The sequence below is a fragment of the Eschscholzia californica genome, unplaced genomic scaffold (genome assembly GCF_041429995.1).
Source record: "Eschscholzia californica isolate CP2 unplaced genomic scaffold, dmEscCali1.0.p SCAF_1, whole genome shotgun sequence".
NCBI lineage: Eukaryota > Viridiplantae > Streptophyta > Magnoliopsida > Ranunculales > Papaveraceae > Eschscholzia > Eschscholzia californica.
The window spans coordinates 86206809-86329043 of record NW_028238198.1 but is presented as its reverse complement, the minus strand read 5'-3'; the positions used below and the strand labels follow the sequence as shown (position 1 = coordinate 86329043).

Here is a 122235-nt window from a genome sequence, read left to right as displayed (position 1 = left end):
TTAATCAAGTTTATTGTTTATCGTTATTTTATCAGTTTTATTTCGTTAGTTTAGTTTATTAATAATGGTGGATTCCATTACTTTTACGCTTCCGCAACAATCTACATCAGCTGGTATTCAGAGCTTTAGGAATCTGGGAACAGATAATTTTTTTTTAAATACTTCTCATCTTGAATGTTGGAATAATCTTCCGCGTTTAGGTTGGGATCCTTTAAGAGATGCACTACAACTCTATGTTGATCGAAAAGATCAAAACAAAATTAATGTCGATTCCAAAATTCCTATGTTTGATTATCAATATCTGATGAGACATGAAATTGTCCCATCTGAGTCTCTTAAATTGGATGAGTTAGTCTATCTATGGCAAGTTACTCTCATGAATTACTCCTTTTTCTACTCAGGTACCTTTTTCAGAGTATGTGTGCAAAACGGATAAAAGTCGGGAAGAATGCAGACTATGGGTATTTTGGCCATTTTGTGATTCTGATTTCATGATCAGTATTAGTGCTCGGATGGAAAGTAGAGTCCAAGACGAACCCGTAGGCGAAAACGGAAGTCAAATCGGAGTCCGGATGTGGAAAATAGAGCGAGTCAAAGTTCGGGTCAAAATTGGTGGACCAAGAGTCAAGCGGGCCACATTCTGGCACGGCCAGGAGTACACCAAGCAATTCCCAACAGCAGTTATCATCTTCTTCCTTCCTGGTTTCTAAAAACGAAAATTGCCAAAATAAAAAGAAACCGAGATATTTTTGAAGCAGAGAAGGAGAATCAAAAAGGAAAGATATGGGAAAGAAAGGAAAGAGTTGTGGAATATCTTTGATCAATGGAAACTTTCATCTTGTCGGCTTGAAGAATATAGAGAGAAGGAAAGAATTAATAAGGGTGAAAGAGGTATTCAAGTCAAATATTCCTACCCAAGAAGTTCAAAGAAAATATTCTCATATATATCTCCAAGATATGAATATATTAGAATCAGGATTATTTCTATATCTACGTTATTTATTTCCATCCATTGTAATTCTCTTCTAGTATAAATAAATATGGAGGTATATGGTTTTCCTTAAACCAAAACCTAAATCTTTCATGGTATCAGAGCCTAGAAAACTCAAACGAGTATAGTTTCGATCATATATTGTTTCCGCTTAACCGGCGGCGATAGCCGCTTCAATGACTATCGTCCGCCGGAATCATTAATTTTTTTTTTAACAGTTTCAATTAAATTAGGTCAATATCCTAATTTTTTTTTCTTAGTATTCTCATTATATTTGATTCAACGAATCGTAGTTTGGATGATAATTATATGGGAGTAGTTGCTAGTAAATAGATCATAATCAATCTAAGGAAAGATGTTCAGGATGATCTTCACAGTGTTACTTGGTTCATGTTAATGGTTTATTATTCAAGTTAGTTATGTGTTGGTGGAAATCGGTATCATAAAAGAATCGTAAAAAGGGGCAGTTTTGGCAAGAGCAGTTATTTTGTTTCTTCCCAGTTGATAAATCTTCCCGGACGTCGATTATTACCTCAGTTTTGAGGCTGATTATTTTTTGCCATGAACCTCTGAATCCGTTGTGATTATGTTCACTAAGTGCAATCTTGTTGCCATGGGCCTCTGAACCTACAGTGGTTATGCTCACTAAGTGCAACCTTTTAATTAAATGACCTCTAAATCCATTGTGATTATGTCATGTTTGCTCGTTACCACTGTCCTAAGTTACTTGGTTATTTGTGTTATCTACACCAAACAAAAGCTTCTTAACAACCAATCCATTACAATGAAGTATATGTCGAAGAATCGTATCATGAAGTTTCTTCCCATGAAGTTATTTACCAAATTGAACTTTTGGTTTGATCCTCCGTTCAATTTGCGGGAGGGTAATAAGGGTGAAAGAGGTATTCAAGTCAAATATTCCTACCCAAGAAGTTCAAAGAAAATATTCTCATATATATCTCCAAGATATGAATATATTAGAATCAGGATTATTTCTATATCTACGTTATTTATTTCCATCCATTGTTATTCTCTTCTAGTATAAATAAATATGGAGGTATATGGTTTTCCTTAAACCAAAACCTAAATCTTTCAAGAATGAGAGGAGATGGTAACATTCGGCTGGAAATAGAAGGTTAGAGAGAGAAGAGGATCATCACGGCTTATAACAAGAAAAAAATTCGGCTGGGACTGATATCTCTCCACGGCTGAAACCAGAGAGGACCGACCACCATCATCACTCGGCCATTAAAGCTTATATCCGAGCTAGAGAGAAAGAGAGAAAGTTTGAGAGTTTTCTGTTTTTGTTGCTTTTTTCCTTTGATTCTTCTCTTTGTGAGAGAGAGAAGGAGAGATTGAAAAAGTTAGTGAGAGAGAAGCTCTTGAATTGTAGAGAGAGAAAGAGATTTAATCAAAGTTTTAAAACTCCATTATCATCTTCTTCTTCTTCTTTCTTCATTGATTCGGTTATAAATAGAAAGAGAGTGTTCATAGTTTTTTAGAGAGAGAAAAAGGAAGTTTAGAAAGAGAAAGAAAGAGAAAACAGTAAAGGAAGAGAAAAACCAGAGAAGAAAAATTATTTTCTCACCAGGAAATCGTTTCCGGGAAGACGAGAAAATAATTTTCCCTAAGGGTCTGTTTGGCTGCGCAGAAGGAAAAAAAAGCGAAAAAAGGTGTTTTCTTCTCCGAATCTTTTTCTTTCTTTAATGTTATTAATTTTTATCTCTCCCACCATGATTATGATCTCTTTAGTGATGAGTAGCTAATTTATCTAATCTAGGGTTTCGATGAAATTATGATTTTGTGTAAATTTCCACTTAATATCTTAGTACTTTGATAAGCAACTCATGCATTGATTTTCTATAAATTCTCATGATTTCTTCTTCATTTATGTTTCCGAGTTGATTAGTCATATTTAGATAATCTCTTTAATGGCCAATACTCCTTAGTTAATAGGTGAATGTTGAAAACGTGTGTAAATCTTTCATTGCATATGCTTCATAAGTCTTGATTCGTCATATTTAGGTTAAGTCCTTTAATGAAGAATACTTGATAGTTGATAGGCAATAGTTAGAGTCGTAGAAAATCAATCATAGTGAGCCATACACGATATAAGATTTAGGTCGATATTTATGCCTAGTTATAATGGATTCAAACCCTAGACTTCCATCTCACTGATTTACTCTCATTGTTATTAATTGCCCTCGTTATTTTAGTATTTTAAGTATTCTATCACAAAGAAAAAAAACCAATTTCAAAGAAAACCTTATTAGTCATAGGATTTAGAATAGATTAACTTAGTCTCTGAGGAACGAACCGGACTTACCGGAACTATCACTTGACGCCCGTGCACTTGCGGGTGGTGACCTATTTAGGGTAACCTTACTAGGCCCATCAATATCATATAGATTTTTGGATTCAACAGATGGAAGATTGGTTTATAAACCAAGAGGTTCGTGATGAAGATAAAGTTTTTATTCTTGAACAACACTTGTCTACAAGAGTGTATGAAAAATACAACGAGATGCAATGGAGACTCGTTAATGAAGGAAAATCGTTCGTAGATGATTGGAATAAAGTGAAAAGTATTTTTCGATATGCTTTTCTCCCTTTACATGAATACTTATCTTTTATAGAATCTCAAATCCAATCGAACAAATTATTATCCGAAATTCCTTCGACTACCATGGCCAATATTATTGAAGGAGAGGTTTTTGATAAAAAAAAATCCTAGTTTTTCAATAATGGAGGAAGAAAATTTCGATGAGACAGATCAAGAAGAAGAAATTCAACTGACTAACACAAGCTCGAATAAGTTGTTTGATCCATATATGATTCCGGGAGACGAATTAGTTGTGTCGAATCATAAAATAATTTCTCCTCTATTGATTTCTTCATGGTTTTCAACTTCAAAGAATCATACAAACGAATCTTCATGGCCATCCATTATTTTTCCAAGAACAAGACAGGTTGTATATGTGACCTCTTTCATCAAACTAAAAGACGACGGGGGATGTCGCAATTTACTAGACGTATCTACGTTGGTATTGCTTTTGCGAGTATCTTGGCAATATATGTTTCACATTATAATTGGTGATATTGTCAATATTTTTCTTCTTCGGATTTTCGGCAATTTTCGTGAAAAGTGGGAACTAAGGATTGCCTTCAAACTCGTCGCCGAAGTTACCTTCAACATCGTTGTTATATATCCTCATTACTTGGACGATCCGCTTTATGACAATACCAACTTGGGGGCAAGTTGTTCCGCAGCGGGGGAGTATGATGGAGACCATCTTCCTATTGGGCCTCACGGCCATGGTGATAGTGGGCCTCACGGTCAAGAAGCTACATTAGCGTAGTTTCTATAATTAAGTATATAGGGTTTCCATAATTATGAGTCTTAGCAATCAAGGAAAGTATTATTAGTAGTTATCTTATTTCCTTATTTGAGTCTATCTAGGAAAGTACAATCTCTATATAAGAGAAGTCTAGTCTGTCTTTGTTAACCAGATCAGAGAATATTATCAACCAAGTTTATTATTAATAAAGTTTATTGTTTATCGTTATTTTATCAGTTTTATTTTGTTAGTTTAGTTTATTAACAATGGTGGATTCCATTACTTTTACGCTTCCGCAACAATCTACATCAGCTGGTATTCAGAGCTTTAAGAATCTGGGAACAGATAATTTTTTAAATACTTCTCATCTTGAATGTTGGAATAATCTTCCGCGTTTAGGTTGGGATCCTTTTAGAGATGCACAACAACTCTATGTTGATCGAAAAGATCAAAACAAAATTAATGTCGATTCCAAAATTCCTATGTTTGATTATCAATATCATATAGATTTTTGGATTCAACTGATGGAGGATTGGTTTATAAACCAAGAAGTCCATGACGAAGATAAGGTTTTTGTCATCGAACAACACTTGTCTAAAAGAGTCTATGAAAAGTTCAATGCAATGCAATGGAGACTCATTAATCAAGGAAAAAAATTCGTCGACGATTGGACTACATTGAAAAACATCTTTAGGTATGTTTTTCTTCCTTTAGATGAATATTTTTCATATGTGGAGACAAAGATTGAATCCAGTAGACAGTTCTCGAATGTTATTTCGGTCACCGTGTTCGATGGTATTGAAGAAGAAGTTCTTGACAAAAAGAATAAAATTTTCTCAATGACGGAGGAAAAAGAAGAACAAAGTGAATTATCCTCTTTTAGCTTGAAAAGGTCAGTTCATTCTAGTTTAGATTTGATCAAGCCATATTCGAGTTTGGTTTATAAGCAACACGAATATGAACGTGGGAATATTGTTCAAGTGAAGAAATTCAAGGTTGATTTTTCCATAAAGTATAATGTGGTGTTTGTGGTCTTCTTCATCAAATTAAAAGATGACGGGAGATGTTGCAATTTGTTGGAAGTTTCTTTCCTACATTTATTTTTGCAAGATTCTTTGCACTATGAGATTGAAGCTTGTGATTTCGTCCAAGTGGGTGTCCTTCAACCCCAATGCACTGTTCGCTCGAAGTGGGAATTAAGGATTGCATTGTTGAGTCTCACTTGAGGGCAAGTTCGTTCTCGGTCGGGGAGTATGATGGAGACCATCAAGATGGGCCTCACGGCCGAACTAGTTAGCGGGCCTTATGGCCGAGCCCATTAGGGTTAGAGTTTAGGAGTTTCCATGTTTTAGTATTTCCTACTAAGTCTAGGTTTAGAAGTTTCTATGTTTGAGTATCTTTGATATTTAGGAATCCTAATTTGAGTCTATCTAAAAGTTTATAAGTTCCTATAAAAGGAAGTCAGGTCTGTCCTTGTTATTCAGATCAGAGTTTATTATTAATCAAGTTTATTATTAATCAAGTTTATTATTAATCAAGTTTATTGTTTATCGTTATTTTATCAGTTTTATTTCGTTAGTTTAGTTTATTAATAATGGTGGATTCCATTACTTTTACGCTTCCGCAACAATCTACATCAATTAGGCTTCACAACCACATATACTTGAGACTGGGAAAACGGCCCGAGAGCCCGAGGCCCGCACGGTCATATTCGAATGTTGCGTGAAGGCTGAAACGTGTTATATTTGTTCTCTTTAATTCCAACATATGTTTGTTACCTTTAAGTTTTTATCCAGAAGTATATTATTTCTTCTATTCCTAAAAACACAGTGAGATTTGATATGGTTTTGTGTTGATTTGTCTTATCATTGTTAGATTTTGTGTTGGTTTTGTGTTGATTTGTTTTGATATAATTTTGTATTGATGAGTATTGGTTCAGTGAAGAATCAGATTTCCATGGATGTTAGTGGTGAGATTTTGGTGAGAATGGAGGATCTGGACCCGACGTCAGATTGACCCGATGCCGCGAATGTGACGCCCCGTGTCCCAAAATAGACACGACCACGCCCCGGCAACTCACAGACGAGACAAAAATCCGTCAGAGTCTCCTCTGTAAATCGAACCGGTCGCACCTGCAAACCTGTCATGCAAACCATACATTCGCATACATAAAGAATAAACTATTAAGCGGAAGCTAAACAAACTCAACTCAGTTTCGGGTCGAAACCCGAACCACAAAAAAATACAAACGCCTCATAAAACACCGATACAACTTATAAACAACTCTAAGTTTTACGTATATACATATTAGAGTTTGGTTTCTGCAATAAATACATAACTTGGAAATAACGAAAAACCATATAAAACGACATAACTCCACTAGCCTCATCAGACAAGATCACCGGCTGGAATACAACTCCGCCTCGAGGCTACAACCAAGAACCTGCACACTGACAACTGGTAGGGGGTCAGAATACTCACCAACACGAGCTATTCTGGTAGAAGACCAATCCAAAACCCATCACGTTTTCAAAGGTTCATTTAATAAGTTGTAAACATCATGACAAAACGAGTTATCAAACCAGTTACAGTATATACTATATACAAAACCATTTTCCTTAATCTAGCAAGCAATAGCAGTGATTAGCTGCCCACCCATGGTGCGCTCCCAATAAGAGGAGAGTACCTCAGGAGAACCTAGAGTGCATTAGATAGTACCAGCCCATTTATGGCACTAGCTAATGCACTACGTCTCCTCGAGAAAGAGACTTACCCCTAGCCGGTAAGTCCCTCTCCCACTAAGGGACTCCGCAATCATTGAAGAGTTTACCTCATGATACATATATACCTTAAGTATCTAAATACGTTTTAGATCACCGAGTTCGAATAAGAGAGCCGTCCCCCAATACCCATGGAAGGACCTGAACCTCATTCTCTTCGGTACCCTGTCATGCATCTAATGCAATCTTTCAAAATCAGTTACGTTCATATCTCAAAACCAATATTCTCATTCAATCTCGAAACCCATTTTCTCATTCAAATCATTATCTTATCAAACACGGAAGTGGAACAATCAAGAGTCATATCGCCACAAAGCAGAGGGATTCCCAATCAATGTCACCTCCCAGGCGAGCGGTCAGGGTGTACGGCCCTGAGCCTCGAGCTGGAGGCACGAGCACCAATGGCCAGCAAGTGAAGCACTCTACTCCCACAGGTCTCATGACTAGTGTCGCCCACCTCACCGGTCTCACACGGATCACAACCGTGTCCACATGTCACCTACCCTCAATGGCTACGTGCCCGTAGGTTGACATAATACGCAGTCGGGTACATACAAGAAAATCCCAGTAGTTCACAATCATCGTAAAACCAGTTCGAAAACATTTCTCATATCGCATCAAAACATTTCAAGCATATTTCAGTTCATCGCATAAATCGAGTTTCATGCTACCTAAACTCTAGTTATAATGGCGCATATATAACTGTATAATCTAGCATATTCATTATCTATAAAACCATGCTGGATAAAGGATTCAGAACCCCTACCTCAGTCCTTGCTCACCAAAGACCTCCCGCCTACCAGACGACCTTATTCCTCCTCATTCGCATACTCTGAGATAAGGAAGAATAACCAAAACCACCGAATAGAAACATTAGGTTCTAAACGAAGAACCTTGCACGACAAAAACGATAAATAAAACAAAACAATGAAAACTCATAACATAAAAGCAAAACGCTAACTTTGGAAGACTTCAAGTATAACCAAATCTCGATCGATCTTCTAACTTTCATACCATGCCCAATCGGGGTCGATCAATCACTGTTTGAACTGACTTATAACCTTAACATTTAGTCATTAGATGTATTCCCCAAAATCCAAGTGAATCGCCTTTGAAGTTTGCAAAAATACGAACAGCAAAGCAGAATTTTTTCCTAACTGCGCACTGTTCGGTAAAACAGTCATAATTCTTTCGTCCGATATCGAAATGACTTGTACCATACCTTTTCGGAAAGCTAACAACCTGAGCTACGACTTTCGTGTTTTATGAAAGTACGTACGAGCAACATATCAATCCCAGATTGGCTCCGACAGTAGGTTTAATTCAGTCCCTCGAGTTGTCGTTCGATCGATAACCTATATCACATAATCTCTCTAAAGTTACTTATACACCAAAATTACTTTATTCCCAACCATATAAACCCTAGAACTATATGAACCATGAAAACCCAAAATTCCATAAACCCCAAACCCTAGAATTTAAGAACAAGCCAATAAAATCATCAAAACCATAATTTCTTACTTGATTTAGTTGTTCTTACTCTACTTGTTCATGATTTCATCGCAACTAATATAAATTCGAAATAGAAACAAGATTTCATCAACCAAATTCAAAAGAAATTCGGTCTAGAGAGAGAAAGGGAATTTTACTTACCAAATTATCCATAAAGACTAGCTCCAATCACTTCCCAACACTTTAATTCAACAAAAACAAGATATCCTCCTTGAAAATCAACCCAAATCACTTGGTTTTCGACTTTCTTCCACTCAAACCCTAACCCTCTCATGAAAATCGAACAGAGAAAGAATGCAAGAGAAGTCGGTTCTGAGTTTTCCCCCAAATAGCCGAAATTTCAATTAAGTCCCTGCATTTGGCCGTATTGCAAAATACCCCCCAAATTGCACTCTTTGCTGATTTAGCCCCTCTTTTGATTTGACCCAAATGTCAAATAGTCCCTCAACTAACTTTAAAAATATGGGATGTCACAATCCTCCCCCCTTATAGAAATTTCGTCCTCGAAATTTAGTTCGACTCACTTTATCTCAATGTATCTCTCGAATCAATTTGCTTTCCTTTTACGACTTCTCAACTGAATAAGACCACAACTCTTCTTGATCATTTCCTACTATAATGACGAACTTCTGACCCCATCGATAGATTCTTCAAGAGCTTTGCTTGTTCCAGTAACTTCTGAGCTTAATCAGATAACAACATATCTTTCACCATCCTTACATTCTTCCTGCATCTGAATCTCGGAACCTCTCTACCACCCTCATGTATCCTTCCTGAAGTTATGGTCACTTCATTGTGGTCACAATACATCTCCAGTGGTTCAATCAGTAGCTTCTTCGTTACTCGATGGCATTTCTCACATTTCCGGTTCGCCTAGGGTAGCTACTCCTGGCAATGCCTTCATATAAGAATCACCTGCTCGAGTGACTTAGGCTCACCAATTTTACCACTAGTCCATACATATCGAACAAATTGACCACACATATAATCATTTCTGAAACTACTAACTCACTGCATCTAACCAAAGTCAATCTGGCTAAACTCTATAAACAAACTAAATTCAATCCTTCATATCCCAAATTCTTCTACATAACTACACAACCCAAAAATATTCTATAACAATGACTATCCACGATATGAAGAGATAAAGAAAAATGAAGACCTCTATAATCTATATATAAGAATAAGTTCTCGTTGATCTCATATCCTCAAAGAAAATTCCATTCTCGATAATATTAGAAAATACCGTTGTCCATAATATAATAAAATAAAGAATGAAGACCTCCATAATCTATCTATAAGTATAAGTTGCCGTTGATCCCACATCCTCAGAAAATATCGTTCTCAATAATATAAGAAAATACCGTTGACTCGATAAAATAAGAAATAAAGAATGAAGACATCTATAATAAATTTAAATCAATACTGCCGTTGACACAATAATCTCAGAAAAATATAGTTGTTGTCGATAAGATGATAAAATGAAAATAGAAGACCGCTATAATATCTATACAAGTCGTAGATAAACCAACCGTCGAAAAACATTCTACAATAACTTAAGAACCCCCGATACTTCTAATACCCAACACCAACTCAATCCATATAACCTCTAATATCGAAACATTCCGTCAACACAATAAAATCCAGACCCATATTTATTTGTAATCGAACTGAAACATTACACCCTCGAAACAACCTGATCAAAGTCAATCTCAACTATCTCTGAATGATCTGATCGAAGCTCATAACTGAAGTAATGTGTATAACTACCATGAGGTCCACAATACCAAGTCTAACTCATCTCCTCATCTACTATTGCCTTAGATACTTCCACAACATCGATATGTCGACTTGCCCAAAATTTACCTCTGAAACCCCTTAACCCTTGACTGTCCTCCCATAACATCTTGTACAGCATTGCAAGAAATCTACAACAATCTTAAACCATCCGTCGAGTCTTCCTTTAGCGAGTAAAACGAATCAAGAAACGAAAATCAAAAGAAACAAATACATATATAACATCTTTTATTCTTGGTCGCTTTTAATCTTGAAGCTTTTAGACACCTAATCTTGTCCAATTTTATCTTTCCCTAAAGTCTAGAGCAGTCAATGCTCTAAACTATACACGACTTATCGGTTACAAGAACTAACTATTCTGATATGGGTCACCAGAACTAACCGCTCTGATATAGGTCACCAGAACTAACTGCTCTGATACCAACTGTGACGCCCCGTGTCCCAAAATAGACACGACCACGCCCCGGCAACTCACAGACGAGACAAAAATCCGTCAGAGTCTCCTCTGTAAATCGAACCGGTCGCACCTGCAAACCTGTCATGCAAACCATACATTCGCATACATAAAGAATAAACTATTAAGCGGAAGCTAAACAAACTCAACTCAGTTTCGGGTCGAAACCCGAACCACAAAAAAATACAAACGCCTCATAAAACACCGATACAACTTATAAACAACTCTAAGTTTTACGTATATACATATTAGAGTTTGGTTTCTGCAATAAATACATAACTTGGAAATAACGAAAAACCATATAAAACGACATAACTCCACTAGCCTCATCAGACAAGATCACCGGCTGGAATACAACTCCGCCTCGAGGCTACAACCAAGAACCTGCACACTGACAACTGGTAGGGGGTCAGAATACTCACCAACACGAGCTATTCTGGTAGAAGACCAATCCAAAACCCATCACGTTTTCAAAGGTTCATTTAATAAGTTGTAAACATCATGACAAAACGAGTTATCAAACCAGTTACAGTATATACTATATACAAAACCATTTTCCTTAATCTAGCAAGCAATAGCAGTGATTAACTGCCCACCCATGGTGCGCTCCCAATAAGAGGAGAGTACCTCAGGAGAACCTAGAGTGCGTTAGATAGTACCAGCCCATTTATGGCACTAGCTAATGCACTACGTCTCCTCGAGAAAGAGACTTACCCCTAGCCGGTAAGTCCCTCTCCCACTAAGGGACTCCGCAATCATTGAAGAGTTTACCTCATGATACATATATACCTTAAGTATCTAAATACGTTTTAGATCACCGAGTTCGAATAAGAGAGCCGTCCCCCAATACCCATGGAAGGACCTGAACCTCATTCTCTTCGGTACCCTGTCATGCATCTAATGCAATCTTTCAAAATCAGTTACGTTCATATCTCAAAACCAATATTCTCATTCAATCTCGAAACCCATTTTCTCATTCAAATCATTATCTTATCAAACACGGAAGTGGAACAACCAAGAGTCATATCGCCACAAAGCAGAGGGATTCCCAATCAATGTCACCTCCCAGGCGAGCGGTCAGGGTGTACGGCCCTGAGCCTCGAGCTGGAGGCACGAGCACCAATGGCCAGCAAGTGAAGCACTCTACTCCCACAGGTCTCATGACTAGTGTCGCCCACCTCACCGGTCTCACACGGATCACAACCGTGTCCACATGTCACCTACCCTCAATGGCTACGTGCCCGTAGGTTGACATAATACGCAGTCGGGTACATACAAGAAAATCCCAGTAGTTCACAATCATCGTAAAACCAGTTCGAAAACATTTCTCATATCGCATCAAAACATTTCAAGCATATTTCAGTTCATCGCATAAATCGAGTTTCATGCTACCTAAACTCAAGTTATAATGGCGCATATATAACTGTATAATCTAGCATATTCATTATCTATAAAACCATGCTGGATAAAGGATTCAGAACCCCTACCTCAGTCCTTGCTCACCAAAGACCTCCCGCCTACCAGACGACCTTATTCCTCCTCATTCGCATACTCTGAGATAAGGAAGAATAACCAAAACCACCGAATAGAAACATTAGGTTCTAAACGAAGAACCTTGCACGACAAAAACGATAAATAAAACAAAACAATGAAAACTCATAACATAAAAGCAAAACGCTAACTTTGGAAGACTTCAAGTATAACCAAATCTCGATCGATCTTCTAACTTTCATACCATGCCCAATCGGGGTCGATCAATCACTGTTTGAACTGACTTATAACCTTAACATTTAGTCATTAGATGTATTCCCCAAAATCCAAGTGAATCGCCTTTGAAGTTTGCAAAAATACGAACAGCAAAGCAGAATTTTTTCCTAACTGCGCACTGTTCGGTAAAACAGTCATAATTCTTTCGTCCGATATCGAAATGACTTGTACCATACCTTTTCGGAAAGCTAACAACCTGAGCTACGACTTTCGTGTTTTATGAAAGTACGTACGAGCAACATATCAATCCCAGATTGGCTCCGACAGTAGGTTTAATTCAGTCCCTCGAGTTGTCGTTCGATCGATAACCTATATCACATAATCTCTCTAAAGTTACTTATACACCAAAATTACTTTATTCCCAACCATATAAACCCTAGAACTATATGAACCATGAAAACCCAAAATTCCATAAACCCCAAACCCTAGAATTTAAGAACAAGCCAATAAAATCATCAAAACCATAATTTCTTACTTGATTTAGTTGTTCTTACTCTACTTGTTCATGATTTCATCGCAACTAATATAAATTCGAAATAGAAACAAGATTTCATCAACCAAATTCAAAAGAAATTCGGTCTAGAGAGAGAAAGGGAATTTTACTTACCAAATTATCCATAAAGACTAGCTCCAATCACTTCCCAACACTTTAATTCAACAAAAACAAGATATCCTCCTTGAAAATCAACCCAAATCACTTGGTTTTCGACTTTCTTCCACTCAAACCCTAACCCTCTCATGAAAATCGAACAGAGAAAGAATGCAAGAGAAGTCGGTTCTGAGTTTTCCCCCAAATAGCCGAAATTTCAATTAAGTCCCTGCATTTGGCCGTATTGCAAAATACCCCCCAAATTGCACTCTTTGCTGATTTAGCCCCTCTTTTGATTTGACCCAAATGTCAAATAGTCCCTCAACTAACTTTAAAAATATGGGATGTCACAATCCTCCCCCCTTATAGAAATTTCGTCCTCGAAATTTAGTTCGACTCACTTTATCTCAATGTATCTCTCGAATCAATTTGCTTTCCTTTTACGACTTCTCAACTGAATAAGACCACAACTCTTCTTGATCATTTCCTACTATAATGACGAACTTCTGACCCCATCGATAGATTCTTCAAGAGCTTTGCTTGTTCCAGTAACTTCTGAGCTTAATCAGATAACAACATATCTTTCACCATCCTTACATTCTTCCTGCATCTGAATCTCGGAACCTCTCTACCACCCTCATGTATCCTTCCTGAAGTTATGGTCACTTCATTGTGGTCACAATACATCTCCAGTGGTTCAATCAGTAGCTTCTTCGTTACTCGATGGCATTTCTCACATTTCCGGTTCGCCTAGGGTAGCTACTCCTGGCAATGCCTTCATATAAGAATCACCTGCTCGAGTGACTTAGGCTCACCAATTTTACCACTAGTCCATACATATCGAACAAATTGACCACACATATAATCATTTCTGAAACTACTAACTCACTGCATCTAACCAAAGTCAATCTGGCTAAACTCTATAAACAAACTAAATTCAATCCTTCATATCCCAAATTCTTCTACATAACTACACAACCCAAAAATATTCTATAACAATGACTATCCACGATATGAAGAGATAAAGAAAAATGAAGACCTCTATAATCTATATATAAGAATAAGTTCTCGTTGATCTCATATCCTCAAAGAAAATTCCATTCTCGATAATATTAGAAAATACCGTTGTCCATAATATAATAAAATAAAGAATGAAGACCTCCATAATCTATCTATAAGTATAAGTTGCCGTTGATCCCACATCCTCAGAAAATATCGTTCTCAATAATATAAGAAAATACCGTTGACTCGATAAAATAAGAAATAAAGAATGAAGACATCTATAATAAATTTAAATCAATACTGCCGTTGACACAATAATCTCAGAAAAATATAGTTGTTGTCGATAAGATGATAAAATGAAAATAGAAGACCGCTATAATATCTATACAAGTCGTAGATAAACCAACCGTCGAAAAACATTCTACAATAACTTAAGAACCCCCGATACTTCTAATACCCAACACCAACTCAATCCATATAACCTCTAATATCGAAACATTCCGTCAACACAATAAAATCCAGACCCATATTTATTTGTAATCGAACTGAAACATTACACCCTCGAAACAACCTGATCAAAGTCAATCTCAACTATCTCTGAATGATCTGATCGAAGCTCATAACTGAAGTAATGTGTATAACTACCATGAGGTCCACAATACCAAGTCTAACTCATCTCCTCATCTACTATTGCCTTAGATACTTCCACAACATCGATATGTCGACTTGCCCAAAATTTACCTCTGAAACCCCTTAACCCTTGACTGTCCTCCCATAACATCTTGTACAGCATTGCAAGAAATCTACAACAATCTTAAACCATCCGTCGAGTCTTCCTTTAGCGAGTAAAACGAATCAAGAAACGAAAATCAAAAGAAACAAATACATATATAACATCTTTTATTCTTGGTCGCTTTTAATCTTGAAGCTTTTAGACACCTAATCTTGTCCAATTTTATCTTTCCCTAAAGTCTAGAGCAGTCAATGCTCTAAACTATACACGACTTATCGGTTACAAGAACTAACTATTCTGATATGGGTCACCAGAACTAACCGCTCTGATATAGGTCACCAGAACTAACTGCTCTGATACCAACTGTGACGCCCCGTGTCCCAAAATAGACACGACCACGCCCCGGCAACTCACAGACGAGACAAAAATCCGTCAGAGTCTCCTCTGTAAATCGAACCGGTCGCACCTGCAAACCTGTCATGCAAACCATACATTCGCATACATAAAGAATAAACTATTAAGCGGAAGCTAAACAAACTCAACTCAGTTTCGGGTCGAAACCCGAACCACAAAAAAATACAAACGCCTCATAAAACACCGATACAACTTATAAACAACTCTAAGTTTTACGTATATACATATTAGAGTTTGGTTTCTGCAATAAATACATAACTTGGAAATAACGAAAAACCATATAAAACGACATAACTCCACTAGCCTCATCAGACAAGATCACCGGCTGGAATACAACTCCGCCTCGAGGCTACAACCAAGAACCTGCACACTGACAACTGGTAGGGGGTCAGAATACTCACCAACACGAGCTATTCTGGTAGAAGACCAATCCAAAACCCATCACGTTTTCAAAGGTTCATTTAATAAGTTGTAAACATCATGACAAAACGAGTTATCAAACCAGTTACAGTATATACTATATACAAAACCATTTTCCTTAATCTAGCAAGCAATAGCAGTGATTAACTGCCCACCCATGGTGCGCTCCCAATAAGAGGAGAGTACCTCAGGAGAACCTAGAGTGCGTTAGATAGTACCAGCCCATTTATGGCACTAGCTAATGCACTACGTCTCTTCGAGAAAGAGACTTACCCCTAGCCGGTAAGTCCCTCTCCCACTAAGGGACTCCGCAATCATTGAAGAGTTTACCTCATGATACATATATACCTTAAGTATCTAAATACGTTTTAGATCACCGAGTTCGAATAAGAGAGCCGTCCCCCAATACCCATGGAAGGACCTGAACCTCATTCTCTTCGGTACCCTGTCATGCATCTAATGCAATCTTTCAAAATCAGTTACGTTCATATCTCAAAACCAATATTCTCATTCAATCTCGAAACCCATTTTCTCATTCAAATCATTATCTTATCAAACACGGAAGTGGAACAACCAAGAGTCATATCGCCACAAAGCAGAGGGATTCCCAATCAATGTCACCTCCCAGGCGAGCGGTCAGGGTGTACGGCCCTGAGCCTCGAGCTGGAGGCACGAGCACCAATGGCCAGCAAGTGAAGCACTCTACTCCCACAGGTCTCATGACTAGTGTCGCCCACCTCACCGGTCTCACACGGATCACAACCGTGTCCACATGTCACCTACCCTCAATGGCTACGTGCCCGTAGGTTGACATAATACGCAGTCGGGTACATACAAGAAAATCCCAGTAGTTCACAATCATCGTAAAACCAGTTCGAAAACATTTCTCATATCGCATCAAAACATTTCAAGCATATTTCAGTTCATCGCATAAATCGAGTTTCATGCTACCTAAACTCTAGTTATAATGGCGCATATATAACTGTATAATCTAGCATATTCATTATCTATAAAACCATGCTGGATAAAGGATTCAGAACCCCTACCTCAGTCCTTGCTCACCAAAGACCTCCCGCCTACCAGACGACCTTATTCCTCCTCATTCGCATACTCTGAGATAAGGAAGAATAACCAAAACCACCGAATAGAAACATTAGGTTCTAAACGAAGAACCTTGCACGACAAAAACGATAAATAAAACAAAACAATGAAAACTCATAACATAAAAGCAAAACGCTAACTTTGGAAGACTTCAAGTATAACCAAATCTCGATCGATCTTCTAACTTTCATACCATGCCCAATCGGGGTCGATCAATCACTGTTTGAACTGACTTATAACCTTAACATTTAGTCATTAGATGTATTCCCCAAAATCCAAGTGAATCGCCTTTGAAGTTTGCAAAAATACGAACAGCAAAGCAGAATTTTTTCCTAACTGCGCACTGTTCGGTAAAACAGTCATAATTCTTTCGTCCGATATCGAAATGACTTGTACCATACCTTTTCGGAAAGCTAACAACCTGAGCTACGACTTTCGTGTTTTATGAAAGTACGTACGAGCAACATATCAATCCCAGATTGGCTCCGACAGTAGGTTTAATTCAGTCCCTCGAGTTGTCGTTCGATCGATAACCTATATCACATAATCTCTCTAAAGTTACTTATACACCAAAATTACTTTATTCCCAACCATATAAACCCTAGAACTATATGAACCATGAAAACCCAAAATTCCATAAACCCCAAACCCTAGAATTTAAGAACAAGCCAATAAAATCATCAAAACCATAATTTCTTACTTGATTTAGTTGTTCTTACTCTACTTGTTCATGATTTCATCGCAACTAATATAAATTCGAAATAGAAACAAGATTTCATCAACCAAATTCAAAAGAAATTCGGTCTAGAGAGAGAAAGGGAATTTTACTTACCAAATTATCCATAAAGACTAGCTCCAATCACTTCCCAACACTTTAATTCAACAAAAACAAGATATCCTCCTTGAAAATCAACCCAAATCACTTGGTTTTCGACTTTCTTCCACTCAAACCCTAACCCTCTCATGAAAATCGAACAGAGAAAGAATGCAAGAGAAGTCGGTTCTGAGTTTTCCCCCAAATAGCCGAAATTTCAATTAAGTCCCTGCATTTGGCCGTATTGCAAAATACCCCCCAAATTGCACTCTTTGCTGATTTAGCCCCTCTTTTGATTTGACCCAAATGTCAAATAGTCCCTCAACTAACTTTAAAAATATGGGATGTCACAATCCTCCCCCCTTATAGAAATTTCGTCCTCGAAATTTAGTTCGACTCACTTTATCTCAATGTATCTCTCGAATCAATTTGCTTTCCTTTTACGACTTCTCAACTGAATAAGACCACAACTCTTCTTGATCATTTCCTACTATAATGACGAACTTCTGACCCCATCGATAGATTCTTCAAGAGCTTTGCTTGTTCCAGTAACTTCTGAGCTTAATCAGATAACAACATATCTTTCACCATCCTTACATTCTTCCTGCATCTGAATCTCGGAACCTCTCTACCACCCTCATGTATCCTTCCTGAAGTTATGGTCACTTCATTGTGGTCACAATACATCTCCAGTGGTTCAATCAGTAGCTTCTTCGTTACTCGATGGCATTTCTCACATTTCCGGTTCGCCTAGGGTAGCTACTCCTGGCAATGCCTTCATATAAGAATCACCTGCTCGAGTGACTTAGGCTCACCAATTTTACCACTAGTCCATACATATCGAACAAATTGACCACACATATAATCATTTCTGAAACTACTAACTCACTGCATCTAACCAAAGTCAATCTGGCTAAACTCTATAAACAAACTAAATTCAATCCTTCATATCCCAAATTCTTCTACATAACTACACAACCCAAAAATATTCTATAACAATGACTATCCACGATATGAAGAGATAAAGAAAAATGAAGACCTCTATAATCTATATATAAGAATAAGTTCTCGTTGATCTCATATCCTCAAAGAAAATTCCATTCTCGATAATATTAGAAAATACCGTTGTCCATAATATAATAAAATAAAGAATGAAGACCTCCATAATCTATCTATAAGTATAAGTTGCCGTTGATCCCACATCCTCAGAAAATATCGTTCTCAATAATATAAGAAAATACCGTTGACTCGATAAAATAAGAAATAAAGAATGAAGACATCTATAATAAATTTAAATCAATACTGCCGTTGACACAATAATCTCAGAAAAATATAGTTGTTGTCGATAAGATGATAAAATGAAAATAGAAGACCGCTATAATATCTATACAAGTCGTAGATAAACCAACCGTCGAAAAACATTCTACAATAACTTAAGAACCCCCGATACTTCTAATACCCAACACCAACTCAATCCATATAACCTCTAATATCGAAACATTCCGTCAACACAATAAAATCCAGACCCATATTTATTTGTAATCGAACTGAAACATTACACCCTCGAAACAACCTGATCAAAGTCAATCTCAACTATCTCTGAATGATCTGATCGAAGCTCATAACTGAAGTAATGTGTATAACTACCATGAGGTCCACAATACCAAGTCTAACTCATCTCCTCATCTACTATTGCCTTAGATACTTCCACAACATCGATATGTCGACTTGCCCAAAATTTACCTCTGAAACCCCTTAACCCTTGACTGTCCTCCCATAACATCTTGTACAGCATTGCAAGAAATCTACAACAATCTTAAACCATCCGTCGAGTCTTCCTTTAGCGAGTAAAACGAATCAAGAAACGAAAATCAAAAGAAACAAATACATATATAACATCTTTTATTCTTGGTCGCTTTTAATCTTGAAGCTTTTAGACACCTAATCTTGTCCAATTTTATCTTTCCCTAAAGTCTAGAGCAGTCAATGCTCTAAACTATACACGACTTATCGGTTACAAGAACTAACTATTCTGATATGGGTCACCAGAACTAACCGCTCTGATATAGGTCACCAGAACTAACTGCTCTGATACCAACTGTGACGCCCCGTGTCCCAAAATAGACACGACCACGCCCCGGCAACTCACAGACGAGACAAAAATCCGTCAGAGTCTCCTCTGTAAATCGAACCGGTCGCACCTGCAAACCTGTCATGCAAACCATACATTCGCATACATAAAGAATAAACTATTAAGCGGAAGCTAAACAAACTCAACTCAGTTTCGGGTCGAAACCCGAACCACAAAAAAATACAAACGCCTCATAAAACACCGATACAACTTATAAACAACTCTAAGTTTTACGTATATACATATTAGAGTTTGGTTTCTGCAATAAATACATAACTTGGAAATAACGAAAAACCATATAAAACGACATAACTCCACTAGCCTCATCAGACAAGATCACCGGCTGGAATACAACTCCGCCTCGAGGCTACAACCAAGAACCTGCACACTGACAACTGGTAGGGGGTCAGAATACTCACCAACACGAGCTATTCTGGTAGAAGACCAATCCAAAACCCATCACGTTTTCAAAGGTTCATTTAATAAGTTGTAAACATCATGACAAAACGAGTTATCAAACCAGTTACAGTATATACTATATACAAAACCATTTTCCTTAATCTAGCAAGCAATAGCAGTGATTAACTGCCCACCCATGGTGCGCTCCCAATAAGAGGAGAGTACCTCAGGAGAACCTAGAGTGCGTTAGATAGTACCAGCCCATTTATGGCACTAGCTAATGCACTACGTCTCTTCGAGAAAGAGACTTACCCCTAGCCGGTAAGTCCCTCTCCCACTAAGGGACTCCGCAATCATTGAAGAGTTTACCTCATGATACATATATACCTTAAGTATCTAAATACGTTTTAGATCACCGAGTTCGAATAAGAGAGCCGTCCCCCAATACCCATGGAAGGACCTGAACCTCATTCTCTTCGGTACCCTGTCATGCATCTAATGCAATCTTTCAAAATCAGTTACGTTCATATCTCAAAACCAATATTCTCATTCAATCTCGAAACCCATTTTCTCATTCAAATCATTATCTTATCAAACACGGAAGTGGAACAACCAAGAGTCATATCGCCACAAAGCAGAGGGATTCCCAATCAATGTCACCTCCCAGGCGAGCGGTCAGGGTGTACGGCCCTGAGCCTCGAGCTGGAGGCACGAGCACCAATGGCCAGCAAGTGAAGCACTCTACTCCCACAGGTCTCATGACTAGTGTCGCCCACCTCACCGGTCTCACACGGATCACAACCGTGTCCACATGTCACCTACCCTCAATGGCTACGTGCCCGTAGGTTGACATAATACGCAGTCGGGTACATACAAGAAAATCCCAGTAGTTCACAATCATCGTAAAACCAGTTCGAAAACATTTCTCATATCGCATCAAAACATTTCAAGCATATTTCAGTTCATCGCATAAATCGAGTTTCATGCTACCTAAACTCTAGTTATAATGGCGCATATATAACTGTATAATCTAGCATATTCATTATCTATAAAACCATGCTGGATAAAGGATTCAGAACCCCTACCTCAGTCCTTGCTCACCAAAGACCTCCCGCCTACCAGACGACCTTATTCCTCCTCATTCGCATACTCTGAGATAAGGAAGAATAACCAAAACCACCGAATAGAAACATTAGGTTCTAAACGAAGAACCTTGCACGACAAAAACGATAAATAAAACAAAACAATGAAAACTCATAACATAAAAGCAAAACGCTAACTTTGGAAGACTTCAAGTATAACCAAATCTCGATCGATCTTCTAACTTTCATACCATGCCCAATCGGGGTCGATCAATCACTGTTTGAACTGACTTATAACCTTAACATTTAGTCATTAGATGTATTCCCCAAAATCCAAGTGAATCGCCTTTGAAGTTTGCAAAAATACGAACAGCAAAGCAGAATTTTTTCCTAACTGCGCACTGTTCGGTAAAACAGTCATAATTCTTTCGTCCGATATCGAAATGACTTGTACCATACCTTTTCGGAAAGCTAACAACCTGAGCTACGACTTTCGTGTTTTATGAAAGTACGTACGAGCAACATATCAATCCCAGATTGGCTCCGACAGTAGGTTTAATTCAGTCCCTCGAGTTGTCGTTCGATCGATAACCTATATCACATAATCTCTCTAAAGTTACTTATACACCAAAATTACTTTATTCCCAACCATATAAACCCTAGAACTATATGAACCATGAAAACCCAAAATTCCATAAACCCCAAACCCTAGAATTTAAGAACAAGCCAATAAAATCATCAAAACCATAATTTCTTACTTGATTTAGTTGTTCTTACTCTACTTGTTCATGATTTCATCGCAACTAATATAAATTCGAAATAGAAACAAGATTTCATCAACCAAATTCAAAAGAAATTCGGTCTAGAGAGAGAAAGGGAATTTTACTTACCAAATTATCCATAAAGACTAGCTCCAATCACTTCCCAACACTTTAATTCAACAAAAACAAGATATCCTCCTTGAAAATCAACCCAAATCACTTGGTTTTCGACTTTCTTCCACTCAAACCCTAACCCTCTCATGAAAATCGAACAGAGAAAGAATGCAAGAGAAGTCGGTTCTGAGTTTTCCCCCAAATAGCCGAAATTTCAATTAAGTCCCTGCATTTGGCCGTATTGCAAAATACCCCCCAAATTGCACTCTTTGCTGATTTAGCCCCTCTTTTGATTTGACCCAAATGTCAAATAGTCCCTCAACTAACTTTAAAAATATGGGATGTCACAATCCTCCCCCCTTATAGAAATTTCGTCCTCGAAATTTAGTTCGACTCACTTTATCTCAATGTATCTCTCGAATCAATTTGCTTTCCTTTTACGACTTCTCAACTGAATAAGACCACAACTCTTCTTGATCATTTCCTACTATAATGACGAACTTCTGACCCCATCGATAGATTCTTCAAGAGCTTTGCTTGTTCCAGTAACTTCTGAGCTTAATCAGATAACAACATATCTTTCACCATCCTTACATTCTTCCTGCATCTGAATCTCGGAACCTCTCTACCACCCTCATGTATCCTTCCTGAAGTTATGGTCACTTCATTGTGGTCACAATACATCTCCAGTGGTTCAATCAGTAGCTTCTTCGTTACTCGATGGCATTTCTCACATTTCCGGTTCGCCTAGGGTAGCTACTCCTGGCAATGCCTTCATATAAGAATCACCTGCTCGAGTGACTTAGGCTCACCAATTTTACCACTAGTCCATACATATCGAACAAATTGACCACACATATAATCATTTCTGAAACTACTAACTCACTGCATCTAACCAAAGTCAATCTGGCTAAACTCTATAAACAAACTAAATTCAATCCTTCATATCCCAAATTCTTCTACATAACTACACAACCCAAAAATATTCTATAACAATGACTATCCACGATATGAAGAGATAAAGAAAAATGAAGACCTCTATAATCTATATATAAGAATAAGTTCTCGTTGATCTCATATCCTCAAAGAAAATTCCATTCTCGATAATATTAGAAAATACCGTTGTCCATAATATAATAAAATAAAGAATGAAGACCTCCATAATCTATCTATAAGTATAAGTTGCCGTTGATCCCACATCCTCAGAAAATATCGTTCTCAATAATATAAGAAAATACCGTTGACTCGATAAAATAAGAAATAAAGAATGAAGACATCTATAATAAATTTAAATCAATACTGCCGTTGACACAATAATCTCAGAAAAATATAGTTGTTGTCGATAAGATGATAAAATGAAAATAGAAGACCGCTATAATATCTATACAAGTCGTAGATAAACCAACCGTCGAAAAACATTCTACAATAACTTAAGAACCCCCGATACTTCTAATACCCAACACCAACTCAATCCATATAACCTCTAATATCGAAACATTCCGTCAACACAATAAAATCCAGACCCATATTTATTTGTAATCGAACTGAAACATTACACCCTCGAAACAACCTGATCAAAGTCAATCTCAACTATCTCTGAATGATCTGATCGAAGCTCATAACTGAAGTAATGTGTATAACTACCATGAGGTCCACAATACCAAGTCTAACTCATCTCCTCATCTACTATTGCCTTAGATACTTCCACAACATCGATATGTCGACTTGCCCAAAATTTACCTCTGAAACCCCTTAACCCTTGACTGTCCTCCCATAACATCTTGTACAGCATTGCAAGAAATCTACAACAATCTTAAACCATCCGTCGAGTCTTCCTTTAGCGAGTAAAACGAATCAAGAAACGAAAATCAAAAGAAACAAATACATATATAACATCTTTTATTCTTGGTCGCTTTTAATCTTGAAGCTTTTAGACACCTAATCTTGTCCAATTTTATCTTTCCCTAAAGTCTAGAGCAGTCAATGCTCTAAACTATACACGACTTATCGGTTACAAGAACTAACTATTCTGATATGGGTCACCAGAACTAACCGCTCTGATATAGGTCACCAGAACTAACTGCTCTGATACCAACTGTGACGCCCCGTGTCCCAAAATAGACACGACCACGCCCCGGCAACTCACAGACGAGACAAAAATCCGTCAGAGTCTCCTCTGTAAATCGAACCGGTCGCACCTGCAAACCTGTCATGCAAACCATACATTCGCATACATAAAGAATAAACTATTAAGCGGAAGCTAAACAAACTCAACTCAGTTTCGGGTCGAAACCCGAACCACAAAAAAATACAAACGCCTCATAAAACACCGATACAACTTATAAACAACTCTAAGTTTTACGTATATACATATTAGAGTTTGGTTTCTGCAATAAATACATAACTTGGAAATAACGAAAAACCATATAAAACGACATAACTCCACTAGCCTCATCAGACAAGATCACCGGCTGGAATACAACTCCGCCTCGAGGCTACAACCAAGAACCTGCACACTGACAACTGGTAGGGGGTCAGAATACTCACCAACACGAGCTATTCTGGTAGAAGACCAATCCAAAACCCATCACGTTTTCAAAGGTTCATTTAATAAGTTGTAAACATCATGACAAAACGAGTTATCAAACCAGTTACAGTATATACTATATACAAAACCATTTTCCTTAATCTAGCAAGCAATAGCAGTGATTAGCTGCCCACCCATGGTGCGCTCCCAATAAGAGGAGAGTACCTCAGGAGAACCTAGAGTGCGTTAGATAGTACCAGCCCATTTATGGCACTAGCTAATGCACTACGTCTCCTCGAGAAAGAGACTTACCCCTAGCCGGTAAGTCCCTCTCCCACTAAGGGACTCCGCAATCATTGAAGAGTTTACCTCATGATACATATATACCTTAAGTATCTAAATACGTTTTAGATCACCGAGTTCGAATAAGAGAGCCGTCCCCCAATACCCATGGAAGGACCTGAACCTCATTCTCTTCGGTACCCTGTCATGCATCTAATGCAATCTTTCAAAATCAGTTACGTTCATATCTCAAAACCAATATTCTCATTCAATCTCGAAACCCATTTTCTCATTCAAATCATTATCTTATCAAACACGGAAGTGGAACAACCAAGAGTCATATCGCCACAAAGCAGAGGGATTCCCAATCAATGTCACCTCCCAGGCGAGCGGTCAGGGTGTACGGCCCTGAGCCTCGAGCTGGAGGCACGAGCACCAATGGCCAGCAAGTGAAGCACTCTACTCCCACAGGTCTCATGACTAGTGTCGCCCACCTCACCGGTCTCACACGGATCACAACCGTGTCCACATGTCACCTACCCTCAATGGCTACGTGCCCGTAGGTTGACATAATACGCAGTCGGGTACATACAAGAAAATCCCAGTAGTTCACAATCATCGTAAAACCAGTTCGAAAACATTTCTCATATCGCATCAAAACATTTCAAGCATATTTCAGTTCATCGCATAAATCGAGTTTCATGCTACCTAAACTCTAGTTATAATGGCGCATATATAACTGTATAATCTAGCATATTCATTATCTATAAAACCATGCTGGATAAAGGATTCAGAACCCCTACCTCAGTCCTTGCTCACCAAAGACCTCCCGCCTACCAGACGACCTTATTCCTCCTCATTCGCATACTCTGAGATAAGGAAGAATAACCAAAACCACCGAATAGAAACATTAGGTTCTAAACGAAGAACCTTGCACGACAAAAACGATAAATAAAACAAAACAATGAAAACTCATAACATAAAAGCAAAACGCTAACTTTGGAAGACTTCAAGTATAACCAAATCTCGATCGATCTTCTAACTTTCATACCATGCCCAATCGGGGTCGATCAATCACTGTTTGAACTGACTTATAACCTTAACATTTAGTCATTAGATGTATTCCCCAAAATCCAAGTGAATCGCCTTTGAAGTTTGCAAAAATACGAACAGCAAAGCAGAATTTTTTCCTAACTGCGCACTGTTCGGTAAAACAGTCATAATTCTTTCGTCCGATATCGAAATGACTTGTACCATACCTTTTCGGAAAGCTAACAACCTGAGCTACGACTTTCGTGTTTTATGAAAGTACGTACGAGCAACATATCAATCCCAGATTGGCTCCGACAGTAGGTTTAATTCAGTCCCTCGAGTTGTCGTTCGATCGATAACCTATATCACATAATCTCTCTAAAGTTACTTATACACCAAAATTACTTTATTCCCAACCATATAAACCCTAGAACTATATGAACCATGAAAACCCAAAATTCCATAAACCCCAAACCCTAGAATTTAAGAACAAGCCAATAAAATCATCAAAACCATAATTTCTTACTTGATTTAGTTGTTCTTACTCTACTTGTTCATGATTTCATCGCAACTAATATAAATTCGAAATAGAAACAAGATTTCATCAACCAAATTCAAAAGAAATTCGGTCTAGAGAGAGAAAGGGAATTTTACTTACCAAATTATCCATAAAGACTAGCTCCAATCACTTCCCAACACTTTAATTCAACAAAAACAAGATATCCTCCTTGAAAATCAACCCAAATCACTTGGTTTTCGACTTTCTTCCACTCAAACCCTAACCCTCTCATGAAAATCGAACAGAGAAAGAATGCAAGAGAAGTCGGTTCTGAGTTTTCCCCCAAATAGCCGAAATTTCAATTAAGTCCCTGCATTTGGCCGTATTGCAAAATACCCCCCAAATTGCACTCTTTGCTGATTTAGCCCCTCTTTTGATTTGACCCAAATGTCAAATAGTCCCTCAACTAACTTTAAAAATATGGGATGTCACAGCGAAGCCCGAATGCACTTGTGTTTATGGGCGGGCAGTGTGCACCACTATCTTGTGATAAGCCCGACCCGATGCACCCGATGTTTGTTAGTACTTAATTCGAGAGCCCGACCGACCCGACCCGGCACTTCGAGTGCCCGAGACCGAACGTTTGTGCCTGATTCCCACCCTTACAGATACTTGAGAAATAGGTGGTTATAAAGCTCCAAATGGTATTTTCGTCGGGGTTGTAGTCCTAATATAACTAAATAAATGGAGATCGTATACTAAAAATGTTTCTAACCGTGGAATTAGGACGGTGGTATTTTGGTCCGAGATCGAACATGTGACTCGCACAGTTGCACTCCCCTTACATAACGGTTATTTGACAGAAAAATGGACTTTGGGGGTTAACGCCCAAATGAAAATGTTTTTAGAGGTGTAGCTCTAATATAGCTAAATAAATGGAAGTCATATTCTAAAAAAAACCATGAAATAATGTTATCCGCCAAAAGCATTGTTTGGGGGACAATTAGTACCCCCCCACGATCTAGGAGCAACCACTCAGTTATAAGAGGAAGACATTAGACGAGAGTTATTAATGAGAAAGAACATAAAACATAATACAATGTGTCATCGACTCTGAGTTAATAGTAGTCAATGACTAGACATTCTTAAAGCTCGGCTAGATTATGTCATTCCACCCTAGCAAATAGGAACGTCGATCCACCAATTCAAGATTTAACTTTTTCATGTAATGGCTTAAAGTTTATCGTCGATTGACATACGTACATAGTTACATACATTTATAATTTATATAATGGGTAGGTAGTAATACAAACTTGGTTAAAAAACAGGACAACCATCAACAATGACACCCTTGGCTGTTGGGCATTTAGCAAGAGGGCAATGTTCACCTTGTGTTCCCCACCAATCTAAGCTTTTATTTTCCATGTTCAATGAGAAATAAAGAAAAACACCCATGAAAGCAACTCCAGTATCAAGTGCTGCTGAAAGAACATAGTTGTACCTCTGCCACCATTTTTTTCGATACCTGAAAACAAAAAAGTTGAAGATCGTTCCGACCAGTATCCATGTATTGAAGTTCACAGTTGTTGCCGGTGGCAAAGAAGCAGTTGCTCCCAGTAAGACTGGCAAGTTAATCAGAGGAATCCATGATTGCTTAGGGAACAACTTGTGGAGTCCAAACACTAGTATTGGACCCAATGCACCACCAAGGAAGAACCAGTTGAGAGCTGGATAACTTCCGAGTGGTCCGAAAATACGGATCGGTCCTACTAAACCCCATATAACAGATGCACCAAAGAAAACTTTGTCACCCGGACATGTCCATGGACTATCAGGTGGTAAGAGCTCTTCGTGGCATATGTTCTCGATCGAGTTCAGCAACCAAAATGCCACTCCAAGGTTGATTGTTCCAGCAATAATTGTTCCTATGAACTATCAACAGAAGATAGATAGTTTTTAAAACCGATGAAATATAGACGGTTGGTTTACTATATATTTGAAAAACAAGTACCTGAACTAAGAACATTGATTTTGGTGGAATCTTCATGTAATGACCTAGCTTGAAATCATTGAGGAAAGAAACAGCCTGGGCCATACTTATATATCCGTATGTTTTAAAGCACACGTTTGCAATCGGTTCTCCAGGTAAGATTACGCCCATAATGTACTCCGTTATGATGTTTAGTCCCGGTGTCTGAACAATTTAACATTATAAATTTCAGAAGCAGAAACGGAGTCACGACCGAAGAAACTTTTGAACGTTTTTTGGTTGATACGTGCGTGCGTATACATATATATATGGTAACATCAAACTTACTTGGTTCGTTGTTGCAGTTATGATGCTAACAGGAAGAGTGAAGCCGAAAGCAAGAAGACAGGCGAAGAGGACTCCCCACCATGGCATCTGAATTTGATCTCTCAGGACAGTGCAGAGAAAAAGGGAGACCCCGACCGTTGCAACAAGCAAAAGGTAGAACCACCAGTTAGGTATTTGCGGATATTTTCTCATCAATCTTGTATGAATATCGACCTTGGCATTGTATGATGCACGAAACCGTTTATATATCTCACTGTGCAAACATTTAGTTTGAGAGTTTATATTACACATAATTAAACCGTTTCATTTCTTCGGATTGTAGAACTATTAGAGTTTAGTGATTAGTTTAGAACTAGAGGAAAAAATTAAGAGATCTAACCTTCCATAGAAAAAACCAACATGGGTAATTGTAGAAGCGATTGTGGCAAATCCAAATCCATAAGTGAGTGTGAAAAACAAGCTCAACTTGATTTTTCCAAGCTCCTCATACTTAGCTAGATCGAGCTCGAACTTGTCATTCACAATGGCAGATATATCATACCTGGTTCCATTGGTAGTGAACAAACTCGAAGAGTATAGAGGGAATGTCTTGGCATCGAACAAATTAAAACCCCAATACGCTATTGGTATTGTAATATAAACGATTAAAACGTAACCAAAGAATATGTTGACAGTGGCAAAGAAAGGAGATATTAGAGGGCTAAAAAGGAAAGCAGCTGCAGTAGACCAGTCAAGTGAGAATGCCCCAACCCCAAGTCCTGACATTCCAGAACCAATTTGTTGTGCAGTAACTGATTTTGGAAATGCCCAGCAAATCCATGAGATACTCGTTACAGTCTCGAAGAAGTAGCCTGGAACTAAGTACCAAGAAAAACTACAAACTAATGCAATTAAAAAAAACTTTGCTCGTGTCATTCGTCGATCATCTTTCTCATGTAAGGCCCTGTAAACATTCAAATCGAGAATTGAGTTAATTGCATAGCTAAAAACAAGAAAATGTTTTTTTTAACCTTTTGTCTTGTCAATCGATTGAAAAATAACTCGTTCTTTTAGAACAGCAGGTTGAACCACACGTACATACCGGAAGAGAGAGACTTGAACCATGGTATTAGGCCACCACATATGAGCCGGTTCCACTACATATTTCCTTAGAAGTCCTGCCCAACCATATCCTAAAACCTGCACGCACCATCACAATGCCAAAATCTATTTTAATTAACACTATCAACCTACCTATAGAATTTAAGCTAAGAGAACTGCCTATGTGATAGTCTCACATCGGTCACGAGAGTGTTCGGAGTCTAAGCTATAGGTGTACGCTCAAGCTTAGTAAGTGCCGAGGTCTTTTTTTCTCTTGAGGAGTGGGGTGCTTCGTGGAGCCTTCCCCAACAACAAAACCCTGTAACGGTGTGAGGTGCGAAAAGCTGAGATCTGACTAGCAACCGTCTCTACATATAGACCTCTCACTAGGGAGATCTGTTTTATGAGTTTGCTGCACGGGTTGTGATACAGTCTATCCGTGGCCAACCCACGTCACAAACCTTTCATATGAGCTAGCGGTATGTACGTGGTGGTCTGTACAAACAGAACTTTGACGAAGTCAAAAGAGAAAGACATAGAATAAGAAAAAGATAACCTGGGTTGTGATAATAAGTAACCAACCAGCAAGAAAAGAGATTTTTCGATGATAAAATGCCTTTATAATATTAACGATGGAAACACCGTAAGCTGATCCCATTCCAAAAGCATATCCAGCACTAGCAAATATAGTGATAAGAACATGTTCTTTTATATTAAACTTTCCTGGATTCAGAGAGAATTCTTTCGACCCAAATCCGGGTAACTTGAACTTTGTAGTTGGTAGAACTTTAGCCATGAAATGACCGATCGGAAGACTAGCAACCTGAACTGTGAGTTGAGTTACAACTAGTGGCTCTTTTCTATAACCAAAGAATTGGTTAAGGAAAGACAAGATGCAACAAGATAAGATACCCAAAAACCACATTCTAAATGTCCATACTGGAAGAGTTGGATCATCTGTGTTTACAACTGTTAGTCTAACTTGTTCAATTGGTGAAATTTCATCATCTTCTTCTTCTTTATCAATTAACTCATTTCTTTGTGGTTTGGATGTCTCTATTTCCATTGTTGTCATTCTTAGAAACAGAGAAAGAGGGTAGAGATTAGAGAGACTGTGGTTTGGGCTTTTTTGGTTTGAGGTGCCATTTACCACATTAACTTTATATTATAAAGTTAGATGCTGACATATTATACTAGCACATAAACTTTTCATAACCTATTTACGTTTTCCGAACATTGATATGTACATATGAGTAGTTTGAAAAGTATCAACCACAGAAAGTCCACCGTAAGGAAACAACAGTAACCAGACAAACTCTAGACAAAAATCCTTTGTTATTCCTGCTTTCAACGATGATGATCTACAAAAAGTGAATCACGACAAGTCACATATGATTCTGCTCATAGTCTGCCCACAGTATCAGCGACATTTTCAAAAGTAAAAAAAGAAGCCATAATAGAAAAACAGAACGGACTTTCGGTTTCATTGAATATCTTACAACAAGAATATTTCAGAAGTATTATATGAATGTAACCCTAATTTGATTGTAAGTTCAATCTGCAAGTTGCTCCATAAAGAGAGCAAAAATAGGTATCATGTGTATTTCTTGTGAACATTAATCATGTTAATTTCACGGTTTCCTTACAGAAATCTTAAATAAGGGAGCCGATTAACAAGTACAATGATATTTATTTCATGTTCTGTTTTTTTTTTCTCTTCTTAGGTTAAAAGCCAAATAATACTGTAGATATAAAGAGAAAAAATCTAAAAGTCTCAAGTGATGTGGATGTCTGGTTTTGAGTGATTGAAAAGTTGTGGATAATATTCATGGGTTGAGGTTGGAATGAGAAATGATAAAGACAAGAGTACAAGACAAAGGTATTTAATGAATTCCCTTGACATATTACCAAGCTTCAATAACTGTTTTGACCCATTAAAAAAGTATTCAATAGATGATGGAGACTCATGTTGACTGATGAAAAATTTTGAGTCCTCGCGACATCTCCAACTCCGACCTGTCTTATGCGAAAAAAAAAAAAACATTTATATCCAAAATTTACAGCTTCAGTTCAGTCTCAGAATTTTCAAAATAATATTTTTTATCTAAAGCTAGGAAATTATTCGGGAACAGACATGTTAGTGGGATGTATTTTAATTATTAATGTGTAAGTTTTTATTAGAGTTTTAAAAAAAATTAAAACGAAATAAAGTTTAAGAAAATAAAATAAAATTAATTACATTAAAAAAATAATAAAAACAAAAAATTCGAGAAGTTCCTAGCCGTTGGATAAAGGATCAACCCCAACATGGCCGTTGGAAATCCCCAACGGTCTTGTTGGGAGACTTCAGTCGACCCTAATGTTAGGGTCGGCTGAAGTAGTCGACTGGGGCTGAGTCCCAACCGACTGGTGTTCGATTGTCCGTCTAAGCCTAAAAATTTAAATTTTTTGTCTCATCCAGGCCTAGGTTAGAGATGCTCTTATATTAAACCTAATATGATGGGGTTGGGCAAGCCATACCATTTTCGCCAACTAGTGAATTTTCAAATTTCAATGTCAAGTTCTAAAACGAGACTCAGCCCAAAATATGTACGTTTGCGGAATTTGATTTTTTTCAACTATGAAATTATTAGTTTTAGATTAAAAATTTAGATTGAGATCTTTGCTGTTTGAGCCCCTTTCGTATAATTGACTGCTATTTGGACTCTCTTCTTCCTTACACCTCCTCTAATTACAGTTAACTACCACCGCCACACCATCAGAAACCATCCCACCACCACCACCACCACCACCACCATAATCAACTTCAACAAGATCACAATTAATTCCAATATAATAAGCCCGTACCTAATTCTAGAGAAAAAAAAGGATGATTCCCTGATCAATAAAAATTAGAGAGATGGAATCCATTCAGGAGGAGAAGGATGAGATGGAGTTATCCAAACTATGCAAAGAAGATCTTTCTTAACATCATTAAATTCTCATATGATGGGAGGGGGATCAATTTGTCATAAATGTCAGGTTGTTTTGGGAGCTCTTTCAATTGCTCTTCCATTGGATCCTTTGCCCCATTCTTGACTTGTAAGTCAGCCATTAAAAATTACCCAATCAGTTCCTCCCACCTTATCAACACTAATTTTAGCTTCACTTCTATATAGTACCCCATTGAATCCAGATTAGAAATCCAAAAGGGCATCTCACCTCAACTTATATTTAAGGGGGTGGCCCTACATACTTATATTTAAGGGTGAAGTTGGATTTTTTTAGGGTTATTTCTCAAATGGTCCCAACTTTGTGTCCAGCTTCCTGCCTGGCCCCCTATTTTAGCAATAATTCCCGTATGGCCCATTTTTTCCGTTATCTTTAACTTTCCGTTACTCTCTCTCCTCCATCTCATTTTCTCTCTCCGCCAAGTCACCTATCACGCCACATCATCATCTTCTCCGGCATAAGTCGCCGGCCGGCCAAATTTCCGGCCGGCGACCTTCAATTTTATTTTATTCTCTCTCTCTCTAAACTCCGGCGAAGGGTTCCCTTCGCCGGAGTTTAAAGAGAGAGAGAGGTGAGAGGAAATAAAAAAAAAAAATTTAAAGAGAAGAGAGAATAAAAAAAAAATTGAAGGTCCCCGGCCGGCAACTTATGCCGGAGAGGATGATGATGTGGCGTGATAGGTGACTTGGCAGAGAGAGAAAATGAGATGGAGGAGAGAGAGTAACGAAAAGTTAAAGATAACGGAAAAAGGGGGCCATACGGGAATTATTGATAAGTAGGGGGCCAGGCAGGAAGCTGGTCACAAAGTTGGGGGCCATTTGGGAAATAACCCATTTTTTAAGTATAACTTTAAAACGGAATATTCTCGGGTGATTTCGTTAAAAGGATTTCAAAATGCAACACTGAAAAAAAAGAGTCAAAACAGCAAGTCAATTATACGAAAGGGGGTCCAAACATCAAATCTCCCTTTCACATTTTACAAGAATCTTGGAGAAAAATTATTTGTTGTCCCTGTATTTTAGTTTTATATGTTTGAATTAAAAATATACTTGAATTTTCAATTAAAAAATTATATCGGCCTCTTAAGTCTCGAATAATAATTGAAGAATTGACAAATATATAACTTCGAAATAATTCAATAACATCTTGCATGGGGTGGGTCCACCCTAATATAGTCTTTAGGAGTCCAAAAGGTCAGCGAGCAAATAGTCCAAAATAAAAAATAAATTAGATTTAAGGTCCAAACTTTATATGAAATAAGTAAAAAAGTTCATCTTTTAAAATTAAAATTAATAAATCACAACAATTCAAAACAAAATCTCAAATTCTACTAATCTTTTTTAACTTTGTATATATTCTTGTTTTACATTAATATTGATGCTTCCAAGCGTAACTAATTTGAAGGAGGCCTCTTGGCATTTGTTGTTCTTTCTATAAACTGTAACTTGTATACATTCAAAAAATGCAAATATAAATTGAAATTATGAATTGAACGAAAATTAAAAAGTTAGAAGAGAAATTACTAATTGAGCTTGCAAATTAGATAAAAAAATTCATAGAAAGACCAAAGTTGGAGTGTTATGTCAGTTGTGAACTTACAAATTAAATAGAAAAATGCATGAAAAGACCGAAGTTGGAGTGTTATTTCAGCCGTAACGATATGAGAGGGAAAAAAGAAGAAAATATAATAGGTGCAGGACTATTTTCGTACTTTAAAGTGCAAAAAAAAATTCACTAATATCCAATTAAAAAAGGAGTATCGCTAATTGGACATTAGTGGTGAGGGATATCCTTAAATTCCCCCAAAGGTAAATTTGTGTTTTTGGTGCTACCTTGTCGTATATAGTTGGTGAACCCATCATTTGTTCCGGCTTTGTGTTGTGTACATTATTCTATAACTCTATCTAATACTAGAAACAAACTCTTTCTTTTAGTTGCGAGGCTTTGGACTCTCAAGTTCGAGATTGTTTAAAAAAGATTTGATTTGATTTGTTCTGCTATGTTACTACTTACAAATCATTCTGAAATATCGACCTAAAACGTGTGGTAAACATTATTAGATCCCATTTACAAATAATTTTAAGATCACTCGAGAACGGTAAACATTATCTGATTGTTTATCTATTTAAGAGACAAAATCACAAAAAAAAAAAATAGCTCTAATATATATTGGATATAAAAGAAAAATATCTTTACAACTCTTCTTTTATCTCTTTATTCAAAGAACGCACTATATATGACAATTCTCCAAAAAAACATACCGAATGCCTGTAGATGATAATTTCTCGAGGAGATATTTTATAGACAATGTCCAAAATTTTTAAAAGTAATCAATCTTGCTAAAGACGATTTCTAGTTTGGTTGAAACAATGTGTGTTGAGAAGCGATATCGGGTCAGCGATTGGTTCTCCTCCTCCTCCTCTCTCTTTATTGGTCGGCAAAGGGGAGGACCCCCTTCGCCAGCCAATAAAGAGATAGAAAGATAGGAGTAAAGAATATTAGAGGTAGTTGATAATAGGTTGCCAAAGAATTTTGCCAGCGTAAGGGCATCTCCAATGCAAAACTCAAAAAAATCTTTATTCGTCCTATTTGTCGAGTTCCAATTGATATTCACACTCCTAGGTGGCGGAAATATAGATCCTCAATTCTTGTATGTCTCCAATGCAAAACTTAAGCTTGGTTATTTTACTTATGTGGCATGGATATTTTTGTACAAAAATAATTAGTTATTTTAGCAATACACGAAGACTTGATTTCTATTGGTTGAAATTTAAATATTGATGAGTTGGACAATTAGAGATATCTCAAGAAGACACTCTATTTCAAGAGTGTCCTCTTGAGATATCTTTATTCCATCCTCGACACATCATCTTTGAGATCTTAGTTGAGTTTTGCATTGGAAATGATTCTTAAAGAAAAGTTCAGAAAATTCTATGTGGCACTCTGAAATTCTAAGATTGAGTTTTGCATTGGAGATGCTCTAAGAAAGTGGAAAGAAGGGTTTCTAGGAAACAAATAATTTTGGCGCAAACTTTTGAAAATGGGAAATTTATTTTTGTCTTGAAGAAGGGGTGGCCAACACAAACTCGGTACTAGGACAGATGAGTGTGTTTTTTTTTTTTTTTTTTGTTGAACTAGCTTTGCATTAATTTATAAAAACATTATTACAATATTTATCAACTAAAATACAAGGAACATTCTTCCACGTCTTGCTTTTGTTTCTTTTCCTTGCCCATTTCGCTAATTTGTCTGCATTCGAGTTGAGTTCTCTCCTTGTGTATTTGAATTGGACCGCATCGAATTCTTTTCTACTTTGTCGAATTCTTCTGATGTGGATATGAGATTGCCAGCTAATTGTATGATGTTTGTTGTGAAGGTGTTTGATGAGATTGATGTTGTCACTTTCAATGATTATTGATTTATGATTCTTTGCTTTCGCCCATTCTAAACCGAATAAGATTGTCATGGCTTCACATTCTTCACTGTTTCTCGCTCTCCCTGATTTGACTTGCGCTGCTATAAATTTTGATTCTACATCATGAGCAATTAAACTGATTCCCGTATTGGATGTTACATTTAAGAACGATGCATCTACATTAATCTTAATAAAGTCATTGGTCGGAGGCTGCCATTTTTCTTTGGTTTTTTGGTTGTTTTTCTCGGGTTTTTTATTATATTTCGGAAAGTTTTCTATCATTTTGATAATTTGATGGAGATCATTGATTTCATGTTGAAAACAGTGGTCACATCGTATTTTCCATAAGATCCATAGGATAGTAGTAAAGTGAATATTCTCTTTCGTATAACAAAGGTCAAGATTTTCTTCCCACGAGAAGATCCACTCCTCAATGGACGTGATATTCTCTGAGATGATATTGAATTTGAACCATATATTTTTCGCTATAGCACAGTGTAATAGAGCATGCTCAATAGATTCAGTGTCTATGCAATTTGGGCATTTAGTGTTGTTATCAATGTATTTACCAATTCTCTCTCTAACCGGGAGAGCTTTGTTACAAATTTTCCATATGAAGATTTGGATACGTGGAATGATCGGGAGAGACCAGATGAACTTCCAGTTATGAGAGCTAGGATTCTGGGTGATATTATTGGTGCTTAAGTGATGGTACATAGATGCAACAGTGAATTTACCCGATTTGGTGAGCTTCCATTTGAGTTGATCTTTACCTTCGTTGTTCACCGGGATGGCTCTGATGAGGTTCTGAGTATTGGAATCAAAGTTGGCATTGAGTGCATCATTACTCCAATTGTTATTCGTGATAAGCTGAGCCACTTTGGTTAGATTGGAGTTGTTGTTGTTTATCAACGTTCCATTTATTTCAGGGATCCAGTTGTCAGACCATATATTAATATCATTACCTGAGTGTACCTCCCAAGTGGATAGATTTTCAATGATGTTGTAGTGTTTTCTTATATTTTTCCAGATCCAAGAGTGATGTGCCTTTGCTGGGCCTGGGTTATCCGAGTTGGGAAAGTACTTAGCTTTGAGAAGTTTTGCCCACATAGCCTCCGTATTAGTTTTAAGTCTCCATGCCATCTTAGAGAGTAAAGCAGTATTGTCAAGTTCCGGTAGATGGATGCCCAGACCCCCCATGCTCTTCGGCAAGCAAATATATGACCAGGCTTTGGTGCATATACCCTTTGACTTACCCCACCAGAAGTTCCGTTGGACGGACTTGATGCGTTTGCTAATTCCTTTTGGAATTGCAAAGCATTGCATCTGATATCGGGGTACGGCTGCAGCTATGGCCGAGATGACCACAGTGCGACCAGCTTGGGATAAAAAAGAGTGATTCCATTTATTTAGCTTATTCTTGATCTGATCTAGTATATCCTTGAAAACCTTAGTTTTCTGAGCACCAATGAAAAGCTGAGATCCTAGGTATTTCTCCGAAGTGGAGGCATATTTGACTTTAAGCGCACGCATAATGAGGCGTTTGAATTTGGGATGCGAATTCTTGGAGTAAAAGATGTTGGACTTGGTGTAGTTAATCATTTGCCCCGAAGCTTCACAAAAGTCTTGGAGAATCTTCTTAAGGTTATGAATGTTGTCGATAGTATTCTTGCCAAAAATGATGCAGTCATCTGCAAAAAGAAGATGGGAAATCTCAAGTTCAGAGTGATTAGTGGGAAAACCCAAAAACCTGTCTTGGCTATTATTTGACAGCAACTTTCGACTAAGCCCTTCCATCGCAATCGTAAAGAGAAATGGCGAGAGTGGATCTCCTTGTCTAATACCCCTGGACGGATAGAATGTATTACCTGGCCGACCATTGATAAGCACTGCCATGGAGGATGTCGCGATACAAGCGTGAATCATTTTAATCCAGTGGTCTGCATATCCTAAACTTCTCATGATGTCCGTAAGATATTTCCATTCTATTCTGTCAAACGCTTTGGACATATCTAACTTGAGACCAAAATAACCTGCAGCACCTTTCATTTTCTTGAACGAGTGAATGATTTCCTGACCCATAATAATGTTGTCGGTAATTTGTCTACCAGGGACATAGGCAGCTTGGAAAGGGGAGATGATAGGGTTTAAAGTATTTTTAAATCTCTCTGCCATCAGCTTGGTGATGATCTTGTAGGTGGTATTTAAGAGACTGATTGGACGGTAGTCTGCAGGAGTTTGGGGTGTGGGGGTTTTTGGAATAAGGCATATATGGGTGTGGTTTATTTCAGGGGGGAGGGATGCAGTAGTAAAGAAATTTTTAACCAGGTCGTAGATGTCTGAGTTGATAGTCTCCCAGTTTGATTGAAAGAAAAAAGGAGGGTAACCATCTGGGCCCGGGGCCGCCTCTTTTTTAAGACTATTTATAGCCCAGTCGATCTCGTCCTTGCTAGGGATGGCTAGAAGGGTTAGATTCTGATTATGGGTGATCGTAGGGTTGAAAAGATTAAGGGTATTGGGATCCTCTCTAGGGGTGATAGTGGTGCTGATGTTGAGGAGGTGGGAAGTGAAAATGTCTTGAATTTCTTTTACGTCTTCTTTCCAATCTCCGTTATGATCTCTGATTGCGCTGATCTTGTTCGTTCTATTGCGCTGAATAGCCTGGGAATGGAAGAATTTGGTATTTTTATCTCCCAGGGTGATAAAGTTGTTTCTCGATTTTTCCTTCCATAGACTTTCTTGCTGGTTGTAGAGTTCTTCCAGTGCTAAATTGAGGCGGTTGTACTCTTCTTTGGATCTACTATTCTGCAGATTCTTAGTAATCCTCTTGATGTTGTTCTCAATGTTTCCAAAGACTTTCTTATTCCAATAAGTAAGCTTTTTACTAAGCTTTTTTAGATCCTTCTGGATGTTGTTCGGTTCTTGATTTTGTTTGATGTGATTCCAATTATCTTCGATAAAGGTGAAACAATCTGGGTGGGTCATCCAGGTTCTGATAAACTTGAAGGGTTTAGGGTGGGGTTGGCTAGTGTCTTTGTTATCCAGGAGAATCGGCAGATGATCAGACCCAACCGCATCTAGGTGTGTGACTCCAGAGGATTGAAATTGGAGAAGCCAAGGAAGATTTGCCATAGCCCTGTCCAGTCTTTCTTGAATCAGATGTTCACCATATTGTTTGTTACTCCAAGTGAAAGGATTGCCCTGGAAACCCAAATCCATAAGACCTATGTCGCTGATGATTTCCGTAATCCTAGGAGTATGTGAGCTGGTCCCTAGTGATCCACCACTTTTCTCTGTGGGATCGAGAATGCAGTTGAGATCTCCTATCACTATCCAGGGGAAGTCCTGGTTAACATTTAGATCATGGAGGGTATTCCAAGGTTTAAGCTTATTCTTGTTATAGGGGGATCCATAGAAGCCTGTAATCATAATAGGATTAGGACATTTGACATTGTTCATCTCAGCATGAATAATGTTGTTGTCAGAGTATTTAATCTTGACGTCTAGATGGTGCTTCCAGTAAAGAGCTAGGCCACCTGCTTTATTAATCGGCTCCACATAGTGACTAGAGTAGTTTTTGTTAATGGGAATAATTTTGTTCATATTATTGGATCTGTTTTTCGTTTCCGAGAAGAAGATGATGTCTGGTTGATTTTTCATGATAATCGCAAGGATGTGCTTTTTAGTGAGGAAGGATGAAGCTCCTCTGACATTCCAGCTTAAAATCGAAGGGTTTTCCATCGATGGGTGCCTTTAACCAATGAAAGGTATAGAGGCAGGCCTAAGGTAAGAATAAGAGCCGAAGGTCTCCCCAACCCAAAGATAAAAGCAACCTATCTGGGCACCACAGACGGAAGAACTAAGATAAAACAAACAGGAGCAAAGGGAGAAACTAGAACAAGCTAAGTCTCAAAGTGAAAGAGAATACTGTATAGGTATACAAACTAAGGACTAAAATAAACCACCTAAATAAAATTTTACAGCAGCTAATAACAGAAGAAGAAAGAAATAAAATCTACAATTATAGATAATATATCATACCCAAGAACTATAGAAATACCATATATCGCAGCTAACAAAAGGTCAGAAAAGCTTTCTAGCACATACCATGGAAGAACTGAAACAACTATCTCTATCTATCTCATACTAATTAGAGATATTATGCTGCTTAAAACAAAAGAGACTAGAACATACTAACAGAAGAGGAAGGAATACAAAACCTGAAAACAAAACTAAACAAATATGGAATGAGAGAGAGAAAGAAGGGAGAGACGAACATTAAAACTTAATAATCTTTTTTTTTTTTTTTGAACTATTAAAACTTAATAAGCTACCAAGCAAACCAAAATAAGAGACATACCATAACAAAGACAGACACAGATATCCCTAATTTACAGAGAAGAAGAAAGTAAAGGTAACCAGAAGGAAATAGATACAGAGATGTCACTGACCACTATTTATATTAAAGAGCATTATAAGAAATCTAACAGTCTGTAATCAATCACAGAGAGGCATGAACTACTAATAATAGAAAGCAAATTAAAAGCAGTGACGAAGAAAGAGGCTAGACCAATATAATACAATATGATCGTATGAAATTGGTAGACGAATACCTACTCGAATAAGAGAGAGACTAGCAAATAAAGAAGAAGCAAATACAACTCACTGTCTACTATAGGTGGGAGTGAAGGAAGTGAACTCTGATTAAAATTTTAATTTTCTACCAAGGCAAAAGCAGGATTAAAGTCAAAGCTATCCACTTTTAATCAAATATTAGCATGAACCATGTGAAGTAACAGTAGATAGGTTATATTCTTATGCCTAAGTAAATTAAAAGAAAAATTAGATGTCTTCCCTGGTTTGGGCTGATCCTTCTTCATGATATTGGTGACCTTCTCCTCGATGTACCGGCTTGCTGCTATTGTTGTTGGTTGTTGAGTTCACATGCTGGGAAGTGATTAATCCTTTTTTTGAAATATCCCCTGTGGCTGAAGGTTTCCTCACATACCCTCTCTCTCCTAAAAAACCTTCTTTAAGTTCCCACAAATACAACTTAAACTGCCTTTCTTCAACTCCAGCCGAGAAAATACAAACACCTTTAGAGTCTATTATGAAGATTGCTGAGAAGAGATGAATAACTTAAGTTGCCTGTCTTCAAACCGGATAAAGAAATCCTTCGCAGCCTGTGTAGGGAATGATTAATAGCTTATTAAGTTGGATGATGATTTCGGCAAGATTTGCATGGAGGATTTGCCCCGAATCGATGAAGAAATTAGGGTTTTCGGTGAAAAGGAGAAGAAGCAATTTGCGCAAAAGTTCGCTATTGTATTAAAGAAAATAAAAACAACCGTGATTGGGCGATTTACGTTTTTGGCGTGAATCCAAATCCAACTGTTTGGATTCACCCAACTTTCATCAAGAAAGAATCCATCGGTTGAATTTATATTCACGCCGAATTCATGTCCAAAATGTTGGCCTCTGGGTCTTTTTTGAAAAAAAAAACTGAGAGACCAAAACGAAATGAGGTAACACCTCTCTTCCCAACACTAGAAACTCAAATAGCTTGGATCTTATAGGATGTTGTTTTCTTCTTTTCCACCATTTAAAATGTATCTACTCAGAGAGATAAATAGTTATAAAAGATTCATTGTGCTAATTCTCGAAGATCTAATGACTCCTTTCGTTTGCTTTTTGTATAATTACTCCATCTATACCAAGGAACAACATTGAGATAAGATGAATCAGAGAGGTTTTTGTTTTTTACTCGTTTTTCAACAACAACAAATTCCAATATTTTTCATGTCATACCCTGGCAATAGAATAGGAAATTCAATTCTAACATCGACGTCTTTTATCTTTGGCTTTGTGTCATTAGATGCTGTCTCATTTAGTTGCATATCGCTGCTGCTGCTTCTGTCAAGATCACCTTCTGCGCGTAATAAATAAAAATGGAACATGATGAAGTAGCAATCTACTAACTAGTATAGGAGGATGACAAGGAGTAGTATTTAAACATGTAAAAGTAAGAGAAGAAAGTATAGTGATTAAGACGAACCTGTAGCCCCATATGTGTCAGTTTAGGTGTGTTATCTTCTCCAATATCTTTGAAAGAACCTTCTTTGTACTATCAGATTGAGGATGCAACCATTCAATATCGAAAAAGCGTAAGCTCTCAAGGTCATCTAAGTCTATGTCTTGTATATGTGGAAGGAAACCTTGGAAATTCGGACATTTCTTAATCTCCAGAGTCCTAAGTGTAGGATGTAATATCTGGCGTGGCAGAAACTCAAGTTGTGGAACATCCACTATATCAAGGTGTTGCAGACAAGTCAAGTTGGTGGTGATATTCAATACCTTGGCATTGACTTGTTTAATGGTGAGCTCCACAAGACAGGGAAAATTAGTTGGTAATGTAATCAACTTCGGACAATACTTAATGACCAACTCAACAAGCATCGGAAAATAACAAGAAGAAGAATGTCGCGAAACTCTGGTGGATTCTGCTGCAATAGTTGCCTCCTCCTCCTCCTCCTCCTCAATACATTCTTCTAAATTTTCCATATGAACTAAAGTAAGATTTTTCAAGTTAGGAAGTTGACCAAGGCCTCCAAGTCGTTGAACTCCGTTGCACTTACACAGTTGTAGCTCCAACAACTTTGGTAGAGACAATGATACACTATTATTAGTGATCCATGATGGAAGTTTCAAACCTTCATACCCATTAATTATCATTTTCTTTAGATTAGAATGAGGTTGAAGGCCCTCCAATACATCTTCATCCAAATGTTCGTTTTCGTCAACATCATTAACATCAATAGGTAAATGACAGCCCCAATTTAGTGTCAAAGAGGTAATATTTGATTTTTCCCTTAAATTAGCTCGTTTGGCTTCCTCTATTCCACCCCCTCTTACCCTCTTCAAATGATTGATCATTAAGTGACCACAAATGAGGTTTAGACCTCCCAGGTCCCCAATACTACCACCACAGTGTGATCCACTCACATCATACCTATCTAATCTTTCAAGGCGAGTTAGCCGATCCATACCTAGCATTGTTCCGATGGTGTAGTTTCCAAACCATGTAAGACTTCTCACGTTGGTCCAATTTCCTATGTATTTGGGAATCTGACAGTTCCCCAGATTTACTTCTTCCAGATTGCATAGCCCCCCGGTACTAGTACACGACTCTGGTAACAATCTGATTTTAGTATCTTGCAGGTTGAGTTTCCTAAGTTTCATATCTCCAATTCGGTTGGGCAATACTTCTACCTCGCTCCGCTGAAAATCTAATTCGGTCAATTCCGTCAATCCAGTAATACTGTCAGGCAAATCTCTTATCCTTGTCTCAGAAATGTTTAGGACACGTAAACGTTTCAAAGCTCCCAACTCTTTCGGTAGCTCACTAAGATTTCTACAACGTCTAAGATTCAACACTTCCAAATCATGACAATCATTGACCGACTCAGGTAATTTATTTATCATAGTACCAAAGAGATTAAGAATTCTCAGTTTCTTCAAATTTCCAATGTTACTGGGTAAGTCTTGTAACTTAAAACAATGGGGGAGGGACAAAAAATGTAAGTTAGACAAGGTACAAATAGACTTGGGCAATTCTTCAAATTGTGGACATGAAGACAGAGCAAGATACCTTAGATTTTTTAATGCTCCAATGTCATTAGGGAGACGTCGAAGACTCCAACATTCTTCTAAAAGGAGTGTTTGCAAATTATATAGAGCACCGATAGTTAAATCATGTACTTGGAGTGGGCAGTTTGAGAGGTTAAGGTATCTCAAGTGTTTCAATTTGGCATAAGAAAGAGGTGAACTCGTAATCGTTGAATGACTCAAATCTAATATGCGTAAGTACTTATTACTAAATACACAATTAGATTCCCATGGATCCTCTGCATTGAAGGTAAGAAATGTATGCAGTTTCTTTGGAAATGTTGTTGAAATTTCTTTCTTGTCAAAAACAACCCCTAGACGACGAACTTCTTTATTAGAAATGGCATCCATCTCGCTCACCTTCACATTTAAGAATTCGTAATCCTCACTAACACTTTGTGCGAGGTCATATATAAGATCATGCATCTTGTAATAATTATCTCTGGACCTTGACACATCTAGAAATTCTTTTGGTGAATACTTTTGGAATAATGAAGTGTTTACCAAAATATCAAAACATCTATATCCTTCTTCTTCTTCCATTGGTGATGAGACAAACCCTTCAGCTATCCACAACTGGACCACAATTGTTCTCTCAAACAACCAGCCCCTTGGAAATATAGAACAATAAGAGAAACATTGTTTTAGTCTAGGCGACAAATGATCGTAACTCAATTTCAGTATTTCTTTTATTCTACTTTCACTTTCTAAGATTGTCATTATAGGCATGTCTTTTATTTTTACCCAGTCGCTTTGTTGATTTTTGTTGTGCATAAGACTTCCTAATGTTTGTGCTGCAAGGGGAAGGCCGCCACATTTACTTGCTATGCCTTTTCCTAGATCTATCATACTTGAGCTCTCTTGTGCTCCGCCAGGAGAAAATGCTCGGTGTTTGATAATAGACCAACAACCTTCATTTGAAATCTGTTGCAAAATGTACGGAGAAATCGCTCCCCTAACGTTCGATGCAACCTCAACGCTTCTTGTAGTTACCAAAATTTTGCTCCCTTGAGCACCAACTACCAACCGACTCTTAAGACTTGCCCATTTTCCAATATCTTTGTCCCAAAAGTCATCGAGGACTAACAAATATTTCTTAGAGTTCAACTCTTCACGAATTCGACGTACCAATACGTCAGTAGTTGGTGTGTCATAAGTGGATCCGCCAGTTATCGAGCAAAGGATATCTTTTAAAACTTTATCGACAACAATATCACGGTCAGAGACATAAACCCATATTTTTAAGTCGAAGTGTTTGGTTACACTCTCGTGATTATAGACTCGTTGAGCAAGTGTTGTCTTTCCGATTCCTCCCATACCCACAATGGATATGACAGAAACTTTTTCATCACCATGTGAGTTAATTAGTAAGCCAACTATGTGGGATATATCATTCTCCCTTTCGACATTAATTTCAGAGTCATCCCCATAGGAGTCAGTGTTGTTTGGGCCTTCCCATTGAAGATAATGACTAGTACTAGTACTACCCAGCTTATTGAACCCAAAGCTAGCCATATCTTTAGTAACAGCATCCAACTTAGTGTTGATAGTTTTGATTTTAGTAGCCATCTGGTAATGGAACACCAATGGGTTGTTGGACACTAGTGAAAATAAATAATTGCGTACCTTGTCTCGCTTACGATTACGGTTCATAACATGATCTCGACGCATTAATTCGTAGGCAAACTCGTCGAGCACGTCGTCAGCATCATAAGCAACGTCTCTGAGCCGTTTCAACCATAGCTTGACTGAATTTTCATTCACTTGTCTATTTTCGGCATCAGATATTACAGCCAAAATCATTTCCAGTGTCTTCTCAAGAGTTTTCAGATCACCTCTCATGTTCCAAAGAGGACTAATCTCATTTGAGATCACACCCACCAGTTTCTTTAAGATTTCAGTTACACCATTAACTAGGAGACCTTCAACTGTTGTCATTCTCTCTCTCTTCTTTCTTTCTCTCTCTCTCTCTCTCTCAGTAGTGATGAGTCTCAATTGTTCAATTATTCTCTTTTTATGGGACTCTCTCTTTATTGATTGTATGTCTCTTTCTCTCTTTTTCTTTTTCTGTTCTCTTTTTCTTTTTTTCTAGTGGTTTACAATTGTTTTTGTGAAGATATCAGACATGGTGATTATTTTCTCCTTCAAGTGATGTGAGGTACAATATGCTTCCTTAGCTACTCAAAAGAAAAAGAATGCTTGCTTAGCTACTCAAAAATAAAAATATGCTTGCCTAGAAGTGATGAGTAAATGTATTTCTTTTCCGACCACTATCACCATCATTTTTCTCATGGGGTCCTTTCTTTCCCTAGAACAACCAAAGAAAGATCGGGCTGAGAGAATGATGGTGGTGGCAGAACGCAGAGGTGAGAAAATTCTCCTTATTTTGTTTAAGAAAGTCAATTTCAACGTGATTTTTTAAATATTTCAGAGGTGAGAGAATGACAATATATCATATTGGTTTTCTACTGAGAATCTAGGGAGTTTTTCTTATTTTCTAACATCAGTGTTGTTGGTTTTTTTTTATTTTTTGATGAGAGCAGTGTTGTTGGTTAGTAATTGGGGTTGTGAGCTTTTGACTGATAAACAGGATATATTAGACATGATTCTTCAGTGTGAGGACTGAGGAGGGGGTCCCATCATATGAGGATAGAGTCAAAGACTGATGATGACTCTTCACTTTCATTGAAATGATATCTCTCTCAAAATTCTTACCTTATGAAAACTAGATTTCTCCAAATTGGGTAAAAAAGAAAAGTTTTTGGAGGTTCTGTTCATCTTAATTTGACTCAGGTGAAGTAGATTTCTTCACTTTCTTATGGTAAAATATTTTCTTCCTTTACTTTTATTTGTTTGGATCTTCAGATGCCTCTTTTTTCCAAAACTTTAGACTATATAATATGATGTTAATTTATTGTGCCAGTAATTAAAACTGGACACCAAACAATGAAAATGGGTGGTACATCAGATTCATCATTTCATTCCAAGTTTTGAAGATGAAAAGGTTGGAAGATTTTTAATTTTCAATATGACTGACTCTCTTTATAATACATATATATATATATATATTTATGTTTTCTGTTGCTTGGGGGGGATTAAGATTCATATGAGGATCCATCAGATCTACCTTATTTATGTTCTTCCTTTTTCCATAAACCTATTAGAGGTTTTAGATCTGAAATTAACCTATAAGCCATATAAGAGCTAATGGGTTTGATTCAATTTTGTCTTACCAACTTAGAATTCAGGGAAAAGAAATTTGAAAAACAAGTCAGAAAATTTTACCAGATCTGGACTACTAGTTTTTGCCCTTGATTTTCCAATTTATGTTAACAATGGCGGGGTATTCGCGTTGATTCTTGATTTTGCGTGCACCTCGGATGGACTTTGATCCAAATACATTCATTTTGGGTTCTTTTACTTGGTCTGGTTCGATTTAGGTTCCAACTAGTTGTACAAAATATTTTGCTCTTCTTCCTTGTTTGTGTTTTGATGGATGAATCTGTCAATAATCTAATAGTTTGTTTTGAGCAGATGGAAGTGATCGAGATACAAAAATGGAATCTCGACTAGTCCTTGCTTTTGGTATGTCATTTTCTTCTATGGATTGGTGGTATCAACATAAGTTCTTGATAGAAGTTAGAAGTTTTTAGGCTTGTCTTGGGCTGTTTTCATGTCTTAATGCGAAGATTTTTTACATGTGAAAATGAAATCTGTTGATTGATATCAACGAAAACTTGGGGGTTTGCATATGTAGACTGTTATTATCTGTTTGCTTCAAGAATTGTGTATACTATGTTGTAGGATACATTCGATACATGGAAATGGCACTTGTGGTTGGCACAAATTTGGGATCTTTTGTGCGGATTCTCATCCAAGTCAGTCTCATTCGTGGAATCTTCGTTTGACTCTCGCTTATGGCTGCTAAATTGGAGAAGAAATGTGAGCATCCTGTGAAATATTCTTACCAAATAAGAGGCATGAAATTTGATAACATTTTTTGTGAAGATTTAAGTATGTTGTTATCTAAGTCTGTTGCCTGAAATTTGATCATCTTTGACTCCCAGTATCTGGTTGGATTCTTAGAAGTTGCCTAACCTAACGCTCAAGGTATCGTTGTGCAGTGGAAGTGAGGAAGAAACCAATAGAAAATGAAACCAATCCTAGCAAAAGTCGAAGAGTAATGCTAGAGAACAAGAAAAATTAGACCGGCTCCGGGTAGAAACCTATGTGGCTTATTGTGATTCGCGGTTCAATGAATCAAAATCTTCAGAAGCACAAATACTGGCAAGCCACATAAAATTTTTGTCCTGAGTTTGTCTAGTTTTTCTTGTTCCCAAGCATTTTTCAAAGTCAAAAGGTGGTAAAAGGTTTATATCCTACCAAAAAACAGGAAACTCGCTCATATACTATAGCTGCTTATTGAACAATCCCACTAAACATTCTCCTCCTATAAAATCCTAGAAATGAGTTTATTTTATTGATATGATAATGATACTTTTAAATCCTCTTGGAAGATAGATGATTTAGCTGCACATTTTGCCTTTATAATTGTCGTTCAAGCTTTTCCACTCTATGACCGACTTCTGCTAGGAGAACCTGTTTTAGGACGAGAAACCTGCTGTATGTTAGTATAGTACCCGTCTATTCTCGTGTCTTATGGAACACAACTAGTATTCTGTTTCGAGTTACTCCTCTAAATTTTGTATTTCTCATTTCTTGTAGCTTCCAAAGATTCTATGATTCTAGTTTGTTAGGAAGTCCGAGTTTGCTGCCCCATATGAATGTGTGTGGGCGCACACGCACTCCCTCCTGATATGTTTTTAAGTTGTGTTGTAAGAGAGTGACAACGGAGAAGTATCACTAGCAACCTAGAAGTTAGAGCTTGTTCAACCTAGTATTACAATGTTCTACAGTTGTTTACCTCTGTTGTTAATCTTTTTTATTGGAATAGCTACCTAGTTCATTAGTTAATTCTCTGCAAGTAGATTTCAGATTTTGTTACTGACCTAACACCTTTCTTTTCGTATTGGCATTTAAAAATGAGTAGAAGAAGAAGAAGATTGATGAGAAAGGGGGTAGGTATAAGTCACTTCTTGGTGAAGTTGTTTTCATAGGACAAGGTAAAACAAGATATACTTGAGTAGATGAAATGTGGGTAGTTTTTACAGGCTTGTACATTAAATGCATTTCCCACATTTTGCATTCATCATTTTTCTTTTGTAAAGGAAGAGTTATGGTTACTTTTGTTCCTGCAGAATGAGAGTACACAGGTCAGCAGTTCCACCACCAAACACCCACCACCCCCATTTAATAATACTTGTACATACCTGGCTGAAACCCAACATCAATATCAGAATATTACACAGCTTTCATGATTTGCAGTGAATGTAGGGAAAAAATAAAGCTTCGGTTTTTGGAGAGGTAGAAGCAAACTTTGATGTTCATATTGTAACTGGGTGGTGGGAGAAAGGATTGTTCATAATTTGTTTATTAGTTTAGGATTGTTGTATAATTTGTTTTTAAGTTTTTCTTTAATGTTTGTTAATATACACTAATGCAATCTGTGATGGAATGGGGTTGAATGCAGAAGGTGGTGAGATTAAGAAACATGGGTTGGATACTACTGTACAGATGACAAATCATGAAAGAAAGTAAACCCCCCATTTAATTCAACAAAAACACCAACACCAAATGTGATTTTCATTCAATAATTTGTTTTTAAGTTTTTCTTTAATGTTTGTTAATATACACTAATGCAATCTGTGATGGAATGGGGTTGAATGCAGAAGGTGGTGAGATTAAGAAACATGGGTTGGATACTACTGTACAGATGACAAATCATGAAAGAAAGTAAACCCCCCATTTAATTCAACAAAAACACCAACACCAAATGTGATTTTCATTCAAAAAATACCACCCCACCATTTCTCTCTTGCCTTCTCCAATTCTCACTCTCTTTTACATGTTTTAGTATTTTTTTTTTAGTCCAAAGATAAGTAGTTTGGATTGCAAAAAGGCCTTCCATTGTTCAGAACAAGTTCTATGCAAACAGGGCACGTATCTCTGTTTTCTCATTCTCTTGTTCAACTTCTGTTATCCATCTCTCTCTCAATCTCTATCTATCTATTTCTCTCTCTCTCTCTCTCTCTATGTTCTCTTTACTCTCTCTATCTTCTGATCTACTTGTGCCTACACCTTTTCTTTTCTTTTCTTCCTTTACAAATTGTTTGTACATGATGATGATGATGATGATGATGATGAGCCACTAACCAAACTCACAAACCCTAAATTCCTGCCAACAGCCACAAAATGAACAATCACAATAACACAATTATGGTCCACACCACTACTAATCTCTCAACAAGCAACTCAAAAGCAAAAGAATTGAATAGTGAGTCATGGGTTGGTAAGTTCAAATAATGAAATTTACCTACACTAATCTCCATTATCAATCCTTCTCCATCCTCATTCAGCTACTACTAGGTGAAGCTTTTCTTTCTACGATCGGCGATTGAACATCATTTGCATCAGAATCGCTCCCCGACGAACTCCCGGAATCTGAATCTATAACCCCCAATGAGCCAAAAACCACAATTGATGTCAAGAGAAACCTTCTCACAGACAAAACTCCAAATGCCTACTTAGAACAAAAAATTAGAAGCTTAAATAAGAAAAAGAGATAAACCCATTATACCACTAGAGGAAGAAGAATCACTGCCAGAACTGCTACTGCTGCTCGATTTGCTACTACCATAACCTGCATCTTTCTCTATCTCGACCGGAGGGAAGTTGCTTGTCGGAATGTCCTCCCCAATATCCACATCTTCCTCAGCTCCCACATTATCCCCTTTCTTGTTCTTTGCTGCTGCTGCTGCTGCAATTTCCGGTATCTCGCTTACCAGAGGAGACTGTTTTCAAAGGGTGGCAAAGTCATTAACAAGAAATGTATACCAAATAAACATAACACAGAGTTAGAATCGAAATTAAATTAGCTTTACCATATTTCCCCCTTCTGGTGACATAGAATTCTGGGGTACTCCTCCTCCAAGTGATTCTTGTTGTCTCCTCATCTTGTTCATCATTTTCTTGTAATTAAACACCAAACGATCAAGTTCCCAGAGTGTTTCTTTGTCAATAATTTCAAAATCTATTTCAATCTCATCACCATCTTGTGAAAGATCACCATTTCTCCTCTTTATGATATGCACCACTTGTTCCATCTTCTCTTGAGGTAAAAACTGCATGCTTTCACTCAATTTCTGTTTCTCCTCAAATGTCATCTCTCTTTTGTTTGGATCTTTTGCCTTGGGTTTTGGCAACCTCCCCGTTGTAGATCTACGAGCTGGAATAACAGGAGGAGAAGGAATCTGTTCAACTGGTGGTGGTGGTGGTGGTGGTGGAGGTGGTGGTGGCGCCAATTGAAGTAATTTTGATGGTTGAATAGCTCTAGGTGGTGGAATTGGGATTGGTTCGGGTGTTCTTGACCTTTCTGGAGTAGAAACCCTAACCCTAACTTGTTCATCTTCATTAAGGAAATATGAAGTCCGTCTCATTTCAGCTGCTGGTCGAACGGCAACAATGCACTGGTTTTCATCATCAAATTTCTTGTATACAGGTTCAAACAAACGTTCAAATCGAGAAAGAAGTTCTTCAGCCACAGCATTTACTTCATGACCTTTGGGATTATAAACTAGGGCATTATTGAATGTTAATCTCACATCTGAAGCAAAATCCGATGGATTTTTATAAAATTTGTTTCCAAGTTTTGTTTTGATAGTTCCAAGATCCATCGGATTCTTGATTATATGATGATAATCATGAAGTTTTAAACCAATAGCATCAACTGGTGTATTAAAGATGTATCCGTACTTATGAGTCATCAATTTCTTCAAGATCTGTCCACATTGTTTCATGGCAGCTACTACATTTCCACCATGTGATTCAGATTCAGATGCTTGACGTTTCAGATCTTGATTTGAAACAAAAGGAGGAAGAGGTCGTTTAAAACCTGAAATTTTCTTCATCTTCTTCTCTGAAACAGATGAAACTTCCGGTCCGCCATAACCACCGGAAAACTGACAAGCACTATAGCCAGATCTTGCTTCAAGTTCTCTTGATTCAATCCGATTTCTTAAGCTCCTAACTTGTTCAAGTTCGGAAACTAAACGTTTCTTAAGATCTTTCAGTTCTCTTTTCGAATAGTTTGTTATATTGAAAGATACATATCGACTGAAAACAGATTCTCTTCCTCCATTAAATCGGTTAGGTTTCTGGTTAAGAGAACAAGAATTGTTTGACATAGACGGAGTACCGACCTGACGTCCATGATTCTGGCTTAAGAGATAATCATGATCTTGATCATCATAGATCTGTTTCTTAGGGTTAGGGTTAGCTTTGAAAAGAGGGCTAGAATTAGGGTTTTTCCTCATATAAACCTTATTTTCTCCCCAGTGCGGTTCATTCCGACTGGCGAAGAGAGTTGAAGCCATGCATGTACGGAGAAATCAAAATCAAAATCTTTTTCTAGGTTAGATGAAGTAATTCAGCTAATCTCCGGCGAGTTTTTTCAAATCTAAGAGTTAAATGAATCATCAGATTGCAATTATGATCGGAAACTGGTAAAAGGAGTGATCGGCGTAAAAGGAATCGACGGAAATATCACCGGAGAAGAAACCCTAAAACAACAAATGAAAAGGACTGAAACGTAAGGACGAGGATTTCGAAGATCCTCACAAGTGAGGAATAAGAGAGGAGGAGCACCACTTCTTAAAGGAAACCAGATCTGCCCGTTCTGCCCGGAATTAGATTATTATCCGTGGATCTATTTCGAATTGATGATCGTACGGTTAATACTAGTTTACATCTGCCCGTACATGTGACCGTCTAATCTGTCATGGAGGGTTAGGATCTGGGGTGTCAGATACATGGGAGAATATAGACCGTCGATTCAGGAGTCTGATTTAGGAGAGAGGAAATTTTAATTTGGAGTAAATTTGAGGTGCATTTGGGTTTCATTGGAAGTGGTGGGGACCGCTAACGGAGTTGTTGCTGGCGTGGAGGACAGACAGGTGGCAGGGACGGAGTAAAAATATCTTCTTTTCCCGCCAGAATAGTAAAAGGTAGTGCCAGGTCAGAAAATGTATTTTTCATATGAAATACACGTGGCTTGTGAGCATAGGTTAGTTTTACATCAAAAGAGAAGTTGTTGAAAATGACTAATAAGGGTTTAGATGTATTTTACGTGTCTACTAGTCGGTACATTTCGTGGTCATATCTAGTCTAGACAATGGTCCATGAACCCGGTCACAACTCGCAAGCTCTTTTGGAGCAAATACCAATTTTATTTGTACCCTTGAGGTCTTGATCGTAAAACAAAGGCTTCCAATAAACTAAACATCTATATAATTGGTGTCGTGGAACTGGAAAATACAATTGTGGTTCTAAAGAAAAACTAAGTTTTGTGAGACTTGGTTGAACTAAGTGATGTGGCTCTGCGATTATGTTTTCTCTGTATGAATTCTCTTCAGTGTCTTATTACATCCGAAATCTTGGGACGGAGTGAGCTTTAGAGAATAGAATTGTTTTTGATGAAGTGAAAAAAATAATATTTTACATATCCTCTTTTCAGTTCTACATATATCATATATAATTGGGTTATTTCTCTAATGGCCCCCAACTTTGTGACCAGCTTCCCGCCTGGCCCCCTACTTTACGAGAAATACCCATATGGCCCCCTTCCGTTATAACACCGTCACTCTCTCTCCTCCATCATGTTTTCTCTCTCTGGCAACTCACGCCACATCATCTGTTACGCCACCTCATCACCTTCTCCGACAGAGGTCGCCGACCAGGCAAATTTTCGACCGGCGACCTTCAAATATTAATGAAAAAAATTATTTTTTTTTTCTCTCTCCTCTCTCTCTCTCTCTCTCTAGAAATTTTTTTATTTTTTTTCCTCACCCTCTCTCTCTCTCTCTCATCCCTTCGCCGGAGCTAGGTATGTTCGTTGACTTGCAAGGTCTGTTCGTGAGCAGATCTAGGTCTGTTCGAACAGACCTAGCTCCGGCGAAGGGAAACCCCTTCGCCGGAGTTTTAGAGAGAGAGAGAGAGGATGAGGAAAAAAAAATTCTAGAGAGAGGAGAGAGAAATTTTTTTTTAATATTTGAAGGTCGCCGGCCGGAAATTTGGCCGGCCGGCGACCTCTGCGGGAGAAGGTGATGAGGTGGCGTAACAGATATTGGCGTGAGTTGGCAGAGAGAGAAAACGTGATGGAGGAGAGAGAGTGACGGTGTTATAACGGAAGGGGGCCATATGGGTATTTCTCGTAAAGTAGGAGGCCAAGCGGGAAACTGGTCACAAAATTGGGGGCCGTTAGGGAAATAACCCTATATAATTTCTTGGAAGAATTCTTGTACCAGCTCTTAAAGAAATTTCTTTCTAGTCTTTCATACACTTTGCGAAAGTGAACATATCTACAAAAATTAAATATGGCATTAGATAAAAAGAAAACTATTTTCAAATGTTGGTAATAAGAAAGTATACTTAATATATGATTATAATAAAAATAGATAGCCAAAGAAAATTAATAATGTATTTAACAAAATTAAATTTTTAGCTTTATAATAAAAACCAAAATTTAAAAACTAAGACTTTGTCCGTCGTGGTAATAATAGTTTTAGTATTAGTGACAATAGCAATATACTAGCTTTCGTAACGAAGAATTAGTAATTAAGTGGAAAGACAGGAGGTCTTTAGTGGTGCAGTCAGGCAAATTTGATGATGCTTATGCCTTAACCACCGTAGAGTTGTGCCCTGACGATGGCGAGAAGGAAGTGGAGTTGACGTTAGGCGAGTTGAGACACTGGAAAAAATGTTGGTAAAAAGAGTGGTGATCAAGGCGGGGTGATAGGAGGTGGCAAATGTTGTTAAAAGGAGTTGTGAACCTGGTGATAGGGGGTATAGTGTCGATGAAGTGATAGGACCATGTGGTATGGTTAGTGACGGGGGAATGGACGTGATGGTAGGGGAATGGACGTTGAAGGTAGACGGTGTTGGTGGAGGTGCGGTAATGGTGGTATAATGGTGGTCGTGGTTGTGTGATGGAGTGACGGGGGGTGGTGCTGGTGATGAAGTCACGACGATAGTGGTGGACGATGTGCAGCACGATCCTTGAAAGGGCACCACGGACATTCTTAGCACTGCTCAGGAACGAGGCCTTTTGTGCACCTAATTGGTATCGACCGGCCTGATCTTAGTCAGGCGAATCAGATTCAGATAACAAAAAAAACATACCCCAAACATAACCAAATGAAGTGAGTCAAATAACCACAAATATTATAAAACCTCACCAAATCAAATTATACTAGTAATTAAACAAGAAAATCTCTCTTATCTTTGGATTTGGAAATTAATACACAAAAGGATCATTCATTATTAATCTATTAGAAACCACAAGTCTTGAAAATCTAATACTAGTAAATTACTTAAAAAATAAACAGGTAGCTAGGTGATGATAATGAGGAGGTAGGTAGCTTAGCTAGAAGAAGATGATAGTAGGATCACAGCAACACTCATCAATCAGACAGCAACAACATAAAGCTGCAAGACTGCATATTCAAACATCATTCATCAAAATTAAAACTACCCACAATTTCAATTTAGAAATTAACTACAAATTGAAGAAGAAAACTAATAATTTGATTACCATCCTTCAAGAAAGCCAGCTGGTTCTCTTCTTGGTGGTGGAGCTGCATATTGAGGTGGTGCCATGACAGGGGGTCCCTGATAATAACCTAGAAACAAACACAAATCAGTCGTGCATAAATAGAGAATTCAAGAAGGGTAAGTGTGACTAAATCATCAAGTAAAAAAATCACACCTTGAGCTGGGTAAGGGTAAGCATACTTGGGGTCACTCATCTTTGAAAACAACTAATCCCAACTGAACAAACTAAAATCAAATCCAAGCTAGTTAGGGTAGTCAAGAATTTACTTCTCTTCCTCTTGATTTCTCTCTCTCTCTCTCTCTATATATATATATATATATAGAGGAGTGATAAACTTCTTTCGGTGATCAAATAAGTATTGGGGAAGAAGGTTCAAGAAACAAACAGCCTGACCTCAGATGAGCTTATTCTTTCTTTCATCAACATTACGTTTAAGTAAAGTTATCCTCTCTCTCTCTCTCTCTCTCTCTAAACACTCTCTATTGTCGGTTTAACAAAGTTTACCTTTTTCCCAAACGGTCCTTTATTCTTCTCTTTTTCTTTATTTATGATCATTTTTCTTATTTTTAAATCCATATGTTATTGCTATTTATTCTTCCAAAAGGTTTATTTGAACTCATATTTCCTAAGTTTATTATTATTCGAAAAAAATACGAATATGTTCACACGGTAAATTATGTCGTTGGCCCAAATTTTGATTAAGGGGAGCAGTTGAATACTAGTTATATCATATTTAAATTTTAATTTTAATGTGTTTGTTTATTGTCTAACTAGAGTAGGTAATAGATTAGAAAAAAACGACTCTATACCCGACAAGGGTGAATCCCGACCCGGTGACGTGGTCCTGACTGGGAGACGGGCTGGGCGAAGTATCTCTGCTGCAACATAAACACTTCCTGACTGGGAGACGGGCTGGGCGAAGTATCTCTGCTGCAACATAAACACTTGCATATAACAAAACAGGTGTTTGCCCACAAACTTTTCCCTCTAGGTTATATCTCTAATGAAAGTGAGGTGAGCTTTAGGTCCAAAGTAAACTCAATCCATTCCAATTTCTGAAGTGCCTATAAAATTTCCCTAATAATAGTTATGGTCCACGAACTAATAAGTTGGGTATGGGCCTTTAATTATGTTCTTTTTTCTGAAGAAAATTAGCCCGCCTAGTTTCCTCTTAAAAATTAAGTGTAATTTTATCAGCACCTCCATGAAAGTTAAAGGCGCCTCCCTCCTTCACAAGCTTCCCCCTCAATTTTGCCTTGAGGTAGAATTGATCCCACAGTTTTTCCCTGAAGAAATGGGTATTGTCAAAAGATAATACCAAGCTAGCATAAGATTATTTTCGTGTGTTTCAAAGGATTTTTTTTGTGAAAAATAAGTGATTTTGAAAAGTTGTATCAGCTGAGAACTGAAATGGGTAGCTGAAGGAAGTTCGTCACGAGACACTCAAGTTCTGGCGCTTACAATCACCTCCGCACTTCTATGGTGGAGACTGGAATCAAAATGGGAGTTGCTTATTAGACAAACCTCTTGACGAAAATCAGGTATTAACTAACATGAATTTCTTCTCAAAGCAACTTTATTGTGTTAGACTTTTAGTTAGAAATAAAACATCAAGTGATCAATGGACAGCTTCATACTTGGTTTAACCCGAATAATGGTGGAGTCAATAAAGAGGCAAGACAAGTGAACTGTATGATCAAACTCGCGATTCGACATACAGACATGTAGTTGCTAGATTTTCTTAGCAAAATTGATTCGTTATCACTTGGAGAGTGGGTAATAAAAACATAAGACAAATTTGGTAAATTTTGAAGGCCAATTGATCAGATACAGAGAAAGAATACCACGACAGAAAAACGCGTGTAAAAGATGATATCAGACATACTACATTATTTTCTTTTACGGATTCCATTTTGCAGATATATAGATTATTAGGAATCTCAGGAGCTAGTTTTTGATCTTTCAACTTGGTTATTCTTTACTAGTTTTTGATATAACAAGATAATTGAGGGATTTGAAATCTCTGTAATCCATATTAATAAAAGATAATGGTTAAGCTAACCCTTTTGACTACTTGATTATCATGTCTTTAATGATGAATGGGGCTTCTTATTAATTCAAATAATTGCTCCACTAATGATAATGTAAGCTAGCAAGTAGAGATTCTTTTCTCTCTTTGATAATAGGGAAATGGATTGCTCATAATCATTTCTACTTCACTTTACTAAACATTTTCTAATGTTAATGGTAAAAGAAAATCAATTTTGATTCGGGGTTTATCGTTTGCTCATCGTCACAATTGTTTTATAGCACTTATTGTGTGTTTTACTCTATCTACATAGTTTATCGGTGTAATTCCCATCAAATAATAATACTCCCTAGTGATCATTTTAATGAGCCAAACCTAACCACAAGTGAATACAACTTTCAAACCACTTTATATTTCAAATTTGATTAATATAAATGATAGTAACTTCCAAACAAAATACTACTCCAAAAAGAATCAACTAACAAATTCATTTTCTTTAGTCATTCCTATTTAATTTCATAATACCTACTACCAATACTGAATCCTTGTTCCCATGATTGATGAAAACAAACTAACACCCGTTTTAAGTCATAATCTCAAACAACCCTAAACTAATCAAGTTGAATAGTTGTTTGATTAAGCAGCAACACTAATTTGCTATATTATTAATTATATTAAAGGTCGAGGACTGGAAAAAGATAAGAAATCAACTTAATGTGATAAAATTTAGCAAATCTAAAGTTTGGTTAACTTAATATGAGCAGTCTTAGTGGCCTAATCTTTTATTGAAGTCTTTAGTCAAAGGACTGTGGTAGGGTTTGGTTTGGTCAGATTAAGCCTTTGTTATTAAATTAGATTCATAACCTTATCTATCGTATTTTATTTTATTTTTCCCACTTTAAAATATCTTTACATTGTCTGTGGCCGAAGGCTTCTTAATGTGTGTCCCAAATGAACCCAAAAATAATAATACCAAGATCAATCTATCAATTATTTCTAATATTTTGTCCTAGGTCATTTGCCATACAAATAATAGAATTTTGACTCGGACTTTTTCATTTCTCATTTGAGACCAATTTTTTTTTTAAATAAGGGAGAGACACAATAATAAGATTTAGTGCCATCCACTGCCCACACTAGAATTGGCTTAGCCGGAGGTAGGGTCCTGCGGCTAGAAGAGTGTCGTACGTGGCGCGAAGTCCAATGCACCCCGACGGCCCGCTAAATCCGAAAGACTGGGTACGGGCACCCGATCCTACTCATAACCTCATCAAGTCTCTAAAATGAACAACCTCTTATAGATGGAAGTAAACTAGCTTATATAACTCCTTGTGTCTACATTTCCTCATGGTCTTCTTTCTCTAAAGAACCACAGTATACATTCCGTCAAATATTTTGAGACACTAACCCATCCATCAACAAGATCTTAGTGTCTTTAAAAAACAAGATCTTAGTGAGAGTCGGTACGCGTAGTGGCCAATTAAATTGAAAAAGGCGTAAATAAAATACCAATAGAATTGAAAATGCAATTATGTGAGCCCTTCCCCACATAAATAAATAATGAAGTGTAACATCACAAAATGGGTCCACAAATAATGGCTTTTATTTTCAAATACATTTGAAAGATATTTAAATACTACTTTATTTTGTGATGGACCTCTCAATTATATCGAAGAAAAACAAAAACAATTATTTGATTTTGGATTTTTCTTTATGTGCTTCCAATTTCAGGTCCAGTCTAATAGAGTCAAGAGAATTTGACTACCCACAAGAATTATAGCAGTGGGCTTTTCTAATCATACAGATGACTATGTCATTACTTTGTCAAGTAGTCTTCCGATAAGATAGCTTTTTAATTACTTTCTTACCTCGAGATATCAAGAGATGGAGGCGGGAGTTGGTATTCAATCTTGAGAGAGATTAGGTAGATGGAGAATGAGAGAAGAACCCAAACCCAAAACGAAACAATAAAGGATTAACTTGATCCGAGAGATCTCAAATGAGAGAAAAACTATATCAAGTTTGGTCAGTCTGACACCTGTCGGTCCGGACATTCTGAAACAATGCTTTGGGTCTCAGACTAGTCAGTCTGACGCCTATAGGTGTCTGGTATTGACAACACTTTTGATTGAAAGGCCCCTATAGCAGTTTTGGGAGGACCCACCCAAAAACAAAACAGAGCCTAGGGCTACATACACCTAAAGGAAGAGAGAGAGGCTTAAAAAGTTATTTCATCTAATCCTTTCTTTGTCTTTAGTATCTTTTCCCTTTCATATCAAACCCCCCAAGTCTTCTCATTTGTCTTCAGTTCTCAAAGAAGAAGAAGAATAAAACCAGAAAGAGAGAGATTTTGGGTTTTTGATTACCTGATCCAATTATGGGTACTGGTTGGAGAAGAGCTTTCTGCAGATCAATCCACAAATACCCAGAATCAACAGAATCATCATCTCCACTTCCAAGTCCAACAAATTCAATCAAAATTGGGTGTCATTCAGCCACTAATAGTTCTCCTTCAACACCAAAACTGCAGTCTCAATCCATCTCCGCCGGCGGCACCACCACCTTAAGATGCCGTACCACCACTGCTTCTTCCGCTCCATGTTCTACCCAGAATAGCCCTAAACTTCTTCGCAAAACCACCACAGCTCCATCTTCTTCTTCTTCTTCTCCAAGATCACCTTCAAGATTCTCTCTTCTCAAAACCACTTTCCGATCATCCAAGGTAAAGTAGTAATTGAGAAGAATTTGATTAGTGAAATCATGAAAATAACAACTTTTAACTTTTTAACCTTTCTTTCTAAATTATGCAGAATAGCTGTGGAATTTGTGAACAGAGTACGAGGACAGGACAAGGAACAGCCATTTTCACAGCTGAGTGTTCCCACTCCTTTCACTTCCCTTGCATAGCAGAGCACGTTAGGAAACACAGTATCCTCGTTTGTCCCGTTTGCCATGCTAATTGGCAGGAAATTCCGCTACTGGTTCTGCACAAAAATCAGAAACCACACCAAGAACAAGAAGAAGATTATGCAGTCAGAAACAGAAAAGAAGATTTTAAAGCTAAGACTTCAGTTTATGATGACGATGAACCTCTATCATCTCCTATTGGTAATTATACTGGATTTAACACAATTCCAGAAGCTGATAACGAAAACGGAGATGAAGAGGAAGAAAAAGAGATTCAAGAATTTCAAGGGTTTTTTGCTGATTCTAACCTTTCATCTTCATCTTCATCAAAATCCTGTGGAGAAAAGTCGCCGCGGACGATCAGAAGTGAAGATTATTATGGAGGATTGAGAAATGTTGAAGTTAAATTACTTCCTGTTGCTGCTGTAATATCTATTGGAAGAAAAACTGAAACTTTCGCATTAGCAATGAAGATTAAAGCTCCACCACTTCCGGTTAATCTTGATCCAAATCGTCGTGCTCCGATAGATCTGGTTACAGTTTTGGATCTAAGTGAAACATTGACAAGAGAAAAGCTTCAGATGCTAAAACGATCCATGCGTTTGGTGATTTCATCTCTTGGATCTTCCGATCGTCTCTCCATTATTGCGTTTTCTTCAAGCTCTAAAAGATTATTACCTATGAGAAGAATGACAGTTCTAGGGCAAAAATCAGCCAAAAGAATCATTGATCGTCTGATAATCGGCCAAGGTTTAAACTCTGGGGAAGATGCTCTAAGAAAAGCCACAAAAGTTCTTGAAGATCGACGAGAAAGAAATCCAGTCGAATGCATCATACTTCTATCAGATAATCAGGAAGATCGTAACTCTGAAAATCAAAGCCGGTCATCTCAATACGAATCAAAAACTCGTTTCTCACACCTTGAGATTCCAGTCATTAACCAGAAACCATCGGAAGACGCATTCGCCAAGTGCGTTAGAGGATTATTAAGCGTAGTTGTTCAAGATCTACGGATCAAAATCGGTTTCTCGTCTGATTCTTCACCTGCTGAAATCGCGGCAATCTATTCATGTACAGGAAAACCTAGATTATTAGGATCGAATTCAATCCGTATCGTTGAACTTTATGCAGAAGAAGAGAGAGAATTTCTAGTGGAATTGAAAGTTCCTGTGACTAACATCGGAGCTCATCATGTGATGAAACTCCGATGTTGTTTCAGAGATCCAGCAACACAAGAAGTAATCGGCGGAAATGATCAAACTTTATTAGTACCTAAACTGCGAGCGGTTAGATCATCATCTTCTTCGAAGATTGAACGACTTAGAAATCTGTTCATTATAACTCGCGCCATTGTTGAAGCTCGAAGGTTGATTGAACATAATAATCTGTCAAGTGCGTATCGTCTTCTCTCTTCTACTCGAGATTTGATGAGGAAATCGAGTTCGATCTTACCGGATTCCGAGTACCTTCAACAACTGGAAACTGAGTTAACTCAGTTAAAAACTCGCCGACTGGATCATCATCGAGATCAACATATCGAACGGCGAACATGTATAGTAGATGAGAATGTGGAGTCGACTACACCAATATCGGCTTGGCGAGCTGCTGAAAAATTAGCTAAACTAGCTATTTTGAGGAAGTCGATGAATCGAGTCGGTGACTTACACGGCTTCGAAGATGCTAGATTTTAAAAGAAAAATATATAAAATAAAAAATGTAAAAGTAAAAAAGAAAAAGAAAAATATATATAACAAAGGAATAAGACTTCCACTGAATTTGATGAAGCTTCATTCTTGTGTTTCTTATAACTTATCTAGTATACTGATACAAAAATACTTTCACAATGAGTATAGCTTAATGGAGAAAGATAACAAAGAATCAGAAATGCATTTAGGTTCCTAATTCGGAATTGTCTAACAAACTTCCTTGGGAGATATCAAACTGAGTTTTGATTATAGTTCTTTTTGAACCAGACACGTAATTCTACATCTGAAGCATAGGAGGACCAAGATCCATTAGAAAGCATATAGTTTTTCACGTCTAGAAGATACTTTTGTTCCTTACATAATTCCTCTATAAGAGTACATATGGATTACTTACTTATCTCCATTCAGCAGCAAGCAGTTTTCTTCGATAGATGAAGTAGACTAGTAGTTATCTTAGCCCATACAATTTCCTGCAAAAAAAAAATCATAATTAGCTTTATATTTAAATGACAGGAAAGATGACATGGTAAGAAGGAGAATTTAAGAAATTGAACTTCTCTTAAATGGAGCTTACGCAAGATCTGATAAATTTTCTGATTTAATCATAGCTTTTCCTTCTGGAAGCTCGAGAGAGGAATGATGTGATATTATTTCTCTCAAAGTTAGCTTCGTACTTTTAATATCATTATCCCATATGACACTCTGAGAATGAAAAAAAGAGAAAATATTAGGTCAATAAGCTCTCACCATAGTGTCAACAATATGCAGATTGAATGTCGTATAATCCAAGTTTCAAACAGATCGACTAATATAAGGTATTATATGATCGTTTCACTTCAAGCATAAACCCGTTATTTTGCTATAGGTGATGAGAGCGTGAGGTAAAATGAATAACATTTGAAAGGTCTGAACCACCCACACCTTTCTCACATATTCTCGCCTTACATCCTCCCACGGCAATTTGCCTTCGGGGGAGAAAATTGAAGCATTCCACATAGCCCCTCTAGCAGCCATAACAGCTGAAGCTCCTAAGAAGAAAACAAAACCATCACGGCACAAAAATTAATATCGTTACAGATGAAACAACTACTTCACAGATTCTTGTTAACTGAATTGGAAATAAACTGTAAAGCGTCACAAAGACTATGAGAATAATAAACACAACCCAATACCACTCCCCACATCTATTATATTCTAGTTTATGCAAAATTTTGATGCAATACATAAAGTTCCAATCTTTCCCAATCACACATCTATGACACAAGCTTCTAAGGTTTATCCCAATCTAAGATTTATCTAAAGTTCTAAAACAAAAACAGATCACGTTACCAGAACTTGAAAAGGAAAGGAGAAGCCTAAAACAGAAATAGATCATCCGCGATTCAACTCGGACACAAATCTTGAATATCGAGCATGTTTGAAGAATGTGACCTACCTGTTGCTATTTTAATACGTTCAAAATCTTCATACTCAAAGACATCACCATTTGCTATAACTGGGATAGATAATGCAGCTACGACATCCGCAATTTCACTCCAATTGGCAGGATCCCTTGGCCTATCTGCAATTTTTCTGGAATTTGATAGATATGAACATATATGAAGACTAAGGTAAACTGCTCAAGCCCAAATTTAAAGAAAAAGCGGATTATGTTCCTACTATATGACTTGAAATTTATGTGGATTTATACAGTAATGCTGTTTTTAGATCACAAAAGACTTACTTAATGACTAATTGGTAACGAAAAATAAGCAAGAGAACATTTAAAAACTGATAAACTAGATTCTTCCTCCAGTTATTGATATTATATAATTTCATGGAATTTGAGATATTTGGGGCATTTTTGTTCTAATATTTTGCAAATTTGGAGCAACATATTATGGAGAAAGGTTTCGGCGACCCTCTATTAATAACAATACATGCACTACAGATGAAAGCACACCTACCAAAGCACATTTAACAATGCTCATTTGATCAAAGAGAAGAATAAAGGAAGAAGCAATAAGAATTTGAAGAGACAAACATTAGAAGAAAAAAAAAATTTGAAAACTAGAATCTGAGATTTTGAGGTTGCTAAAAATAGCTACACCATAGCCAACAAGAACATTGTGCCGTTAAAAACCAGCGGTCAGAGAGACAAAAATAATAAATTTGGGTTTTGAACTAGAAAATTGAATCAACAACTCACCTTCCATGGACAGCTAAAGCGGAAACACCGGTTTTCTCAATCCTTTGTGCTAGTTCAACAGTATCCCGAGATGATTTTAGAAGTCGATTTTACACGTCACTGGCGTGTTCAAGTTCCTTCTCAATGTTGTCAGAATCTACAGGACGAAGAAAATAACATTGGTTGATATATAAAAAATGAATACATACAGGATATCAACATATATCTCTACAAATATATAATGTTTACATCGCGAATTAGCTCAGGCTTAGAAAGTAATGCAGCACCCATGCCTCCGCTAATAGAAAACGCCTTAGGGCAACCCATATTAATATCTATTGCTGCAACATCATTGCACCTGAAAATGGTAAAGACTGCATCACCGACCCATCCAAAGGAAATATCGACTATGAACTCCAATTACCGAAAAGAGAAGCTTTAATGTGCAATGGTTAGAGTATCACCACTGTTAAAAGGAAAAGGACAACAACAGAATGAACTTACACTAATTGAGCAGCAGTGAGAGCCCTCACAGCATTTGACGTGCCTATTTGAAATACGACGCGATCTTTTTCCTCTGGACAAGTTCTAAAGACAACATTCTCTGTTCCTTTCTCCAAAAAATCAATGGACCCAAGGGATTCTGATGATACAAATAAATGCAAAAAAATTCACAAAGCAATCAAAATATCGTCTCCATACAAGAACACTCCAAAAATAATACTAATTCTCATAGTCTCAAATCCTTTTCTATACCCTAAACATTAACTGATAGCCATATATGGATAGATGAACTTTTACTCCCAAAAACGTTGAATTTGGTTTAGAAGATACTCCAATTCCTAGTTTGTATGAAAAAAAATGCATAAACTTGATTTAAGAAACCCTAGAATTGCAAAAATAAAAAGTTACCATTAATTCGTCGCTCACACTTGACGAATTTATGATCAATAATCTCCTCTCCATAAGTAATATCTGCACCATATTCAGCAGCAAGTAACCTAAAGGGCAGCGTCCCCTGACAAAAATCAACAATTACGTTTCAGATTTGCTCGATTACAAATCAAAACCCTAACTTGCTTTTTCCACTGATTTTGATTGGAGTGTGATAATGAAGAAACCCTAGAGATATAAACAGTGGGGAATAGAGAGGGAAAGGGTAATTGGGGATACTAACCACTCTAACCATGGGAGCAAGAAGCAGCTTGTTTTCGTACTCCATTTGATTTCACCACCACCGCCGAAACCTAAAATTTGGCGGGGCGAAGTTTTAAATCCGCTTCTAGTTATTCGCCAACCCACTCACTTGCCCGAACAAGAATTCATTAAATGGGCTGCACCTGCAACTCCGCGGCCGCCAGCATGTAAACACCTAAACACATTACGAAGAAGTCCGACAAACTATCAATCACTTGGACAACCGCATTATGAAGATATTTTGGGCTAGAGGTCATCGTCAATTACATCTTAAATTCTATATATCATGTAAAAAATCTTTAGCTTAAAACTCAACCACATTCAATAACAATAAGTTCTATATCTTTTGAGAATCGAACATGGAACCTGCAGAGTTTGGGAGTTTATGTCAACACTATCAACAACTTTGACAATCTGAAAATATTTTGGGCCCTAGAAACCATCGTCAAATACGTCTTAAATTTTGTAGGTCAAGTAAAGATCCTTAGCTTCAAACTCATTTATTCCTAACAGTAAATGGTAAATTTCTATTTCTAATTAATAATTGAATGTAAAACTTCCAAATTCTAGAGCGAGTGTCGAACTACTGTACCAAGAGGAGGTAGAAACTATATATTTTTACAAAAGATTCTCTATAAATACGTTTGCGTACAAACATACATGAGAGCAATGTTTTAAAACAGAGTAAAACTTTTTTCATGACTACTTTCCTTAACGAAATAATAGATTTGAGATCAAATTAAGACGTTAGATAAATATAGAAGCCAAAATTTTCAACTTCATCACTTATTACGTTAGAGTTAACCCCCGCCCAAAAAAAAGTATGTTTTTTTCCTCTTAAATTCTTAACAATTAGTGTTTGAGTTGGACTAAAAAATGTCGATATTCTCCACCATAGAAACCAGACATTCCCGATTTAAACATTCCCACCATGGAATCCATCATCAACAAAGGATTAGTGTTTCAACAGCCTGTTTCACGGTTACATTTCTCTGGATAACCGACAGAGACATTCTAAAAGAAAAGGGCATTTTAACTGCATTATTGTATAACACCATAAGAGCCAACTTTCTAGACTTAAAACTTAAAAGAGACAAATAGGAGATTTCTAAGGTATAAAAAGGGAGAGTGACTCTTCACAGAATTCAGAATACAGAACAGGGAGACAGTCCTCAACACAACCACCATGTATTTGTATGGTACATGTACTTCGTGTGAGTTTGAAATGAATTAACGCCAATTCCTCTACAATATAATGGAACAAAAAACAACTGTACTACTTAGATTTTAAGTAGCCGAACGAAAGAATTTGAATCTGATGACTTTTTTTCTTCTTTACAATTACAAACCCCTGAGTAGTCCATATGAATATGATATGAATATGATGTTGACTCAGCTGTTATATGATGATGCTTCTAATTTGTAGTAAGCAACAGGAATGGTGGTGATCGTCGCCTTCGATCTCCAACTACTGTCCTTCAAAACGTACAACCAAGTAGTATAAGATCAAAGATCATAATGTCAAATGAAACACAGAAAGTACAAAGTAAAGAGAAATACTAAGAATGTATGATTATATTACTTTGAGAAGAATTAGATAAATCCCAACAATTATATGAAGAATTAGATAAAAATCCAGATGTGACTCGTATAAATGGTCTAATTCAGGATGATCTCGGAATGTTTGTTTTTGTCAGACTAAGATTAGTCAGGTTCTAAGACACAACAAACATATGGTGAAACTTTTACTTGCAACTTCTAATAGTTTCTATAACATCGCGAGCTGTCTAACCGGGAAATAATGTGATATGTCATGTTTTTCTCGAATCAATAAAAAGCAGGAATGTGTATACATGGAACCGTACCTCGTGAAGGGTTTGAGGTTTCGTATTTTTAGCTCATTGTTTAAGAGGGAGTATAATGTCGAGGTTCTTTTCAAGTAGCCATCCTCTGGGATAAGCGAGATTGGGGGCTTCCAAATGGAGATGCCAATTCATTACTCTTGAACAATCTTCAGGCAAGCCTTTCATTTGATTTTCATCTTCTACCACCTGTTCTATAAATGTAGTCTCCTGCAAACACAATTTGATTATGATAAATCGCAAACTAATGCATAAAGTACGTAGTTCAATCCTAATTGTCAAATTTGAGAGTGATCCGTCAGGTATCTATACATGTAGGAATGATAAGGGTCGATTTAAATCCAGAACCCATCTACCTACAAAAGATACATTTTCCTTTTGGGGCCTCAGCCGTTAATTACTGTTTACTGTTGTTGCAAAGGGTGGAGGCATTGAGCAACACCACATTGTGGAGGACAAAGACAATAATTTGGTATAGATATTGATCTCCCAGAATTTTGTTCTGAAATTCTTTCTAATTCAACCTGTATGATTGTGCATTGGTCCTACATTTCTAGCAAGTGCATATGACCAGGATAGGCAATCATTACACCATTTTCCTGATCCATGTAGAAGTTCTGATATGCCCAATTTGCAGAAAAAAAGGGTTTGTGATTAAAAAGTAGATACGTTTCCGAGTATGAACATCTCCATGCTTTCCATTTCGAGGGTTTTCATTCTTTAAGAGTTGGAGGGCTTTAGGTCCTGACATGCAGTTCCTAGATGGCTTTGAACCACTTTATAATGTTTATGTGGCTCTACATTTTTAGCTTCATCATCATCTGTCTTGTTCTTCTCTTCTCTTTTTCTATTTCTCTCTTCTGCTAATTCCGCTCCCCAGATGTATCTCTTTTTATTCAATCAAAGCAATATAAATAGATATATTGGAGGTATAGGAAGGATCATATTTATACCTGAAAACCTTCCTTCACTGTGTCTAATTGTCGAACAGGTTCTGAAGTAGGGCGATGCCATCTCTTTGGATCCCAAATGATGGTGCTATTGAATGCAAATCCTGACATATCAACATGAAACCTTCGTAGTCTTTTACTCTTCTCATTTGTATGCCATCCAATTACCTGACTTCCATTGCATACAGGACCTTCTAGTACTGCCTTAGCTTTGCTTTGAGCAAGCATAGCAACTGGCCAAGTGCCAAAGCGACTGCAGATTATAGCAAAGCCAAACCCACCATTAATATACGCAAGTTATAAATAAATAAAGAGAACGGAGAACCAAGTAATCAATGGTGTTTTAGCACTAGAGAAAATGAAGAGAGAACTATAGATTCTGTGTGTAATATAGCTTTTTGACTTCCTGAAAACTAGTGCTACTAAGAAATGAGTTAGTTAAGTCTTCACCACGGACTCACAGGATAATCTAAAGCTTTATGGAATAGGAACTACAGCTCCCTTGACTGTGTAAATGTCTTGCATTGTTAGTACTTCAGTAGCTTACTGATCTGAAGAGGTTCATGAATAAAAATTACAACTCAAGACGGTGACATCTCCACTTAAAAGTGAGCAAGAAAAAAAAAATGAGGTTCATGACTGATATTGGTTTTAATCCAATGCTCCAGCAGGTTTTTGTTCGTTAAAATGGTGTGAAGCTCCACAAGTTTATTCCTTGGTGAAAAGCAAAAGCAAGGTAATCTAGTTTCTCCAGGTGTAGTAGCTCACAACAAAGGCCACAAAATTGCAGCACTCAAAGTTTGACATAGCATCACAAGTAGCATAAGTAAACACTTCAAAATTATGTTAGTACAATCCAACCACCTAATAGAATATCAAACTATATACAAATTAACATTATATGAGGATATAAAAATTATGCATCACAAGTAACATATTACAAGCAAGATGTATAAGTAAGAGAACTAGTTCTCAGCAGCACTGTCAGGATAGCTAGCTGATCATCACCCCAATCAACATGAACCAATAACTTCCTCGCTTGGTGTACTCTATTCATGTTTATGGTGTCCCAAATCCCAATCAACATAACCATAGTGTGCCTGACCTATGTCACCCAAGACATATCTCACTCCCTCAATACATGCACAACCCCTACGCTCGAACCCAATGAAAACTGAGGAGATCTCCTTAGTGACAATTAAATTTTGTAGAAATCTATCAATGAGAGAACCACTCTAAACAATGTCATCAACAGAACTTACTCTTATCTTCTTCACCCAGACACTTTTCGAGTATAACCCATTCTTGACTTAACTATTGAGTATTTGACAAGAAGCAATTGTAGGAATTGAGCAAGCAAAGGAACTCGTCAATTTTCCTATTCATTAATGTGGGAATAAAACAAAAGAGAGATGACAACGTGCACATCTACTAGAGCAAATAATTCTAGTGGCTACTCTTTTAGTAAGATAGAATTACGAAAGCATTATCTAGAAATAGCAAAGACTAAAACTAATAGATATGCAAACAAGGCAAACATGAAGACCTAAAAAATGCAATCTATCCAACGATCATAAATTCGTATAAATCACTCTAACTAAATCAAAATAGCTCAAATTGTAAAATTACCAAGTAATACCTGATTTCTCTCAAGCTCTTAAATAGCTCAAGCGAATATATATTATCGTCATCTGCAAAATATACAATTCCATCCAGCTTATGATGTTCAATATGTTCAAGAGCAGTATTTCGTTGATGAACACCTCGATCCTTTATGTCTGTAGAATTCTTTTTACAAACCAGATGCCTATACATGACACTAGTTTTCCTGAGTATTTGTGAAGTTTCCATTGACGCGGAGTTCATCTCCACCACAATCCACAAAAGTGGTGGACGAACAAGCCTTAGTGTTTGACCTAATCTATTAAGAAAGTAAGCTTGCAATGCTCGATTATAAGTTGGTGTAACAATTATCAATTGCTTCAAATGAATGATATCTGATTCATCTTTAACCTCTGATGAATTTTGACTAACTATTTCACGAACAAAATTATCAGTTCTAACAAATTTAACACTCTGTTGAGGATGAACTAGAGGTGATTTGATCTCGAATGGTAAATCATGACGTTTAATATCAACAACACTTCCAAAAGGTGTTAAACCTAATAAGATACCAAGAATGAAACAGAACAAGAACCTGTAAATCAACTTCTTCCATGGCCTATTCTCCTTCTTCTTCGAATGTTTTTGTAGAAAAACTCCCGCCAGATATCTTCTTAATCTTGCGATTGAACCACGAATAGATAACGGAGAAGATGATGAGGAATTAGATCCGTATGAAAATTTATTAGACGAAGAATGAACAAGAAATGGATCATGTCCGTTTAAGTGAGATCGATCGCGATAAGCAGGAGATTGAGTTCGTCGAGCCATTAATCGAGAGATTAAATCATATAAACGAACAAGATCTAATCTCCTAATCAGTTTTTTCAACTCAACTGGAGTTTGAATCGGACCAAATCGACAAAATCAAAATCATAATACAGACAACTCTACTGAACTGAAACCCTAGAATGACAGAATCAAATCCTGTTCGATTAGGATAGACTCCCGCCGACTGAGATTGATTTTTCTGAAAGTAAGCAAGAATTTTTCTCCGAAAACAGCGGGCAAAGATAGAGGGATGATGGTCTTTTCAGGGGCTTAATTGATAATAATGGAATAATTAAGGGATCTAAAGTGGATATTAGCAATGATTGTCCCGCGCTAGGTTGTCTTCTCCGTAATTTGCTCCCCGCTTTAACTAACTCTAACCAAACACTTTTTTTTTTTATCATAGATGTGATAAGCTCGATAACTGCTCACTCATACATTAACAACACCGGACCTATAGCCCAACAAAGACAATGGCCTGAAGCCCAATAACTTTATTAATACCTACATAATCCCAATTCAAATAACCAAAGATTCTACTTTCTCCGGGTAAGAATCTGGGACCTCCAGGAATTTCTGGAGTTTATGTGAACACCTTGGAACCACTTGGGCTACCAACTGTTGACGTACCGTCATTTTTGTTGTTAACTTGTATGGGTGTTTTGAGCTTTAAATATAGGATTAGTTTCGTATTGGCCCCCAATTTGTGATCAACTCACTGTTTTGACTCCTACAAGTGTTGACATTTCGAGTTGGCTCCAAGAGTGAAAACGTCTATTTTTTTTAGCGTTTTTAGAGCTTGCTCCCTCGTCACTAATTGGTATTTGAGTTTACCTGCCTCAATGATGGGTAATTGAGTTTACCCGCCTCAATGATGGGTAATTGAGCTTACCCACTCAGATTTACTATTTTGACAAAAATACAAAGGTTGTGTTTGGCGTACGTAAAATAATTGTAACCACCACGAACAATTATTCTTCAATATGATTCCCATTGTCCACTCGTCACTAATTGGTATTTGAGTTTACATTCCTCAATGCCGATTAATTGAGCTTACCCACTTAGATTTACTATTTTAGACAAAAATACAAAGATTGTGTTTGGCGTATGTAAAATAATTGTGACTACCACGCGCAATTATTGTTCAATATGATTCTTAGCAGTTATTTCACTTTACTTTATTGTTTGATTTGGTCAGAAATACGATTAGTAAAGATTGTTTTTGAGTTTCTTTTTTACCTTTTGAATAATCCCTTATCTATAGTTTCTATCACTAGAAATGGGTTTTGGTTCAGGTTGGCGGGTCAAATCAGATTTTGGGTCCGAGTATGACCAGGCCAAATAGGATTTCTCTTTTGTTCATCTGAATATTCTGTCTCCAAAAAAGGCAGCAAAATCCAAGCTGTCCATTCCGGCATGGACTGGCACCATTTTATGGGAAAGTACCGTTTTAGTCAACAGAGTGTGTACTTCTCCAACGTCTTTCCTTGTAGTTTCTCTGCAACGACTTTACTTGATAAAAACCCTTTGACAAAATAATCTTTAATCATAGACAACAAGTTTCTGTTTTGTTTTTAGAGTAAACCCTTTAACTTACAAATTCCTTATAGACAACAAACTTCTATTTTTAGTGTAAACCCTTTGACTTACAAATCCTTAAAGAGAACAAAATTCTTCTAGTTCTTCAACAGACCGGAACTTCAGCGAAGGAAAACCCCTTCGCCGGAGTTGTTAGAGAGAGAGAAACGAGAGGAAAAAAATTTAAGGTCGCCGACCGGAAAATTTTTCGGCCGACGACCGTCGTCGGAGAAGGTGATGTGAATTGGAGAGAGAGAGAAAGGTGAGTTGGGAAGAGATGTGAGGTGGAGAGAGAGAGATGACGTGGAGAGAGATGTGTGGTGGAGAGGGAAATGAGGTGGAATTAAGGTTTTACTTTTAATTTTATTTTGAAAAAATATTTTAAAGGACGGGTAGTTAGGACATTTACATAAAAAAAAAAGGTCATATTTGAATTTACAGAAATTTGAAGGTCATAAATGAAGTTGGTCAAAAAGTAGGAGGCCAAATAGGAATTAACTCTATTATTTATCACATAAATCAACTTTTTTCAATTTTGAAAATATTTTTTTGTTAAACTTTTTCCTCTCTCATGTCTCATCAATTCTTTTGATTTCTACAAAACTTTTATCTCGCTTCGGTTCAACTACTCTCCATTAAAATTCAAAAACTCCATTAAAACCTTAAAGCCTCCACTAAAAACACAAAAAAATTTACAGTAGTTCATCAACAATCCTCTATTCCTCTCAATAATGCAATCTTTTCTAATCTTTGATTTTAAACAGACAAAGTTCATCAACTGCAATCTCTGTTTAATATCGTAAGTTCGTAACTATCTCACCTCCTCGTCCCCATCATCATCATCCTGATGGTGAACTAATTCAAGTAAACCGGCTTGTGATGATTAATTAGATATAACAACAACGAGTTATCAAGTTCAAGATATCATCCTTACTGCATTTTCCATGATTTCCACTTGTCCACAGTTGGCTATTAATAACTCTACCAGTCCTCCCAATGTCAATACGGCTGCCCATGATCATGATCGTGTCCTTTTCTCTTTTCAATTTCGTGATCATCAAAATCCAAGTAACGTGAAAGTAGGAAGTGAATATGGCTATTAGTAACTCATCTAATTTCCCTATGTCAATATAACCCACCCATGATCATGATCACGAACTAATTTCAGTTCATAATATAACAACAATGAAACATTATAACAACATTAATAAAACGTTATAAGATATAATATAATAGGTTTAAAAATTAAAATCAAATGACATGTCCCTTTAATCAACCAAGAGAAAGAATGAGTACAAGCCTCGCAACATTTACATGATTTGACAAGTAGTAATGAACTTTGAAAAAAAAAAAAGTTGGCTCTCAATGAAGATAGGGCTAAGGGTGATTTGGTATGCAAAAGACAGCTCACTCAAGCAGGGCGGGAAAAATAATAAAAGACGGTCAAATTGGAAGACAAGCATCTTTAGGAGGAGGGGTACTTTGGTGAGTTTGTTAGCTTTAGGGGGAGGCAAAATGTAATTAACCCGTGTTTAATTGTAACTCGGCTTAAGTGTAAACAATTACATGAGAAACAAAAATGCTTTATTGGAATCTTGTCGAATTCAAGAATCTGTTATAAAACAGAATTGTTTTATAAAAACCTTTTAACTTCAGAACTACTCATATCAATTCCCTACTTGGGAATTTCATCAATCTTCAAAGGAGGGCTAGAGATAGAGCATTACACGAAGAAAATGATAGAACTTTCTTACAAACTATGGAAAGGAATTTTGCTTAAAATAATCAAAACAAGATCATTATAAAATTTGATACATGGAGATTGAGGGAAATGTCAAATTCAAAAATATGTTATAAAACAGAATCAGAAGTTGCTGTTTTATAAAACCCCTTTAACCTTTATGTCAGTCAACAAATCTCAAACACTCATCTTCTTCATCAGAACTACTCAAATGAAGAAAATGATAGAGCTTTCTTACAAACTATGGAAAGGAATTTTGCTCAAAATAATCAAAACAAGATCATTATAAATTTGATACACAGAGATTCAGGAAAACTTTTAATCCACGACCATCACCGACCCCAAATTACCGACCCCAAATTCTTGATTCAATCTTGTTTTTTTCCTGTGTTTCTTGATTCTGATGAAGATTGTCTGTTTAATGTCGAAAATGTAATTAACCGGTGTTTAATTGTAACTCTGCTTAGGTGTAAACGATTACATGAGAAACAAAAATGCTTTCTTGGAATCGTGTTGAATTCAAGAATCTGTTATAAAACAGAATCAAAAGTTGTTGTTTTATAAAAAAAACCCCTTTAACCTTATATCAGTCAACAAATCTAACTTCTTCTACAGTGACACGAGAAAATCATTCGAAGAGTCAATTCCCTACTTGGGAAGTCTTTGATAAAGAGATTAAGAAGAAAAAATCAGTAATGGAGAATTTCATCAATCTTCAAAGGAGGGCTAGAGATAGAGCATTACAGGAAGAAAATGATAGAGCTTTCTTACAAACTATGGAAAGGAATTTTGCTCAAAATAATCAAAACAAGATCATTATAACTTTTAATCCACCACCATCACCGACCCCAAATTCTTGATTCAATCTATTTTTTTTTTTTCTGTGTTTCTTGATTCTGATGAAGATTGTCTGTTTAATGTCGAAAATGCAATTAACATGTGTTTAATTGTAACTCTGTTTAGGTGTACACGATTGCATGAGAAACAAAAATGCTTTCTTGGAATCGTGTCGAATTCAAGAATCTTTTATAAAACAGAATCAGAAGTTGATCATTATAAAATTTGATACACGAACTTCTGATCATTATAAAATTTTATACACGGAGATTGAGGATGTGTTTCTTGATTCTGATGAAGATTGTCTATTTAATGTCGAAAATGTAATTAACCTGTGTTTAATTGTAACTCTGCTTAGGTGTAAACGATTACATGAGAAACAAAAATGCTTTCTTGGAATCGTGTCGAATTTAAGAATATGTTATAAAACAGAATCAGAAGTTGTTGTTTTATAAAAATCCCTTTAACCTTATATCAGTCAACAAATCTCAAACACTCACTTCTTCATCAGAACTACTTATATCAATTCCCTACTTGGGAAGTCTTTGATAAAGAGATTAAGAAGAAAAAATCAGTAATGAAGAATTTCATCAACTTTAAAGGAGGGCTAGAGATAGAGCATTACAGGAAGAAAATGATAGAACTTTCTTACAAACTATGGAAAGGAATTTTGCTCAAAATAATCAAAACAAGATCATTATAAAATTTGATACACGGAGATTGAGGAAAACTTTTAATCCACCACCATCACCGACCCCAAATTCTTGATTCAATCTGGGTTTTTTTTTTCTGTGTTTCTTGATTCTGAAGAAGATTGTCTATTTAATGTCGAAAATTAAATCCACCAACAACCCCACCCAATTTCTTGATTCAATATAGGTTTTGTTTATATGTTTCTTGATTGAAAGGAAGACTGCATGTAATTCTCCAAGAGTTTGAGATTACTTCTGTTTTATAATGTCATAAAAATAAGATATTTTAGTTTTAATGCATTTTGTCTTTCTTAAATGTTACTTACATGTCTACTTCCACAATTTGGAAACTTCATTTTATCTTTGAAGATGCTGTAATTATTCCGCTAAGTTTTCGCATGCTTTCTACCAAGACTAAATTATTTTAGATCAATGTGGGGTTGGCCATATTTCGAGCACATTATTTAGGAAATTATATTTGTGATGAAAACACCCTACACATTAAATTAAGAAACTAACCTTAACATTTCCAATCACTGCAGCTACTCCCTTTAGACGACAATCATTTTTTGCGAGAAAATGGTTGTCTAGGGATTAGGGTTCAAAAGTTATTAGTTCATGCTAAACCTTCAGATAGATTACGGTTCATCTAATCCAATAGACTGGATTGTGAGGGTTCCAATCAAATTAGTTTGCATTGTCAATGTGTATTTGCACAAGTCAATGTCCACCATCCTCAAAGTTCATCGTGGTCATTTATGTACAGTCCAAGCCGGGATACTCTAGGTCGTCGTTTGGACATCCTTAAAGATATTAAATTAAGAGAAAAATATGCAACCTCGTTTGGGGTTGGTTTTGGATATGATTTCAAGCTTGACAAGTACAAGCTTTTGAGTATTGTAAGTTGGTGTGTACCCGGGGATAGGATACGTAGAACGGTCGAATTCCACACTTTATGCTTTGATTCGTGGGAACCCTTTGACAATGTTCCTTATGAATTTCATTTCGCAGATGGTGTGCTTGCTACTGGAGCTATTCATTGGAGGGTAACACTTTCCTAAGTGATGTTATTTATACCTTATTACCTTTGATAAGTGTTACTTGTTCGATTTCTTCAACAGTTTAAAAACCTTATTGTTTTTTTTTTTTGGAATAAAAGGAAATACATTAAAACCAACAATTTACAGAGTTAATCCCAATGAAAGGATGGAATACAAAGGAAGGATCAAACTGTAAAGTGAGTTAACATCAGGTACCATAACCCAAACCTAGAGATCATGGAGGAAGCAAGAGGCAGCCAATTCGTGTGCCAACCGATTCTGCAAACGTGGGCAGTGCATGATATCAACGTGGTCTCCCGAGAAGATGTCACGTAAATGATTGATGGCCGTCCAGATGCGCCAAGGTATTATTGGGTCTACGGTGGAGATTAGTTCCACTAAAACCCTAGAATCTGTCTCTATTATATAAGCTCCTATTCCCATTTCAGCCACAATTTCTAACCCTAAGAAAATGGCTTCCATTTCACACTGTAAGGCTGTTAATGGAGAGATGAGTCTTGTCTTTTGTTTTAAGATAGATCCGAAGCTATTTCTCGCTACTGCAGCACATGAACCTCCATTTGATCGGAATGATCCATCGCAATTTATCTTGATTTTGTCTTCCGGAGGCGGGATCCATGGTGATTCCTGCAAATCTTGATTAGGGTTTCCGGATATAGAGTTAAAGATTACATACCTTAGTGATTCTCGGGTACGCTTCCAGCAAGTAGCTATGTCCATCGGGTTGTCATTGAAGATCAAGTCATTTCTTGTCTTCCACCATGACCAGAGAAGATAAGTAGCCTGCAACCACATATTATTTTCATTAGCTTTTAAAAGCATACCTTTGAGTGTACCAAGCAAATCGACAGTAAGTTGCTCCAGATCTGGAATATTTGTGTATCTGATAAGCTCCTTGAATTTTACGCAGGAACTAAACAGGTGATCCCTAGTCTCTATCTCCTGTCTATCACAAAGATGGCAAATATTTGGTACGTTGTCAACCTTGCTGCTAATGTTAGTTAAATTCGGCAAACCATTATGAACCAACTTCCATATGAACAAGCGAATGTTAGGGTCCATATTGTTTTGTTTCCAAAATACTTTCCATGGAAAATTGTATGCTTCTTCTGAAAGGATAGGAGTAGTTTTAATTTGATGATAGTATGATTTCGAAGAAAATTTCCCACTTTCTACACAACTCCATATAAGTTTATCTCTCTGTTGATATTGCGGAAGTCTGATATTCATAATAGCATGACCTGTATCTTCATCAAAATATGTTGTAATCATGTCTGCATTCCACTCATAAGTAGTAGAGTCTGTCTTGATTAGATCCGAAACCCAAAATATGTTTTGTGGTAGCTCTTGAATACATTGTATTATATGTCCTTGAATTGATGGAATCCATGGGTCATGTCTGATTTTAACTGTTGTGCCATCTCCAATGATCCAAATGACATTATTATACATTACCTCTCTAGTGCACAGAATCCCCTTCCAGAAATTTGATGTTGATATTGGACTCTGAGAAGTCCAAAAATTGTCTTCATATACATATTTAGCTTTGACCAATTTAACCCATATGCTATCTGGGTTATTTAGTATCTTCCATGTCATTTTAGCTAACAAGGATTCATTAACTTCTTTAAGAGATCGAAAGCCTAAACCACCCATTTTCTTTGGGTTGCATAGTATGTCCCATCTGATGAAATGTAGTTTTTTTTCATTAATGTCATGCCCCCACCAAAAATTCCTTTCAGCTTTTTCTAATCTTTGTATAACTGTATGGGGTAAAATTTGAAAACTAAATGGGTAAGTACAAAAGGAAGATAGAATAGATTTTATTAGTACTGTTTTGCCTGCCTGGGTAATGAATTTATGCTTCCAATTTGCAAGAGATTTTGTGTATTTTTCTTCTAACCATTGATGACTTTTGATTCTATTTCCTGGTTTGAGGATAAAAGACCCGAGATATTTGGATTGATCATCCATAAGAGGAGCTTGGAGTCTGGCCGTGTAGTCATTCTTTATAATGGAAGGCACACCTTTGCTGAAATGAATAGAAGACTTGCTGAAGTTGACACTCTGTCCTGAGAATTTAGAGTATATCTCCATAATTTGTAATATAGATTCTAGGTTGTCATTATTTGCTTTTCCAAAAATAATCAGGTCATCCGCAAATAGGAGATGTGAAATAGTTGGGGCGACCTGATTAACCTTGTACCCTGTAAATTTTCCCTGTGATTCATAATAAGAAATCAAGAGAGAGAGAGATTGTGAGGCTAGAATAAAAAGGTATGGGGAGAGAGGGCAGCCTTGCCTAAGGCCTCTAGAGGCCGTAAAATCTCCCACTAGATTGCGATTAAGTTGGATATTGAAGTGTGTGGTGGTAACACAAGACATAATAAGAGAAAGCATAGTACCATTAAACCCAGTGGCCTTAAGGATGGACTCAAGAAAAGTCCAGCTAATTCTATCATAGGCTTTCGCCATGTCCATCTTGAGGGAGAAAGTCCCATTTTTAGCATTAGACTTATTCATAGAGTGGAGTAATTCTTGAGTAATAATTATATTCTCCATAATCTGCCTACCAGGAACAAATGCATTCTGGGTCCACATCACACATTCATTCAAATAAGGACCAATTCTAGTGGCGATGATTTTAGTGATGAATTTGTAGACCGAATTACAAAGAGAAATCGGTCTATAGTCAGAGGCCATACTCGGATTCCTGGTTTTGGGGATCAAAGCAATAGTAGTAAAATTCAGAGACGGAGAGATAAAACCTGATTGGAAGGTCGATTGAATGTATGCCACTACTTCTGTCCCTATAGTGTCCCAGTTGTGCTGAAAAAAGAAATGTGGCAATCCGTCTGGTCCGGGACTTTTAATCGATGCCATGTCCATAACTACTTGCTTTATTTCCTCTGCCGATGGAATTCTTGAGATGTAGCCCAACTGTTCAGCCGAGAGTATCTTGTAAGAGTGGAGGATCTCAAGAGGAGGATGATCTACTGGTTCTGCCTTAAACAAATTCTGAAAATAGCCAATAAATTCTTCTGCAATTTCATCTTGACTAACTGTTCTGTCCCCATTCGTTAGAGTTATATGTTGAATTTTATTTTTATGCCTCCTCGTCGTCATCGCCATAAGAAATGCCTTCGTGTTCCTATCCCCATTATGTACCCATTTTGATTTTGCCCGTTGTTCTGATCTTGTTCTCTGTAATTCTTCTAAGTGCAAAATTTGTTCTTGGATCTCGCTCTCAATAGAAATAGTGTTGGCAGTAGGGGTAAGGGTTTGGATATCAGTAAGTCTTTTCCTTAGAATGAGGAGTCTATTTTTAATGATACCAAAGGCCCTCTTACTCCACCTATGAATACTAGTATGAACCTGGGCTAGCTTATCCAAAAGCGAACCAGTACTTTGTTCCCAGGAAGTCTTGAAAGTATCATTATATTCCTCATGCTTTGTCCAATAGTTTTCAAACTTCGCTATAGTATTTAGAATACGACCCTGAACCTTGAATTTAAGAAGAATGGGGGCGTGATCGCTATTGTAGCGTGGTAAGTGAAACACACCCGAATCCGGGAATTGAATTAGCCAATCTGGGTTACAAAGGGCTCTGTCCAAACGTTCCCTGGTCAGGTGATGTATAGATTGATTGTTTGTCCAGGTGTATCCGGGTCCATTGAACCCCAAATCAATCAAATTAGCATTCTGAATGAATAACTGAAAGTGAGACAAGAACGGGATGTTAGTAGTACCCCCCCACTTTTCATTGTGAGAGGATAGGGCATTTAAATCACCAATACAGATAAAAGGTCTAGTAATCCGATGAATTCTGGTAAGTAGATTATTCCAGAAGGGAGGTCTATCTTGGACCCTAGGGGGTCCATATATACAAAGGATATCCCAGAAATCTATATCATTAGGTCTCTTAATAGAAATATGAATTAAATTATTATCCGAAAACATAACAGTAGTATCAATAGAGGAAGACCAGTGGAGGAGAAGACCTCCACTTCTGCCATTGGCAGGAACATGGTGAAAATGTTCTAAATCAAACTTACGAAAAAAATGTGAAAAATCATAATTAACGATACGAGTTTCAGAGAGGAAAACCAAATCTGGCTTGGTTGAGATGAGGAACTGTTTGAGAGTTTCTTTTGTCGGGGTGTTCCTAATTCCCCGACAATTCCAGGCAAGGAGACTCATTGATGTGGCGGCATTTGGGTTGCCGGTACCCTCTCGTCGTTAGTATCCATTGCTCCTTGTTTAACCGATCTCTTGTAGTGACGCTTGGGACGAACATCTCTTTCATTCATCAGAAGTTGTTCCCCATTTGATTGTACTCCATCAATAGTGTTTTGAGTACTATTTGCTGGAAAAATAAAACTAGAAATACTGCCACTGTTGACCGGTATCGTGATACCCTCCGTGGTTGTGACTTTGCTACGCTTTGCCTGCGACAAACTAGTTAGTAAGATTCCAAAATTAGTAGAGATAGGATGTTTACCAGGGGTCTTCCCAACAAAATTAGCCTGATCATTTGATTCATTTTCCTCTAGTTCCAGTATAATCGGTTTATTAATACCAAACGAATTGACCTCCCTTCCTTGGTTGCGAAGATTGAGAGGAACCTTATACTGTTCCTTATAATTTGGTTGCATAGCCTTGATAACCTTGAATCTTTGAGCGTCCGACAAGTGATGTTTTAACAAGTCTCCCAGAGCGAGCATAGCAGGACAAAATTTTACAGTATGTCCTAGAAATCCACAGTTTATACAAAATCGGGGCAATTTTTCAACCCTGACCTCAATAGTTATAAGTTGAGTATTAGACAGTTTAAGATTCACGCGCGGGGTCATCCGTTCAGTTAGAGAATGTTCAACCCTGACCCTTCCGTAAGTACTCCATTTCATCGAATCTTCATTTGTGGTAGGGACGAAGTTACCTATGGAACCGGCTAATCGGTTGACCACTGCGTAGTTCATGTGACTCATGGGAATTCCATGAAATTGAGTCCAAAACCATGCCTTTTCAAACTTATGATCTGCAGGAGAGATGTCTCGTTGACATGATTGAAGGACAATTAACTCATCTTGAATAACCCATGGTTGGCTGTCGAGTGCCAGATCTAATTCCATGGAAGTCAGAAATTTGATAAGAAATGTATTATCACTAACTTCCGTCATAGTGAATCTATTCGGACCATGTATGACTCGTGATAGACGAAGCATGGCTTGACCAATTTCAATTTTTTTCGAACTCTGAATCCAAGCCACTCCTGTTTTAATCACATCATTACCCCATGGTTGCAAATCCTCTCCTTCCACAGTGATGGGCGTGTGTTCTTCGGTGGTGAGAGAGGCGAACTGTTGTAGAAAGCTTTCGTCTGATGAATCCATAAAGAAAGAAATAAACTAAAACAGATTGAAGAGATTAAACTCTTGACAGAATGGAATCCTTAATGAAACGAGAAGGGAGATAACTGCCTGTTAATGGCCTTATCTGAGGAAGAAGAGGAAATTTATTTAAAAAATAACTACCGGAACCGCTAATAACCGGCAGAAAACTGAATCATAACTACTTGTAACTGAAAGTATCGCCGGAAAGGAAGGGTGGCGCCACCTATACTAGAATATCTCCGCTGCATAGCATTGTTGAGTGATTTAAAAACCTTATTGTTACTTTGTGGAGATGCTAGGTACTCATGAAACAGAATGAGTAGACAAAAGAATTTATCTTTTGGTCACATGAGATAGATAATAACACAACGAACAAAAAAGAAAAGAAAAATTATGCTGGCTATGGGGTTCGAACCCATGCGCACTTATGTGCAGAAGGTCTTAAGTCTTCCCCCTTAACCACTCGGGCAAACCAGCTTGTTAATAATTTATCTCTACTTTCACTTATTGTATGCTGGTTTCAATTAATGTGATACTTTAACCTTTTGACCTGAGTTTTGTGGGCTCTCTTTCAACGGGAAAAAATTGTGGGCTCCATGTCAAATTTCGACCACATTGAAGAAGATGGAAGACCTCAAACTCATACGAAGTTCTGGTTATCACCTTGTTTCAACAAAAAAAAAAAAAAAGTTCTGGTTATCACCAAACCCATAAAAGTTAGAAGTTAACTTTGATGTTGCATATATGAACGACAAAACTATCGTTGTTGTTGTGAGAATAGTCCCACATGGGAGAATGGGTAACTAGCAACCAAGAATATAAAGTATAGGTCCTCTCCACTCATTGCCAATTGGTTTTGAGTTGGATGGCCACAAACTTAACATGATATCAGAGCTAGGCCCACACGTGATAGGCTTAAAAGCCACACGTGCTCCACGTCACCCGTAAAGAAAAAAAACACGTGTTAGGCTCAAAGAACGCCACACGTGAGGGGGCGTGTGAGAATAGTCCCACATGGGAGAATGGGTAACTAGCAACCAAGAATATAAAGTATAGGTCCTCTCCACTCATTGCCAATTGATTTTGAGTTGGATGGCCACAAACTTAACAGTTGCGGTATGTAGAAACGATAAAGGAAAATTTGTAGTGGCATTAACTGATAGTTGCTCATCCTCCTCGACAGTGGAGGCAGAAACAAGGATCGTTAAATCGCCAATAACCTTAACACTACAACTCCATGATTATCAGATTATGAGTGTATAGTAGAGGGTGGTGCTATGACAGTTATAAATGCATGCTCGGAGACGTTTTGAAAAATTCAAAAGGACGTAGTGAAGCTTCAGAAAGTTGAATTTTCATATTGTCCTCGTAAATCTAATATTGTAGAACATACCTAATTGCATTGTAAGTCAGTTGGTGAGAGATTCAACCAACATCAATTTTTAGTCTAGCACACAATAAAAGCAGGCAATGGCTCAATTCATAACAGGCAAAAAAAGTTGCAGGTTTTCAATTATTGGCGCCCATAAAGAGACAACATTAAGAAGATACAATACATGTTAAATTTATGATTTAATTTGTGATTCAAAGTTGATGTGGAACTGTCTATATTTCTATTTTAAAATATTGAGATTTAAAAAAAATCGTTACCTGAAGTATGTGGTAAAATATCTTCAGATGAAGTTTAAGTTATAAATCAAGAACAAGTAACCTCTCTCATCTTTCTTACGTATTTCGTTTCGTTATGTTAGTAATTTGAGCTAATTAATTGTTATGATAGTAAAGAAAAGTTTTGAGCTTGAAGTGTGCTCCAAAAAAAAGTTGAAAATAAAGAAAATTTTTATTTCGTGGGAATACTGAGACTTTTGAGGCACAAATATTTTGATAGAATTTTTTTTCTTCCACTTAACCACCTTGGTATCTATTTCGTCTACTTCTCTTGAGTCTTGTCTTCCATCTCCCACCGCCACCGCCACCAATTCCAGAATTACAAACTCTCCATGCCACCACCTCTCCCTCTTTATTTATCTATCTTCCTCTTTCTTTTCTCTACTCTAGTCTATTTTTTTGTTATTTTTTCTTTTTTCCCTGCTATGTTTCAAAGAAAGAGAGGGTTCTTTCGCTAGAACTCTCGTCAAAATTTTCAGACACTCCTTATTTGAATCTTGTTTGATTTTCTAGACGAAGGGTCGTCTTGAAGCCTAGACGAGGTTGTCTGAGGTGTTCGACGATTCTCTAACAAGAATGTCGGAAGTGTCGGAATAAAGAGTTTATTCGGGGAAATCTTGATTCACCACTCCATTCAATTTTTTTCCCCAGTATTTTTTTTCCCTAAATAATTAGTATTAACTAAAAAAAAATTGGACTTATTGAGAAAGATTTGGTTGGTGGGTAAAACCCAACTACTAAACCGCTTAGATTTTTGTTATGAACACAGAGAATCTACAAAAATAAAAAAAGGAAGATCTCCCTACAAAATTTTTTTTTGATGGAAAAGGCCTTGGCCTCATTTTATTAAGAAGAAATATTGACTACATCAGTCGCCAATTGACTTACAATGCAAGAAGGGATGTTCGGATACACCCAACTTTGAGTTACATTATTTATAAAAGCAAATTTAGCAAGTAAGTGTGCACTATTATTCATGACTCGAGCACAATACCCAAACTCTAGTTTATCGAAATTTTGCGCCGCCAACTGAACATCCGAAACTATATGTTCTATCCTCCACGATGGTTGTTCATTAACTGCTATACAAGCCGAGATAACTTGCAATGAATCCCCCTCAATAATAACCTTTTGGTGCTTCAATTCCGTTGCCAAGTGGACTGCCATTTTCGCTGCCATGGCTTCCGCCACCACTGCATCCGATAACACCATAACTTTAGTTTTGGCTGCTAAAAACGACCCTTCATGATTCCTGGCCACAACAGCAATTGTTGCCATCCCTTGATTAAACGCCGCGTCAAAATTTATTTTAATATCACCTACACAAGGAGGATACCAACCGCTCAAATTATCTTCCGACTGTAGCCCATGCCCAGTTGTTTCCACACCTTCATTCTCTTCGTCACTTAACATTTTGACTGCCTGTTGAACAATGGTATTTACACATGGTAAAGAATTATCAATGATACGTTTATTTCGAGCCTTCCATAAACACCAAATGGTGTATATTCTCAACTTCAATTTGTTGGCATCGCTTTCTTCTTTTAACCATTCCAACAATACTTCCTTGAACTCTATATCTCCATCAAGTCTAAGTGACAATAAGGAACAACTCCAAACTTCCATTGCAATTCTACACTTCCTAAACAAATGATCAATAGTCTCTTCTTCCCTATCACAGAAAGGGCATAACTTGGAGACCACAAGATTAAATCTCAATGCTCTATCTTTTGTAGGAAGAGCTTGCCGAAGTAACCGCCAAATAAAATACTTAACTCTTGGCAGCACATGTAATTTTTTCCAAAAAGATTGCCAAGAGAAGTTCGATATTGTATTACCACTTTGTGATGTCGTTGGGCAAGATTTCTCTAAAGATTTGTAAAGTGATTTAGTCGAGAACTTACCTTTCTCTGTATGCACCCATATGATTCTATCTTCACCTCCTCTAGTATTCAATTGAATTTGAAGTATAGCCCTTGCGGATAACTCGTCAAAAATATAAAGAATAATTTCCTTCTTCCACTCTCCTGTAGAGGTTATCAAATCCTTGACTTTAAATAAATTTGGGATGTCTTGGCTTTCTAATCTTTTTCCTGGTTTAAAACCCCTTAAGTTAGGAACCCAAGGGTCATCCCAAATACGAATAGATGCACCATCTCCAACCGACCAACATAGACCTTCTTTGATGAATTCTCTCATTAGTAGCATACCCTTCCACGTTTGAGTACATGACGTTTTAGACTCATGTAACCAAAAATCGTAAGAATTTTTAAGGTATTTTGCTCTCAAGACTCTAACCCATAATGCATTGGGTTCAGTAATAAACCTCCATACCAATTTCCCAACCATCGCTTTGTTCACCAATCCCATATTGCGAATACCTAGTCCTCCATCTTTTTGACTAGCCTGTAAGTTATTCCAACTCAAATAGTGCATCTTCATGGAATCCGTATCATGTCCCCACCAAAAATTCCTTTGGTGTTTCTCAATATTGTCAATCACCCCTTTAGGAACAATGTTAGTAGAGAGGAAATAAACAGGAATAGAAGACAATTCGCTCTTGAGAAGAATAGTTCTCCCCGCATGTGAAAGTGTCTTTCTTTTCCAACCTGAAAGCTTCTTCTCGATTTTACCCACTATAAAATCATAAGATTTAATCTTATGTTTAGGTTTAAGTAGAAAGTTCCCCAAGTATTTGTCATCATTTTTCATCTCTTTTACACCTAGGCCAAGAATAACCATTTCCTTCTTTGTAGAATCACAATTTCCGCTTAGTTTAACCGACGATTTCTGATAGTTTATAAGTTGCCCCGAGCATGCAGCATAAAAATCAAGAATCCGCTTCAGCTGTACAACATTACATTCCGAAGCCTTGCCAAAAAATAATAAGTCGTCAGCAAACATTAAATGACTGACACTCGGAGCATGCCTATTCAGTTTTAAGCCACTATATAACCCATCAGTTTCTGCCCGAACCACTAACTTGGTGAGAGTCTCGGAACATAATATGAAAAGGTAAGGACTTAGCGGACGTAGTGAAGCTTCAGAAAGTTGAATTTTCATATTGTCCTCGTAAATCTAATATTGTAGAACATACCTAATTGCATTGTAAGTCAGTTGGTGAGAGATTCAACCAACATCAATTTTTAGTCTAGCACACAATAAAAGCAGGCAATGGCTCAATTCATAACAGGCAAAAAAAGTTGCAGGTTTTCAATTATTGGCGCCCATAAAGAGACAACATTAAGAAGATACAATACATGTTAAATTTATGATTTAATTTGTGATTCAAAGTTGATGTGGAACTGTCTATATTTCTATTTTAAAATATTGAGATTTAAAAAAAATCGTTACCTGAAGTATGTGGTAAAATATCTTCAGATGAAGTTTAAGTTATAAATCAAGAACAAGTAACCTCTCTCATCTTTCTTACGTATTTCGTTTCGTTATGTTAGTAATTTGAGCTAATTAATTGTTATGATAGTAAAGAAAAGTTTTGAGCTTGAAGTGTGCTCCAAAAAAAAGTTGAAAATAAAGAAAATTTTTATTTCGTGGGAATACTGAGACTTTTGAGGCACAAATATTTTGATAGAATTTTTTTTCTTCCACTTAACCACCTTGGTATCTATTTCGTCTACTTCTCTTGAGTCTTGTCTTCCATCTCCCACCGCCACCGCCACCAATTCCAGTATTACAAACTCTCCATGCCACCACCTCTCCCTCTTTATTTATCTATCTTCCTCTTTCTTTTCTCTACTCTAGTCTATTTTTTTGTTATTTTTTCTTTTTTCCCTGCTATGTTTCAAAGAAAGGGAGGGTTCTTTCGCTAGAACTCTCGTCAAAATTTTCAGACACTCCTTATTTGAATCTTGTTTGATTTTCTAGACGAAGGGTCGTCTTGAAGCCTAGACGAGGTTGTCTGAGGTGTTCGACGATTCTCTAACAAGAATGTCGGAAGTGTCGGAATAAAGAGTTTATTCGGGGAAATCTTGATTCACCACTCCATTCAATTTTTTTCCCCAGTATTTTTTTCCCTAAATAATTAGTATTAAGGGTCCGTTTGTTACATAGGAAAATATAGTGGGAAAATCGATTTTCGTAAGAAAATCGATTTTCCGCTGTTTGATTGGCCATCTTGGAGTGTGAAAATTGATTTCTTAAGAAAATGAAAGTGTGAAAATGGCCTTGAATTTTTTCCCACCTTTTACCTGGGAAAACTGATTTCTTACTTACTATGACGCGCTCTCTCTCATCTCTTATCGCCATCCCGTAACTCTTCCTCTCTCTCTCTCTCAAATTGATCCAACCTTCGAAGAAACCTAACCCCATTGAAGAAAATAGAAGTCATTTACATATATCATCACCAACAATTGGATCTTTTGATTATTCTCTATCTTCAATTCATGAAGGAAAAAAATCACATAAACCATCTTTCCTAGAACAGTTACGGAAGGAGAGAAACAGAAACCGAAAACTAGGGTCTTCTTCAAAAAGTAATGGTAAATTTGTTAATAGGTTTATTGGTAATGGAGAAAGATGATTTTCTTCTTCTTCTTGAAACTTGATGAAATCTATTGAAGCTTGATAAAATTGGTATCTCCCCAATTTGATGAAATCTCAATCATGTTTTGGATCTCAATCATGTTCTTCTCTTCTTCTTTTCTCATCGGCATCGTTAGCGGTTTTGTCGAACCTGAGTTCCAGCGATTCGGTCTAAGAGCTATGGTTGTTCGGTTGAACAAACCCTAGAATCACTATAGAAGTAGAATATAATTTCTTTGATCAAATTACGAACACTCATTAAGAAACACATACACATACCTGTTGATATAGTTATCAATTTGATTCAATCTTGGTAGTTTTCCTTCTCAATTTTGGATTTTCTATCTCTGGCAGATGATGGTGTCAATTTTGATTTTGTGAATTATCAGGATCTTGGGGGTTAGATTATCAATTTTTGGGGTATGAAATCCCAGAGTGGGAGAGAGAGGTGTCCTCTAAAGATCCTCCTATCATACTCAACATTTTGCTATTTTAATGTGCATACATGGTCATGCCTATCAAGTGTTTGACAGTATTCCCAACTGAAGTCTGAGTTTAAGCAATGGAAATTATATTGGTAGTGGGCTATTTGGAGGGGATTGACCTTGAAGATTCATGGTTGAACCACGGGTTAAATCAATTTCTCCAACACTTTTCCGCACTAACTACGAACGATGTTGCTGACATTACGGTGAATGTGATTTAGCCCCACATTGCTTGGCGGCTTCTCTTTTACCGTAGCAATGAGTGTTGTTGTGATTTCTTACTTGTAATTGTTATCTTTTAGTCCTTGTGTTTGTTTGGTTGTAAGGACGTTTCTTTCATTATGGAATTGAATTAAAAAAAAAAAAAATTATCAATTTTTAGATTGGCATTAGGGCTAGCAGATTGTCTTCTTCTGTGGGCACCCATTTATGAGGTCCGATGACCAAACAAAGCCCAAGACCAAAATCCAATTTAAACTATTTTCTAAAGGCACTCCTATTTTCCCAACAACTCAATCAAACAGTTAAAGTTTCATTTCATAAGAAAAAAATTGGTTTTCTTTCTCATCAGAAAAAAAATGGTTTTCTTACTCAGACCCTCTAACGTATCAAACGGACCCTAACTAAAAAAAAATTGGACTTATTGAGAAAGATTTGGTTGGTGGGTAAAACCCAACTACTAAACCGCTTAGATTTTTGTTATGAACACAGAGAATCTACAAAAATAAAAAAAAGGAAGATCTCCCTACAAAATTTAACTAACAAAAACAGCTGGAAAACTAATCCTTCTCCTTTTAAACCAAAAAGTAAAAAAACTGGTCAAACCTAAAACTCCATTGTCGTCAAACCAAAGCAACAACCAAACACAGAGACAAGAAATTCATAACAAAGAAGACTTCTCTTGATCCACTAACAATAGATTTGTATACCCTTTTACTGACAGAGAAAGAGAGAGAGAGAGGAGAGCTATTTTTCTTTCTTTCTCTAACAAGTTAAGCAAACCCTAGTCTTGTTTTGTTTTGTTGGATTTGGAATGGGTGAAGGAGACTTACCCAAACCTTCTGAATCTGATGATTCTGATAAAAGTACAATGGTGGTTGTCTCTTCACAGAAGGAATCGGATATGGTAACCATTCCTATTGAAGATTCTCCTTCCAAGAAACCTTCTTGGTTCACTCCTGTTAGGTACCTCTCTACTCCTCTCTCAGGAGATTTTGATTTTTTTTTTTTTTTTTTTTTTTTTTTTTTTTTTTTTTTTTTTTTATGGATTTTCTGGTTGTTTCTCACAATTTCCCATGATTTTAGTCAATGGGTAGGGAATAAAAGTTAAATTAGATTAATGTTGATTTAGAAACTTGAGAAAAAAAAGTTTCAGTTTTTCAGAAAAAATGGGGATTTTGGTTTTTAGATGTGTGGGTCTATGTTGTTCATCAAATTGGAGAAGAGATTTTTTTGTGCGACTTTATTTTAATTTGATAATTGGTGTTGTTGATTCCTAATGTGAAAATGTTGTTTACAGGTTACTTGTCATATTTTGTGTGATAAACATGTTAAATTATATCGATCGAGGAGTAATTGCAAGCAATGGTGTGAATGGAAGTCCAAAGACGTGCAACTCTAGTGGCGTTTGCTCTGCCGGTACTGGAATTCAGTAAGATATTCAGTAAAATCCCCAATTTTTGTGCTTCTTAGATCATTACTATAGTTGGATTTTGTTGCACTCGATCGGAATTTTAGAAAAATGGAATTTTAGAAAATTGAAATTTTTTTCTTGTATTAATGATTTAAGGTCCTCCAAGTAGTGCAACAAGGTCTTTCAGGTTAAACTACAGATTAATTGTTGACTATAAGATTCTCCAACATTTTGGGAGTATTCTCAAAAGCGATGTTTCTTTGACTTGTTGACTTTGTATATGTATGACTCCCTGAGGACTATGTATGCCATCTTCTTAGAAACTAATGTTATGATCTATTTAGCAATTTTCGCAAGTCTTTCAATTACTCGTTTTTGACTAAGGGAAGGTTATGAATGTTTTAACATCCCGTTTTAGCCTATTTTATATCATGCAACTCTTGTATTAAATAACCTCCAATAACCCTGCCAATCTCTGGCTTAAGATCCATTTTTATTTTTTCGTTCAAAAATTAGGATTGAAAAATGCAAAGAGTGTGTGTGTGTGTGTGTATTCTATGATTGTATGACAATGTAAAAATCGAAGGTAATACTTATAGGAGCTATCGGTGTTCTAGTTTACTTATCTTCTTTTTACGTAAACTTTTCTTACAGGGGAACCTTCAAGTTGAACAATTTCGAGGATGGGATTCTATCATCTTCATTCATGGTCGGACTCTTGGTCGCCTCTCCAATCTTTGCATCCTTAGCAAAGAGGTAAATCTTGTGTGGCATGCTTCTCTTGATCCCGATTTTCACAAGGTCTCATTATCTAGATTATTGCAACAATGCGGTTTCTCTTAACGGGATTACTATCTATCGCTTCGTGCAGTATAAATCCATTTCGGCTTATCGGTGTTGGATTGACAGTTTGGACCCTTGCAACTGCTGGTTGTGGTGGTTCATTTAGTTATTGGTCCATTGCAGTTTGCCGAATGTAAGTTTACCAATCAGACCTTCAAAGAGTTCCTCGCCATGACTCATAACTCTAAAGGTTTATTTACTAGTCATCTCAGCTACTTCTTGTAGGTTGGTTGGTGTCGGTGAAGCTTCATTTATAAGTCTTGCTGCTCCTTTTATTGACGACAATGCTCCTCCTCCTCGGGTATTTGTTACTTTAATTTCTTCACTTCTTTCAGACACAGATATTCGAATATATTGCATTGGACCCTCTAATGTTCTCTCTCTCTCTCTATACCAGAGAACAGCGTGGCTTGCTCTATTTTACATGTGTATACCGACTGGTATTGCTGTTGGTTATGTCTATGGTGGAGCGGTAAGCTTATCTTCTTCAAGAGCTAAGTTTTGATTTGTTTTTTTGGGTTTAAAGGTCAATTTTTGTCCTATATTTGACCTTCTTTTTCATTTCTAGGTTGGTAAACTAAGCTGGCGTTATGCGTTCTTTGGGGAATCAATCTTGATGCTCCCATTTGCCATTCTTGGTTTTGTCATGAAACCTTTGGAATTGAAAGGTTCGTATTTTCTTCACCACAATTACCAATTTTGTATCTGATTTTTGTAGTAAACATTCATTCTCAAATGTTACTTCATGATTTTGAAATGCAGGTCTTTCTCCTGCCGATTCAAAAGACTCCTTATCGGTAAAAACAGTTGTCCCCGAAATTAAAGGTACTCAATGACATATTATCAATGATATCTGCTAAGTGCTAACTAAAACTGTAGATTTATCTTCCCCATTCTAGTTTCATTCTCTCTCTTGTGATATAATATATCACATTGTTGTTGCAGAGCCGGAAATTTCTAGCGAGAAAGCAGATGGCTTGGCTAAACGACAAAATTTCAATGATCAGACTCTAAAGAAAACTTCCTTGTGAGAATTCCTCCAACCCATGATTTCATTCTTTATCTTTTTTCTTCGCTTGAGGACTAGTTTTAGGCGTGTTGGGCTCTGATACCACTGTTAGAAAGGTTGTGAGTCTTAGACATTCGATTGGAACTAAAGCCGAATATCAAACACCACGAAGATGAACAACTTTTCTAACATATAACCATGTAACTTTGGACGAGCGTAGGAAAAAGGGTCGTTCTAGTTCATGGATTTTCAAAAGCAAAAGGCAGCAAACCTATAAATCTTTTTGCTCGCCAGTGATCTCAGATCTTTCTAGGCAGATTGGCAGACCCTCCTTAGATTATGATGTATCTAACACTATAGGCTGATTTTTCTGGTGGCAGGATAAAGCGTGCACTTTTTCAGATTTCGAGGTTTTTGAAAGATCTGAAAGCACTATCACTTAACAAGGTTTTTGTCGTCAATGTGCTAGGTACCTCGGCTTCGATATCATTATGTGTATATATATATATATAGTAACTCAAAAGCGACAGTATCAGTGTATCACCCATTTTGGACCTTAGAATAGCAACTATTGACCTCCTTAAACATCGTTAATAAAAAATCATTAACTGTTCAATAGGAAGTGCCTTTACTCAATTTCACTTTTTTCACTTATATGTTTCTGTCTTCAGGTTATATAGCATACAACTTTGTCATTGGAGCTTATTCGTATTGGGGTCCAAAAGCTGGTTATGCTATTTATCATATGGTAGATTTTGATTTCTTGCTTGTTTATATAAACGTTAGAAAAAATCAAGTTGACAAGTTCTCTTTCTTCTCTTATCTTTCCTTGCTAATTACCTCTTCTTCAGACTAATGCAGATATGGTGTTTGGAGGGATTACAATCGTTTGTGGGATTGTTGGAACCCTAGCTGGTGGCTTCTTCCTTGACCGCATAAGTTCTTCGATCAACAATGCTTTTAAGGTAGATATTTCTTCTTCTTTTTTGTGGATTTCATACTCTATAATTTGTTTGTTTCGTACTTAATATTTTTCGAACCTTATATTTCTTCGCAGCTTCTTTCCGGTGCAACGGTTTTGGGAGCTGTTTTCTGCTTTGGTGCTTTTTGTTCCAAGAATTTGTACGGTTTCATAGCTCTTTTTGCAATTGGCGAATTACTTGTTTTCGCTACCCAGGTACGTTTTGAAATTTAATTGCATATTCCAATTTTAAGCGTCATTTTTACAGGCAGAGGTTCGCAAGAACCCTAATGTGCATCTCAACTCAGTGAGTTGTCTTCTTCGATAACTTTTTCTCCAATTTTTGCGGACTTCGTCAGAAAACATCTCTTCCACAACAATGTAGTCCATGAATATCAAACTAATCTACCTTCCAAACAATAGTAAGAAATAACGGAACATCCACAACTATGAATGTTATGAAATCGATCAACCATGTCTTCCACTCTGATACATCTATCGACTGAGCCCATCTCAATGGCCCTTTCGCCCCCTCACTCATATCTTCTATCTCGACCCTGCGGATGCCCTCTTAGGAAGTCCAAAGTGTCTGAGCAATAGGTCACCACCCTATTAAAGAATCTTCACTCGATTACTTTACCATTACTTTTTTTTCTCTTCCAGGCGCCGGTGAACTTTGTTTGCCTTCATTGTGTCAAACCAAGTCTGCGACCACTCTCAATGGCGATGTCTACGGTTTTGATCCATATCCTTGGTGATGTCCCTTCTTCACCACTTGTTGGAGTACTTCAGGTTTGTCTCAGAATGTTATTACCGTACCTTTACTCGTCGATTCTTTATGTTCTTTAAATAGGGTGCCGATGTGCCAAATCTTGTTTTAAGATGCCCTTGTTGCTTTTACTATATCCTTCTTTTATTCAAGTGATAAAAGCTATTTTGGTAAAATCTTGCAGGACAATATCAAGAACTGGAGGAAAACAGCTCTGATTTTAACATCGATTTTGTTCATTGCAGCTATTATATGGTTTATAGGTACGTGCAGATCAAAATCACTTATCGTCCACCTAACGAATTCATATCCTGTATAACGACTTTCTACGTCCATATTTTGGCAGGGATATTTCTTCACAGTGTGGATAGATATAACGAAGAGGAAGATAGTGAACAAACCATTGTCACTACCCAGAGTTCAGGCCCGAAACCAGTGGGTCAAGAAAACACAACAGGCCCACAAGAGCCTACAGGACCTTGAAGGGCCAAAAATTGCAAGGTCCTAGATGAACGGATGCTTGTCGATCGCTTTCCTGTTCAAATTTGTAAGTACACAGTGCTTTAGTTAATTGATGAATCCACGGGTACGTGTAAGACTTGTTAACATCTAGGTTTACGGCTAATTATTTTTTTATGTGCATAGTCTGTACTAGTGAATAATTAATTTATAACAAAATTATGTTTAGTTTCCAAATATTATGTTCTTTGATACTATATTCCTTGTGATGTCCTGAAATTGGAATATTTAAATGCCAATTGGTAAGGATGGGGAGATGCAAAAGTGAGAGGGCATCTGATGTCTCTACCTTTGGGTTGTGGAATGTTGGATGGATGGGATGGCAGGAAGTGTTGTTAAAGAGCATACATTTAGAGAAGGTTTCTTGTCTCCTTTTGCCCATTTTAGAAAAGGGGCGGTGGACGATATGTCCAAAATAAAAAAATATATTGGAGGCTGACTAGGGACGCTCGACTGAGCTGTTGATGTGGCGTGCGACTTCAGCAGCAGCCTACGAGTGCAATACCCATCTACTATATTTTCTAAATGGTCCTTCTAAGGAAGCAAATTTCGACGAGTGAGCAGTCTTAGGGCACAATAATGACACTCACTAGACACTAGTTTTTTTTTTTTTTTTTATGAAATACATATAATGATATAAGAATACAACTTTCTTTTTTCCTTATTTAAGAATTTAGTGTTTCAAAAAATGTTTCCAAAATTCTAAATGCCTTTTACTAGTTATGGAAAAGTGAAACAGCTAATATTAATCTCCAAGTTATTAAAGAATTGAGTTCATATTGTTAAAATAAGAAAAGAGATTTGTCTCTTTATTCCTTTTCCATTTAAAATTAATTCTTTTTTTTCCTATTTTTGTTGAATTTAAATGACTCTGCTTTATCACTTCTAGGCCAATGAATTGATAGTTGGTGATATGCTATTTTATTTAATTTTTTTGGTTATTTCCCACTTCAAAAGAAAAGAAAATATTAAACAAAACCACTTGATAGAAAAAGAAAAGCCATGTTGGGAATATCAGACACGTGTCACTTTGTTGTTGCCCACTTGCCTTAAGAATTCATAATAGTGAGTCTTTTCCCAATATATAAATTGAGCATAAGACTAATTTTATGGTATTCATTAAAGGGTTTGTTTTAAATTCATTTACACATGGAAACACGTATTACATTTCTTACATCGTTGACACGAGTAGCATTAATTTAATTTTAAAGAAGATACTTCTTAAGTATATCATATGCTATTGAATGACATTATTAGTAAATTTCTGATTTAGTCGAGTGTTTTTATTTACTTGAGCTATTGACATGCATTTTTTAGACATAGCAAAGATGATAGAGTTTGTATTGTTCAGGGTGGGGGGGAAAACATGACCATGATCAAGTGGTTAATAGTCTATGAAAATATTGTTCATCAAAAAATAGAAAGCTTATGAGAAGATTAAGAAAACAGAAATGCTATTTGGCTTGAAATTCAAAATCTGATGTGGTCGTCTTATATTGATCGAGCATGTGAAGAGAAAAATGTCCACACCAATCGGAGTAGGTTACAATACTTTTCGCCCTGTGGTCGACTCTTATTTTCAGGCCAAATAGCACATGCGTGAAGAGGGAATTTAAATGACTAATACTAGGGAATAAGAAAAACTATGCAAACTTTAGGTAGAAATTCTAAGTAGTTTGTCGTGTCTTCCAGTATAATAGATCAAAATCATTTGAAACACGAATTACAATGGGATATATAAGATTTATGTCTAGAGTTTGTCTGATTTTTCCTGTAGTAAATTGAATCGAAGGCTCAACATTAAGTTTTTTAAGTTAATAACACAAGATATATTTTCTCTCCTAGGGTGGCGCCGCCTCCGGGCGGTGGCTCCCGGCCGAGGGTTTGCAGTTCTTGATTGTTTCGTAGACAGATTCCAACCGTTTCCTTCAAATTGGGAGTCTTCATTCTTGTCTGATCCTTCTTCTCCATCAATTTATTCTTATTCTGTTTCTCTCTCTAGAAAGGGAAATTAATCAACCGGATTAACGTTGTTAGTGTGTTTCTTATTCGCCTTTCGTCGTCTCGGTGGATCGAATTCATTTATTTCACTTTCCATTTCTGGTATAGAAGAAAACAAGGGATAACGAGATCTTCAACCTTTTAAGAAGAATTTAGATACCAACCAACAACAGATGATTACAACACCAACTCTTCCTCTCAGTTTATTCGTCAAGACAAAGAACTCTCAATTTCTTTCTCCTTCTATCTTACCCTAATACTATCTTCATCCCAAACCCCTACTTCCTCTAATTTCTTGAGTCTCTCTTCCAGATCTATCACTAATTACTTTGAGATTTTGTTGGGATGGGTTAAAAATTGGAATAATTGGGTTTAATGATAATTATGGAGTGGGATAGTGATTCTGAAGGGGTTAGTGGTGATGATGAGGGATTTCTGTGAAATGATGATGGAGTGGTGGTGCGAGGGTGTGGAGTTACTAAACAAATGGCTGGTGATTTGGAGATGCTGGTGGTGATGTGGTGATGGTGGCGGCGGTTTCTTCCGGTGATGACAGCGGTTTTCCGGCAACGGTTTCCCGGCGAGAATGGCGGCGGTTTTCCGGCGATGCAGGCATCCGATGACGGAAAGTGTTTTCCGGTGACGGCGGCGGTTTTCCGGTGATGGAAACGGTGGTTATTTTCGTATTTGTATTGTGTTTTTGTCGACCTTTAGGGTCTTTTCATTCTCGATCTTTAGGATCTTTTTATCTTTCGACCTTTAGGGTCATTTTATCGAGTCGGTGTCTAGTCCAATTTCTTTCTCTTCATGAGGCACTTTGCATTTAAAGGTATGTAACTCTCATGAAGTTTTCAAAGGAGAGAAATAAGAATATCATCCATGTAAAATCGTGATTTATCACTTATGAATGAAATGTTTCCCTTGGATTCAAAAAAAAAAAAATAACACAAGATATATTTTGTTTGGTTAAAAACTCAACATCTTTTGCAACTATTGCAAGCAGTTGCAATACTTTTGCAGCCAGTTATAACCTTTTTGCAGATTACAAAACTTTTGCAATCAGATGTAAATTACGAAAATACCTATAGAGTTGAATACTAGAAACAAATTGAGTGATCATTTTTCACCAAAGCAAAAAGTTATTAAAGATGCTAATTTTAACTACAGAGTTTTTCAACAAATAGTTGAGGAGAATATATGGTCAATGTTAGTATTGGTCAAGGAATGAAATGTTAACCTAAACTCTAGATTCCCTTCCCAATTTCTCTCTACAACACAACTTGGTAAAAAGATAATGTTTTTCTTTTCTCTATGTAACCAAGTTTCATACAAAAAAACGTAGAACAAAAGTTAACAAAAGCACAAAAAAAAAACCTTCACCCACCTTTCATCTATAATCTACATTCCAACTCCACATAACTTCACACCATCATCTCTCTTTCTGAAGTGTGAAGAAAAAAAAGGGAAAAAAAAGGAGTAAAATAACAAAGAAATAATCTCTCTTAGAAAGCCAACTAAGATTTCAGTAGTGGGTCTGTTTCTAGTGAAGATGACTTCAAAAATCCTTCATTAACACACATAATTTCCTCCAAATTAGCAACCTTTTTAGCTACTAATACTGCAGTATTAGATGAAGATGAATTGGTTGTTAGTTCCTTTGATCTTTCTCCTTGAACTACCCAATCTGTTGTAGCTAAAACATACAACATTAACAATGCACATGAAGCTTGAGCTACTAACAATCCAACCCAGAGTCCCATAAACCCCATTTTCATCACAAAGCTCATGAAAATGGCAACAGGCATTCCCACTAAGTAGAAAGACCCTAAGTTAATATATGCTCCCGTTGTCGGTCGTGCACTTCCTCGTAAGACCCCGCAACCCGTTGTTTGCGGACAATTTCCTATCTCACAGAGTCCGACAATCGGCAATGCCATGGCTGTTATCTCTAAGATATCCGAATCATTCGTAAAAAATCGCCCCCATTGGTTTCTCATTAAAATAGTGAATGTCATAGCTCCAAGTCCCAATAGGAATGCAGATACTAACGATACGATCATGGATATTCGGGCTTTAGCGGGTCGGTTTGCACCCAATTCGTTTCCTACCCGTGTTGAAGCTCCGACGCTAAGAGCCGACGGAAAAACGTAAACTAAAGAGGTTGTTTGAATTAAAATTCCCATGGAAGCAATAGTGGCTTTTGGATTAACAAGTAATCCACACATCATTATCATGAACTCATACCACCACCATTCCAAACAAACTGAGATACAAGTTGGAATAGCTAAACTAAGCAAAGAAGACCAACCTCTTAAACAATCCATACTAGGAGCAACCCATGAATCCTTATACACACCAGAGAAGAAAACGAACGAAGCTAACAAAAGGAAGAGATTAAGATTAGTCCAAACCATGGCAATAGCAACTCCTGAAATACCCATCTCGAAACGAACGACTAGAAGGTAATTCAAAGGGACATGAAGTAAAACAGAGATGGCCGAACAATAAGTTAATGGTAATGTTATACTTTGAGTTCTAAGATAGATTCTAAGTGGGTGAAGAAGAGAAAGAAAGAAAAGATCAGGGATAGAGAAAAGTAAGAAAACGTGAGCAACGGAAGAGATTTCTTCATCTTGTCCACACCACACAAGAATTCTCTTCATGTTAAACCACATAAATGAAATGGGTATTGAAGTTGAGAGTAGTAAAAGGACAGTTCTTTGAAGAGTTAAACCAAGAATCTTTTTTTGTTTAGCTCCAAATGCTTGACCACAAATGGGTTCCATTCCCATGGCTAAACCAGAGATTACCGAATACCCGGTAATGTTAGCAAATCCAATTGAGAGTGACCCACCTGCTAATTCAAGTTCTCCTAAGTACCCAAGAAACAACATTGAGATCATAGCTCTTGAATATAAGACTAAACCAGTTAATGCTGTAGGACCAGAGATCTTGCCTATAGCTCTGATTTCCTCCACAACCTCAGAGATAGTTGGCAATTTATCAAGTTCTTCTTCATTAATGGTAGTGGGTAGGAGATCAATGGTTTTGTTATTGAGGGTATTATGATTCATGAAATGGGTTTTCTTAGGGGAAAGAAATGAAGAAGGAGAAGATGGTTTTGGGTTACACATATCTGCAAATTTCTATCTAATCTAAGTTGATTGCTAGCTAATACTTGTTACTTGAGAGAGTTCAAAAATAGGATGAATAAAGTACAACTAGCTCTATGAATTGTGATGTGGGTTTATATTGTCTTTGTGTTTTTTGAATGTGGGAAGGTAGAGAGATACAAAAATGGCTATTTATACATGAAAGGGTCATGTCACGGTTGAGTTCTCTGAGAACAGTTGTCATTAAAAAGGAGAAGAACCCAAAAAAAGAAAGAAAAAAAGTGGTTCCAAGTACAAAGTAGGTTAGAGAGAGGGAGAGGAGTGGGGCACTTCAATTCCCATCTCTCTACCTTCCCACATTCAGGAAAAATACCCTAATTAACTTGTTCAGGAATATGAAGATAAACGATGTGAAAGTAAAAGTAGAGACACCAAGATTATTTAACGTGGCAAAAAACCCCTCCAAACTAGAAGGTAAAAAACCACGGGACCTAGTCCAGAAATCTTCCACTATAATTAAATAATGGTTTACACAATTCTTCAAGATGTGTAGAAACACTCTTGGACAACTCTTCACCAAACCTATGGTGGATAAACTGAACAAAGAAACAAAGAAATAAAATCTCTTACTCCTTAGGATTTGAACAAATCCTAGATTACTAAAGGTTGAAGAAGATAACCACAAACTAAATTGCTTCACAAGATTAATAATCTTCTTTTCTTCAAACCAATATTCTGCTCTTTCAATCTCTCTTGAAAGAACCACTTCAGAAATCTCTCTTTCTCTGACTTCTCTTTGTTCTGGAAGTTGTTGTGTATAATCTCTTCCCTTTCATTCCCTTTTATAATAATAAATAAGGAGGTTTACCAATAGAAATAGGAATTCCTTTTTAGGCTTGAAAAAATAGAAGTTTCTATTTTTTTCCCCAAACAAGGAATAAGGGAAATCCTATTCCAACTAGGAGTCCTTTAATTATAAGGAGGGACCCCAACAAACTCCCCCTCCCGACTTATGAAGAGGGACCTACCATCCCCAAACCTGCAACACTGCTACATAGCTCATGTTTGCCTTTGGGTAATGGTTTTGTCATCATATCTGAACCATTGTCGTCAGTATGGATTTTCTCGATCTTCAACACCTTTTCTTCAAGAACATCTTGGATCCACTGGTATCTCACATTTATATGCTTGGACTTGGAATGGAAACTAGAATTCTTACTGAGGTGGATGGCACTCTGACTGTCGCAATGAATAACATAATAATCTTGTTTCATACCAAGTTCTTCTAACAGTCTCTTCATCCATAACATCTCCTTGCAACATTCTGTAATGGCAATATATTCTGCCTCTGTAGTAGATAAAGCTACACACTTTTGTAATTTAGATTGCCATGACACTGCTCCCCCTGAAAGTGTAATTTAGGCAGGCAAAGTGATATACACCCCTAGAGCATAGAGCGCGGGTCCATCCCAACGTGACTCGTGGATTGTCTTCTTACCCTTCACACGTACAAAGGAAATATTGTACAAAATGAACCGTAGAAAAGCGACTAACAATAGGCTAAGCTTTGATCTAATATAAATGTTCACAATGTCAACTCGTCTTTCGTGTTGTGAAACCCACTTTTTAGTTGGTGGTAACACGTAACACACGTGTCTCTCTACATGAGACATCAAAATTCAAATCTTACTGTATAAAAAAGAATTCCTCTTCCATTTTAAGAATCCACTTGAAATATGGAATCATATTACACAATTCAAAAGTAATATTGAACCCATGACCTCCCATGTGATGGATCAACTATGAGCCAACAATTGCCAATGTGCCCTATTGTTTGCAAAGTAAATGACACTTGCACCATATGTGAAGTAAATAGTTGTGAATCTTTTTGTCTTGTAATTGATCTATTTTGGATGATCTATATTTGTTCTTTATCTTCAAAGTTCTTCAAATGCCTCAACCAACCATACATGTGTGTATGTATATATGTGCTTCTCTTTCTTTCTATCTCTAGCTAAAACTTCCCATGTGATGAACCCATTGTTAATGTATGTGTCCATGTCTTGCTTGGATTAACACTACTAGCTCTCATAACTGACTCAACTTAAAACCCCACTTGTCAGCCATATCTAAGACAAAGATAACACATTTTACTCTGTTTTGAACTCTCATCCATTCATTCACAATATCTTGCCTTTCTCATTTCAATGGTTGTGTTGTTTTTTATGTTTCTTAGACACACAAATAATAACACTATGTTTTTTTTTTATGTTATCATTTTGTTTGGATAGAAGTTCCACCTAAGAAAAAAAAAAAAAGAGTTATGTGGTGGCCCTTCCTTGGGGTTTCACCACTTTTTTCTATCAAAATTCAAAATATCTCTCACCATTAAACATGGGTTTTGTAAAAGTTTCTCAAATTCATCAACTACTTATGAGTTGTTTGTTCTCTCTAGATCTCTTTCTTAGAGAAGTCAACTGTTTCGGCTTTTTTTTTCCGCTCGTGTTAAATCAATGGGGTCACTGTTAAGTACAAAATCGAAGATTTAAGAAGTAGTAGTAGTAGTGTGAAGAAGTAGACAGACGGAAAGAAGGAAACATTGAAAGACAACGAGACAACTACGTGCTCTAATTACAACCATTTAAACTTTATCAAACTAGAAAAAGACTCTGTTGCTAACTTTGGCTTGGCAGTGGCTGACTCTGTGTCTGTGAGAGAGAGCAACAGGATGCCCCCACCACAACTGGCACACACTCTCAAAGTTTCCTGTTTTCAACAGTCTGACCAACTAAGGGGGGTAGTGGAGCGGGACTTTCACAGACTTTCATAGACAAAATGTCCCGTAGACATTTCAAGACATTTCGGATGAGTTATTATAGACAACATGTGTTCATAGACATTTTCAAGACATTGAGAGTTTGTAGACAAAATGTCTTTATAGACATTTCAAGACATTTGATCCATAGACAAAATGTCCTGGGGACATTTTAAGATCTTGAGTCCATTGACAAAATGTGTAATGCATATTATATTTGTGCTAATCAAAAATATATTTTTCGACTTTTGTAGACATCTGTGAATATTTGTGGACATTGATGGACATTTGGTAGACATTTATTATTTTAATATTATTATTATTATTTAATCACATGAAATAATATATTAATACTAACATTTCAAAAATATATTTTTCGACTTTCGTAAACATCTGTGAATATTTGTGGACATTGATGGACATTTGGTAGATATTTATTATTTTAATATTATTATTATTTTTTAATTACATGAAATAATATATTTATACTAACATTTCAAAAATATATTTTTCGACTTTCGTAGACATCTGTAAATATTGTGGACATTGATGGACATTTGGTAGACATTTACTATTTTAATATTATTATTATTGTTTAATCACATGAAATAATATGTTTATACCAACATTTCAAAAATATATTTTTCGACTTTCGTAGACATCTGTGAATATTTGTGGACATTGATGGACATTTGGTAGACATTTATTATTTTAATATTATTATTATTGTTTAATCACATGAAATAATATATTTATACTAACATTTCAAAAATATATTTTTCGACTTTCGTAAACATCTGTGAATATTTGTAGACATTGATGGACATTTGGTAGACATTTATTATTTTAATATTATTATTGTTGTTTGATCACATGATGGACTTCAAATGTCTCTTGTTTTTTTAAAGACATTTTGGCTTCCAAATTTGTCCCAAATCCTTCACAAATTCATCAAACTATGAAGTCCACCAAAGTCTGGGACATATTTTGTCTACAATCGAATGCCTCGGACTTTCATAGACTCTCAAATGTCTGGATTTGAATGCCTCAGACTTTCGTGGACTCTCAAATGTCTGGATTTGAATGCCTCAGACTTTCGTTGACTCTCAAATGTCTGGATTTGAATGCCTCAGACTTTCGCGGACTCTCAAGAGTCCGCGAAAGTCTTGCTCCACTACCCCCCCCTAAGCAGGAAAATTTGGTTCTTTGTTTGATTCTCTTGCATAAATTTAAGAGCTGCTAGGTCTACAAACGGTGAACCCGTCGTCTATACATACCTTTTTTACATGACAGGGTTGTTTGTGTCCCATGTCTGTCTGTACGTACAACTCTCTCACATGAGACTATGAGAGGAGAGTGCGGGCTGCCCATCGTCAACTCTTATGAGAATGGGTTGTATGCACAAACATGTTACTCAGTCTCTAAACTTAGTTTCTCAAAAAATTAATTCTTTGAATTTTTATGGTCCTCAATCTTTCAAACTTCGATCTTCTTTTCCTTTTCAATTTCCCCGTTGAGCTTCTACCAAAAGAAATTTGGGAAATACTTGTCGGCCAATTTATATTGTAAAAAGAGATCCACCGATATCTTTTCGAGTTCAGCTCACTCTGGAAGATATAGATTTGCACTGGTTTGTACAGAGAATAAACTTTGAACATGTTCGCAGGGCAAGCCGAAAAATACAGATTTTGGAAGGGAGGGCAAGCCGAAAAATGCAGACATATCTAACAGACCAAGACCAGCAGAAAATTAGATCTTTAGCCCAATCTAAGGTTCTTATTAATTTGTTTCAATGAACCAAAGAAGGTTGGGTTGGGGAGGTTGGAGTTGGTACCAGTGGAGGTGCCTATATAAATATGTAAGATGGACCTTCTCTAGTAAAGGCCCATACTAATAATGGCCCAAAAATAACGAAGAACTTTGTCTTCCCCAAATTTCGTTCTCTCGCTAAACCTGAGCGAATCAATCTCATATTATATCCCCCAATTTGAATTTCCCTCTCAAAATCTGAATCACCTCACTCGTGAGAGTTAAAACCCTAAAAATTCTAGTAGTAAAAACCTCGCAATCATGGCTTCAGATTCAACAGAAGCCACCATGAAACCCTACAAACTAAAACAAACCCTAACCGGTCATAAACGAGCTCTCTCAAGTGTCAAATTCTCAGACGATGGAAAGTTATTGGGAAGTTCTTCTGCTGATAAAACCATTCGTCTTTGGTCCACATCTGATTTCACTCTCATCAAAGAATTAGAAGGGCATGATCAAGGTATCTCCGATTTCGCTTTCTCCTCTGATTCTCGTTACGTTTGTTCTGGTTCTGATGACAAAACTGTACGGATATGGGACGTTCAAACTGGTTCACTTCTTAAAACGTTAAATGGTCATACAAATTATGTATTTTGTGTGAATTTCAATCCTCAATCGAATATGATTGTTTCTGGTTCGTTTGATGAAACTGTTAGGGTTTGGGATGTGAAAACTGGTAAATGCTTAAAAGTTCTTCCTGCTCATTCTGATCCTGTCACAGCTGTCAACTTTAATCGTGATGGGTCTTTGATTGTTTCTAGTAGTTATGATGGGTTGTGTAGGATTTGGGATGCTTCTACTGGACATTGTATGAAAACCCTAATTGATGATGATAATCCCCCAGTTTCTTATGCTAAGTTTTCGCCTAATGGGAAGTTTATTCTTGCTGGGACTCTCAATAATACATTGGTGAGTATCTCATTCTTTACTTCTTGTTCATGAAACTTAAGCTTATTGTGCAATTCAATATTTGATGTAGTTTAGATGCCATGTTTGATTAATTTCTTTGCATGTTAGAAATATCAAAATTGTGCTAGAAATTGGGGGTTTTCAAAGTTGAGAGCTTTTCTAAGTTAGAAAGTAGATATAAGATTCGGGTATCAATGGTTCTCAAACAAAGTTGTACATGTTATTTGTTGCAATGTTAAAGAATGTCGAATAATTAAATTACTTTAGAAGGAAATATCCAGCAGGATAGTAGTAGTTTCAGTTTGAACTTGCATACTTGATTAGTTGATCTTAACCATACCGGCATAACAAAACATGATTAGTCTTAAGTGACGATTCTTGGATGCTGCATATATTGAGTATGTTGGCATTCAGTAGCCATAGCAGTTCCAAAGTCATATCTAGTTAATGAATACTATTTTTTCTGTTGTACTCTTGGGAGGACTCATGTATATCTAAAGAATATTACTTGAGAGTGTCATGTCCTAATAAATGTTAAAAGGGGATTTTGATGCTCAAGCACAACCTTTTCTATTTGTTATTGGCTTTGTGAAATAAGATTTAAAATACTCTAGTACCATCAATGCGTTTATGGATAAGGTTATTCATGATGTCATCTATTTTTTGCTTTCAAACTAGAGTTCACTCGAGAAGAAAAATTTTGATATAACAATACCTTTGTGGCTAAAATAGGCTAAAATGATAGTTGGGTGAATTTATTTTTTTTTCCTGTATGAGGCTCTTATTACCTATTAAGGTTCTCAACTCAAGATCCTAAGGAAAATGCGTTTGTAGTTTGCAGCTTCTTTTTGGCTCTATATTCTTGATTCTTTTGCATTGCTTCTTATTTAAAGTATGAACCCTTTTTGCCTAAATTTTGAAATAGAGAAGACCCAACCCAAATTTTTGTGACAATTTACATGTGTGTATGTAAGTTACTACATACATAATTTTGTCTTCAGTAATTCAGAACCTAGGACCATGGCCCTTTCTGTTTAAGTTGGCCAACCTGCTAAAAAATATTCACTGCTAAAACTCCTTCGAATTTTGCTAATCTGACATTTTCTCAAGGTCATTGACAAGTATCTTTGATAAGAATTAGTGGCCACACAAGTTATGCTTGCTTAGTTGTTTCTAGAGTTAGGTTTAAGTTTTAATGTTGTTATAACTTATAAATATCCTATTCTTGAACCCCATTTCTATTTTCTTCATGTTGAAATAGTTCTCACTTCAATAGACTCTATTCATTATGTAGCTATGATGCTTCGTTACTTCAAGCAATCCTTTTCATTGAAAGTTCAACCAAATAACGGAAGAACTGGTATACATAAGCATTCAACTAAAGGAACCTTTTTTTGGCGCGTACCAAGTTATTAGCATCCGATGGTTTCCTCGTTCTCTCTCCCTGTATATTTTTATGTGCCTGGGTAAACGGTGTAGATATATAATGTTATAGTTTCCTCTTTTTTCTCCTCATGACTAGCCATCATCATATTTTGAGCATGCCATTTCCCAACTATTATCATCAGGGGCTTTTATAATACGATCTAACAGATACCCATAAATGTTAGTATCATTTATCAAGAGTTTATGGATATTTGACTTATCATGTGCTTTCTATTTGCAGAGGCTATGGAACTTTTCAACTGGCAAATTCCTGAAGACATATACTGGACATCTTAATTCCAAGTTCTGCATTTCCTCGACATTTTCCGTAACAAATGGGAAGTATATAGTCAGTGGTTCAGAAGACAATTGCGTCTACTTCTGGGACCTTCAAACCAAGGAAGTAGTCCAAAAACTCGAAGGTCATACAGACACGGTTATATCTGTTACGTGCCACCCTTCTGAGAATATGATCGCTTCTGGTGCACTTGGAAACGATAATACGGTGAAGATATGGACTCAGGATAAAGACTAAGCATTTTTTTTTATAGACCCAACTCAGTGCCGAACTCAATTTCGGTACCTCCTTTCTCAGCTTTGCTTCAATTCTCGTTACTTCGCCGAGGAACTTGTCTTGGGTCCAGAACTGTAAACAAATTAAAATTGAAACCATCTGACATATTTAAATGAATCAAAACTTCTTTTTTATTTTTGTAAGGTCTATTTATAGTTGTAGTGGGGCTGTTTTTAACTTTTAAGCCTATCTCTTGACTACAGATCTAGTTGCATTTGTTGTCGAATTACTCAATCTTGATTTTTTGAATAGTCATTAAAGATCTAAATATCATCTCATGACTAAACAGAGATTAAGCCATGAAACTGTTGATTTGTAGTAGGGTTTAATGTTACATTATGAGCATTCTTAGTGACTTATGTTCTGGCTGGGCACTTGTTAAGTTTTATCTTGCTATGCAGAAACTTATTTCAATCTTGCTTTGAAGAACACAAACCCTTACCTCAGTTAGACGGTTCACTAGTCAGACTCATGATGTCCTACATTTTATTTTTCCCAAGTCAGATCTGGAGATTTTTTTTATTTTTTTTTTGCTCAGTGATGTTTTACTTGTTTTTTTTCCTGAGAAGTCGACTACGTTATACGTTAGTCGTTACAAGGCATTGATATATCACGAAGATGTGATAAACACGACAACCGCCCAAGTGCACAAGATGAAAGAGGCCTAAAGTCACCCAAAACCCAACAAATTTATTATATTATTTATACTAATAATAACCCACATTCAATATTCCCTGGATATGCACTTCCAATGGATTGAACCTGCGGACTATGCATTTGCACTGAACAGCTGGTAGCCCATTTGTTGGTAGTGATGTTTTACTTGTTAGAATGACTAATTTGAGTCGTCTATAATCTATACATACTTAGATGGAGTCAAACTTATACGATGAAAAAACAATGTCTTCGTTAATGTTCCAATACTTCCATCAATCGAATTGTAGGGTGAAATTCCAAAACCGCCACGGTTTGTCGAAAACGACACATGTTATTTTTCTATTCAATGGATTTAGTAACGTTTTTGTTAAAGAGCGTGGCTAAATGACTTTGGGAAGCTCAAAAGCGTAACTAAAAGCTTTTTTTTTTCTTTTGGGGGTTTTACTGCGGATGAGCCAGCTTAATTTCATCATAGAACTTGTTTCAATCTAAATTTCATCTGCTTTACCTGCAAAATGAAATCGAACTCCATGCATAAATGCCAACATATAATGATGAGTTAGAGAGAGAGAGATTTAGGTTATACGAGACATGCTCATCAGTCATGCCCCATTCGACTTGTTTCTCTGACTCGAAATTCAGGTTATTAAATTAGGGTTCTCTTATGGATGATTATTGTGTCCAAATCCGTAGGTAAAATTAATGTTGATTAATCATATTAGTTACTTATGCTTGATTGTACAGAAGTTAAATTCTTTCTGTTCTCTATAATGTTTATGTGTTTTAATAGATTGAAAGATTCAGTCTGGGTAGAAATATCATTCACGTCCACAATCTGTTTGATAAATTTCCTCATAGACTTTAGTATCACTGTAAATAGATTAGTTTAAGTTCCATGTGGTTGTTACTTATTCTGGATGATGAAATATCACAACCTGTTCGATCAAATACCCCCAAGAGTACTTTGGATGATGAAATATCACAACCTGTTCGATAAAATACCCCCAAGAGTACTTGAACCCTCTTTAGCACATGAAATGTGACACCCCAAGCCTTATTAGTTGCTGATACGAGGTTTTGTTTTCCAAGAGCTCCCAAAAGGCCTACCAGAGATAAAACAATTTTCAACCTTACTTATGTAACCTGAAAATGCGAAATATATTCTGTCAAGTACCATTTAATGTCAATTCATCAAGTACCATTTAATGTCTCATCAAAAAAAAAAAGTACCATTTAATGTACAAAATAACCTATACTGTATAATATATTCCACTTTCATAATCGTCAATTCGTCATTGACTAGCAAATATGAGATGGAATATTCCATTCGTCTCGTCAATACTCTATAAACTTCCTCCTTATGAATATGATCAGTACCTTTTTCTCTTTGTCTATCACTGTGAACAAGGAAATAAATAGGGACACTTTTATGAAATGAATTTGGAAATGTTAAACAAAATAAATCACCCGAGGAATTTTCATTAAACTGTTGTAGACATAACCGAAAAAATTGCCTATTCGACTGATGTAAGAAAGGATAGTAAATGCGCCTAGATGTGATACAAATATTTTAAGTGGTAGTATGTAAGTTTGAGTTGTAAAATTTTATTCAGAAAAAAGAACGTATGAATTTACTTCGTGTTATGTACTGGTAAAGCGTGAAACACGTTGAAGGACATAAAAGTAAATACTAGTTCTTTTGGAGGGGGCAAAACGTTTCATTAGAGTTTTGCGGAAAGCTGTTATCTAAGACAAATGATTTGATTCCATTACGGTGTAATTGCTTGTTCCAGGTATGCCTCTTCGCCTTTTGACTCGTGTTCTTTGTACGTACTTTCTTGTTCTTTTGTGAAACTGTTATTGTCAATTCTTATATTAAATTAAATCTTTAGTCATGGTCCAAATATGAACACACCTTTTAGTATTACTAGTGGTCCATTCTTTTATAGCTTAAGAAGGTTCTAATGTGATGAATGATGACTTTTTACTAGTGAATTTGTCGTATGCAAATGTCTTTATCGTAAACTTCAAGTTTAAGCAATTTACTTTAGTTGTCGTGAATAATAGATTGGACTTTTATACAGAGTCACCAACCAAAGAACTCTAAAAACAGTCTTATAGTGTGGAAACCATTTCTCTACAGGAATTCACTATTTCAACTAGAATCCTGAGTGGAGAAATTTCCAGAATTCTCGGGTTGGGTGAATTTTGATTTCTATTATCTTATCTCGAAGCTCAGTTTGTCGTTGGCTCTTGAGATTTAAAGAACTCTCTAAATTTCTGATGATATAGTGTTCCAGATAGTTGAGTGGTGATCTAAAATGCTCATTGAACTCTCTTGCTTCAAAGATAATGCCGGAATAACTAAATAGTTGTACTAGGGAAGTATTGAAATTCGGAAGCTATAATAGATGACTATTGTGGAAAATGTTGGCGAAAAGATGTTGGAGAAATTCCAATTAAATTTTGGCTATATGTTAGATACTTAGATGAATAATGAAAAGTGGGTCTATTGGTGAGATCATTTTGAGTTATTTATTTGGCAAAATGTGACAATTTTTCATTAGATAGGAGAGCCCTTCAAAATCCTGAAAATAAGAAGCTAAATCTTTCAATTTAGAAGTATAACCTTGTTGGAGGACATGTTTTGTTTTCTTATTAACACTTAATCTCTCTCTCTCTCTCTCTCTCACTTTCACAGGAAATATCATTTTGGAATCTTCACCATTCTAAGATAATATAGAAATAAATGGTTGTTGGTCACTCTAAAGCCCAAAATTGCAGTTTTTCCTAATGTCCTTTTTTATGTCATCTGCAGGAGAGAACCAAAGTTAGAGAAGGCCCAACCTTTGTATGTATGTATTTTCGTTACAAGGAGAAGGCATCCTTTTCTGTAAGCCTATCAAAATTATTTTTTCGCTCCTTTTATTCGTTGAGACAATCTCTAACAATTACTCTGTTTCCAAGTTCTAGTAACTTAGTCCCTCAAGTCCATATGTTCTAGGAAATTTTCTTGCACCATCCGACAATATTGCTCGTACTCATGACACATGATATAACAAATGCAAGTTTAGGTGTGAACATTAATTAAATGATATAATTTATTGGATAAACTCTAGTTGTTAGGGAAGAAATTAAAGCACATTGATTAGGGAAGGGATAAAATATTCATAAAACTTGTAACAACTTGAATTTGTTGCTATAAATTATGGCAAAAACTAATGTTATCCATCAAGATCTTGTAATGACAGCCTATTTAGTACAAGATCAAATAGATTTTTATGCCCTTGACTAGTCCAAATTACAGGATGAGGTTAAGGGATAGGGACTTCGTTTTTTAAGAATAAGCTTTTGATTCTGCAGGACCTCATACCCTTTGGCAGGCATAAAATAATACAAGTTCATAATATCAAAATGCATATTTGGATCTTTAGCAATTTCTTCGACAGTGTTTGTCTAACAACTGAATTAAGCATCTCATGTAACACCAAATATGTTCAAGTGTCACATAAAACAAATAGGGTTTTGTTCGAAAAAATATATTCTGATTCCAACCTATATGTGATAATGTGAATCTTAAGGACATCTGTTTCAAAGAAAAAAACTCAAGGATATGACGGTAGACGGTAGTTGGAGTGAAGACCTTAAAGGCTAAACCCTCTTCTATATTATATTTACTCATCAAAAGTATAAAATTGGCCGGACAATTAGGGCATATATTTGAATCAAAGGCTCTGATCCAAGTTCAAAACCAAAATCGTATAATTTCAATGGAAAAAAACATAGTTGTAGTACATATTCTCTTGGAAGTTGGAAACCATCTGCATTATTGATTTTTAACTTAATTTAGATACCTAAAAGGTTGCTCCCTTTTATTTGATAATAGAACACAAATAAATTGTTGTTTAGGTCTCTTGCTTGTTAAATGACATACCCTAACTCACCTTTAATTGAATAAAACAATATGGTGGTTAGGGCAAACGAAGAAAGAAAACTCAAAACACTGTACATACTGAGATGTCCTCCATTTATTGGTTACAAAAAATGGTGATCTGCATAGTGTATAGGACTAGATGACTTGGCGCTATGTGTTATTAATTTATATGATTAATTAGGAACTAACCCATGTGATTAAAAAGGCATGAACTACTTTAGCTATTAGAAAAGCTAAAAGTAATAATTTATTAATTATTACTAGTGGTGATTATTCTAATGAACATTATTAAGAGTAGTTTATTCCGAAGAAAACAAGAACCTTGGGATATATGATTTAAGCACGTGAGTTTAGGATTCTTACACCATCGATCAAGAGACTTTTAGACGATAATTCTTACAACAAGAAATCTTTCTGGTTGCAGCAACGTTGGCAACCCTAATTTCAAGCACATGTCTGTTAAACATTTATACTTTATGTTATTTTAGATTTTTCTAATTAAAGTGACAGAGGGCATTGACTTACAGTGTGAAGGTAAAGAGATTTGCATTTATAGCCGAAATTTTGAAGATAATCATTTTTTATTGCTTGATGTTTGTTAATTGTTTTGTTTAAGAGACAATTAATCCAATTTTCTGATTTTTGTCTTTTACACAATCTAGAAACTATCTGATTTACATATAATTAACTTATACTTTAATTATTACGATCTAATTATGATTTCTTCTTGGATTAGAATCAATAATCTGTTGTTTATCCTAAATTTTGTAATTTTAACCTCAATTAGAGTTGACTCTGGATCGTATACGCCTGGCACGTAGATTATGAGGGTAGAGTGGCCTCAAATTTCTTAAGCCAACCTGTAACAAAGGTTCTCATATTAGCTGTGAATAATTCTCTATATATATAAAAAATAAAAGGATTAAATTTGGCCCAGGAATATATGAAAATAAAGAATTGAGATTCAACCCCATGATTAAGCATTGAATTAGTAGTAATTGGAGCTTAGTTATAGTCCAAAGAGATGTGAATAGTTGGGTTTGAATTCACATAGATATGCAATAACGGCTAGCTACCCTAGCTACTGCTTTTAAATAAAAATGAGCTGCCAGGTCCCATGGATGGGTGAGTTAATTTAAAAAAAAACAGAGTAATTAATGGTTGAAGTCATCCACAAATATAGGAAACTCTCAAGTACTGTTATATTATTATAAAAAATAAAAGTTCAAATAAATATTTTGAAAATTGTGGATGTTGATCTCTCGACAGTTCGTATAATGCTTTCTGGTACATAATTGATTCATAGAATTAATTTTAGATTTTTCTGAATAGACTGATTCTTGAACCTCTTTTATTTATGTTAGGTGTTGGAGAAGGAGAATATGGAAATTGGGGTTGGATACTTGGATTTATCCTTCCCGATTAATAAATTTGTCCCCTAGGAGGTGCTCTTTGGAGCGTACGACTTATTCCCATTGGTCGGTGAAGAAAGGTTTGGCTAAGTAACACTGTAGAATTATTGTATCGAACTGCAATCTCGAAATTACATTTCTAACAACAGTAGTGAGTTAACTTCATTTTATAACTAAGTGAAAAGAGAATCATTGGCTTATCAAATTACCTACCAAACCATGAAAAAAAATCAACAAAATACATAAATAATTTTTTAGAATTTTTGCATCAGTTGCAGGAATGGTTTAAATAGGTAAAAAGGAGATGTGAATTGTGAAGGAAAATTTGTAAGGATACAAGTAGTATGCGCAGCTTAAGATCAGGTTGAGTCATGAGTGCCCACTCGGACTCGATAAAATTGTCCTATGAAAGTTTGTATATATTATTTATTTGTTGACAGATGATGATAAACCTTAGATGTGCAAAATCTTGATTTTAAAAATGGTTATACTAATCTCTAACAATCCTTAAATAATTAGGGTGTGAATTTCAATTTTTATTTGATTGTTGACAGATGATAACAAATCCTAGATGTGCATAATCTTGGTTTTAAATGAGAATAGTAATCTCCAAGAATCCCTAAATAAGGGTGTGAATTTCAGTATTTGTTTATTTAATTGTTGATTATATTACAGACTGATGCCGAATCACGTCAGCAGTTGGTGTCAGATTTCTATTTGGAAGAAAGAAATAAAGGAGTGGGCGTTCACATGTGCTGAAATGGTCATGGGGTAAAATTGTTGATGCTATAAAACTAGGAAAAAGGTCGTCACTTGTTACTGACTTGGTGCTCTCTTGGTTCTTCTTCTCCTTGACTCTTGCGAAACAAACCTAAAAACAATTTTCCAAGGTCTGATATCTTCTCTTGTGAATTCTTGGTTTTTGTTTTGAATCTTCTTCTGGTTGTTGATCAGATATCATCTGTCTCTTACTCTTGGTTGTCTTCTTTCCACCTTTGCAGATCATCTTTCTATTCTTTGTGAAGCAATTGAATTTATTAAGCTCATCAATGGAGAACTCGTCGACTATCCGGTGGTTATCTGAATTGGTAAGTACCTGAGTTGTGTTTATACTTATATATATAGTTCATGAAGTAACTAAATATGAACTGGTGTAAAATTGATTTAGCAGGAAATGGAGGATCAAACTGCCTTCGTCCATCAATACGATCATATGAACTCTCATGATGATCAGCTTACTGCACAGCAAATAGCAGCTGTACTTGGAATAGATTTCACTAGAAATTCTTTCTCTTCCTCTGAAAGTCTTTCACCTTATATGGATACTATTACTGAAAGACCCACAAAACAACTAAAGACTAGTGATAGTTGGAATTCTTGCACAACTACTGATTATCACTCTCAACACAAATCTACTACTCATGAAGCTTCTTCTTCTTCTCCAACTAACCTTCTCTCTTTCGGGTCCAACGATTCGTCTACCATTAATCCTCATCAAACCCACCTATATGCTAGTACTTTGAACCTCAAAGAAGAGGCAGTTTCGCCGGGGAATTCGTCATTTTTATCTGATGTTTTGATTTCTCATCATCAAGGTTCTTACATGATTAAGAATTCTGTATCCAAAGGCAACCCGGTTAATAAAAGGGCAACTACTACTGCGACGACTAAACTATCGTCTTACAATCAAGATCATGTAATGGCGGAGAGGAAGCGAAGAGAGAAGCTTAGCCAGCGGTTCATAGCGCTATCTGCCATCGTTCCAGGCCTAAAGAAGGTAGGGTCTTTCATTTTCTTGTCAAATATACATCATAATCTACGCCTTTAAGACTAAGCATTAGTTATTAACATTTCCAAAGCTAAAGATTAATTCTCATTAGAAACTATTTGTTGTCTTAGTTCATTTATCTGTCAATCTATTTACGAAATCTATGATCCATCCGCCTAACCCTAAATCATGTTGAATCGATGTACCCATCATCTAGTTATTGGTGGGGGAAGAACACTATATATATATATATATATATATATATATATATATATATATATATATATGTTAGTTTTTTGTCTGCATATCATTATTTTCACATAAATAATGAAGTAGTTTTAACATTTTCTGTATCCATATCTATATTGCAGATGGACAAGGCTTCTGTTCTTGGAGATGCTATAAAGTACTTGAAACAACTACAAGAGCAAGTAAATACACTAGAAGAACAAAAATCAAAGAAGACAATGGAGTCAGTAGTCTTTGTGAAGAAAACTCAGCTTGTATCTGATGATGACACCTCTTCCTCTGATGAAAATTCATCTGGTTGTTCTGATGAGCCACTACCCGAGATCGAAGCAAGAGTTTCGAACAAGAATGTCTTAATAAGAATTCATTGCGAGAGACGCAAAGGAGTACTTGTTAAAACACTATCTGAAATCGAGAAGCTCAATCTCTCTATCCTCAATTCAAGTGCTATCCCTTTCGGTGATTCAGCTCTTGATATAACGGTGACTGCTCAGGTAATCAATCTCTCTAGTACTTAATGTGTTCTTCAAACTGATCATACAAGTAAATCATGAATTTTCCTTGTGTTTGAGTTTTGATTCAAATTTAGTAATTACCCATGTTGAATTTTTGCAGATGGATTCAGATTATAGCATGACACTGAAGGATCTAGTGAAGAATTTACGGTCAGCGTTTCGCCAATTTATGTGATATTCATAAAAGAAAGGAGTTCAGTTCAGTCTCATGTTCATGTGTGGAAGAAGAGTCTCTCTTTTTGGCTTCTTTGAGACCTTGGTATAAGATCTTCTAGAAGCTTCTAATATTTAGAAATAATGTTCTATAGTTGAGTTATGAATCTTTAATCAAACCCTGTTTAGATATCATCTTAGATTGCAGGTTAGTTTTTGCAGGAGGCCTTTTACGACTTTTTTTCGTGGTTTCGTCCACGTTTCTGTTACCCTCCTTCTGCTTCTTCTGTTAAACACAATTTGTTTTCTTGTATCATCTTTTTGGGTGAGAGACATACCTCTCTCTCTTCTCTCTCTGATATTTCTTTGGTGAGATGAACTAGGGTTTGTGTTAAGATGTTGGTATACCTTTTCTGTCTTTGTTAGTTCTTTTTTGAGGTCTTTGATCTGTTTCTTGGCCTTATCATTGTAATATCATCCTCTTATGTCGTAATAGTAAGCTTGTTTGGTTGATTGGATATGGAAATTTATAATAAAGAGAACTTTTGTTGATGACTTATTTTTACCATTGTAATATCTCCAATTAAACTATGAGCTTATTCCATCTTGGCAATGTATTCTTTGTTGGTTTCATGTCAAATTTTAGAATTTTATAGAAAAAAAAACAAGTGACGAGTTGGTTTGCCAACTTAGCCTATGTTTTACAACTATAAAATTATGTGTTCAAACCTTAAGAGCTCTCAAATTTTCATCTCGCCCATTATTTAGTTGGTATGTTGAAAAAAATATATTGAATCATGTGTTGAACTGGAAAGAATAAGATCTTCACTATCATATGATGAGATCAATATGTTGAATCGTTGTAAAATAAATTAGGGTTACAGATGTAACGCTCATCTGATCATTAACTTAATGATATTATATTAATAATTTTGGAATAGTTTAAGTGGAATTATTTCGAGATAAGCTTACTTAGAGAAACTTAGTCCCTACAAAAGATATTGTAATCTTCTATCTTGAATTTTTAATTTAAAAAATATTATGCTTTATATTCATTCTTTAAGTCTTCTTTAATCAACTTAGTCATGAATTAATCAACACAATATTATAAGGATACAATCCTATTTTATATTTATATCTCAATTTGCTTCTTGAATGCAAATTAATTACAAAATTGTGTAGTAGCAATTAAGATTGGGCAAGTTTGACCAAGTGATTTGGTGTTTGGGCAAAGCCAAATTGGACAGGAAAATGATCTAGCAAAGGAAATTCGGTGCAAATTTGAGAAGAAATCCAAATTAACAACTGAAGTGAACCGTTATGGCAAAGAAAAGTTTGATTGAGAGGGAGAAGAAAAGGCAGAAATTGGAACAGAAATATCATTTGATTCGTCGATCCTTAAAAAACGAAATAAGCAAAGTTCCATCGTTGAACGACAAATGGAAAATTCATGGAAAATTACAAGCTCCACCACGCAATAGTGCACCTACACGCCTTCATCGACGTTGTAGTCGATTTGTTAACTTCCTCTTGATTTATGTCCCCCTTACAAAAAAAAAAATTCACTAGTGGATTTGAATTTGTCTCAGAAATGTGCATGGGATTCCCTTGCTCTATCACAATTGTATTTTTTTTAAACCATTTTTCATTCATATGATTATTCACAATTGTATTGAATAATCATATGTCCAAAATTCTTGGCAAGACAACAAACCTCATTACTTTCCACCAACACCTCTCTGACTCTCTCTTTTAAGAATCAAAATAACGGTCAATGTAGTAGGTCAAAATGGAACTTTTTCACCGATTTTTTGGACTTGTGGTCATTAACAGTGGTCGGTGATTTCATTTTGGGTAGGTGAGCATTCCTCAATATAATGATTGGCATTTATTAGCTTGTAATCACATTGATAAGCAAACTTCAACTTTTACTCAATTTTGTTGTTGTTGTTAGGTTAGATGAATTTGTTGCACTTGCAAAAGAGTCAAATATTCACACCAAAATGACATTCCATATAATAGGATGATTGTCTATCTATGGGACATGATCTAGTTATCTCATAACCAAATATTATAGTTTGATTTCGAACCAGTAAATTGTCGATTTTTTATGAAAATAGTTTAGGTCGCTCATGTGTCTAGTTTCATCACATAAATACCTAGGGGTGTAACACTCCTAAAATCTAAGTTGATTTGATTTGATTCTGTGAAGTGAGTAATCTCACGATTTGTAATGGAGAAAACCGAGAGAAGGGAGGCTAGAGAAATTGATTAACAGAGAAGGTTGGTACAAATTCAATTATATTTCTCTATCATTAGGGTTTACACAATGATGTATATATATAGGTATACATTAGATAAGCATAAGGGAAAGATACATAAAGATACATCAAATCTAAGATAGCTAAGGTGGTTGTGATCTTCGGTGAGGCCGGTTGAGATCTTGCATGCTTTGCATGGGTCGACTTGGGTCGACTATGGAGGTGCTCGGTTGGCCGGTGGTCATATGGGTCGGATACCCATAATACTCCCCCTCAAGTTGGAGCGGAGAGACAAAGAACGCCCAACTTGCCAACTGTCTTCGAGAAAGCGTCAGCTCCTAAAGGTTTAGTAAAGATATCCGCCAGCTGTTCCGTTGTTGGTGTGTATTTCGTTTCAATGAGTTTCGATTTCAGCTTTTCACGAACGAGATGACAGTCTATCTCAATATGTTTTGTTCGTTCATGGAAAACAGGATTATCGGCAATATGAATAGCCGCACGGTTGTCACAGTGAACAGTCATAGGAGAAGAGTGATCAATTCCTAGATCTTTAAGGAGATATTTAAGCCACTGTAGCTCACAAGTTAAAGTGGCTAGAGCGCGATATTCTGCCTCAGCAGAAGAACGAGCAACAGTCTGCTGTTTCTTGGACTTCCAAGATAACGGACTGGATCCTAGCATTGTGAAATAACCCGTCGTAGAACGACGAGAGGATGGACAACCCGCCCAGTCAGAGTCACAATAACCAGAGATATGAAGGGAACTGGACGATGAAAGAAAAATGCCATTGTCCAGCGTGCCCTTGATATAACGAAGGACACGATGGGCCGCATCTAAGTGGACGGAGGTGGGATTCTGCATGAACTGACTAAGATTATTAACGGCGAAAGTGATATCAGGCCGGGTAACGGTTAGATATATTAAGCGACCCAGTAATCTACGATAAACGGTAGGATCAGTAAGAGGGGTGCCATCAGCGGAAGTGAGACGAAGTTTCTGCTCCATTGAAAAAGGCGAAGGACGAGCAGCAGTGAGACCCGAGTCCTGAAGGATATCAAGAGCATACTTACGTTGACATAAAAAAATGCCAGAGGAAGAACGGGAAACCTCGATCCCAAAAAATAATTGAGGTTACCCAGATCTTTGATGGAAAAGACATTCCCTAAAAAAGATTTGAGCTCTGAAATCGCCAAGTCATTATTTCCAGTAATGATGATGTCGTCAACATATACAAGAACATGAATAACGACATTGGATTTGAAGTAAGAAAACAGCGAATAATCGGAAAGTGGTTGAACAAATCCTTTTTGAACTAGGGCGGAGGAAAACTTCGAAAACCACTGTCTGGAAGCCTGCTTAAGACCATAAATTGACTTATTTAGGCGACATACGCGATTCTCCCCCTGAACAGAATAACCAGGTGGTAATTTCATAAAAACCTCTTCATCGAGGTCACCCTGCAAAAATGCGTTATTCACATCAAGCTGGTGGAGGGGCCAATGTTTAATAGCCGCAAGAGATAGGAGGACACGAACGGTTACAAGCTTAGCAACCGGAGCAAATGTGTCATGATAGTCAAGACCTTCGATTTGCGTATAGCCTTTTGCAACAAGACGGGCTTTGTAGCGATCAATCGACCCATCAGGTTTAAATTTTATTTTATATACCCACTTGCAGCCAATTGGTCGCTTGTCATGTGGAAGGGTGACTAGGGACCATGTGTTATTAGATTCCAAAGCATGAATTTCTTTGGTCATTGCTTCTCTCCAATGGGGAAACTTAATTGCTTGAGAAAATGATGATGGTTCATTTTCAGATAAGACGGAAGCCAAGAAAATCTTGTGAGTCGTGGAAAGATTAGTGGCCGAAAGTGATGGTGATAATGGATAACGTACATGGGAAGATGTACTAGAAAACGGGAAGACACCGGTGTTGCAAATGTAGTCATCCAAGTGAGGGGGTGGACGACGAACTCTTTGTGGCCGTGAAGGAGTGTCAGGAATATCGAGTGGAGGAGAGCGATCCATGTCATTATGCTGGATCGGAACAATTGGAGAACTATCCAAGTGAGCATGATCAGCTACTGTCGAAGAAGAGGAGGCGCCTGTAGAATCGGGCGTGCCTGCAGAATCGGGCGTGCCTGTTGACGTATACGAGGGGGTGCCCGAAGAGGGTTCAACAGCAGTATTTGTGGGCGCCGCTGCGGAGGACCCAACGGTGTTGTCTGTTGTTTCTGTAGGCACACCCGACTGGTCAGAGACCATAGTCGTACGAGTAATCGAAGGGGCCTGTTGAGGAAAGATGAAAGACCCATCGTCTTCGATTGATATAGAGGGTGTCGGGTGAGGAAGTTGAAGAGGGATAGATGGTTGTGAAGTCATTGGAAAGGTCGATTCATGAAAAATGACGTCACGAGAAATTATGATACGATGTGTTCGTAAATCAAAGAGTTTATAGCCTTTCTGTCCATGTGGATATCCCACGAAAATAGCCGGATTGGCTCTAGGATCCATCTTCGTAGAAGGGGAAGGTAAGCGAGCAAAGCATAGACAACCAAATACTCGAATGTGGGAGAAGGAAGGTGGGGTACCAAGTAACTTTTCATGGGGAGAAATACCATGAAGAATTGGTGTTGGGAGTTTATTAATTAAATAGACCGCCGTTAAAACACATTCTCCCCAAAAGGAGAGTGGGAGATTGGCTTGAATTCGAAGAGAACGAGCGACCTCTAAGATATGACGGTGCTTACGTTCAACAACCCCGTTTTGTTGAGGGGTGTAAGTACAACTCCGTTGGTGGATAATCCCATGTTCGGAAAACCAACGTTGTAAATCATTACTCATGAATTCAGTCCCATTATCGGAACGAAATTTTTGGAGAAGCGGAAAAACTAATGTACTATCTCCGGAATTAATTGTTTTAATTTTTGTTTGGAATTGAGTAACAACGTAATTAAAAAAATGTGTAATCCAAGTCTTAGTCTCGGATTTGTTATGCATGAGAAATACCCATGTTGATTGAGAAAAGTCATCGATAAGTGTTAATAAATATCGACAACCCGAAGTAGAGGGTACCGAAAAGGGTCCCCATACATCCGCGTGGATGAGTTGGAAAGGGTGAGAAGACGTAGAAGTGCTAATTGGAAAAGGTAGTCGCGTTTGTTTTGATTGAGGACAAATAACACACGGAACATTATTTTTATTAATAATAGATTGCATACAAGGAATACGAGAAGCAAAATATTTATAACGAGAAATAGATGGGTGGCCTAGGCGCCAATGCCATAAATCAAAAGAACTAACACAACGATTACCACTAGAAAAAGAAATTGAAAATATCCTAGGTTCCGTGTGGAGAAGATATAATCCTTCATGGCAATCACCAAGTCCAATCGTCCTTGTCGTTGCTAGGTCCTGAAAGACACAAGAAGAAGATCCAAACGTTACTACACAATTAAGTGATTTAGTAATTTCAGAAACGGAAATAAGATTAAATTTGAATGATGGAATGTGGAGAACATCACGAAGAAATAAAGTAGGAGTAAAACGAATTGATCCTATGTGACAAACTCGAACTTTAGTCCCATCCGGTAGTCGTACAAAAGAATTTGGAGGGGCCAACGAAAAGTTGGAGAACCGAGAGAGGTCAAAGCAAATACTCTTGGCTGCTCCGGAGTCAACGACCCATGGAGCGAAGAAAGTTGACTTACCTGTCAAGTTGACTGCTGGAACAGTTTTGGTGGAGGTGCCTGTAGCCGATTGCGAGGAGCTGGGTGGTGCACGCTGCTGTTTAATGAGATTAAGAAGATACTGGTACTGGTCCAGTGACATAGAAGTAGCTGAAGGCACCACCGAGCTTGTGGTGTCGTTAGAAACCGAACCTGTTAATGGGCCTGTTCTCTGTTTGGTCGGGTAACCGTGTAG

At 36.7% G+C, this 122235-nt stretch overlaps 9 protein-coding genes, 3 long non-coding RNA genes, 1 other non-coding gene and 1 pseudogene across 54 annotated transcripts; 5 read left to right on the top strand and 9 right to left on the bottom strand.

Moving 5' to 3' along the window:
• Positions 1-6505: 6505 nt before the first annotated feature.
• Positions 6506-27026, bottom strand: LOC147570563 (uncharacterized). 9 transcript variants are annotated; one of them, XR_015231441.1, is made up of 12 exons: positions 26699-27026; positions 25812-25877; positions 22215-24722; positions 21328-21393; positions 17731-20238; positions 16844-16909; positions 13247-15754; positions 12360-12425; positions 10829-11270; positions 8763-10771; positions 7876-7941; positions 6506-6786 (listed from the first exon to the last, which is right to left on the bottom strand). It is a non-coding gene; the product is annotated as an uncharacterized LOC147570563 (long non-coding RNA). The 9 variants fall into 9 exon arrangements; XR_015231440.1 differs by having other exon boundaries at positions 8763-11270; XR_015231446.1 differs by having other exon boundaries at positions 6506-6779; positions 8763-11270.
• Positions 27027-27743: 717 nt separating this feature from the next.
• LOC147570562 (oligopeptide transporter 4-like) lies at positions 27744-31483 on the bottom strand. Of its 2 annotated transcripts, none has more exons than XM_086657115.1 (6): positions 30493-31483; positions 29938-30035; positions 29236-29799; positions 28857-29109; positions 28551-28733; positions 27744-28471 (listed from the first exon to the last, which is right to left on the bottom strand). In XM_086657115.1, the coding sequence occupies exons 1-6, from the start codon at positions 31009-31011 to the stop codon at positions 27857-27859; spliced, it is 2232 nt and encodes a 743-aa protein (XP_086513241.1). In that variant the 5' UTR covers positions 31012-31483; the 3' UTR covers positions 27744-27856. The 2 variants fall into 2 exon arrangements, with proteins under 2 accessions (XP_086513241.1, XP_086513242.1); XM_086657116.1 differs by having other exon boundaries at positions 30519-31072.
• Positions 31484-41974: 10491 nt separating this feature from the next.
• LOC147570561 (putative disease resistance protein RGA4) lies at positions 41975-46074 on the bottom strand. Of its 2 annotated transcripts, XR_015231450.1 has the most exons (3): positions 42398-45982; positions 42107-42271; positions 41975-42029 (listed from the first exon to the last, which is right to left on the bottom strand). XR_015231450.1 is itself a non-coding variant. In XM_086657118.1 (2 exons), exon 1 carries the CDS (start codon positions 45943-45945, stop codon positions 42415-42417), a length of 3531 nt encoding a protein of 1176 aa, XP_086513244.1. In that variant the 5' UTR covers positions 45946-46074; the 3' UTR covers positions 41975-42271; positions 42398-42414. The 2 variants fall into 2 exon arrangements, 1 of the variants encoding a protein (XP_086513244.1); XM_086657118.1 differs by having other exon boundaries at positions 41975-42271; positions 42398-46074.
• Positions 46075-46153: 79 nt separating this feature from the next.
• Positions 46154-49617, top strand: LOC147570560 (uncharacterized). 3 transcript variants are annotated; one of them, XR_015231453.1, is made up of 4 exons: positions 46154-46966; positions 47012-47592; positions 47812-47949; positions 49266-49617. It is a non-coding gene; the product is annotated as an uncharacterized LOC147570560 (long non-coding RNA). The 3 variants fall into 3 exon arrangements; XR_015231452.1 differs by having other exon boundaries at positions 46540-46800; positions 47542-47592; XR_015231454.1 differs by having other exon boundaries at positions 46620-46828; positions 47542-47592.
• A 275-nt stretch (positions 49618-49892) lies between these two features.
• On the bottom strand, positions 49893-52827 carry LOC147570559 (transcription factor GTE2-like). 4 transcript variants are annotated; one of them, XM_086657119.1, is made up of 4 exons: positions 51009-52827; positions 50705-50918; positions 50441-50574; positions 49893-50302 (listed from the first exon to the last, which is right to left on the bottom strand). In XM_086657119.1, the coding sequence occupies exons 1-3, from the start codon at positions 52497-52499 to the stop codon at positions 50480-50482; spliced, it is 1800 nt and encodes a 599-aa protein (XP_086513245.1). In that variant the 5' UTR covers positions 52500-52827; the 3' UTR covers positions 49893-50302; positions 50441-50479. The 4 variants fall into 4 exon arrangements, with proteins under 4 accessions (XP_086513245.1, XP_086513246.1, XP_086513247.1 ...); XM_086657120.1 differs by having other exon boundaries at positions 50445-50574; XM_086657121.1 differs by having other exon boundaries at positions 50441-50568.
• Positions 52828-53574: 747 nt separating this feature from the next.
• Positions 53575-56252, bottom strand: LOC147570558 (uncharacterized). The gene is made up of 4 exons (XR_015231451.1): positions 55889-56252; positions 55715-55802; positions 54479-55616; positions 53575-53916 (listed from the first exon to the last, which is right to left on the bottom strand). It is a non-coding gene; the product is annotated as an uncharacterized LOC147570558 (long non-coding RNA).
• A 3035-nt stretch (positions 56253-59287) lies between these two features.
• On the top strand, positions 59288-62461 carry LOC147570557 (E3 ubiquitin-protein ligase WAV3-like). The gene is made up of 2 exons (XM_086657111.1): positions 59288-60486; positions 60575-62461. Exons 1-2 carry the CDS (start codon positions 60142-60144, stop codon positions 62360-62362), a joined length of 2133 nt encoding a protein of 710 aa, XP_086513237.1. The 5' UTR covers positions 59288-60141; the 3' UTR covers positions 62363-62461.
• Positions 62462-62539: 78 nt separating this feature from the next.
• LOC147570556 (Aldolase-type TIM barrel family protein) lies at positions 62540-65996 on the bottom strand. The gene is given in 11 exon segments (XM_086657114.1): positions 62540-62830; positions 62832-62847; positions 62952-63079; positions 63299-63405; positions 63813-63949; positions 64566-64653; positions 64656-64701; positions 64794-64902; positions 65049-65187; positions 65457-65562; positions 65722-65996. Coding segments are annotated over 11 exon segments (984 nt in total). The 5' UTR covers positions 65767-65996; the 3' UTR covers positions 62540-62767.
• An 850-nt stretch (positions 65997-66846) lies between these two features.
• Positions 66847-71326, bottom strand: IRX9-L (Nucleotide-diphospho-sugar transferases superfamily protein). 2 transcript variants are annotated; one of them, XM_086657112.1, is made up of 4 exons: positions 70193-71326; positions 68557-68806; positions 67607-67813; positions 66847-67217 (listed from the first exon to the last, which is right to left on the bottom strand). In XM_086657112.1, the coding sequence occupies exons 1-3, from the start codon at positions 70984-70986 to the stop codon at positions 67640-67642; spliced, it is 1218 nt and encodes a 405-aa protein (XP_086513238.1). In that variant the 5' UTR covers positions 70987-71326; the 3' UTR covers positions 66847-67217; positions 67607-67639. The 2 variants fall into 2 exon arrangements, with proteins under 2 accessions (XP_086513238.1, XP_086513239.1); XM_086657113.1 differs by having other exon boundaries at positions 66847-67212.
• An 11356-nt stretch (positions 71327-82682) lies between these two features.
• On the bottom strand, positions 82683-82765 carry TRNAL-UAA (transfer RNA leucine (anticodon UAA)). The gene has a single exon. It is a non-coding gene; the product is annotated as a tRNA-Leu (tRNA).
• A 6860-nt stretch (positions 82766-89625) lies between these two features.
• On the top strand, positions 89626-95527 carry LOC147570553 (putative sphingolipid transporter spinster homolog 2). 2 transcript variants are annotated; one of them, XR_015231439.1, is made up of 17 exons: positions 89626-90168; positions 90503-90634; positions 91271-91372; positions 91488-91592; positions 91685-91760; positions 91857-91931; positions 92028-92127; positions 92222-92284; positions 92405-92486; positions 92849-92937; positions 93140-93216; positions 93320-93433; positions 93526-93645; positions 94093-94221; positions 94383-94461; positions 94545-94745; positions 94965-95527. XR_015231439.1 is itself a non-coding variant. In XM_086657110.1 (16 exons), the coding sequence occupies exons 1-16, from the start codon at positions 90017-90019 to the stop codon at positions 94679-94681; spliced, it is 1632 nt and encodes a 543-aa protein (XP_086513236.1). In that variant the 5' UTR covers positions 89626-90016; the 3' UTR covers positions 94682-94894. The 2 variants fall into 2 exon arrangements, 1 of the variants encoding a protein (XP_086513236.1); XM_086657110.1 differs by lacking the exon at positions 94965-95527 and having other exon boundaries at positions 94545-94894.
• Positions 95528-97998: 2471 nt separating this feature from the next.
• LOC147570552 (protein DETOXIFICATION 48 pseudogene) lies at positions 97999-99991 on the bottom strand (annotated as a pseudogene). Its single transcript, XR_015231438.1, has one exon. The product of XR_015231438.1 is annotated as a protein DETOXIFICATION 48 pseudogene (transcript).
• Positions 99992-102218: 2227 nt separating this feature from the next.
• On the top strand, positions 102219-107636 carry WDR5A (Transducin/WD40 repeat-like superfamily protein). Its single transcript, XM_086657109.1, has 3 exons — positions 102219-102628; positions 103839-105364; positions 107031-107636. The coding sequence occupies exons 2-3, from the start codon at positions 104717-104719 to the stop codon at positions 107322-107324; spliced, it is 942 nt and encodes a 313-aa protein (XP_086513235.1). The 5' UTR covers positions 102219-102628; positions 103839-104716; the 3' UTR covers positions 107325-107636.
• Positions 107637-108454: 818 nt separating this feature from the next.
• LOC147570550 (transcription factor bHLH25-like) lies at positions 108455-116610 on the top strand. 24 transcript variants are annotated; one of them, XM_086657099.1, is made up of 10 exons: positions 108455-108979; positions 109030-109190; positions 109248-110913; positions 112443-112488; positions 113319-113446; positions 114042-114256; positions 114368-114454; positions 114538-115143; positions 115506-115877; positions 115999-116610. In XM_086657099.1, the coding sequence occupies exons 7-10, from the start codon at positions 114416-114418 to the stop codon at positions 116071-116073; spliced, it is 1092 nt and encodes a 363-aa protein (XP_086513225.1). In that variant the 5' UTR covers positions 108455-108979; positions 109030-109190; positions 109248-110913; positions 112443-112488; positions 113319-113446; positions 114042-114256; positions 114368-114415; the 3' UTR covers positions 116074-116610. The 24 variants fall into 24 exon arrangements, with proteins under 24 accessions (XP_086513225.1, XP_086513222.1, XP_086513213.1 ...); XM_086657096.1 differs by having other exon boundaries at positions 113319-113456; XM_086657087.1 differs by having other exon boundaries at positions 113319-113456; positions 114535-115143.
• Positions 116611-122235: the final 5625 nt, after the last annotated feature.

Coding starts and splice junctions, on each gene's coding strand:
- WDR5A (XM_086657109.1), top strand. CDS start 104,717: ATGGCTTCAGATTCAACAGAAGCCACCATGAAACCCTACAAACTAAAA. Junction 105,365..107,030: donor GGACTCTCAATAATACATTG/GTGAGTATCTCA, acceptor TTCTATTTGCAG/AGGCTATGGAACTTTTCAAC.
- LOC147570557 (XM_086657111.1), top strand. CDS start 60,142: ATGGGTACTGGTTGGAGAAGAGCTTTCTGCAGATCAATCCACAAATAC. Junction 60,487..60,574: donor CCACTTTCCGATCATCCAAG/GTAAAGTAGTAA, acceptor TAAATTATGCAG/AATAGCTGTGGAATTTGTGA.
- LOC147570550 (XM_086657093.1), top strand. CDS start 114,416: ATGGAGAACTCGTCGACTATCCGGTGGTTATCTGAATTG. Junction 114,455..114,534: donor TCCGGTGGTTATCTGAATTG/GTAAGTACCTGA, acceptor AAATTGATTTAG/CAGGAAATGGAGGATCAAAC. Junction 115,144..115,505: donor TCGTTCCAGGCCTAAAGAAG/GTAGGGTCTTTC, acceptor TCTATATTGCAG/ATGGACAAGGCTTCTGTTCT.
- LOC147570561 (XM_086657118.1), bottom strand. CDS start 45,945: ATGACAACAGTTGAAGGTCTCCTAGTTAATGGTGTAACTGAAATCTTA.
- LOC147570559 (XM_086657119.1), bottom strand. CDS start 52,499: ATGGCTTCAACTCTCTTCGCCAGTCGGAATGAACCGCACTGGGGAGAA. Junction 50,919..51,008: donor CACCAGAAGGGGGAAATATG/GTAAAGCTAATT, acceptor CTTTGAAAACAG/TCTCCTCTGGTAAGCGAGAT. Junction 50,575..50,704: donor TGATTCTTCTTCCTCTAGTG/GTATAATGGGTT, acceptor TGGGGGTTATAG/ATTCAGATTCCGGGAGTTCG.
- LOC147570562 (XM_086657115.1), bottom strand. CDS start 31,011: ATGACAACAATGGAAATAGAGACATCCAAACCACAAAGAAATGAGTTA. Junction 29,110..29,235: donor GTTGGTTTTTTCTATGGAAG/GTTAGATCTCTT, acceptor ATGTTTGCACAG/TGAGATATATAAACGGTTTC. Junction 28,734..28,856: donor TAACTGCAACAACGAACCAA/GTAAGTTTGATG, acceptor TAAATTGTTCAG/ACACCGGGACTAAACATCAT.
- LOC147570553 (XM_086657110.1), top strand. CDS start 90,017: ATGGGTGAAGGAGACTTACCCAAACCTTCTGAATCTGATGATTCTGAT. Junction 93,434..93,525: donor CGATCAACAATGCTTTTAAG/GTAGATATTTCT, acceptor ATTTCTTCGCAG/CTTCTTTCCGGTGCAACGGT. Junction 93,646..94,092: donor TACTTGTTTTCGCTACCCAG/GTACGTTTTGAA, acceptor TTTCTCTTCCAG/GCGCCGGTGAACTTTGTTTG.
- IRX9-L (XM_086657112.1), bottom strand. CDS start 70,986: ATGGCTCGACGAACTCAATCTCCTGCTTATCGCGATCGATCTCACTTA. Junction 68,807..70,192: donor AAGAGCTTGAGAGAAATCAG/GTATTACTTGGT, acceptor TATAATCTGCAG/TCGCTTTGGCACTTGGCCAG. Junction 67,814..68,556: donor CAGTGAAGGAAGGTTTTCAG/GTATAAATATGA, acceptor TTGTGTTTGCAG/GAGACTACATTTATAGAACA.